At 43.1% G+C, this 122,727-nt stretch overlaps 2 protein-coding genes and 1 pseudogene across 2 annotated transcripts; all 3 read left to right on the forward strand.

Annotated features, from left to right (window-relative positions):
• Window positions 1–3,685: 3,685 nt before the first annotated feature.
• Window positions 3,686–4,150, forward strand: LOC117795553 (annotated as a pseudogene).
• An 18,945-nt stretch (window positions 4,151–23,095) lies between these two features.
• Window positions 23,096–35,871, forward strand: TMIGD1 (transmembrane and immunoglobulin domain containing 1). Its single transcript, XM_002912303.4, has 5 exons — window positions 23,096–23,177; window positions 25,476–25,754; window positions 28,738–29,013; window positions 34,694–34,797; window positions 35,827–35,871. Exons 1-5 carry the CDS (start codon window positions 23,096–23,098, stop codon window positions 35,869–35,871), a joined length of 786 nt encoding a protein of 261 aa, XP_002912349.2.
• A 23,703-nt stretch (window positions 35,872–59,574) lies between these two features.
• Window positions 59,575–106,963, forward strand: BLMH (bleomycin hydrolase). Its single transcript, XM_002912304.4, has 12 exons — window positions 59,575–59,782; window positions 60,094–60,291; window positions 64,098–64,207; window positions 64,999–65,140; window positions 65,616–65,704; window positions 67,163–67,255; window positions 84,113–84,268; window positions 85,172–85,330; window positions 85,448–85,515; window positions 87,088–87,205; window positions 89,809–89,878; window positions 106,020–106,963. The coding sequence occupies exons 1-12, from the start codon at window positions 59,770–59,772 to the stop codon at window positions 106,169–106,171; spliced, it is 1,368 nt and encodes a 455-aa protein (XP_002912350.1). The 5' UTR covers window positions 59,575–59,769; the 3' UTR covers window positions 106,172–106,963.
• Window positions 106,964–122,727: the final 15,764 nt, after the last annotated feature.

Consider the following 122,727-nt stretch of genomic DNA (forward strand, 5'->3'; position numbering starts at 1 on the left):
CAGGCTCAGACTTCTCTTTCCAAGCAGTGGTTTTCAAATTCTTTTGAAAGCACACCCTCTCAATAAAAATGTTTGCGCATGAATCTCTAGTATATTTCTTTATTTCTAAGTAATGTACGCATATGACTAAATAGATGAACATTGTAAAATGTGCACAAGACTATAAATTAAAAGGAAATAGAGAGGAAATGAATATTTTTATTTATATTTTTATTTGATTTGTCAGAGATACAAAACGTTTTTGGTCTCTCTATACCTGAATAAATTTCACTGTTTTTGTTTGAATGTTGGTTTAATAATTTGTGACTCAGAGATTCACAAATATGTTTCAACTTCGGTTTATTTTGAAAAAAGGTTTTATTCATCATCAGAGCTGAAAAAAAGATACTCACAAAGTAATGTAGTATTAAAATGCACCAAAAATGCGTTACTAAATCCTAATATTCATTTTTATCCACCGATTATGCAACTTTTTATCAAAATTCAGCCAATAAATTTACTGATGTCTAAGAGTTATTCTTGCACGTCAGTTAAAGATACTATAAACCTATGTCTGGAATATGAATAGATTAGAGGACTTTGTTTCCGAAATTTTTTAAGCATGAAGATTCAAATGTTTCCTAGGTGATGATACAGTATTTCAGGAATAACAATGGAAATATTCCCAAGCATCCATTTTCACATTGCACCACCTTTTCTTTAAAGATCGTGTCTAAATGTATTTATTATTTTAATATCTGCTAGGAAGCATAGTATTGAAAGTCACTTGGCATAAGAGAAAAGGTCAGGAATTTTGGAATACTAGTCTTTTTGTAAAAGAACAAAATGTGTAATTCATCTTTTTTTAGAGGGAGAGGGAGAGAGTGCACACACGTGTGCGAGTGGGGGGAGGGGCAGAGGGAGAGGGAGAGAAAGAATCTTAAGCAGGCTCCACACCCAACACGGAGCCCAACGCGGGGCTCCATCTCCCAACCCTGATACCATGACCTGAGGTGAAATCAAGAGCCGGATGCTTAACCAAATGAGCCACCCGGGCACCCAATCTCTAGACTGCAATTCTTTTAAGTCCTCTACCCCAAAATGACCTATGAACCTGTCTGAAGAAGTCTCTCCCTATCTCATTATACAATGTTATAAAGATTTGACTACTTAGGGGCGCCCGGCTGGCTCAGTCTGTAGAGCATACGACTCTCGATCTCGAGGTTGTGAGTTTGAGCCCCACCTTGGGCGCACAACTTACTAAACAACCACAACAACCCAGATCCTACTACTTAAAAGGCTTGGGGGTTTTTGGTTTTGTTTTTTATACAAATGGTCTTAACAATGATACCCTAGAGCACAGAAGTTCCTTTCTGGAGACTTCTCTTACTATTTATGACACTTAACTCATGAACGACAAGTGTCGCTGCCAGCATCAATCCATACATTAGATTTCAGAAAAGTTTCATTTTTTTAAAGAAAAATAAATAGAAATTATAGTATATTTTTTCTGTATCCCAGGGTAGCATCTAATGTATCCCCAGGAACGAGCACACGTACCCCATCTGGAAACCACTGTTGTGGCTCTGATCCTGTCATTCTGCTAGGAGGCCAACACCAGTGACTCACGGTTCGGCCTGAGCCAGTCTTTCTGCTGGGCACAGTCTGACCTTGGCATCTTAGCTGCCAGTTATAATTTTCCTGCCTTGTGTCCTCATTCCTCAGTGCCTAGGTTTGAGTCTCAGACTTGAAAAATAAATAAAATAAAATAATAACTACTACAGAGCTTGCTCCTGGGCTGGAATTGTTATAATAAATATATTTATTTAATCATCATAACTCTATGAAATAATAATACCATTATCCCTATTTTACGGAAGAAGAAACAGAAAGATTACATAACCTCTCCAAAGTTAATCCCTAATTAAGTGATGGAGATGGGTGGGTTTGATTTTACCCAGTCTAACTCCAGAGCCTGTGCCTACAACACCTGATTTTTCTGCCCTGTCTCCTACCAGTGTGCCATGGCTAATTGTGGAAGGGATGGAGAGGCATTTCTAAGGCTGACAGCTTTCAGCCAGTAACACGGCCAGGACTACAAGTCCAATACCAAGTTCAATAGGCGGCAATGCTGCTTCCGAGTTGATCAGACTCAAGTTCAGAAACACTGGCATTGGTTGGGAGCTGGAATACAAAAGTCTAGGAGCCAGATATGGTTCAAAAGCTAGAGTGAAAAACGGACTGTTGCTGACACCAAGAGAAAAGCCAAGAAACAGACTGAACCAAGAATATGAGGAGGCACCTGTTCTTAACGTTTCCATACTCAAACCTGTCTTATTCACTTTATGTTCTAACTCCCACAATAACCCTGTAAAAAAGTGCTACTATGTCTTCATTTTTGGGACAAAGAAAATGAGGCTTGGGACGCCTGGGTGGCTCAGTTGGTTAAGCATCTGCCTTTGGCTCAGGGCAGGATCCCAGGGTCCTGGGATTGAGTCCCGCATTGGACACTCTGCTCAGCAGGAAGTCTGCTTCTCCCTCTCCCTCTCCTTCCCTGCTCTCTCTCTCTTCTCCCCCCCAAATAAATAAATAAATAAAATTTAAAAAAAAAACCAAAAAATATCTATTAAAAAAAAAGGTGGGGGGCGCCTGGATGGCTCAGTCGTTAAGCGTCTGCCTTCGGCTCAGGGCGTGATCCCGGGCATCCTGGGATCGAGCCCCACATCAGGCTCCTCCGCTGGGAGCCTGCTTCTTCCTCTCCCACTCCCCCTGCTTGTGTTCCCTCTCTCGCTGGCTGTCTCTCACTGTGTCAAATAAATAAATAAAATCTTAAAAATAAATTAAAAATAAAATAAATAAATAAATAAAAAGAGGAAAGAAACGAGACTCAGAAAACTCAAGTAATTTTCCTAAGCTCCGTAACTAAATTAAGTGGCTCAGCCAGGATTTAAACCTCAGTGCGTCTGAATTACATATGCCAAAGGGTGACTTGTGGAAGAGTTCTACCATCACCAGCCTCTCCATAATTTCCATTATATGCCCAAAGCCACCCCAAATAAATAGAGTCTAAGGAAACACAATTTGTAAATGTTGTAAATGCAAATTCAACACAGGACCTCCTTCCAACCAGATTGCTGCACCCTTGACCGGCCCCAGTCTTATTCCAAAGGCAGGCTGGGAAGCGTCACTGGGTATGAGAGGCAAGTACAGATGTGATCTTGCACCGTCCTTTCTCCAACTTTGGATTGAGAGCAAGTGACACAGAGAATCAGGAACTGGTTGTGGTGCCTGGTGGCAGCAATATCCATTCACAGGGGCTACGGTTTTAGCAGTTGGGGCAGGGTCCAGGGCCTCTGGGGAACACGGTCCAACCTGCAGCATTCAGTGGTTCAGCAGTTGTAATCACAGCATCTTCCCGGACTGATCTATAGTAATATATAGGCTGTGGTCCTGGTTACTGCTGGCACACCCCTTGTCCTGACAATTTTCAGAACCTGTTTCTCCTTCAGTCCCAGCAATATTGCTTTAGCAAGTTTTCTTTCGTGCTTGAATCACCTAGAGTTAGTTTCTGTTGCTGGCAGCTAAGAACACTGACCGAACGACGATTAAATTTGGATTTTCATTGTCTCTATCCCCAGGCACCACGTTGCCAAAAAGTTTTAAAAAGAACTAGTAACTCAGGCCTCCTCGCCACTGTCCCTCACTAATGCCAAGGCCGCTTCTGGCTTGCCAAGCCCAGCCCAAGGAGAAGAGGGTAAGTAAGGAGGTCTTAAAGAAGACCGCCTGCAAATGGACTTGTGGTAAAGCACTGGAGAAGCAACTGGCTACAGAAGTCGCTCGCAAGAGTGCGCCCTCTACTGGACGGGCACAGAAACCTCATCGTTACAGGCCTGGGACTGGGGTGCTCTGTGAAATTAGATGTTGTTAGAAGTCCCCTGAACTTCTGAGCCACAAACTTCCTTTCCAGAGTCTGGTGTGAGAAATTGCTCAGAACTTCAAAACAGATCTGCATTTCCAGAGTGTAGCTATTGGTGCTTTGCAGGAAGCAAGCGAGGCCTATCTGTTGGGCCTCTTTGAAGACACAAACCTGTGTACTATCCATGCCAAACATATAACGATTATGCCAAAAGACATCGACCTAGCATCTGGCATATGTGGAGAATGTGCTTAAGAATCCACTATGATGGGGGGCAACTGGGTGGCTCAGTTGGTTAAGGATCCGACTCTTGATTTCAGCTCAGATCATGATCTCAGGGTCATGGGATCAAGCCCCATATAGGGTTCTGTGCTCAGCATGAAGTCTGCTTGTTGCTCTCCCTCTGCTCCTCCCCGCACTTGTGCTCTCTCTCTCTCAAACAAATAAATAAAATCTAAACAAACAAACAAAAAAGAATCCACTATGATGGGGGCGCCTGTTGGCTCAGTCAATTAAGCTTCCTACTCTTGGTTTCAGCTGGGGTCATGAACTCATGGGTCACGGGATAGAGCCTGGTGTCAGGCCCTGGTTGCTTGTTGGGGAGTCTGCTTGAAGCTTCCCTCCCTCTGCCCCTCCCCATGTGCTCTCTCTCTCTCAAATAAATTAATTAATTAAAAAAAAGGAATCCACTATGATGAAAAACATTTTATTCTTTAAAAAAAAATCTCTTCTTCCTGTTATTGGTAGTTCTGAATATTAGATATCTTTTTCCCATGGGGTCAAAAGTTACCTAACTATAGGCTTGCAAGTGGAAAAATAGGGAGCAGAAATCAGGTATTGGCATTTTTTCCATTTGTGTGTGTTGTGTGTGAATTTTTAATAGAAAGGCAGGGACATAAAGCATTAATGCTAGTCAAAATTTGTTTCGTGAACATGTTTCAGCAGTTCAACTTTATAACAATTACAAATACACCTGTTAAGGGGTGCCTGGGTTGCTCAGTTGGTTGAGTGGCTGCCTTCCGTTTGGGTTGTGGTCCCGGGGTCCTGGGATCGAGCCCCACATCAGGCTCCTTGCTCAGTGGGGAGTCTGCTTCTCCCTCTCCCTGCCCCCACCCCAGCTTGTGCTCACTCTCTCTTACTCTCTCTATCTCAAATAAATAAAATCTTTTTTTTTAAGATTTTAGTTATTCATTTGTCACAGACAGAGAGAGAGAGCGCAAGCACAAGTGGGGGAGCGGCAAGCAGAGGAGAAGAAGACTCCCCGCTGAGCAAGAAGTCTGATGTGGGGCTCGATCCCAGGACCCTGGGATCATGACCCGAGCCTAAGGCAGACACTTAACTGACTGAGCCACCCAGGTGTCCCAATAGATAAAATCTTAAAAAAAAAAGTAATCAAAATAGTGTAGTGATAGCATAAGGATAGACACATATGGATCAATGAAATGGAACTGAGTGTTCAGAAATAAACCTTCCCATTGTTGGTCAATTGATTTTTGGCAAGGGTGCCAAGACCATTCAATGAAGAAAAACTGGTCCTTTCCACAAATGCTGCCCAAACAACTAGATATCCATATACAAACGAATGAATGTGGACTGCTATCTCACACTGTAGGTAAAAAATTAACTCAAAATGGATCTTTGACCTAAATGTTAGAGCTAAAACTGTAAAACTCTTAAAAGAAAACCTGGGAGTAAATCTTTGTGATCTTGGATTAGACAATGTTGTCTTAGATATGACATCAGAAGCAAAGTGACAGGAAAAAAATAGGTATATCATACTTCTTCAAAATTAAAAACATTTGTGCTTCAAAGGATACTATCAAGGAAGTAGAAAGACAACCCACAGAATGGGAGAAACTAGGCGCAAACCAGATGCCCGATAAGGGATTTGTATTTAGGATACGTAATATACATATACATACAACTCAACAATAAAAAGAAAAATAACTCAACTGAAAATGGGCAAGGGGCGCCTGGGTGATTCAGTCAGTTGAGTGTCTGACTCTTGGTTTTGGCTCAGGTCACAATCTCAGTGTAGTGGGATAGAGCCCCGTCCCCCACTCGCCGGGCTCTGAGCTCAGCAGGGAGTCTGCTTGAAGATTCTCTCCCTCTGCTCCTCCCCTCACTCATGCTCGCGCTTCTCTCTCAAATAAATAAACAAATCTTTTTAAAAAAAGAAAATGGGCGGAAGATTTGAGCAGATATTTTTCCAAAGACAATGTACAAATGGCCAATAAGCACATGAAAAGATGTTCAATATTATTACTCACAAGGGAAATGCAAATGAAAACCACACTGAGATTGCTAAAGGGAATGGAGTTTCTTCAGAGGATGATGAAAGTGTTCTAAAGCTGATTGTGGTGATGATTGCGCAACCGTGAATGCATGAAAAACCACTGGATTGTACGCTTTAAAAATAAATCTTATTTTTAAGTAATCTCTACATCCAATGTGGGGTTTTAACCTATAACCCCGAGATCAAAAGTCGCATGCTCCCCGGACTGAGCCAGCCCAGTGCCCCTGGGTTGTACACTTTAAATGGGTGAATTGTATGGAGGTGAATTATATCTCAGTAAAGCTGTTAACCAAAAAATCCAGAAGGAGATGCCGCTTTAAGCATACTCAGATGGCTAAAATAGAAAAGACAGACAGTAACAAATGATGATGAATGCGCAGAAGAACCGCAACCCTCATACGTTGCTGGGGGGATTGTAAAATGGTGCAACCAGTTTGAAAGCTTCTCAAAATGTTAGACAGAGAGTTATCATAAGACCCAGCAACTCCTCTCGTAGGTATAGACACAAGAGAAATAAAAACACATATCCACACAAAAGCCTGTACGTGAATGTCCATGGCAGTATTATTTATGATAGCTAAAAAGTGGAAACAATCTAATTGTCCATGAACTGATGAAGAAATAAGCAAAACGTGTCATATCCACATAATGGAAAAATATTTGGCCATGAAAAAGAATGATTTCATTACTCCATGCACAGCATGGATGAATCTTGAAAACATCATGCTAAGTGAAAGAAATCAGACACAAAGGACCACACGTTGTGGGATTACATTTATTGGAAATGTCCAGAATAAGCCAATCTGGGGAAACAGAAAGCAGATGAGTGGTTTTCGGGGGCTGGAGGGAAGAGGGTAATAGGGAGTGACTACTAACAGGGAGAGGGTTTCTTTTCGGGGTGATGAAAATGTTCTAGAATTTGGTAACGGTGACGGCTGACTCTACGGTGACTCTATGAATATTCTGAAAACCACTGAGTTGCACACTTTCAAAGGACAGATTTTATGTGAATTATATCTCAAGCAACCTGTTATTACAGATTTTTTAAAAAATCACGAATAAGGGTGCCTGAGTGGCTCAGTCAGTTAAGTGACGACTCTTGATTTCGACTCAGGTCATGACCTCAGGGCTGTGAGATTCAGCCCCACGTCGGGCTCCATGCTGGGCATGGAGAATGCTTAAGATTCTCTCTCACCCTCTCTTCCTCCCCCTCCCTCACTAAAAATAAAAATAAAATAAATAAAATAAAAATCATGAATATAGTAACGTGATACCACAAATCAAAATAGCATTATAAAGTTAAGTAGTGAATAGGACTCTAGTGAAAATACAGAGTATGACTTTGTATGTTATAGGATAAACATCTGAAAATGTAGTTATTTTGCACAAGTAGGCAAAAAACAATAGTGCAAATAGTAAAAGGGATAGTGAGTATCTGAAAATTGGATATTACCGGGCTAGCAATTTATTTACCTCTATTCCTCAGTGTATTGTTTGTTATGAACTTATCCAGATGTAAACATAAAGCCACCCATGACTTTTTATTGTCTTTTTCAAACAAAACATTGTGACTTCTCAATAAAGAAATATTTTTTTCTAGAATGAGAACATAATAATACTTTCCAAATTGATGAATTTTGTTTCTAAAGGCAAACAGAAAATATCATAGCTATAGCAACATTATTGAAATCTACACTTCTGCAGCAAAACAAGGCTGTAAATCATTCTGTTGCCAAAAAGGTCTAAATCCAATTAATGACTAAATCCAATTAACGAGCTAATGACACATTTTATGCTTGAAGAGAAAGCAAACAAAAGTCCTTTATCTAGTGATGTTCTAGGCTGTTGCAAAAAATTCAATAGCATACAATGTAACAAAGTAATTACCATTGTGTGTGCATCCTAAAAGATATTTCCCTTCACATAGGAAGGAAAATGCTGATGTTCTATGTACCAAACAGCCTTTGGTGTATGTGTGCTACATATAGAAGGGAAAATGCTCCGTGGCATTTTATTCTCTGCATCGCTGCAGATTCATGATATGGGAGAAGAGAGTTTTCATCTATAATAATTATCTTGTGAAAAAATATATATTGAAATCGGTACTGATGGAAACCTAGCCAAAGGCTTAGCAAAGAAGAGCACTATTCTAGGAATAAAAGGTTGCGCCAGAATGCCAATTCACACACTGCTTCACTCGCAGAGAACAAAGCGAACAACAGGTGCCCGGACCTTGACTCAGGGATGAAGGAAGGAGAGGAGATGGCAAATATGCAATGCAACTAATGAGTGAACATCTTTTCAGCATGTTGCGAGAAGAAACGAGACTCTGCTTCTCTAAGCGGAGGCAAGTCGTCTGCTGCGGAAAGACGCTCCCACACATTTTTTTAAATAAAGAAAGTGATTTATAGTATTTCTTCGTGACACTCATACTGCCTGGAGAGATATTTCTCTAATTTCAAGGGGATTATCTCAGCTCTGTGTTCACATTCTTGCATGGCCTGAACCTGGCCCTTCAAGGCTAATACAGAAACAAGTTTTAAAAGTTGAGAATGGGAATGAACTTGCAGAATTTCTTAAGAAGATGTAAACACAGTGGCTAACTGAACGTAATAATAATAATAATAATAATAATAATAATAATAATAGATGTAAACGACCTAGATCCATTATTTATTGCTGCATAAATAATTGCCCCAAGAAGCAGCAGTTTACAACAATAGACATGCTCTCACAGTTTCTGCAGGGCAAGAATCTGGGTGCAGCTTAGCTGGGTGACTCTGGTCCAGGGCTCCTCCTGAAATTGTGGTCAAGCTATTGGTGGGGGCTGAGTCATCTCAGGGCTTGACTGGAGAAGGATCTATTTCCAAGCTCACTCAGGTGGGTGTTGGCAGGCTTCAGTCATTCCTGGCGGTCAGCTGGAGACAGCAGTTCATTGCCATGTGGACCTCCCCCAGGGCATCCCACAACGGCAACTGGATTCCCTCAGTAAGTTCTCAGGCGGAGAGCAAGACAGAAGCCATAGTCTTTTTGTAACCTGATGACATCCCATAATTTCTGCCATATTCTCTTTGTTAGAAATGAGTCAATGAGTCCTGTCCACACACAAGGAGAAGCGATTACACACAGGTATGGATAGCAGGAAGTAGGGATCCCTGAGGTCCTCTCAGACACTACTCGCCACAGTAGCCATGTTCTTCCATCGTGTGGCTTTACCTGGATCAGGGGTGCCCCATGATTCACCAGGTCCTGGTTGGTGAAGCTGTCTCTACTCCTCCATCTGGCGTGGCCTGAATTCTCAGTGCTCTGTGATCCAGGAGGCATACCTTGACCAACCATGTCAGTCATTGAAGATAGGTGCAAAGTCTAAATCAAATCCTAATTTGGAATCCAATGCCCTTGGGCACACAGCTATTACAGACATTTCCCCCTGTCTCCTTTAGCTGGCATGGCTGTGTGGTGGGACAGGTCTAAGCCCATTGCTCTCCTTTCCTGCGGCCGGGACAAAGGTTATCTTAGACAGCATGTCTTCTTAGCCAGGATACGCTGAGATACTAATTATCCCAATCCCTCAAATGGAGTTGGTCTGCCCTGACCTCAGAGGTCAGTGGAGTGGGTGCAGCCTGAGAGGATGCTTCATCTTTGTCCTTGGGAGTTTGCTCTCAAACATGTGCAATGTTTGTCTAGGCCGGTCAGCCCAAGTAGGAGCGGCCTGAACTGAGGCAGTGAGTCTCTCATTGACCTGCTCCATCAGGGTTAGAGACAACTGGTTGTCCTTCAATCTCCATTTTCCTTTGTACTTAGTAACAAAATCCCTGATTATTCACTGGGCACATGACTGCCCGGAGTAAAAACAACAATGATCAGTCTTCTTCCAGGAAGATGTGGTCACGTGACCAGGTTCTGGCCAATGTCATATAAGCAGTAGTTGGTATGAGCAATAGAAGTAGTTGATATGGGCTATTTCCAGGGAATAGCCTTAAAAGAAAGCAAAGCCTGGCTTTGCCCTTCTTCCTTTGCATTGGCTATAATATGGACACAATGACTAGAAGTCTAGCAGCCATGTTGAGATAACCTTGGGAATAGAAGCCATGCAGGCTAAAGCAATATGCAAGAAGGATACCATGGCATACCTTACCAATCCTGGGATGACTATCTCTGGACTTCTTAAATATGAGAGAAAAATAGATTTGCATATTTAAGTCATTTCTAGATTTTTCTGTTACTCCTAAATGATTCCTGTACTAACAAATGATGTGGCTTTGTCAAGTCCAGACCCAAAGTGTATGCAATTCAAATCTAGTCTTGCCATGACCTGAGCTCCCCCACTACTTCCTACGATATTCTTCTAGTAGACAGGGATCGTCTCTAAATACAGGGCAGGGGTGCCTGGGTGGCACAGCGGTTAAGCGTCTGCCTTCGGCTCAGGGCGTGATCCTGGCGTTACGGGATCAAGTCCCACATCAGGCTCCTCCGCTATGAGCCTGCTTCTTCCTCTCCCACTCCCCCTGCTTGTGTTCCCTCTCTCGCTGGCTGTCTCTTATCTCTGTCAAATAAATAAATAAAATCTTTTAAAAAACTAAAAAATTAAAAAAAAATAAATACAGGGCAAAGAGTTCAAGCAAACATTGCCAGGTTCCCACTGGCAACTCTACAATCTGCACAGAGGGGGACGTTCCTGCTGAACTGTAGGGATGGGGCTAGGTCAGGGCAGGGGCTAGTCCTTGGGGTCTTCTTTAGATAGAGGGACCAACAGGTGCCTGTGGGGCTTGCAGCTGAGCTCTCCTGCCATCTGTCCTGGGTGTTGCCCAAGCCCAGGTTCCAGATGTGTAGGTCAAGCCCTTGTCTAACGCAGCTATGTAGAGCCAGCAGGTACCTTTAAGAACAAGGAGTGGGACTTGCCGGCAATGAGGAAGTACAGATAAAAGACAAGTGAAGCTGTCTTCTGGAAGAAGGCAGGGACTGGGCACAAACAAGTCCGTATCAAGCACCAACGTGGACAGTGTTTGCGTTGTGTGTGTAATGTCAGCCAGAGGGCCCTGGGAAACAAAGGCCATGTCTGTTTTCCTTTCATGGCCTCTGCTCCTCAGTGTCAATTACTTTCTCTAATGAAACCCACACCCAGGCTTATGCCAGGGCTGTGCTCAGCTCCCACTCTCCTTTTCACCGCATGCCAAGGAAATAACTTGGCTCCAGGCATACATGGGAGGTGGGGGGGGCATTTCTGGGGTACTTTGTGCTGATGATAGAACCCAGAGTATCTACCAGTTTCTTGGGCCCATCACATCCCTAATGTAAAATGCAAGTCCTGTTTTGCAGGAAGGGCAGGAATTCACCTTAGGCGATAGGGGAATTTCAGCAAATTATAATCTGCTGTAAGAATTCTGGATTGCACATATTTTTTAATGCTCCTGAACTACATTTAACTTCAGCTTGATAAACTCACTCCAATATCTTCAGACCGTTCTCTGTTGGTAGACGCTGGCCCAAGAATATCGCCAGTTCAAAATCCATTACCCAGTGCCTATTATTTTTTCAATATATTTTCCAAAATGAGGCAGAGGGACACTCACTGGCCCAGAAGTGGTCAACGGGATGGGAAACATGTGGGTCCTCAAGTCAGGCAGTCCTGCAGTGAAACGGAGACCCTCACACTGGAGTCCAGAGGGAGTGTCTGTGGTTGTGGAATAAGACATAAAGGAATGTGTGCATGACTTAGGGTTACAAAGGTTACTAGCTGAAAGAGTAAAAATATTAATAAAGCCTTAATGGGAAGTAGTGGGGGAGGTGAAAGGGAAATGTTTTTAGCACACCAGATCCTTATCTTACACAGCAGGAAGCCAGCTGATACATCAAAAATGATGGTATTTTTTCTTTTTCTTTTTTTTTTTTTTAAGATTTATTTATTTATTTATTTGACAGAGAGAGAGAGACAGCCGGCGAGACAGGGAAAACAGGCAAGGGGGTGGGAGAGGAAGAAGCAGGCTCCCAGCGGACGAGCCTGATGTGGGGCTCGATCCCAGGACTCCGGGATCACACCCCGAGCCAAAGGCAGAAGCTTAACGACTGAGCCACCCAGGCGCCCCCAAATGATGGTATTTTTTCAACAAATGTTTATGATGTCCTAAGTCAATGAGGATACAGACATAAAACAAACTAAACAAAGTCACTACACTCGTTCTACTAATAAGCCTATTGGTTAAAGATCAGAGATATTAAGAAGGAATAGTAAAAGTCTAAAAAGAGTTGCCTTGGGGGAGCCTGGGTGGCTCAGTCGGTTGGTTAAGTGTCTACCTTCAGCTCAGGTCATGATCTCAGGGTCCTGGGATGGAGCCCCATGTCAGGCGCCCCGCTCAGTGGGGAGTCTGCTTCTCCCTCTCCCTGTGCCCCGCCCCACTTTGTTCTTGCTCTCTCATTCACTCACTCTCTCTCAAATAAATAAATAAATAAATAAAATCTTGAAAAAAAAAAGTGTTGCCTTGGGGAGCAGATTTAGGAGAGGTGGGGGGTAGAGAGAAATAGGACAAGGGATTGATTTTCCTGCAAGTTCTGCCATACTCTGTATACATTAAATATATTAAGTTACTACTCAAATATTCTACTACCTATTAGTTATATATCCTTGAATACATTACTCAAATTCCCTGGGCCTCCATTCTTTTGTCTGGAAATTGGGGATAATAATGATCTCCTCAAAGACTATTTGTTACAGGAGTATCTGCCTAAAGTAGACGCAAAAATGTCAGTCCCCTCCCTCTGTCTCCCATGTAATATTTTGCAGTCCAAGACTTTCAGGCTGAGAAGCGATGTAACATTCCTGGGTTCTGTCCATCTGACACAAAGATGCCCATCTCAAATTTCTCCAAGCACCAGGGGAACAGGATGTACATTGGTGAGAACCTGCATCTTGAAAGAACACTGACCAAATATTAACAGGATTTCTGTTTGGACAATATGTTCGAGTTGCTGATAACAGCTAAGGTAATTTGCTGTCCTGACTCTATTATTGCCCCAGAAGCTCTCACAATTGGCTACTTAATCCCTGAGATACTGAAGGGCTCATGATGTAAGAGAGAGAACAACTGTAAATTCAAGAGAGAGAGAGATCACTGTCTGGGATCAGGTTGTAAGAGAACTGTAAATTCAAGAGAGAGAGAGATCACTGTCTGGGATCAGGTTGTAAGTGTAGAAAAATACAAAGAATGTCAACCCAGAGCCAGGAGGATTGCTGACATCCCCGCTGGCTACGAAGGGGAAGTGTACAAATGCGATCCTTTGTGTGGTGACCCCCACACAGCTATATACACACAGGGCGGCCTGCTTGCAGGTTCTGCGATCTGCCAGTGGAAGGGGGGGCAGTGAGGGGAGGTTTTAGGGGTAAAGCACAGGCAGTGATGGGCTGGAAAAGATCTAACAACCAGTCCTGGCGGGGGAGCCCTGAGTTGTAGCGGTTGCCAATTTCCATGGTGTAAATATTACCAGCGTGGCCGATTTCAAGCTACTGTGTTGCAGTGGCTGAATGCAGAATGGAGAAGAAATGCGCAGAGTCAGCTCTTCCCCGCGGGTGCCAGTCAGTCCCAACACATTGCTGGCTGCAGGTTTCCAGCACTGTTCTCTTCCAGAAAAAAACTCCCAGCTCCTTACACTCATCTGCTTCTAAAGTTGTGGATCTTGATTTAATTTTGAGTCCAGAATTCATCTGTACCTCCCAAACAGCATTGTTCATTCAACCCTGATTGCTTATTTACTCTTTTGTAAAGTTCATGGCCCATCACAGCTCATAGGAACTCTGGGACTGGAGTATTTCCCCCCACCCCAAATCTACACAATGGTTGGCAAGACCATTTGTTTATTCAGAAGCAGCCAACAGGATGCTACGGGCCGGTCAGTGAACCACCCTGCCCCTCAAGGTTTGGCAAGCTCCTGCTGGCCAAGGAAAGCTCCAAGCAGGCAAGAGAGAGCTCCCTCACTTCTGGTGGCCCTCACAGCTACAGTTCTTTGGAAATGAAGTGGATGCCTCGCTGTTTGACACATGTATGAACCTCTTTCTCACAGGAAACTCTCCCTCATTAGTCTCTAGGCGGCCTCCCTTTGAACCTGCCCCTGGCCCCTTTCCTCTCTGAAGTCCTGTATCCTGGAGCCAGAGAAGTTACGCCCAGGCTCTATAGGGCCCTGATGTTTATATACTCGGGGGATCCCCTTCTTTAAAGAAAAGAATCCAACCTTATTAATATAAAGCTTCTGGGCTCAGGGCCTTTAGAATGAGTCCATGCAAACGAGGGTCTCTAGAGGAAGCTTCATTCATTTCCAGTCAATACGCCTCTGTAGCCAGCCTATGCTCCAAAGAGAGCTGGAGGTTTGCCTGGTGACGGTGAGCGGTGGAATGTCCTGTTGTTTTTTTTTCCTTGTGGGGGAGGAGGAAGTTCCAAACCCTGCGCTGCTGAAAAACTCTGCCTTTGAGCCTGATCCTGGCAGATGTTAGCCAGCTCCTAAGGAAGCCATTTTATGCGGCAGCACTCTTGCCGAATCCCATGGCTACTCCCCCCTGCTTGGCACAGAACACCGCAGCGCGCCTGTAACAAACAGGCCGAGACCTTCCCCAGGGGTCCAGGGCAACATCTTCTCTAACCCCCAGCCGGCTAAATTCAAAATCACAGTGGAGGAGAAGGGACCTCTAGTGGCCGATTTCCAAGGTCACATCCCTGCTACCTTCTCCCTGGTCTCTCTGGTCTGTCAACCCTGGGTTGTCAGTTCCAAGAGCTAGCACAAGGCAACTATAGACTAGATCAGAATAATTTTGGGTTTTGACACACGTGGGTTGTAGAGGGTAGGATGACATCTCTGTGTGGCGTGTAGACGATGGAGTGGATCTTTTCTGGTGTACTTGCAGACAAAAACTACTGCTCTCCGAGGGAGGCTGGGTCCAGTGTTGTGCCAGGGAGTGAAGGGACCTAGGGGAAGCAGAAATGGGACCTCAGCCGAAAGTAGTAAATGGTCTGCATTTTGAAAGTGGAGCAGAATACTGGGAAAGAGTGGATTTTAAACTCTTTTTTAAAATCATGACTCTTTTGAAAAGCTAATTAAAAGCCAGAAACCATCTCCTCAGAAAAATAACCACGTCCACTTGCACACACACACACACACACACACACACACCCGCACACGCATTTTTGTCTGAAATTCAGGAATTTCATGGATACTTTAAGGCACATCCATGTGGTTCACGAAGCCAAGTTAAACTCCGAAATAAGGCATTTGGCTAAGAATGCAGTGGGGCAGCCAGGAATCTTGAGTGGATTCCAATCCCTGTGTCACTTTGGACAAGTCTCTTTACCTCTCTGAACTTCATTTCCTCATCTATTAAAAAAAGGAAGGGTAGACAGATGTAGGATTTCCAGATAAAAGACAGGATACTTAGGGGCGCCTGGGTGGCACAGCGGCTAAGCGTCTGCCTTCGGCTCAGGGCGTGATCCTGGCATTATGGGATCGAGCCCCACATCAGGCTCCTCCACTGGGAGCCTGCTTCTTCCTCTCCCACTCCCCCTGCTTGTGTTCCCTCTCTCGCTGGCTGTCTCTATCGCTGTCAAATAAATAAATAAAATCTTAAAAAGAAAAAAAAGACAGGATACTTAGTTAAATCTGAATTTCAAATAAATACAGATTTTGTTTTAGTACAACTCTATCCCAAATATTGGCTTTGTCATGAACTAACAGTTGCACAGGACATACTTAGACTAAAAAGGTATTCATTGTTTACCTGGATTTAAAATTTAACATGGTGTCCTCTATTTTTATTTGCTAAATCTGGCAACCCTAGACAGGTGGTCTTTGAGGTCTTGATTTAATGTCTAATATCTTCAGTGATGAAGGAATCCTAAGGAAAACTTGGGAAGTCAGAGGATCATTAATCACTGTTTAAGCTAGAAATTCCGAAGTCCCATGACTGAGTGTAAGCAGTTTATTATTTTTTTAATTTTTAAAAGATTATTATTATTATTATTTTTTAGGTAATCTCTACATTCAACATGGGGCTTGAACCCACGACCCCAAGATCAAGAGTCACATGTTCGTCCGACTGAGCCAGCCAGGCGCCTCTGAGTTTAAGCAGTTGAGTGGACACTGTGTTGGATTCTGGAAGGAAAAGTCACCACATGGGGTGCCTGCATTGCTCAAAGGACCACTCTATTGTTGCTAGGCTGTGACTGCCAGATCTCTAGCTCTTCTGTCACTTTAAAACCGTCAGTGCATTCCCGGTGACTAGCTAGATGACCCTCCTGGCTTGCAACCCTCCAGCCTTTTGCAGAGCAGCTGCCTCCGTCACATAAAGCTTGGGGACAGCAGATGTGAAGGCCACGGCTCGGAGACCTTAGGGAACGGCGCTGCTTAAGAATGGCTTCACAGCTGTGCCTCTCAGGCCTTTCCTACGTGCTGGTTGCTTGGTTCCCTCTCCTGTTCCTCATTCCCGAGCCGCAGGAGGTCCAGTGAGCCCCATGCACCTGCAGAGTCCATCTCCCACAGACGGCCCTGTGTACACATTCTCTTCCAGGGGAGCCCCAACTTGCACCCCTAATTTATCTCCAAGTGGGTATCCTCCTCATCTCTTTCTCCCTTCCTTTCTCTTCCTTCTGTTCCTTCCTCCCTCCTTCCTTCCCTCCCTCCTCTCTTTTTGCTGCTGTTTCTTGAGTACCTGACATACTCTAGGCACGTCCCCTGAGCTGGGGGTCTTCCACTCCCATCACTCTCACCAACACTCGCTCCATAGTCTGTGGTTCCCAAAATGAGAATCCTGAACACTGTGTCGGTCACCCTGGTAGGTTGTTAAAGATGAAACTCCTGAGGGTCATCAGACGTGATGAGTGACGGGTGCCTGGAGACTCCCCAGGTGTGTCTGTCTTTCTTTCCTTCTTTTCTTTTCTTTTCTTTTCTTTTCTTTTCTTTTCTTTTCTCTTTCTTTCTTTCTTTCTTTCTTTCTTTCTTTCTTTCTTTCTTTCTTTCTCTCTTCCTTTCAAAGATATTGCTTATTTATCTGACAGAGAGAGGGAGAACACGAGCGGGGGGAGGGGCAGAGGGAGAAGCAGACTCCCCACCGAGCAGAGAGCCCAACACGGGCTCGATCCCAGGACCCCAAGATCATGACCCGAGCTGAAGGCAGATGTTTAACTGACTGAGCCACCCGGGCGCCCCTCCCCAGGTGTTCCTTATGCTCACCTAAATCCGCAGGCTGTGGATGCCAGTTCTTGGACCCCCTTATCTGTCCAGAAGTGCACGGGGCTCAATGTGGAGCAGATTGGTTTCCACTCCTAGGAATTTCCAGATTCGGGGCTGCCTGTCTCCTCTCCCTCTGGGTCTGAGCTCCTTGTGGGAGATGTGAAGTCCTAGACTCTGTTAATACTCCACCAGCCAAACTACTTAGGCTTAATGGTTAACTACTAGGCTTCCCTATTTATGGCAAAATTGTTTTCCCTTTCTGTCAGTTTTAGGAAAGAGCAATGTTCCAGGAATGACTTTTATGACCTTGGACAAATCTCATCACTTCTTTGACTCTCCAGAAGGGGCGCCATGATATCATTTTTGAAAAATCTGAACTCCCTCTCCAGCACTGATGGCACTCTACCTGGCTCCTACCCATTATTAACTTTCCCTTCCAGAATGTAAGGCCCTTTAAGACGAGGAGTTTGTTTTGTATATCTTTGTATCTCTCGGGGTACCCACTTAATGTGGAATTCAGGGAGCACCATTCATCTTGTAGACGTCGTAGATTTGTATAGTTAGTAAAGCAATTTTCCGCAGATGTCAGGAGAGTGACTTGGGAAGCCAGGTCTTTTATTTATTCATGATAAAGATACCATATTGGCTTGAATGGCACTGGCCCTCCCAATGTTTAGAGCACTCAGCACTTAGGGGATAATTATCTGCTAAATACTTACCCTAAAATTTGAGTTATGAAAATGTCAAATATACAGAAAATTGAAACTGAGTAACTATTTAACCCTCTCTTTATTCTAGATTCAGTAGGTGTGAATATTAGCTATTATTTGCTGTGTGTGGTGTGTGTGCATGTGTGTTTGTTTTTGCTGAAATCATTTGAAAGTTAATTATAGTCCTCATGACACTTAACCCATAAATATCTCAGCAGGTATCTCCTAAGAATTAGGACACTCTCCTACATAACTGCAATTCTATTATCACACCTAAGAATAATTAACCATTATTTCCTAATCTCATTTAGAAATAGAAGTTGGTGTTGGTGCCCTGCCCACATGCGCTTGGCCTGCCTAGAGGTTACCTGCCAACAGCTCCCATATAGCAAGCAGATGACTTCCTGAGTGTCTCTCCCTGAACCTTCATGGCTGGATCAAAAGAGCGCACACCAGGGGCGCCTGGGTGGCTCAGCTGTTAAGAGTCTGCCTTCAGCTCAGGTTATGGTCCCAAGATCCTGGGATCAAGCCCCTCATCGGGCTTCTCGCTCGGCAGGAAGCCCGCATCTCCCTCTCACACTCCCTTTGCTTGTGTTCCCTCTCTCACTGTTGTTCTCTGTCAAATAAATAAATAAAATCTTTAAAAAAAAAAAAGAGTGCACTCCACCCTTATAGGATGGGCTGGAGATCCTGGGGAGTCAACGCCCCAAGAGTGTTCCTGAACCAAGGATGGAAAGAAGTGAGTGGATAAACACCCAAGCTCCCTTCCCCTCATGAGTTGATTCTGAGGGGTGCTCCACAGAGCGTGTCAAAGGGCCTACAGGGACGGTCACCCCCAACACTGACCTGTTCATCAACATACCCTTTATTGGCTGTCCTGCCTTCCCTACCTCACTTCCTTGCTGCGCTTCCGGAGGTCACCTTTGAATAAACTACAGCTTGCGGCCGAAGCCTCTGTCTTAGAGTCTGCTCTGGAGGGACCCAGAACCGAGACATCAGTTCACTGCTGAATTCACTTACAGATGATGATAGTAAAACGCACCGCTCTCAGATCCGCAGAGAAGCAAACTCGAAGCCTGCTCCGATGGTGCTTGCGACTCAGCCACAGAAACCACTCTTGGTTCCGACTCTTCCTGGAACGATGCTTTGTACGGAGGCTGCGTCTATTCCTCAAGTCCTGCCCGGCTTGCATTAGTCATATAATGGCTACTGCTAATTAAGAGCTTACCACGTGGCTGTTTCACGTCCTTTACTGCACCTGCTCCCCACGGTGGCTTTGTAGCGAAAGCGTTATTATTATTCCCGTTGTATCGGCAAAGAACTCGAGGCTCATGGAGGTTAAATAAGTGGTTGAAGTCAAGCGAGTAAGGGGCAGCTCTCTGGTAGGCTCGCCACTGTGTTAAAATGCGCAGATCTTCTTTTATTCTAGTCTTGTATGAACGAGAACAATAGTGCTGGCCAGATAACACTGGATAGCACGGTGTAATAATAGCATAAATGTACATATTTTTTAACCAATAAAAGAGTTATCTTCAATTGCTGATTCTTGAAAGTGTAATACAAGGATTCCCCAAACACGTGAGGGTCTCAAAGGTATAAAACTTTTCCCTGTCATGTAGGATCTCATTAATCTTCAAAAATGTCCTTCCTTTCTGGCTTGAGATCTCCCTGGTTCCCCTTGTACTTCTCCTGCCCCAGACCTGATATCAGCTGTTTCCTCAAGGAGTCCTAGTTCATTGTAGTGAAGAATGATATTAAAGCCCAGATTCTGGGTACTAGGAGTATTCTTTTCTACAGGATTGGCAATGTTTCTAGCCATTCCAGGCTGTACACCTAGAAAAAAATGTATGTTTTAAAAATAATTTTCATGGGGCGCCTGGGTGGCTCAGTCATTAAGCTCCTGCCTTCGGCTCAAGGCGTGATCCCGGGGTTCTGGGATCGAGCCCCACATCGGGCTCCTCTGCTGGGAGCCTGCTTCTTCCTCTCCCACTCCCCCTGCTTGTGTTTCCCTCTCTTGCTGTCTCTCTCTCTCTCTGTCAAATAAATAAATAAAATCTTTAAAAAAGAAAAAAAAATAAAAATCGTTTTCAATTCTGTTTACCATTACAGTGCTTTACTTTGTTCTTTGATTTTCTGATTAGGTCTTTTTTCCCCTCTTATACTGAAATTCTTGATTCCTTTTTTAAAATTAATTAATTTATTTAGCACAAGCCAGGGGGAGAAGCAGAAGGAGGGGTAGAGGGAGAAGCAGGCTCCCCGCTGAGCAAGGAACCCGATGCAGGACTAGATACCAGGACCCTGGAATCATGACCTGAGCTGAAGACAGACACTTAACTGACTGAGCCACCCAGGCACCCCTGAAATTCTTGATTCTTAATGTTATTAATTCAAAAATGTGTTTATCCTGCAGTATAAGGAAAATAATTTCAAATAATAAAACCAATAATAATACTACCAAGAAAATGACTGAATGAGATTTAAAATATCTTTTTAGTTCTTTTTATCCTTGCAGTGTTCTGAACTGTGCTCTAATGTCACCGAAAATAAATCGTTTCTAGGTGCCGTACAAAAAAACCCAACAACCCCCCCCCCAAAAAAAAACCCGAAGAACTTTTCCCTGTCATGCCTGGCTTAGGACAGCTTATGCACTAGGCATGGGTCACCAGTGGCAAGTAATACTTTTCCAGCATGATTTAAGTTGTGGAATCTTTCAATATTTTGGCTGTCATGTTCAAGTTAGATAATTTTGATAATCTGACAGTCTCAGAATGGTAATGGGACAAGTCTGAGGAGGGTTGATTTTCACAGCAACCGAGATATTGGAACATTCCACAACTTAAATCCTGCCGGAAAGGTATTACTTGTCACTGGTAATGCAAGCCCAGTACATTATCTAATTTGGACATGGCAATGTTTGGTGAAATATGCCACACATTTTTGCACAAGGTCAGGTTTTCCAGAAATAATTACATCCCTGTTAGTAATATCTGGCCCCACCTAGTAATTTAGGGACACATGAAAACTCAGATCTGAAGATGTCTTTCCTAGTTAGTGTCTTCTCTAAGAATCCATAAAAAGAAACAGACTTTGAACCCAATTTATTTTGCTGACTTGACCCTACTGTCATAAAGTGTTTAAATTCAAGTAGTATAAAGATGGTAACAGGGAAAGGATTCAGGGTTCCAGAGGAAGGAACAATTGGCCAAGGAAGTCAGCTTTTCAGAGCTCAGCAGGTAAGCAGTAAAACTTCATCTTGTATGGAAAGTAGAGTCGTGAAAACAAGTCAAGTAAGGGAAATTCATTTTGAAACGATGCTGTCTGGTATGGTGGAAGGGAAGGGGAGACATTAATTCTCCTCCTTAATTAATAGGGTCGGGTAGGGTCTGCCAAGGAGCCTACTGCTCTCACCTACAGTGGACACTGCTTGAGAAAACTCTATCAATGACCAAATTCAGAAATCATCCCTGCTACAGTGCTATGACAGAAATCTTTTTGGCAAGGTTTTAAAATTACAAAAGAATTAATTTTTTAAAAAAGATTTTATTTATTTTTTTGAGAGAGAGAGAACAGAGATAGAGAGAGAGAGAGCACACGCTGGGAGCAGAGGGAGAAGCAGGCTACCCCCTGAGCAGGGAGCCCGACAAGAGGCTCGATCCCAGGACCCTGAGATCATGACCTGAGCTGAAGGCAGACGCTTAACCAAAGGAGCCATCCAGGGGTCCCAAAAGAATTGATATTTGTACTAACTGTATCTTCTTGAAATATTGACCTAGGGTTGCCAGTCAGAAAGGGTGAGTGTGGCGGGAATGAAGCTTGCTCCTGTTGGGATGGGGCCTACAGAAGTCCTGGGCAGGTTAATATTTGAATTATATTCCAGCTCTTGAAGGCTGGTATTGGTATTAAAGGGACAAAATTACAAGTTGCTAATGTCTGTGGAGAGGCCAGGGCTCAGAAGGGATTAATGGCAGCTTCTTAAAGGAGGAGCATATCAGTCGACGCAGTAGGGTGCTTAAGAGCCTGGCCTTGGGAGTCCAGGGTTCGAATCCTAGCCCTGACAGTTCCCGTCTTCAGGATCTTGGGCAAATTATATAATCTCTCCAAACCTTTAGAAATGACCTCAAGAGGGCTGTTAGGCACTTCATCGAGATCGAGATAATGTCTATAGAGTGGTTCGCACAGTGCCTGCTGCCTAGAAAGCATTCAACACGTGTTTCTACCGTATTTATAGCGGAACTCTTGAAAAGAGGTAATACATACCTATGTTTTTCACAAATGAAATGGGAAGAATCTAGGGAGATGGATAGCAGCAGCAAAAGCATAGAAGGAAAAAAGGGAGGACTTCATTATCTATAATTTTTAGTCTATACTGGGTTAAGGGAAACACATATTCCAAGGGGAAGGATGGTGGTGGGATAGGGGGAAAGCAGAGATTAACATGATTTCAGACTAGGAACCATGTTGCAAATGAGGGTTTTCTAAGGTATGAACCATTTGAGTCGATGGGATTTGGAGCAGTCTCAAAAACGCTCTCTAGCAGAGAGCAAGTTTTACAAAACTGGCCCAAGAGAGGCTTTCAAAATCAGAATTACTACAGTTCAGTAGAGACTGTCTGTGAATGAAGCAAGTTTCTTCTCTCTTTCTGTTAAAATGACATTCTATCAATTTCTCCAGGGAAGACTGGCTCTGCCTTCCCCAGGGCTGCCCTATAGCTGCCCTATATCTTATAGCCTATTTCCTTGTGGTTTTCTTTTTCTTGCCTTTAAAAAAAAATTCTTAATACTAAAAGTACTTTGAACTCAGTAATCAGAACAAGATTGTTTAATTAAAAACTAGAAAGGGTACTGTTACAGCTGGGATGACTCATCTGGGATTTTATTTTAAATGCATTAACAGGCAAGAGGGAGTTTCATAAACTCAGCATAGACCAAAGTACAGAACCAACTACACCCTTTCTCCCCCAGCAGATCAGACGTCAATTTGTTAAAGATGGCGTGGAACGTCAGTGGCCTAATGAGAATGGGCAGATTTCTTCTCTTAGTGATTTTCTTTCTGCCATGTGAGGTGACAAGTAAGTTCATATTCCTTTGGTCTCTTTGTAAATAAACATTTCCGATTATAACATGATCAGTGGGCATTGGGAAAAATCCAAAACCCAAATCACCAAATACACAGTTGGTGTGGTTCAGAGTAGAGGAGTCAGACAGCATAAGACATTAAATGGAAAAATATTTTTATGGGTCTGATATGATAAGACAGAGCAAATATTCTATTCTCTCTAGAGCCACAGCATAATTTTTCTACGTTTTAATGCATTTCATTACTAATGACATCCAAAATGAACTCTGCTGTTTATGTGAGCATGCCACTTACAGGAAAATCTTTCCTGCATTTGTCCTCTACTCCAACCTGGAAGTGGATCCCTTTCCCCCAACAAACCCGGATTTTATTTTATTTTTTTTTAAAGATTTTATTTATTTATTCGACAGAGATAGAGACAGCCAGGGAGAGAGGGAACACAAGCAGGGGGAGTGGGAGAGGAAGAAGCAGGCTCATAGAGGAGGAGCCTGATGTGGGGCTTGATCCCACAACGCCAGGATCACGCCCTGAGCCGAAGGCAGACGCTTAACCTCTGTGCCACCCAGGCGCCCCCAACAAACCTGGATTTTAAAAGTAATACATAGTCGTAAAAAAAAAAAAAAAAAGGAAATATATAAAAGGATACAAAATGCGTGCCTATGTGGCTCCATCAGTTGAGTGTCTGACTCTTGATTTCATGGGATCGGCCTCTGTCAGGCTAGGCCCAGCGGGGGGAGTCTGCTTGCAATTCTCTCTCTCTCTCTCTTCCCTTTCCCACCCTGTGCACGTGTGTGCGTGTTCTCTCTTTCTCTCTCTCCCCCTCTGTCCCTTTCTCGCTCTAAAATAAATAAAATCTTTAATTAAAAAAAAAAGAATAAAGAAAACTAAATCCCAGGGCACTTGGGTGACTCAGTCAGTTAAGCGATGCCTCCCGCTCGGGTCAGGATCCCAGGGTTCTGGGATCGAGCCCCACATAGGGCTTTCCACTCGGTGGCGAGTCGCTTCTCCCTCTCCAGAGCTCTGTGATCTCTCTCGCTTTCACTCTCTCTCAAATAAATAAATAAAATCTATTAAAAAGAAAAAGAAAACTAAATCCCATCATCTGGAGATAACCACTCAACAACATTTTGATATATATATTCTTCCAGATTTTTAAAAAATGCTAGGCAGAAATCACATCATTTTCACCAGTAGTTCATGCATATTAAAGGAAAAGTTCATGTGTTTACAGACCATGGTAACAAATGTTATGTCAGGGGCAAGTCTGTGGCAGCTAAAGTTAATTTTAGCTTTTGTTACTTGCTTCTGAACCAGGGAATTAAGAACCGAAATTCAGGTATGTTACAGTGAATGGATTTCTGAAAATCAGAGATGAAAACCAACAGTTATATATCCTGATCATTCATTCTACAACAACTCGTCTATGCTACAAACCGCAGCTGTTGAAACATCAATTATTTTACTACACTGCCAAAACAATATTCAAACGTCGGCAATGCAAGACCACATTTTCCACAATCCTATCACCTAATCAGAAATCTTTTCAAATCAGCTTTTGCCCATATTCAATTGCATATTCAATGTTTATATACTTAGAGTAATTACTAGAGATAGAATTTACATTCTGCCTATTCACAATGTTGTGTCTTAAGTATTTTTCAATTTTGTTATAGTCCTTTTTCATTTGTATTTCCCCACCCCCACCCCCTTCCTTTGCTACTTTCAACCCCTTGAAGTAAACAGTTTAAGTCTGGAAAGCATATCTCTACTATTTCTCTCTATTCTTATCAATCCTATTCAGTGTACACACTGAGGTTTTTCCCAAGACTTTTCCTCTTACATGCATGTGTGTATGCATGCATGCATTCTTGTGTGTGTGTGTGTGTGTGTGTGTGTAAGTGGGCTAATTCTGTGCATAGTAGTTCTCAAACTTCACTGCACATTAGAATCCGTCTGAAGGCTTTTTGCAAATGCAATGCCCAGATTGCAGTCATATCAATTAGTCAGAATGTCTGGGAGCGGGAGCCAAGGCATCAGTGTTTTTAAAGATCCCCAGGTGATTCCAATGTGCAGCAAAATCTGGTAACCATCATTTGAACATTTTCTCTCTTGTACTTAATAATACATTATGGAGCTTTCCCCCTGTAAAATCATAGAGATCAATAGGACTATTTTTAATTACTGCAGAGTATTTCATTGCACTGGTGTAACGTGATTTGTTGAACCAATCCCCCGTTTACGCCATTTAGGTCACTCACTCTAGGTTAATAGTTTCTCCCTGCCCTCCCAGGTTCTGTTTTAACTGTGAATAATAGAACTGAGAACTATATTCTGGACACTGGGCTTGGCTCCCAAGAATCTCTGGAATGTGCTGTTCAAAACCACACCCGAGAGGAAGAGCTGCTCTGGTACCGAGAAGAGGGGACAGTGGATTTGAAATCTGGCAACAAACTCAACTCGAGCTCTGTCTGTGTCTCTTCCATCAGTGAGAATGACAACGGAGTCACCTTTACCTGCAAGCTGCAGAGGGACCAGTCGGTGTCCGTCTCGGTGGTGCTGAATGTCATTTGTGAGTGAGGGGAAGACACTGCTAGCCAGTCTGTGTTGTCTGCACTGTATCAAGTGGTACTTGAACCGGCTTAAGAGTGTGCACATTTTCACATTTGCTTGGTGTTGTCTCATTGCCGCATTTATGCTCCCACAACGCATGAGGGTGCCTGTTTCCCCACACCTTCACGAGCACTGAGTATCCTCAAACTCTGAGAATATGCCAGCCTGATGTGAGATTTTATTTTCATTTTCTAAATGTCCACCCTTTCATAAATGTACTTGCTGTTCATGTTTCTTTTCTGTGAAATGCCTGCTCGTGTCCTTTACCCATTTTTCTATTAGGTTATTTGCCTTTTTAAAATTGGTTTGGCTTAGAGGCGCCTGGGTCGCTCAGTTGGTTAAGTGACTGACTGTTGATTTCGGCTCAGGTCATGATCTCAAGGTTGTGAGATTGAGCGCCCCCCTCCCCGACAAGCCCTGTGTGGAACCCCATGTTAAGCCTTGCATGGAGCCCCTTGTGGGGCTCTGCACTGGGTGTGGAGCCTGCTTAAGATTCTCTCTCCCTCTCCTTCTGCCCCTGCAGCCCCACTCTTTCTCTCTAAGAAAAAAAAAAAAAGGAGGAGAAGAAGAAAAAAGAAAACAAAATAGTGCCCGTCAAGTAAAACGATTAGAGTCCTGTGTTACACAGTAGCACTCTAAAACCAATGAGCTGGATCTTTGTGGCTCAATGTGGATATATCTCAAAAACATGCAAGCTATTGAGAGAATAGAGTCTTTTATATAAGCCTCTTAAAACAATACAATGTATCTCCTATTGGTACATTATATGTATAAAAAAACTGGTTTTCTAAAAAAAGATCTGCAAGGATTTACATTAAACTCATAGCAGTGGGTATCTTTGGGGAGCCAGGAAGTGAACAAGATGGAGTCAAAGAGGACCTTAACTTCATCCGAAATGTACCAATTTTTCCAAAAGGGAATACTCACGTATAGCTGACAGGCTTCAAAATTAACTTTAAATAGTTAAATAAAAAGGAACACTAATAGGACATGTCCACAGGCGCTATGGTGTATTTGGTAATTATGTTATCTATTCTAGCAGCTTCCTACATATCTGAATACCATATAACATCCTCGTTGGATATGGATACAGAATTTCAAGCTCATTCCAAAGAGCAACAAAATGTCATTCTTCTGAAAGAGTTATTAATAGCACAGCCTACTCAGGGTCTCATTATTCAGTGTGCAGATTATACAAACTCCTTCTTTCCTCTTCTCCACCTCTCTCTCTCTCCTATTGCCCACTTTTCAAGCACGTTCTTACTCTTCTGCACCTTGACCAGAAAATGCAAGGGGCATGGAGAAGAAAAAGAGTCAGCTCAGCCATTTCTTCTCCTAGATGTTGGAAAGCCCCAGTGGGGGTGAGGGTTGGAATTATTTGGTGAAGGTAAATGTGTTCAGGTATCTATGTCTCTATGGCTGCCCTTATCATGGAGGGAGTAAGGACATGCTCACACGGAGGGATGAGAGAGACTCGAAAGCTCATACCTTCCGTAAATGGTAGTGTTGCCATGAGTGGAGCACCTTCTGGGAGGAGGACATTATTTCTAGAGGATCACTGAGGAAATGCAAGCATGCACAGGCAAATGTGGCCAGGGCAAATGTGGTTCAATAAAATGCAAAAATAGAGGATGTGAGGACACTTCAAAACCACCGTGGCTGCCGCCACCGCCGCCGCCACCGCCACAATGGTAGTAACTAGCACTGTGATAAATGCTTTACAGGCATTATCTCATTTAATCTTTACAGCAGGTGAAGGTATTATCCCACTTTTTATATGAGGAAATTGAGTGGTTACTTAGCAGTTAAGTAAATTTTCAAGGTCACGGTAAGTGGCATAGATGGAATTAGGGACAACTGCATCCCTGCTTCCTTCACATTATACTGTTTTCTCCAACATATTAGTGCAGATTGGTTTCAGAGAGCAAAGACTCAAGGCTTATCCTATTAGGTAGTGTTATACATTGTCTATTTGGTACAGAGTCATTAGTTTTTATGATTTACTTATTTATTTTAAAAGATTTTATTTATTTATTTGTTTATTTATTTATTTATTTGTCAGAGAGAGCGAGAAAGAGAGAGCACAAGCAGGGAGAGCAGCAGGTGGGGGGGAGAAGCTGGTTCCCTGCTGAGCTAGGAGCCTGATGCAGGACTCGATCCCAGGACCCTGGGATGCTTAACCGGTGGAGCCACCCAAGCTTCTTGATTTATTATTTTTACAATTTTTTAAATATTTATTTTTTATGCATTTGTTTCTGATTTCTGTTTTTTAAAGATTTTATTTATTATTTATTTGTTAATTTATTTATTTGAGAGAGACAGAGAGAGCACAAGCCAGGGGAGAGGCAGAGGGAGAAGGAGAAGCAGATTCCCTGCTAAGCAGGGAGCCAGATGCCAGGCTCGAATCCAGGACCCTGGGATCATGACCTGAGTGATAGGCAGACATTTAACTGACTGAGCCACCTAGGTGCCCTTCATTATTTTTTTTTAAAGATTTATTTATTTGAGAGAGAGAGAGAGAGTGCTCGTGTGTGCAAGTGGGGGGGGAGGGACAGAGGGAGAGACTCTTCAAGCAGTCTCCTCGCCGAGTGTCGAGCCAGACATGGGGTTTGATCCCACCACCGATGAGATCATGACCTAAGCCGAAACCAAGATTCAGCCGCTTAAATGAATGAGCCGCCCAGGCGCCCTAGATTCATTATTACATACATTTGTTTCATGGTTCATTTCTCTACCACATAGAAGTTCTATGAGGTTTGGAACTGGATATATGTTCTTTACCATTGTATCCCCAGTTTGCAGTCCAGGCATAGGGTAGGTACTCAATAAATTTTTGTCAAATGAATGAATGACTACATGAGAAAGACTGAAGGAAGAACTTGAACGTTGACAGTAAACTACTGCTTATCTCTTAATTCAACCTAAACGCTTGAGTCTTGCAGTTCCCCCTATTCTAAGTGGAGATGACTTCCAAACAGTTGAGGAAGGCCGTGATGTGAAGTTGGTTTGCAGTGTGAAATCCAACCCCCCGGCTCAAATGATGTGGTACAAAAACAGTAACTTCCTGAATTTAGAGAAAAATTACCAAGTCCTTCAGACAAGTGAGTCTCTTCAACTGTCAATCACCAAAGTCGAGAAATCTGACAATGGAACCTACAGCTGTGTTGCAAATTCGTCTCTGCAAACGGAGACCAAGGACTTCCACCTCATCGTCAAAGGTAACTCTCCTTTTAAATAATCGTAAGCTAAAAGTCAGAATAGGTTTTCATAAAGATTTTTGTGGCAACAAATGATGATGACAATTGTGATTAGTAGCTATGATTTTCTTCAGAGAGTCATCCCGATCCAAGGAATTTCCACTAAGAATTCCAATTCTTCCATTTAGGATACTCATTCCATATAAAACACTGCTTTTTGAGCAAAGGTCCTTTTTAGAACCAAGTGCTGGAAGACGATTCTGGTTGGCTTTTGGGGAGGAGTACCTTTCATGAATTCTTCTGGGCAACAAAGTTTGTAGGAACTGGACTTTTGAGTTTACAGCCTAATGACAAACAGAAAGAGATGTCAGAAACACAAAGAGAGGGGCACCTGGGTGGCTCAGTCGTTGGGCGTCTGCCTTCAGCTCAGGGCGTGATCCTGGCGCTCTGGGATCGAGCCCCACATCGGGCTCCCTGCTCCGCTGGAAGCCTGCTTCTTCCTCTCCCTCTCCCCCTGCTTGTGTTCCCTCTCTCGCTGGCTGTCTCTCTCTCTGTTAAATGAATAAATAAAATCTTAAAAAAAAAAAAAAAAGAAACACAAAGAGAAAGAAAGATAGGTAAGAACATGAATCTCTAAAATCACTCCTAACACTGAAGTTGTAATCTATAGCCCAATCAGTAGTGAGGGAGGGGGAAGATGGTGCAAAAAAGGTCTTTCTCTTGGCTTCATGCTACACCTACCCAGATTTTTCACCCTTGTGATAAGTAACAGGGAACAAATGAAGTTCAAAGTGTTCTTCATTCATACACAAAGAGAAAGGGAACCTGAGCAGAGAAAGCAAGGAAAACAGGAGAAAGAAACGAGGTCAGAGAGTGAATGGAATGCAGACCAGGGTTCCTACGCCTCCACTTACAGCGGGCTACTGTGGCAAAAATTGTCTTTGAGGTGAGCAGCACGAAAAGAGATTTTCAAGAATACAGCTGTGATAACTGGAAGAGGAACGGCCGTCTTGGTAGCAGGATAAAGGAAGCCACATCTAAGCACAGCAGAAAAGAACCGTAGAGGATGTAGTCTTGAGGACTTCTGTAGATAATGCCCTAGCCCTGGAAAGTTTTGGACGTTGAAGCAGGACAGCGCGAGACGGAAATTGGCAGCAGTCAAGCCTGTCAATTATTCTTTGTTGCTACGAATCCAAGTTCAAAAATAACTTTCTTTTTTTTTTTTTTAAAGATTTTATTTATTTATGTGACAGAGATAGAGACAGCCAGCGAGAGAGAGAGAACACAAGCAGGGGGAGTGGGAGAGGAAGAAACAGGCTCCCAGCGGAGGAGCCTGATGTGGGACTCGATTCCGGAACGCCGGGATCACGCCCTGAGCCGAAGGCAGACGCTTAACAACTGCGCCACCCAGGCGCCCCAAAAATAACTTTCTTTTTGATACAGATTCTGAAAGTTTGGTTAATATAGTTAAGTTTTCTTAGATAACATCTCTTTTAATTTGAAACTACCATTTACTAAGACCCTTACCTGTCAATTTTAGTTGCTGAATACACAGGCCAAAACATACTAAAAAATCTTTGAAGTTTGCTTTCATGTTAAAACCGCAATTATGAAGTTGAGAGACCTATCAGATTGTGTCATCTGCAAACTCGGGCAAGCTCATTTTCTGGTTAGAAAGCCTTAGTTTGGGTACATTTTAAAAAGTCCCTTCTTCTTCTAATTGGATAATATGGATCAGTTGAAATAAAATTTAATTTTTCTGAAAAAAAAATGAGAAGGAGAAAGGCAAGATACCTGGTGCAGCAGGCACAGAAACGCTCATGCACACATTTCCCGGTCCGAGGCCAGGAGGCTAAGAGCAGCCAAGCAAGCTGAGGCTCCCACTTCTTGTTAGAACATTATTCACTTTGTTGTTTGCTTCCCTGTGCCCACACATTGCCTTTCTTGCTAGTTCCTGGGAAGCCAGCTGAACCCCTGCCAGAAACGCTGGACGATGTGACCACGGGGCTTATTTCGTCCCCCTCACGGGGAGGTCGGGGACACCAACCCAGCTGAATGCCCATTCCTGTGATCGCTGGCCCGGTCAGTAATTTGCCCTGCCGAGCGGTGACGGTATGCCCAGGGGCTGCTTGCTTTCAAAACCAAACCCACAAATAACCCAACTACTCTTGGGATCAGAAGTGGCGGAGGAGACACCTTGTTGAATCCGGGCCTGTTCACCTCCCCTCCAAAGCATGGGTGGTGGGTTCCTCCAGCCCCGCCATGCTAACCGGCTGTAAAAGTTACGTGCAGAGATGAGGCAGCTGCCTCATCCGTCTCGGTTAAGAAGGAATCACAAGTGCTCCGTGCCATAAAAAACAAAACAAAACAAAACAAAAAAACCCTACAACTCGTGTGGCAAGCAGGATGCTAGCTTGGCAACTTGGCTTTTTGTTGGGCAGGACCCTGTTTGGGATGGAGCTCTTCCAAACCAACTTGTTTTTCTTTTTCTTTTTTTTTTCTTTAAAGATTTTTAATTTATTTATTTGACAGAGATAGAGACAGCCAGCGAGAGAGGGTACACAAGCAGGGGAGTGGGAGAGGAAGAAGCAGGCTCCCAGCGGAGGAGCCTGATGTGGGGCTCGATCCCATAACGCTGGGATCACGCCCTGAGCCGAAGGCAGACGCTTAACCGCTGTGCCACCCAGGCGCCCCCAACTTGTTTTTCTGATTTCTTCCTGCTCTGTTATTTCCTTGGCTGTGGGCTGCCTTCACGGTGCTGAGCGCTCGGCTGCTGGCGCTCAGGTCGTTGTGCTTGCTGTGAGCCCCTCCGGGCTCGGCGCTCTGCAGGGTCGCTGCTAAAGGAGGCGGCGCAGAGCTACGAGTGAAAGCTGGGACCCTGAGCACGCGAGTGTAGCCTATGTGTTGGGATCATCTTGCCTAATAAATACGGAGGGGAAAAAATACCAACTCTGGTTACAAATAAGAGAGGAGAACAGGACAGCAAGAGAGATGCAGCGCACTTTTTATTTCCTAGAAATTCCTCAAATAGTATGTTAGCCAAGATTGGAGCCCCTCCCCCTCCTAGGGTGACTCCAGGGGCCCTGGACTTAAACTTGCCAAAGTCGCTGTCCTGGGAAACTTGGAATCCACAGTGAGCCCGTGGGTCAGGCAGTTTATTTCAGCTCGTTTATGGAGTGAGAGCTGCCACGGGTGGCTTCTTTTTATTCAGCTTGGTAAAAATATTCAGAGCTGTGGCTGATTTCTGATTTCTTTTCCTAATTGTCCTTCCTTGGCTTCCCCTCCATTTTGCCATCTTTCCTTGGCACTGAAAGTGGAAGGGGTCCCTAAGAAGGTGAGGGCCCTTTGGTGTCTCTCGGGGCTGGCTGTTATAGAGCCAGGGGTTACAAGAAGGCCCACCGAGAAGTTCTCCAGGGTATGGGAGCAACTCGCACCCTTGTGAGAAAAATTTTAAGTAACCGCTGGAAGAGAGCAAGAGTAAAGGGTGCTCAATTTACTTACTCCCCCAAATTATCCTGGGCAGGAACCAGACAAATAATAAAGAAGAAAACAAGTAAAAGGTGAGTGGTGAGCGTGTCCCACAATTATGAAGGGATAACCCTATTTTATAACCTTGAAGAATATAGGCCTTGGGCTTTGAAATGAGATTTCTTTTAAGTCTTCTCTTCCCCTCTTCCTCACCTTTTGCCTCTAAGATACTATCGTATGAACCTGTGTCCTTTCTAACACTGACCTCAGTCTGCGTTTCTGTCGGTTGTATGTCTGTCTCACGACTAGCACGTCCCTGAAGGCAGGAGCCTTCCGCGGCTGGCCGATTTTTTGCAGGACTGAGCACAGCACCACTACACAGTAGTTGTTCAGTTAAAATGTCTTGATTACACTCAATCTATGAATTCAATTGTACAATAAATAGCACGCTTTTTATTTATTATAAATTTCTAAAATATTATCTTGGCCAAGATTGGAGCCCCTCCCCCTCCTAGGGTGAATCCAGGGGCTTAGACTGGGTCATTTAAATGTCTTTGTTGATCTTAATTAAGCACTGTTACTTTTGAAGCTTTCATCCTGGGTGGCTCAGATGGTTAAGCGTCTGCCTTAGGCTCAGGTCGTGATCCCGGGGTCCTGGGATCGAGTCCTGCATCAGGCTCCCTGCTCCTTGAGGAGACTGCTTCTGCCTCCACCTCTCTCTCTCTGTCTCTCATGAATAAGTAAATAAAATCTTTAAAAAAAAGTTTCATCCCATATCATATCAAACATTAGAATGAATCACGTTAAGTATACTTTCTGTTAAAATGTTGAAAGGATGTTTGTAACTTGCATACATTTTGAATTTTATTATAAATAAGTTATTAATTTGGTTCTTGGGGTTTAAATATTATTATTATTATTATATAACAGTTGGATTACAGTTGATACAAAGTTACATTTTATAGATGTTTCAACATTTATTAATTTTGACTAATTTTGCCACTTTATTTTCACATTTTGGAACCTATATATGTATATTTTTAAGATTTTATTTATTTGAGAGAGAGAGTGCAAGCAGGGAGGGACAGCAGGGGAGGGAGAAAGAATCTGAAGCAGGCTCTGCACGGAGCTGGGAGCCTGATGCGGGGGCTCGATCTCATGGTACCGAGATCATGACCTGAGAGTGAGCTGGACACTTAACCAAGAGTTGGACACTTAACTGACTGAGCCACCCAGGAATCCCAGAACCAATTTTTTCCCAGGTCTCAACTATTTTCATAGGCTTTTGGGAAGCTTGCAAGCACAGGCACGGCGCCCATCGTGCCTGACGAACAAAACACCTCGGGGTTTCCCAGGTGTTTAGAAAATGAGGGAACATTTCTAGGCGGACGTGATTGCTGCCGATCTCCTTCTAGTCCAAGTTAGAGGTAGCCTCTGCACTTCCATGTCATTTAGAAAGGTAGGAACATCTTTAGCCAAGGTGGGGGAGGCTGGTGCTTAGAGTCCTACTTCCCTAGGGGCACCAGGCAGCCGCCCTGTGGAATGTCTTGTCACCTGCTTGGGGCACCAGCACAGTACTGCTCCTGGGGCCCACAGGCCTTTCTCCACTTAGTCCAGCAGGCTCTTCCACTTGTCTCTTCTTCTGCTTTTTTTTTGTTTTGTTTTTAAGATTTTATTTTTAAGGGGTCTCTACACCCAACATGGGGATCAAACTCACAACCCTGAGATCGAGAGTTGCATGCCCTTCTGACTGAGCCAGCCAGCCGGACACCCCTCAATTTTTCTCTTCTTGCTTTTAAATCCTTTCTCCCTCCTTTACTTTCCCCCTTGGAGATATCTCCTAATATCTTTTGGGTTTTTCAAAGCGCAGGAAAAACCATTGATTTCAGCCTATTTCTGCTTTCTGTGTGGCAGACATTTTGGATGAAGGAAGCACAACATGGTCTGACTACCTGTTTTGGGGGAGCGATTCATATTACAATGAATTATCCTTTCACAAAGGAATGGATCCAACGCCTGTCTCTGCCAGTTACTAGTTCTGTGACTCTGGATCAGCGGTTCCTCACCTGTAAAATGCGGGAGAAACACCTACCTTCTTGGGTGGTTTGGAGGCTTTAATTAAGAGGATGCTCCATGTTAAGTGTAAGGCACCGTGGCTGGGACATGGCAGAAGTGCATAAACTAGACTCGTCTAAATGTTGGCTCTCGTTCCTTGTGTTTGCATCTCCCACAGATAGAACTGTGACGATGCCAATAGAACCCATTATTGCTGCGTGTGCTGTGGTCTTTCTGACTTTGTGCTTTGGACTGATTGCTAGAAGAAAAAGAATAATGAAGGTATCTAAGTATTCTAAGCTATTTAGGTAAAAAGCCATGACCATACAGGCAGAGAACTGGCTGTCAACGTGACTATGGAGCTGCGAACCATACTTGGACAGTCTGGTCTCTCTAAAGATCTAAGATGGAAGTTGCTCAAAGGAATAAAAATTGTACAATTACTATGAGTACAGCTTTAACAAAGAATGGAAATGCACCTGAACAAAACCCTGATGAAAATAGCTGTGGTGTTAGCAGTAGGGAATTGGGGGCTGATTTTTCTTCCTTTTAAATTACCCCTTCTCGTTGCTATGGTGCCTTCGGTACAATAAATAAATATACAGAGAAACGTCTGCTGTGGGTCCAGAGAGCTGCATGAAAAGAAGTGGCACTTGCTGCTCACCTTCAGAGAACAGCCACAGGCCCTGGTGGCCGTGGGCTGCAGCTTGAATTTTTGAATGGCTCGCCTTGTTGGGTAGCTTGGTGCAGAGTGTGTGTGCATAGCTGAATGCCATGCATTTGGCCCCACCAGTTATTCCAGTGCCACAGGGAGGCAAATGGGGCAGGAAGCCTCTAAGAAAAGGGCAGTACGGTCTAGGCTTGTTAGTTATGCAGCAAGATGCATTCTTCTTGAAACATATGGTAACTGGGCATGATTCAGGGCAACAACGTTTCCCAAGAAGAAATACACCCACCCCCTGGTGCCAATCCAAAGCAACTTTTTTCCTGGGGGAAAGAAAAAGGAAGAAAGAAAGAAAAGGAGAGTAATAAATACTCAACTACCTAAGAATCCTGGGAAAGCATTTTGATTTAAGAATTACATTTCTGTAGGTTCGATAGAAATACTTAATATGGCCAAAAACATAAGACCTGCACCCGTGCAGAGGTGTCTGTGTTTCCAGCCACCTCTGGATTGATGAGTAGTTTTCTTGGTAGGAGAGTAACAGACATTTGGGCTTCCTATCCCTTGAGCTACATTGGTGCATTCACAATGTTTATCCACAGCCTTAGAAAAGCAGGCAAACTCATCCCCCTTGTGTTTGCTTTTAGCTGTGCATAAAGGATGAGGATCCTCAAAGAGACACAGCTTTGTAAGTACTCGGGGCTGGGGCCAGTGATTTCCCATTAGCAGATCGGTAGCAGTAGTGTGTGTCATAAAGCCCATCCTGGGCAAACTCCTCCTGAGACGGGAGGTGCTGGGAGGTGAAGAGGTTCAGACAAGAATGGAGGGTGGAGGAGAACCTGCCTCCACTTTAGAGAAAAACAGGTGAGGCTAGGTAGGAAGGTTGCCTAGAACTGAGGATACTACCATTGGTCTTTTTTTTTTTTTTTTTGAGATTTTATTTATTTATTTGTCAGAGAGAGAGAGCACAAGCAGGGGGGAGCAGCAGGCAGAGGGAGAAGCAGGCTCCCTGCTGAGCACGGAGCCCGATGTGGGACTTGATCCCAGACCCCTGGGATCATGACCTGAGCTGAAGGCAGATGCTCAACTGACTGACTGAGCCACCCAGGTGTCCCGCTACAGTTGGTCTTAAGCCTGCTCTCCACTTAGGAAGTTTTGGGCTAAATGCTAAGCGCCCGCATTGTATTGCCACCTAATGTAAATGGTTGAGAGGGCTCACGGGGGTGGGGGGGGGGAGCCCGCTGCCTTCCCTTTTCACAATGGGTCTGAAGCCCAGCCCTCATTCTGAACACTGCCTCCTCTGGGGAGCTTCCTTTGTCTGTCGGCTCCAGCCTTAGAGAAGTAAGCAAGGGGTAAAAAGAACGAAGGTGTTCTGTCTGAGAGCATGAATTTTGTTTTGATTTTTTTCCCCTTATTTCCATGATCGTCATTATAATTGATTTCTTGGTTCGTTTCAGATGAGCAAGCTGAGAGGCCATCTCACACAGCAAGAGTTTTGCATCAGGACTTCCTTGATTTATGTAGTCCCATCTGTATTTATTGCTATTATTAAATTCACTCCTGTCAAATTGTCAGAGGTTATGAAGAAGTGTTTCATTAAGCACTGAACAGTAGTTGTTATGACTAATTTGATATCCTTGCAGAACATTTTTATGGAGAACACTATTAAGAAGGAAAAGTAAGATTCTGTCAAGTCTTCTCCTTGAAGGGTATGTTAATTAACAGAGGTTTGTTCCAAAAAGTTTGGTCACCATTTACCATCGAGTCTGTATTTTTCTAGGTAGGAGATGAACAGACATAAGTGCCAAACCAAAATGAGAAGGGGAGCTGAGCATAGAGTGATCAATTTCTAAGTTGCCAAGAAGCACATAAATAGTATCAATTATCATCTTTTTTCACTGTCGTCTCATAAAAGAAATGTTTTAGGACTAAAAAAAGGAAGGATATAATCTCAGAATATAAGGCATTCCTTTAAACAGAATAAATTTAGCATGATGAAAAAGTCAGCATATGTCCTTATTTTTCTCGTCTCACCCTGGTTTGGTGACACAGTCGCAGAAATTGTGAGCTTTCCGTGGAGACGGAGACGAAAACTTCAGGAGCCACGGGGTAGCCAGAGGCTCTGCTCTCAAGCAGCCCTCGCCCTTCTGGCACAGTCACTTGCCTAGATCCAGCTCCATGAATGAGGAATCAGCCCGTACTCTTCTCTTACGCCTCCATTTTCAATTTCAGCTCTTCTGATCTATCATTGACCTTCCCCACTGCCATTCTTGCTTCATTCTTTTCTCCCAAGAGTATTTGATGTCTCTGCTGTATTCACCCTCTAACTTAGATAAACAACAACAACAGCAGCAACACAATTTTTGGCCTAATATTGCAGTAGCTGAACGAGCCACAGCAAGAGAGAGAGATCGGCTATCAGCCAGGTGGTTAAAAGCTTCTTACTGACATGGAAGCAAAGAGAAGGAATGAGCAGATTGTATGAAATCTCAACGGTCTTGTGTGTAAGAGGAACCAAGACACGTCTTCCTGTGAGGTTTCTCTCTGCTTCCTTGGAAACTTCCGCATGGAATGGAGAGAGAGACTGTTAAAGACTGTGATTTTCAGATTTCTCTGTCTCCTTGGAGGCCCCAAAAGGTTTTTGTGGGGAAGCCTTCAGATCTCGTTCCTCATTCAGGATTTCTCAAAGTAGAATTTGGAAGCCCTGTGAAAACGGTATAAGGACAAGGTAGGAAGATTGTGAAAATCTGGAAGTTTAGACAATGAAGGAGAAGCCATGTAAAAAAACGGATCTCAGGCAATGGTGGGTTGGGATAGTTTAAAGTAGAAGGGGAAATGGGAAAAACTTACCTATCTAATTGGACTAGGAATCGGGAGACCTGAATTCCAGTCTTGACTATATTACCCTTAAGCTCTCTTGGGCCTTTGGAATATAAGGAGGTTGGATTAAAAGAAAGATTAATCTTCACATTAAATTTCATGTTAACTCATGTGATTCTCAAAAGATTCTGTAAGAGTTTAGTTAAATGCTGGAAGGAGTTGGCAAGAAAAACTGAAAAGGTAATACCTTTGCCCTACCTAGTAGAATTATGAATCAGCTTTGTTCTAGGACATACAGCAATCCTTGAATATTACAGGTCATCAGTAGGGAATTTCTTCACCCTTACAAACTCCAGTGACCTTGTACATTAGCACAGACAAGGAATATTAACTTGCTTCAACAGAGCATAGCAATATCACAAATGGGCGCTACATTTCACTTTGCCTTAGTTTTGAAATAAAAAACAGAGCCTTTATTAAAAACTATTATTATTTTTTGGGGGGGGGAGGGGCAGAGGGAGAGGGAGAGGAAGAGACAGAATCTTAAGCAGGCTCCACGCCCAGCACAGAGCCCAAGGTGGGGCTGGATCTTACGACCCTGACATCATGACCTGAGCTGAAATCAAGTCTTACACTTAACTGACCGAGCCACCCAAGCGGCCCAAAACTGTGTCTCTTATTTAAAACTAGAAGTTCAGCCTAGAACCTGACTTAAAAGGACAAAATTCCAGAACTTAAAAGAAGCCCCCATAGCCTTACCCTAAATGTCTTTTGTATCTATTATGAGATACTTGAAATTCCAACATTAATAGTCTGTTTTTGACACTTTGGACTACAAATACCAGTGGAGAAGTGACAAAGTCAGTTGCTATCTTCTCAACCTTACTACCAACGGGGACACTTTTTATAATTATCATTTTTTTCCTTCTTGGGCCCTGTTTTTTGAAAAAAAAAAAAAAACCAACAACAACAACTGGTCTATCAAGCAACCTGTATTTATTTAGTAATAATAATCCACTTTTCCAGCACCTGGGTGGCTCAGTCAGTTAAGCATCCAGCTCTTTTTTTTTTTTTTTTAAAGATTTTATTTATTCGACAGAGATAGAGACAGCCAGGCGAGAGAGGGAACACAAGCAGGGGAGTGGGAGAGGAAGAAGCAGGCTCATAGGAGGAGCCTGATGTGGGGCTCGATCCCATAACGCTGGGATCACGCCCTGAGCCCAAGGCAGACGCTTAACCGCTGTGCCACCCAGGCGCCCCAAGCATCCAACTCTTGATTTCAGCTCAGGTCTTGTTCTCAGGGTGGTGAGTTCAAGCCCTGTGTTGGGCTTACTTACTCATATAAAAATAAATAAATAAAACATCAGTGATCTCTGCTTGCCAATCTGAACTTCTTTCATGATGACGCAATTCCCCAGTTGATGTAATTCCATTTCAAAGCAAAGAAATCTGGTACTTTACTTAACCTGGGCAATCTTTTATAGGTTAACAATATAATAATCACTGCCGTTAGTTTTTTTGAATCACTGAAAATAGCTTACAAACTCCTTTGCTCACCAATTTTACCCTTGTTATCACCACCATCACCCGAACCTACTGGCCAAGGGTCATAAAGTCAAATTCTTACAGGGATCAAGCAGATCAGTGAAATAGGCAAGTTGTTAAACAATAGGGAGTGGTGGGGACAGTGGCAAATGGAGAACACAGCTTTGTCTTTTATAAAAGAGGGTGAATAGCTGCCATTGGGGATAGTTCTTCTGATTCTTTAAGAGAAGTCAGAACTCTGAATTTTTATGCATAATTTTCTTAATTAAAAAAATTTGGGGGGTGCCTCGGTGACTCAGTTAAGCATCCGATTCGTGGTTTTGGCTCAGGTCATGATCTCGGGGTCATGGGATGGAGCCCCATGTCGGGCTCTGCACTCAGCGTGGAGTCTGCTTGTCCCTCTCCCTCTGCTCCTCCCCCCACTCTTGTTCCCTCTCTCTCTCTCTTTCAAATAAATAAATAAAATCTTAAAAAAAATTTTTTTAATCCTGAATGTTTAGGAGTAGAAGAATCCTCTCACCCCAATATATGCTAATCTCTGTTAAGTTACAACCCATCATTTTCTTGGGCTTTCATTATCTCATGGAGATTTTTATGAAACAGCTGTTGTGGTTTTCACTTCTGTCCTCCTCTCCTCCAAAGCTCAGGCATGATCTTGAAGAAGTAAGTCAGAGAGCAGTTAGTTCTATTGTGCTGAAGCCTTGACCTGCATTATTTGATCCTGTAAACAACCCTTACGAAGTCCTCATGACCGTCCCAACTTTGATGATGAGGACGCTTGGGCTCAGAATGCTTAACTAACTTACAGAGAGTGACTAAGCTGGGATTCGTATCGGGCTGATCCAAAGCCTGGGGCCTAGAGAAGGGGAGAGGATATCATAGAAGGGGCAAAGTTTGAATAATAAAGACAAACCTCACTTCTCTCATATATTGCCAACAATGGTGTCCAATCCTACTTCTAGTGACCTATAGATAATTTATTTTAGCAAGTCAAGGGAATTTACAACGATCTTTGGAGATGTTACTACACTCCCTGAGATCATTTGAGATGTCCTGCAGTGTTGCAGTCCTGGAGCTGAGAATTGCTGCCCTAAATATTTGCTTGTCCTTCTGACGATCATAATCAAGGAGTATTACTCTTTGCCAAAGGGTTCACCTAGATAATTTATCATTGCAGCAACCCTGAAAGGTAGGTGTTGGAACCCTCATTTCATAGATGAGGAAACTGAGGATTAGAGAAACAGAATAACTTGCTCCAACTGGCACAATTAGCATGGGGTGGAGCTGGGATTCACCGACCTCACATTGACCTCACAGTCCACGCTCCTTTCCTACACCTCACTGTCCTGGGGTGGGGGTGGGAGGACAGGAGGAAAGACACTGGAATGTGATTGACCGCAGCTTACTGACTGGGGGCTTAGGGCTTGTGGCAGAGATATTTATCATTAACTGAATATTCTTGTGCTCTTCACACCTCCCTTTGCCATTAGATAGTGCCTGTGACTAGTCCTAGTCAAGGGGCTATGGATAGAATGAACAGTGTCACTTCTGGGCAAAGCAAAGCAGAATGGGTGCACGTTCTTTAGGTTATCCCCCTCCCCGCCCCCTCGGACACGACCTCTGTGGAGAGATATTAGAGCACCTGTCAGCCTGGGATTCTAAGTAACAATGTGGAACCGAACTACCTGTTCACAGGTAAGTGAGAGACCCTTGCGTTAAACCACTAGATTTTAGGGTTAATTTGCTACTGCAGCAGAACTTAGTCTATCCTGACTAATATAGGTAATTTATTATAATAAGAAATCAGGAGAAGGTTTAATCCAGTTTAATGAAATGATGCTCGATTTCAGGCACAAATTCATCATAATCCCCATCCCCTCCCACCAGGGACCCCGAGTCATTTAAAATGCTGAAAAATCTGCGATAAAATCACATTTTCCCCTTTGAATAAACTTACGTCTTTTAAGAAATAGGGCAGCAGTAGGACAAGCCAGAAAGAAATTTAACTTGTCTCATTAAAAAATCCAAATAATACTTAATCTCATGCCGGTGACTATAAAACACAAAACCCATAATGAATCACAAGTGTTTTAACACTCAGGTAACCTTTCCTCAAAAGCCTCTCTCTGCAGCACCAAGGTTATTCCAGAGCAAAGAACTTAGAGCATGGGTTCTTTTCACTGACAAAGTACTTGAAACATGGAGGACACTATTGCAAATTCCCGAAAACCTGAGTTCTCAGAGAATTGTGCACATGTAAAGAAAGAAATCGGAAATCTGGCATCCTTGCCAACAGGTTCCTACAGTAAAGTACGGCTGTGGAAACTCAGGAAATATCTGCCTTTATTTCCTCAGACGCTCTTATAGCCACAACAGGAACTTCAGCCTCTGTTTAAGTCATGGTTATTAGTAATAATTTCTCCCACTTTCAAGCTAACTTACAGTTTAGGAAACATTTTTACACGTACTTTGTTTGATCCATACAGCCACCCTGTGACACAGGAAGTGCCGTCTTCCTGTCTGATTTGCAACCGGAAATACCAAAGTTCGGAAGGTCGAAGTGATCTGTCCGAGGTCACACGGCTAGTAAGAAGAGTCACTCCTCCTATCACCCTGCCTTTGGGCTCTATGTAAATACTACAATTGCTTTCAGTTTTGTGCAGGGCGCTAATGCAGCCCTTTTGCCTCAGAGGTGATCTTTGAATGCCAGGAAGAAGGGAGACATAAGGAGAGCAATTAAACTAGCGCAAGCAGTTATTCGGAACTGTCAAAATTGAGTTCTCCGAGGAACCTGAAGGACAAGGACGTCACATTACAATAGTTACACTCTTAGAAGTACTTACCTTGTTCTGTCCTAAGCACTTGAAATATATTACAGTTCACTCAATCCTCATAGCAATCACACAACAAGGGTCCTATTTTGATCATACCCATTTTACAGGAGAGGAAAACTGGGGCACACAGAATTTAAGTCATGTGTGTCCTGAGTCACACAGCTTGTCAGGGACTGAACCAGATTTAGACCCAGGCAGTATGGTTTCTGAGTTTCTAACTACTAGGAAAAATTCCCTTTACTTTAAGAACTGACTTACACTGTACTTCCTACATGGCAGGAACAAACATCTGTAGAATGATTTAATCCCTATTAGTGACACACTGAACCTTTGAATTCAAGTTGAAGGTAGATGCAGAGAGATAGGGAGGGAGGGGAGAATGGGCAAAAAATGGCAGGGGTGAGGAAGGAGGGAGAGAGGATGGGAGGGAGGGAGAGATAGCAACATGAAAGTACCGTGAGAGGTCGGCCATTCGTCTCAAAGAACATGTGCCCTGACGTGAGCAGAAGACGAGGAGGAGAATCAGCAAGTTCCCTCCTGGTTCTTAACGTGTGAGCCTCTCATGAGCTGAGGATGAGTCTAGTGTTCAAGGATGTACACTTTTCTTACAACATGGCTCCTAGATGCAAGCCAAGTTCTTAATCTGGTTCTCAACCAAAGAAACAGTGATCTCTTCCCGTTCTGGAATGAAAACCGGCTTTGCTGTGCTTATTAGGAGGAGCTATTTGGATCTCGGAAGTGACACTTTCCCAACGAATTTCCAAGGATATTGATTATAATCAATATTTGCCTGACTTTGGAACTTAATCCTTGAGTCTTCAAGCCACAGCCACTGTATCATCCAACCTGACTGGTGCTAAAGGAGGTCATTGCATTCCTGGAGTTTGTAATGCAACTATGCTGTGTATATTCAACGTTGCTCATGGAAAAGTTTTAGCTACCAGATGTACACGGAGCTACCGGATGTATGAACAGTTGCTTCAAAAAACAGGCCTCCCTTCTTGGCTCGGCCGCTAATGAGCTGCTCAGCTCAAGGATGTCCCATAATCTTCCAGAGATTCCAAATGGAGGTTCTAGACCAAAAGATAATCTCTAAGATCCTGTGAGTCTTCATATTTAATGACTGATCATGAAACACCTCTTTGGAGGCCTTCCTACCTCCTTGTATGGCATTTTGCAACCTGTATGTTTCTTTTGCAACAGATTTTCAGCCCCAAATGGGTCATTTTTCACTCTAGCTGTCATTCGTAGGCTTTTATAGGCAGCTCAAGGGCATAATTTAAAACATTCCACCAAAGAGGATATAAACTTGGCTTCTGCTAAAGAAGCATAGCCTTGAATTCTTGAATTTTATAGTTATGGTACTCATAAAAGTGTTTGATAACAAACCCGGCTCACTTGGAAATCACCAGTCTAAAGGACTTTGCCCCGGTTCGAAATGTGTATCATATTTATTTTTAGGAAAATATTTACTGATTTATTAACAAGTTCATATTTCAGCTAAAGATTTCTGTACAATCTCTTTTGATCATTCTAAATGCAGGCACAGTGCATTTTATGATTCCACAATGCTATTAATCGTCTAACTAAGGCTTCCGTCATTGATCCTTTTTGTCTTGTGTGGTCTTCGTGATTTTCGACCTATATCAGACAAATCAAAATGGGCCAATGTGAAAACAGAACAGCTGCATATGTAAGGGCCTAAGACAGACTTCCTGGTTATATCTCATTTGTCAAAGCCGAGAATAAAAGCACCCATAAACCTGAACCATCCATAAATGGAATGTCCGCAACGGTTGCTTTGTTGCAAATTGAAAAATGACGTACAACACACAACAATTTATAAATCTGCGAGTTTACTGTCTAGGCTGACAAGTCTAAAGTACCTGAGTTTCAAAATGCTTTCACTTACCTTATATCTCTTTCTTTTAAAGATTTATTTATTTGAGAGAGAGCGCGTGAGAGCACAAGCAGGAGGCAAAGGCAGAGGGAGAGGGAGAAGCAGGCTCCCCACTGAGCAGGCAGCCTGACTTGGGACTTAATCCCAGGACCTTGGGGTCATGACCTGAGCCAAAGGCAGACGCTTAACCGACTGAGCCATCCAGGTTCCCCTTACATCTTTTGAGCTTACATGCTTAGCCTCTGGAGTCAGACTCGCTGCGCATATATCCTAACCCTAACTACTTCTCTAGCTATGTGATGGTGTGCAAGTCACCTCACCTCTCAGCTCGTTTAATCCTTACCGCGACCCTGAGTGAGGAGGTAGCCTCTATCTCTAACCCCGTGTTATAAATGAGGAAATACAGGAACAAAGGCTCGTACGCTATTAGACTGTGGCATAGTAAGCACTCACTAAATTGTGGCTATTGTAACTGGTACCCTACTTTTCAGAACAGGAAATGGACATTCAGTTTAAATGATTGTTTGTGCCTATAAATAGTAGTTGGGACCAATGGTAGTTGGGATTCAATGGCCTTCAAACTTCGGCCTCTTAACTCCAGGCTGCTTTCTTATTTAATGTTCAAAAATCAGATTTTCCATTTGACGGCTTTAAAGAAACTTTTTTTTTTTTTTTTTTAGTCCTAAAAAGAGAGACTAATTTTTTTCACCCACTTTCAGGGTGAGAGGCATGTTGTCTTTTTTTTTTAGCTTTTCATTTGCCCTGTGAATATGTTCAGTTTTACTCTTATCTGATGAATTATTCTTCTTGGATTAGGGAAGAGAGAAAATTAAATGAAAGAAAAGTAAAATGAGCTCCAAAAATGAAAATCGAATGAGAAAAGATCATAAAGGATACACATTGGAAAGGCTGCTCTTGGGTCATCAACTCCCCCATGTTAACTTGATTTCTGAAATTTTTATATGCTTTTCATTTGATGCTTTTTATGCATCTCAAGAAGGGCCTCTTTTTTTTTTTTTAAGATTTTATTTATTTATTCGACAGAGATAGAGACAGCCAGCGAGAGAGGGAACACAAGCAGAGGGAGTGGGAGAGGAAGAAGAAGGCTCATAGCTGAAGAGCCTGATGTGGGGCTCGATCCCAGAACACCGGGATCACACCCTGAGCCGAAGGCAGATGCTTAACCGCTGTGCCACCCAGGCGCCCCTCATGAAGGGCCTCTTAAAAGAAACCAAAAATGCCATGATTATCACCCTTCAGTATTTGCTTCAGACAGTGAAGAATGCAGTTCACGAACAAAAGAAGAATTTCAGAGAGCTCTGCTTTTGTTCTTCAGAGGCTTAAGGGAAACCAGTCTAACAACATTCTTAAAAGGAAACAAGGGTCTATGGTCTCCAGGGGTATTTATGTATTTATTATTTTTTTAACATCAATTTTGTTTGTTTCAAGTTTTTATTTAAATTCTAGTTAGTTAACATAGAGTGTAATATTGGTTTCAGTAGTAGAATTTAGTGATTCATCGTGTCCATATAACACCCAAAGCTCATCACCACAAGTGCCCTCCTTAATCCCCATCACCCATTTAACCCATCCCCGCCCCACCCCTGCCCACCTCCCTCCAGCAACCCTCAGTGTGTTCTCTATAGTTAAGAGTGTTTTACAGGGGGTCCCTGGGTAGCGCAGTCGTTAAGCGTCTGCCTTCGGCTCAGGGCGTGATCCTGGCATTATGGGATCGAGCCCCACATCAGGCTCCTCTGCTGGGAGCCTGCTTCTTCCTCTCCCACTCCCCCTGCTTGTGTTCCCTCTCTCGCTGGCTGTCTTTATCTCTGTCGAATAAATAAATAAAATCTTTTTAAAAAAAAGAGTGTTTTACAGTTTGCCCTTCTCTCTCTTTTTCCCCCTTATGTTCATCTGTTTTGCTTCTTTCTTTTTTCTTTTTTTTTTTTTAAAGTAGGTTCCACACCCAACACGGGGCTTGAACAATAACCCTAAGATCAAGAGTCAGAGCTTAACTGACTGAGCCACCCAATCACCCTTGTTTTGTTTTTTAAATTCCACATGAGTGAAATCATATGGGGTCACCTGGCCGACTCAGTGACGTGTGAGACTCTTGATCTCAGGGTCATGAGTTCGAGCCCCACATTGGGTGTGGAGATCACTTAAAAAAAAAAAAAAGAAATCATATGGTGTTTGTCTTTCTCTGACTGACTTATTTTGCTTCGCATAATACACTCTGGTTCCATCCAGGTCATTGCAAATATACATATATACATATACATATCACAACTTCTTTATCCATTCATCAGTTGATGAACATTTAGGCTCTTTCCATAATTTAGCTATTTGTTGATAATGCTGCTATAAACATCAGGGTGCATGTGTCCCTTCGAATCAGTATTCTTTTACCCTTTGGGTAAATACCTAGTGCAATTACTGAGTTGTAGGGTAGCTCTATTTTTAAAGTTTTTAAAGGAAACTCCGTACTGTTTTCTAGAGTGACTGCACCAGTCTGAATTCCCACCAACAGTGTAAGAGGGTTCCCCTTTCTCCACATCCTCGCCAACACCTGTCGTTTCCTGTCTTGTTAATTTTAGCCAGTCTGACGGGAGTGAGGCGGTATCTCACTGTGGTTGTGATTTGTATTTCCCTGAGGAGTAATGTTGAGCATCTTTCCATGTGTCTGTTAGCCAGCTTTTTCTTCTTCTAACGGTTTTTAATATGTTCTCTCAGATCCAATTTCTTCTTTTTCTTCTCTATCGTTTTCTCTTCCATTTGCTTATTTTTTTCCTTTCATCTTCATTTCAATCTTTTTGTAATTCCACAAAGTTTAGGTTTTGGTGATCATTTTATAAAAAGTGATTAGTACAAAGAGAAGCATTTTCAAAGTAGCCCTGGCAAGACCTGCCTGCAGCTAGATTCTCTCAGAGCATTGTATCACTGCCTTATTTTGTTGTTTGCAGGGACCTTCCTTTCTCCCCGGCAGAGGGAAAGAAAAATGGAGGCAATTTTCCTGCATTTTCAGAGTGAGGTCTTGACCCCTCAGGGGGCACGGTTGACCCTCCATGTTTGACTCTGGCCTTTCTCTTAGTTCTAGCCAATGCTCAATGTCCTCAGTTCCCAAACAGCAACTTCTTCCCTTAAGATATTTATATAAGTCATTACTTTCACGTGGAATGCCTTTCCTCAGTCATCACTTAAGGAACTCCTCATTATCCCAAACTCAGATGATCTGTCCTCTCTTCCAAGAAGCTTTTTCTAAAGCTCCCCGTCTGACTTAGATATTCCCCTTGCATGCTCTACCTTACGTGGTGCAAACCTCTATCAGAGCATAAAGGTTAGGATCAGGCTTAGGGCTTGGGTTAGGGTGATTGGCCTTTGAAATATATCCTGTATGTAGCCGCTTCTTTTCCTTTGCCATGGCTGCTGTCTGGATCTAAGTCACCATTCACCTTTTGCCTGATTAAATTCTTGTCGCCTAGTAGATCTCCTGCTTACATTCCTGTCTCTCTTCAGTCCATCATTTACACCACAGCTTCAGTAATCTTTTTTTTTTAAAAGATTTTATTTGTTTATTTGAGAGAGAGAGAGCACGAGCTGGGGGAGGAGCGAGGGAGAGGGAGGAGACAATTTCCTGCTGAGTGGGGAGCCCAACTCAGGGCTCAAAACCAGGACCCTGAGATCATGACCTGAGCCAAAGTAGGATGCTTAACGGACTGAGCCACCCAGGTGCCTCTAGAGTAATCTTTTTAAGAAGAAATTATTTCATATATACAAAAATATAGCTAATGTATAAAATTAGGTATAACGAATAAAGTGAACAACCAGCCGTTTAAGAAGCGAAATATTCCCTATACCTTTGAAGCAGACTGTGTTTCTTTCCCTGAAACACTATCCTGAATACGGTGTTTAATTTTCCCTTTTTAAAAAAATTTTTAAAAGATTTTATTTTAAGTAATCTCTACACCCAGCGAACTCACCACCGCAGAATCAAGAGTCCCGTGCTCTACCAACTGAGCCAGCCAGGCGCCCCTTCCTTTGTTTTGTTTTGTTTTTTAATTTATTTATTTTTTTTAACCATGTGGGGATCTCTAAACAATACATGATTTAAATTTGCTTGTTTTTGAATCTTTCGATTTGCATGCCATTTGCTTTGCAATGTGCTTTTTGTTCTCAACACTATGTTTCTGAAATTCATCCATGTTGATTTTCACTTGTGTAGTGTTCCATTTTACGAATGTGTCACAATTCATGCAAATTCCTGTTGATGAACTATTGGAATTCTTCCAGGTACTATGCAATCACCAACAATGCTCAGATAAATGGTCTTGACTATGACTTCTAGTGCACTTATGCAAGAATTTCTCCAGGGCAGGGCTGTCCAATAGAACTTACTGTGATGATGAAAATTTCCTGCATCTATGCTGTCCAATATGGTTGCATGTGTAGTTATTGACCACTCGGAATGTGACTACTACAATTGAGAAAGTAGATTTTTAATTTTATTTAATTGTAATTAATTTAAAATTAAACAGCCACAAATGGCTAGTGGCTACCACACTGGAAGCAGTAGCATTAGAATATATATCCAAAATAAAGTTGCTGGGTTATAGAGTACATGTGACTTCAACTTTATAAATATATATATATTTTTAAAGATTTTATTTATTTATTTTTTTAAAGATTTTATTTATTTATTCGACAGAGATAGAGACAGCCAGAGAGAGAGGGAACACAAGCAGGGGGAGTGGGAGAGGAAGAAGCAGGCTCATAGCGGAGGAACCCCTAACACCGGGATCACGCCCTGAGCTGAAGGCAGACGCTTAACTGCTGTGCCACCCAGGCACCCCTTAAAGATTTTATTTATTCATTTGACAGAGAGAGAGAGAGAGCGGCAGGCAGAGGGAGAGGGAGAAACAGACTCTCTGCTGAGCAGGGAGTCCGATGTGGGGCTTGATCCCAGGACCCTGGGATCATGAGCTGAGCTGAAGGCAGGTGCTTAACCCACTGAGCCACCCAGGAGCCCCAATAATTAAATCTTTAAAAAGAAAAAGAAAGAGTTGAATAACTTCACTGGAGAAGATAGTTTTTTTTTTCTTTTTTTGAGAGAGAGAGTGAGTAGGGGAGGAGCAGAGGGAGAGGGAGAGAACTTGAAGCAGGCTCCATGCTCAGCACTGTGGAGCCCGATGTGGGACTCGATCCCATGACCTAAGATCATGACCTGAGCTGAAATCAAGAGTCAGATGCTTAACTGACTGAGCCACCCAGGTGTCCCTCAACTTTATAAATATTGACAAATGTCTTCCAAAGTGGCAATATTAATTTATACTTTCACAAGCAGTATGTAAGAGTTATCAACAGTATTTTTTAATGTCTGCCTTTAAATTTTTTACCGGTTTACATATTAAGTGGCATCTTATCACAATTTTATTTTCCATTTCCATTATGACTGTTTATTTGCTAGTCATGCTTCTTTTTTTTGTGAAATGCCTATTTTGTTTTTTTTTCTTAAGAGAGAGAAAGGGTGAGGGTGGGAGGAAGAGCAGAGGGAGAGGGAGAGAGAGAATATTAAGCAGGCTCTACACCCAGTGCAGAGCCCCACGGGGGGCTCCATGCAAGGCTTAACACAGGGTTCCACACAGGTCTTGTCGGGGAGGGGGGGGCTCAATCTCACAACCTTGAGATCATGACCTGAGCGGAAATCAACAGTTAGTCACTTAACTAACTGAGCCACCCAGGTGACCCTAGCCAAACCAATTTTAAAAAGACAAATAACCCAGGGATGCCTGGGTGGCTCAGTAGTTAAGCGTCTGCCCAGGGTCCTGGGATCGAGACCCACATCAGGCTCCTCCGCTATGAGCCTGCTTCTTCCTCTCCCACTCCCCCTGCCTGTGTTCCCTCTCTCGCTGGCTTGTCTCTCTCTCTGTCAAATAAATAAATAAAATCTTTAAAAAAAAAAGGCAAATAACCCAATAGAAAAATGGGTAAAGGACACAAGCAGGCATTTCACAGAAAAGAAACATGAACAGCAAGTACATTTATGAAAGGGTGGACATTTAGAAAATGAAAATAAATCTCACATCAGGCTGGCATATTCTCAGAGTTTGAGGATACTCAGTGCTCGTGAGGGTGTGGGGAAACAGGCACCCTCATGCGTTGTGGGAGCATAAATGCGGCAATGAGACAACACCAAGCAAATGTGAAAATGTGCACACTCTTAAGTCCCGGTTCAAGTACCACTTGATACAGTGCAGACAACACAGACTGGCTAGCAGTGTCTTCCCCTCACTCACAAATGACATTCAGCACCACCGAGACGGACACCGACTGGTCCCTCTGCAGCTTGCAGGTAAAGGTGACTCCGTTGTCATTCTCACTGATGGAAGAGACACAGACAGAGCTCGAGTTGAGTTTGTTGCCAGATTTCAAATCCACTGTCCCCTCTTCTCGGTACCAGAGCAGCTCTTCCTCTCGGGTGTGGTTTTGAACAGCACATTCCAGAGATTCTTGGGAGCCAAGCCCAGTGTCCAGAATATAGTTCTCAGTTCTATTATTCACAGTTAAAACAGAACCTGGGAGGGCAGGGAGAAACTATTAACCTAGAGTGAGTGACCTAAATGGCGTAAACGGGGGATTGGTTCAACAAATCACGTTACACCAGTGCAATGAAATACTCTGCAGTAATTAAAAATAGTCCTATTGATCTCTATGATTTTATGGGGAAAAGCTCCATAATGTATTATTAACTCCAAGGGGGAAAAGGTTAAAATGACAGTTACCAGATTTTGCTGCACATTGGAGCCCAACATGGGGCTCAATCTCACAACCCTGAGATCATCACCTGTGCTGAAATCAAGAGTTGTACACTTGGGGTGCCTGGGTGGCTCAGTCGTTAAGTGTCTGCCTTCAGCTCAGGTCATGATCCCAGGGTCCTGGGATCGAGCCCCCATCAGGCTCCCCGCTCAGCAGGAAGCCTGCCTCTCCTGCTCCCACTCTCCCAGCTTGTGTTCCCTCTCTCTCACTCTCTCTCTCTGTCAAATAAATAAATAAAATCTTAAAAAAAAAAAAAAGAGTGGTACACTTAACAAACAAGCCACCCGGGTGCCCCTGTCTATTTTTCTATTCAGTTGTTTGTCTTTTTTCTAATTATGAAAACATGTTTCCATTTCAATTCTATTTATAATTAGGAATATTAAAATATATTTTAATATTATTTTTAATTAAATATGTTACATATATCTTCAGTGTATTCTTAAAAACATAAATCAGAACATGTCCCTTCATTCCTTTCCACTGCACTTAGAATAAAAACTGAACATCTTACTGGTGTAGTGAGCATTGAGGGTGACATCCCACAGACATCCCACTCAGCCTACACTCAGGAGAAGCAATGCAGTTTGGGGAATTGACTGTTGCCCTAGGAATAGGCCAGATGGATGGATGCAGGGCTAATCCCCTTCCCTTAGCCGATGACATTGTTCAGGAAGAAGCACATGACCTCATTGTAAACAGTACAATTCAGGGTGAAATTTGCCGGAAGCTTCTGAGAAAGATGGTCTTAACTCTCAAAAGAAAGTGAGACAATGCCACACTTTCTCCCACTAGACTTGAAGAAGGAAGCATGAAGGGAACAAGGCCAAGAATGGTGTTAACACTGTGGATGGAAGATCTTGGTGCTGGAAAGAAGCTGGGTTCTTTCTGACCTTGTTGGCCGCTGCTTGTTACTATACTGAAGCCCTTGCCCTTGCTTTCCCCTTTTCTTGCCACTTTTTCCCAGAGATCCTTACATGGCCAGATCTTTATCGCCATTCAGTCTCAGCCCAAATGGTCATTTCCTCAGAGGGGCTGTTCATGCCACCACTGTCTCTGACCAGTCACTATCAGGTCATGTTGTTTTATTTTCTGTATATCATTACTGAAATTATCTGCATTTGTTTATTATGTCTCCCCCACTAGAATGTAAGCACCAGGAGGGCAGGAACCTAGTCTGTCTGTCTTTCCTGTGTATTTCTATATCCAACACTGTGCCTGACACATAGTAAGTACTCACTAAATATTTTTTGCATTAATCAAAAAATAATGATTCATTTTATTTTTAATTTTCTCTACTAGATTGAAGCTCCTCGAGGTCAGGGACTAATGTCATATTCATTTTTGTATTTCAAGTGCCTAGTGTTGTTGCTGCCACATAGTAGATAGTTCAATAAGCTGTTGAATAAATGAGAGGAAGGAAGGAAGGAAGGAAGGAAGGGAGGGAGGAAGGAAGACAGAGAGAGGAAGGAAGGAAGGAAGACAGAGAGAGGAAGGAAGGAAGGAAGGAAGACGGAGAGAGGAAGGAAGGAAGGAAGGGAGGGAGGAAGGAATGAAGGAAGGAAGGAAGATGGAGAGAGAGAGGAAGGAAGGAAGGAAGGAAGACGGAGAGAGGAAGGAAGGAAGACGGAGAGAGAGAGGAAGGAAGGAAGGAAGGAAGGAAGATGGAGAGAGGAAGGAAGGAAGGAAGACAGAGAGAGAAGAAGGAAGGAAGACGGAGAGAGGAAGGAAGGGAGGGAGGGAGGAAGACGGAGAGAGAGGAAGGAAGGAAGACGGAGAGAGGAAGGAAGGGAGGAAGGAAGACGGAAAAGGAGAGAAGGAAGGAAGGAAGGAAGGAAAGAAAGGAAGGAAGGAAGGAAGGGAGAGAGAAAAGAAATATTTGGGAGAAATAGAATACTAACCTAACTGCCTTTATGGGCAATATCCCTTGAGGATAATTTTCTCCCATTCTCCTTGCTACCTATGGGGGAATTTTGAGGATATAGTACTATCCCCATGAATAAAAGATGCATGACCTTCAAAGTGCTTCACAATGTGACTATAAACAATCTTTTCAACCTTATTTCTTACCACTTATGTCTTCTTTCCCCTTATCATTTACTCTCGCCACACCAAATTCTAGTGCAGGGGCGCCTGGGTGGAGGGGCGCCTGGGTGGCACAGCGGTTAAGCGTCTGCCTTCGGCTCAGGGCGTGATCCCGGCGTTATGGGGATACGTTCCTGAAAACTTTACACCAAGTTAAAAACATCCATAACTCAAGACTATTTAGCAGTTGTGTTCCCTCTCTCGCTGGCTGTCTCTATCTCTGTCGAATAAATAAATAAAATCTTTAAAAAAAAAAAAGAATGTCAAATTCTAGTGCAGTTGAATTTTACACAAGAGATACGTTCCTGAAAACTTTACACCAAGTTAAAAACATCCATAACTCAAGACTATTTAGCAGTAGTATTTAGCTAGACTGTTTCATGATAAATGTAAATTTATTGAAGGGAAGATACTATTTTACCAGCTAAAATGGCTCCTCCATGTGGCAACAGCAAAAATAGTTTCGTTTCTTTTCTCCTTTCCTTTCCTTTCCTTTCCTTTCCTTTCCTTTCCTTTCCTTTCCTTTCCTTTCCTTTCCTTTCCTTCCCTTCCCTTCCCTTCCCTTCCCTTCCCTTCCCTTCTTTTCCTTTTTTCTTTCTTTCTTTCTTTCTTTCTTTCTTTCTTTCTTTCTTTCTTTCTTTCTTTCTTTTCTTTCTTTCGTAAGTACTTTCTGATTGAGCCAACACCAGCTTTGAAAATATGCCATTTCTGACAAATGTTAAACATTGTGAAGCCTTCACATCGCTTCAAATTTTGTGCATGCAGTAAGGTGTTATTGATAGTTTATAATGAACTATTTCAAGTTTGTATAAATAAAATACTCACAAAACCTGACCGGACTTTCATACTTTTCCCGAATCACACTCAAGCCCATTTGTGCCTCTTTGCCTTTGCATATGCTGTTTCCTCTGCCTGGAATGCTCTGTGAACAGCAAGTGAGTGGCAGAAACGTCATATCCAGAGGATGAAATAATATCGCTGATATAATAATGTTGTTATAGAACATGGACAATAATAAAAAAAAAAAAAAAACAAAACCATGGACATGATTTACAACTGATGTTAAATTGTCAAACACTTTGAATCTGAAGGAGGGGTAGCAGGGTTGAATTAAGCCTACATGGAGTTTAGGAATGGCAGGGAAGGTAGAAGTCCTGAGTGTGTCAGTTACCTGTACTCAGATGGGTACATCTGGAGGAAAAGTGTACTGAAGGGATATGGGTTCCTTTGGGCCCCAAGAGTCCCAAGATCCAGTATCTGAAAGCCTGTCAGAGTCAGCTCCTGCTGACTTTACACATCTCAGGGAGGCAGGAAGAATGAGTGTAGAAGGAGAGAAGTAGTCCTCTCAAACTGCACCTAGGTCACCCGGAATCAGGGGATGAAAAGCTCAACTATAGATAAATGTAATAAATGTAAATGAGTGAAGCAAACTTGATATAAAGAAAATTATATTGGCCCCCTTCACTTTTTTTTTCACTTTTGTTGGAGAAATGACTATCATGGGGAAACAATATTTTCAAAAGAAGCCAGTAGCCCAGATTTGTATACAAAACTTCCCAATTCTAAATCTTGGCTCAAAAATTTTAAAACACAGGCCAAGCAATACCTCTGGGAGCTGAATTTGGCCCAGCAGAGCACAGATATGTGACCTCTGAAGCTTAATGTCAGGTCTGGTGAACTATCAGAAGGCTTCCTGACCAAGGGAAATCTCAGCATTAACTAGGGCAACATTTATTTATTTATTTATTTATTTATTTATTTATTTATTTATTCATTCATTCATTCATTCATTCATTTATTCATTCTTATTTATTTTTAAATTTAAATTCAATTAATTAACATATAATGTGTTATTAGTTTCAGAGGTTGAAGTCAGTGATTCGTCAGTCTTATATAATACCCAATGCTCATTATATTACGTGCTCTCCTTAATGTCCATCACCCAGTTACCCCATCCCTCCACCCCCCTCCCTTCTAGCAACCCTCAGTTTGTTTCCTATGACTGAGTCTCATATGGTTTGTCTCCCTCTCTGATTTTGTCTTGTTTTATTTTTTCCTCTCTTCCCCTATGATCCTCTGTTTTATTTCTTAAATTCCACATATCAGTGGGATCCTTTGATAATTGTCTTTCTCTGATTGACTTATTTCATTTAGCATAATACCCTCTAGTTCCATCCATGCCTTTGCAAATGGCAAGGTTTCATTTTTTGATGGCTGAGTAATATTCCATTGTCTATATATACCACACCTTCTTTATCCATTCATCTGTCGATAGACATCTGGGCTCTTTCCATAGTTTGGCTATTGTGGACATTGCTGCTATAAACATTGGGGTGCAGGTGCCCCTTTGGATCACTACATTTGTATCTTTGGGGTAAATACCCAGTAGTGCAATTGCTGGGTCTTAGGGTAGCTCTATTTTCAACTCTTTGAGGAACCTCTATACTGTTTGCCAGAGTGGCTGCGCCAGCTTGCATTCCCAACAACAGTGTAGGAGGGTTCAACGAGGGCAACATCTAAACGCAGAATACTTGTGTTAGATCCTAATCTAGACTTCCATCCAACATAAAAATCTGTTTCCATCAAAGTCGAAGCAGGTGACCAATACATGTCAAAGACTGGTGGACAGCAGGGAATGGTGAGCCAGGATGCAGAATTTGCCTTGAGACTGGTCCTGTTTGCTTTAATTGGGGGAACCTGTGGAAGTAACAGGCGGTCAGCACATCTACAATGGCAGGTGACACCCCTTCACAGGATTTATAAAGATTTCCTTTGCTAATATTGGAGACTTCATACTGAAATTGTTTCTGGTTGCTTTGTTCTATGAGGCATCACTGGGCCCAACAATATTTCTTCCGAATGGAGTTAGAAGGGCAGGTCCTAAGAATTCTATTCTTGGGGAAATGTCTTTCGGGGTGGGTCATTTAGGGTGAACCCACTGGGAAACCAGTTCTGTTCTGCACTTTGTCTCTGTGCTCACACAGGGGCTGAATACATCGGTGTGAGTTGCTGGGTGGAAAGCTGGTACGTAGGGTGCCACCCTGATGACAAGGGCAGAGTAGGAGGCCTGGCAAAGTGATGATAGGAATCTCTGGGTATGGGGTGGGGAAATGTAATCATTGGAATGAGAAGGGTGGCACTGGCTGCAAAACTGGCCCCTCCACCCTCCTCAGTGATTCCATCGCTCCTCTTTTTCTAGGCTCTTATTCTAGCCATTTTATCCTTCTGGCATCTGGCATTTCTACTGGTTCCTGCCTTTCATCCTCCAAGTAGACAGAAGTCTTCCTTTTCTCCCAAAAGAGCTGTCCTGATAGTTCTTCCTTCTCAGCTTCCTGCAATGTGGCTCCTGTCCACTGCTCTCTTCCACTAAAGCTGCCCTCTCTAAGCTCACCTGTGATCCCGTTGGCAAACTTTCCTGAAGCTTTCAGCTCCATTCACCATCTTCTCCTTGCCTTCCTGGATTCCAGGACATAACACTCCATATCTTCTCCTACCTCTCTGTCTGCTCTTTCTGTCCTTTCCTGTGGGCTCCTCTGTCTTCACTCATTCCTTAAATGTTGCTGTTTCTAGAGTTAATGGTGCCCCTGTATGGTTTCCTTGTAATAAACAGTAAAAGATGCACCAGACTCTGAGCACAGCCTTGGGCCAGGAGGTGTGGCTTGGCAAGCAGAGCTTGGACTGGGCTTCAGGTCCTATTCACCCCACTCAGCCTGGCACCCTTGTGCCTCGAGCACCCTATAAAGCTGCATGCTGCCACCCAGGGTGCTATCCTTGGTCCTCATCCCTTTTTTGCTTTATTCTCTTTCCCTCTGCAACCTCATTGACTTTCATGGTTCCAAGACTGGAGTTTCTTACTTAATATCTAGACATCTTTTCATTTGCTTCCTGTACTTCTGTTCTTGGGGGTCCTGTGCATGCCCCAAACTTGCCAAGGCCCAAACTGAATTCATAATCTGCTCGCTCACATACTCCCAAACTTCTATTTTTCTGTATTCCCTCTCTGGGTTAATGACACCACCATCCAGCTTCTTATTCAACTGAAAACTTTCCAGATCATCTGCGTCTCTTCCCCTTCCTCAGTTTAAGGATCATCTCCCAAAGGCATTACTGGAACAGCCTCCTAACTAGTTTCTCTGTCTCCAGAATCTCTCCCTTCTACATCACCCTCCTCATTGCCATTGGGTTTCTTTCGTTACACGGAATTGAGCATACTGCTCCTTTGTTTAAAAACTGATTCTTCTAATTAATCACAGGATAAACTGCAGATGCCGGGGCATGGCATATAAAACCCTTCACATCCTGACCAGACCTACCTTTCCAGTTCTATACCTTGCCCCTGATCTCAACACCTTCCTTGCTCTTAACCACATCAGACCATGATGCACAGTTTCTTCAACAAGGTTTTGCCATGTGCTTTAATTCTCTGTGCCTTTGCTTGTGCCTTGTATGCCCTTGCTCTGTTTTTTTGTTTTGTTTTGTTTTTGTTTTTGTTTTTTGGTTGGTTTGTTTTTGCCTTATAGAATCCCACCCACTCTAAGATTATGCTCACTTGTCCTCTCTTTTTTCAGGCACTACTGACCCTAATTAACAGCTCCCTCCTCACCGGTTCTACAGTACTACTGGTATGCTAGTATAGATTGTCTAAAAGTTATTTTGCATCCTCCCCACCACACTGTGAATTTCTTAAGGGCAAGCTTAAGCTTTGTTGGTCTCCACATCATCAGCAGCTTGCTCTGTGCCTGGTACATGGAAGATACCGAATAAAATTTTATAGGTTGAATTGGGCAGGATGCTTGGACATCATTTTGTGAAGGACCAATGACTTTTTTCAGCATAATTTCAGCCTGTTCCTTTTCTTCAGACATGAGAAGAATATCAAAATAGAGGACACCTGGGTGGCTCAATTGGTTAAGCGTCTGCCTTCGGCTCAGGTCATGATCCTGGAGTTCCAGGATCGAGTCCTGCATCTGGCTCCCTGTTCAGCCGGGAGCCTGCTTCTCCCTCTGCCCCTCATCCTCCTCGTGCTCTATCTCGCTCTCAAATAAATAAATAAAATCTTAAAAAAAAAAATCTCAAAATAGGACAGTAGATGGGCTCCGTTGGAGATACGTCATATCCCCAAACTTTAGCTAGGTCTCTGTAGGAACATAGATATTGTGCTTTCAAATAACTAGTATCTGAGTGTGGATTTTTCCAGATAATAGGGTTCTTTAGAACCAGCGATGATTTTCAATCTAGGACCTAGGTTCTGGGTTCCGCGATAGACTCTCACAGTTCTGAGTAGCAGAAAGGATTTTCTTTTTCTTTCTTTCTTTTTTTTTTTTTTTAAGATTTTATTATTTATTCGACAGAGATAGAGACAGCCAGCGAGAGAGGGAACACAAGCAGGGGGAGTGAGGAGAGGAAGAAGCAGGCTCATAGCAGAAGAGCCTGACGGGGGCTCGATCCCATAACGCCGGGATCACGCCCTGAGCCGAAGGCAGACGCTTAACCGCTGTGCCACCCAGGCGCCCCCAGAAAGGATTTTCAATAAGGCAGATACATTTGTATTTGCTTTATCATCTGTGGGTCCCATCCCAACATCTCATTAAAGGTTGAGATTTCAGAGCACGAAAAACAATATGAAAGGTCTTCGAAATCTCAAACCTTCAAAAACCGCTGAGTTATCTTAAAAGCCCGCAGAGAGAACAGGGGCGCGCACGTGCCGGTTTTGTAGAGGGCCTCGCAACACAGTGCTGATGCGTCGGACTGACCTCCGTTCCCCTTAGTTAAGCCCACAGTACATGCTGGGCTAAGCAGGAAACACTCACTGACTCCATGAAGCCCAGAGTGGGTAGTTTTCTTGAAATGAGCAGATGTGTATTTGTAGAACCGTGGTAGTAGCTTCCGAGTGGGTGGGAAAGAGCTTGCTTCCAATTTTCCCTCAAATACGAGAACTTGGTTCTGACTAGAACTCAAGCAACAAGTTGCCATGGAAAATGCAGTGAATGGTCAGCAAAGGATGCCTATAGGAAGAGCCTTAGGGAAGTGTGTGTGTGTGTGTGTGTGTGTGTGTGTGTGTGTGCGCCACGAGTCAACCCATCCTAAGCCTGCGCTTAATTATGCAGCCCCTCAGCTCCGCCCTACTGCCTCGAGCTCCCTTTAGGCTTCTGGAAAGGCTTATTGGGTCCAGTCCCCAAGGCCAGAGGAATTCGGGCTCTGGGGCGGCACGGAACCGCCCGGCCACCCCGGTAGCTAGGCAGCGGGAGCCCAGGGGGCCGGGGCGCGGGCGTCGCGTGGGCCCACCCGGGGCCGCGCGGAGGTGGGGCAGGGGCGCGGGCGGGACGGAGCGCGCCGTGAGCCCGCCCGGTCGGCCCTCCCCCGGGCGGGGCCAGCCCAGACGGCGCTGACTCAGCAACGCGAGGGGGAGTTTTGTCCCTCCGCGGACCCCGTTTCTCTGGGCCTCAGCCCTCCGCCGCCACCGAGCCGGTTCTCTCTTTCCGGCGCTAGGGCTGCGAGTGGCAGGGCCGGCAGCAGAGGCAGCGAGCCGCCGTGTAACCCCGGTGCTTCCCCTGAGAACCCCGAAACTACCGTTCCCCAGCCGGGCTGTGTGGCCAACCATGAACAACGCGGGTGAGACGCCGCTCTTCCCCGCCGAGGCCCTACCGGGGTCCTCTCTGGGGGGTGCTCAGCTGGGCCCCGGAGGCCCGGCGGCGGGGAGAACCGGGCCGGGGTCCCTGGCGGGAATGGAGCTTTCTGGGCGGGCTGGAGCGGTCTTGGAGGGAGACAGCACTGGGGGGAGGTCGCCGGTAAAGGGCTTTTCCGCCGCAAGGGTCATCTCCGGATGGTCTGTCTTCCGAAGTTAGAGCGGAGCAGCGGGAGTCCGGGATCAGCCCCCTTCAGCCTCCTTTTGGTGTAACAAATGCCATTTGGTCTTCCAACAGGACTGAATTCGGAGAAGGTAGCTGCTCTGATTCAGAAACTGAATTCCGACCCTCAATTCGTACTTGCCCAGAATGTCGGGACCACCCACGACCTGCTGGACATCTGTCTGAAGAGGGCCACGGTCCAGGGTGCTCAGCATGTGTTCCAGCACGCTGTGACTCAGGAAGGCAAGCCGGTCACCAACCAGAAGAGCTCAGGTGAGGTCTTACAACTCCTTGCACACTTTGCTTGACCTTCCTGACAGTGTCCCATTTTGATGTCTTAAGAGTGGTCTTGTGTAGAAGTTTGTGTTGAAAGAACTTGAAGTAAATTTCCAGAGAACAGGCACAGGGAAAGTCAGGTTCAAGCACATTACCTTGGAACTTATTTTGGTCCTCTGTGATAGTGTATCTCCTTTGAGCATTGAAGTGACAAGTCCATGGTCTTCTGTTTGAATGTAAATCACTAAATTCTGTACTGAAGTTAGGTGACTGTAGCCCGGTGTCTTGCATATATGTTTTCTTGGTACAAAGTGGACCATACAAAAATGTTCATGCTCTACAAAACTCCCCAAAATGTTCTTACCCTGAAGGCCATACACAAATATATGAAATGGAAAAGACACAATGTAATTGTATCAAAATATCATCAAATGTTATTTTTAAATAGGCTTTTTGGTTGCAGTTTGAGCAGATGTGCTAATGGACTCACTTCTCACCGGTAGACCAGTTTGGAATACAGAAAAATACTCAGTTCTCATGCCTTACTGGTCAAGAGCTCTTGTTTTGTTGTCTAGCACCACTGTCAGAAAAACAGCTACAGTGAAAGATTGGTTATCCAGGAATCTAAATAAGGAGGACATTCTTATAAGAAAATCATAAAAGAACTTTTTTAAGTGTGTCCATTTAAAAATTATTCCCAGTATATAAATATTTTTAAAGATTTTATTTATTTATTTGAGAGAGAGAGAGCAGGGGGAACAGGAGAGGGAGAAGCAAGCTCCCCGCTGAGCAAGGAGCCTGATGCCGGGCTGGAGCCCAAAGCAGGGCTCGATCCCAGGACGCTGGGATCATGACCTGAGCCAAAGGCAGACGCTTAACCAACTGAGCCACCCAGGAACCCTACTCCCAGCCTGTTTTGACAGAAAGCAGATCAGTCCTTGTTGAGAGCCAGTCAGAACTCAAAGTGTACATTTCATATGGATGTATTTTATTGTGTGTAAATTATACCTTAGTAAAATTGATTTTTAAATGTTAAGGAAAAAAAAGCCATGACCTTGCCATAATTACTGTTTTGCCGTATTAGGAAGTGCTTGGGATGATGTGGACTGTCAGGCTACAAATGATCCAGTTAGTAATGTCACAGTGGTCCTACACAGTGGTCCTACACAGTCCAGATTGCAGTGACCTCTTAGGGAAAAGCCTGGAAATGTGCCTCTGGAATAGGTCAGGTCTTATATATTCTGTAGTATCACTTTTATTTACAACAAGTAGCACATGAGGTGTGTAGCTTATTTTCATGCAGTTTCACATTAACGGTTCATCCAGATTTTCTTTACTGGGAAATAATATATATGAGAGAGGCGGCATCCAGACAAACTCAAGGTAAAGATGAGCTAAGTCATTAGTGACTTTCAAAAAACCACTATAGTTACTTATTTTTAATTGTTTTTTCTTGTTACAAAATTGTTTTTTTTAAAGATTTATTTGGGGGAGGGGGCGCATGAGGAGGGGGAGGGCAGAAGGAGAGGGAAAGAGAATCCTCAAGCAGATTCCCCTCTAAGTGTGGAGCCTGCCATGGGCTCGATCCCAGGACCTGAGATCATGGCCTGAGTCAAAATCAAGAGCTGGGCCACCTAACCAACTGAGCCACCCAGGTGCCCCACAAAATTTTTGTTTTTCAATGTAGAATATTTGCCAAATACCAACAAGCATATATTTTTTCTGTCAGTTCTTTCTTGTGTGTGTGTGTGTTTAATATATGTGGATACCTTACATATTGTTAGGTAACCTATATACCTTTTTCACTTACCAATATAGCATGAATGTAAGTTCATAGCAGCAAAGAAGTTATGCCCAAGTAAAAGTCAAGGTTTTTCCCTCTGAATTTTCCTTTAGGAAAGAGAGAGTTACCCTATGTTTGAAGACTTAACGAAGATCCTTATAATGAGCACTCTTGGTTAATTTATTTTGAAGTAAAATACAGTTTGGCAAGCACCTTACTCTGAAATGACTTCAATCTGTGCTAGTTTTGGATGCTTATAGAGATCATTTGATTGAATCAGTTTTTTGAAAAGGTGAAAAATTTGAACATAGTATATTCCTAGGACAGGACCTCACATGGAAGTGTTGGATATCATTATAAATAGGCTAACGATCACTTAAATCAGTACAGGAAATGGTGACATTGTAGAGTTTGTGATTATCTGTTTACCAGACAAGTGAAGAATATGATTGTATAATTGACGCTGGCATAGTTTTCAGGGACAGCATCATGCATGGATTCAAAACATTGCTGTGACTCAAACATACTAGATGGAAGAAGGATGATGTATTCTGATTGTAAGGGTGGGTCTAATGATGGCAAAAAAGCACTGATACCAAGATGGAAGTGAAGAGTGAATTAGTGTGAAAATGATATATATGGGGGCGCCTGGGTGGCACAGCGGTTAAGCGTCTGCCTTTGGCTCAGGGCGTGATCCCGGCGTTACGGGATCGAGCCCCATATCAGGCTCCTCCGCTGTGAGCCTGCTTCTTCCTCTCCCACTCCCCCTGCTTGTGTTCCCTCTCTCGCTGGCTGTCTCTATCTCTGTCCAATAAATAAATAAAAAATCTTTAAAAAAAAAAAAAAAAAAGAAAATGATATATATGAAAGTGGAAAAAACAATGCTACATCAGTTTATTAGCATGATTTTAAATATCTATGTATTTAAATTACTAAATGTTGTAGGTGGACATTTGCTATATCATCTATATATTTCAATGTCTGTATGATCCAGTTAGCTAAACAGCTTTTTCTTTTTCTTTTTTTCCCTAAAGATAAGATTTGATTTGATTTGATTTGATTTGATTTTTTTTGATTTTTTTTGAGCGAGAGATAGTGCACCTGTGCAGGGGAAGGGGGGCACGGGACAGGGGCAGTGGAAGAGGGAGAGAGAGAACCCCAAGCAGGCTCCACACACAGTGCAGAGCCCAATACGAGGCTCTGTCTCACAGTGAGATCATGACCTGAGCCAAAATCAAGAGTCGGATGCTTACCCACCTAAGCCACCCAGGCACCCCTAAAGATTTTATTTGCTTAAGTAATCTCTACACCCAACGCGGGGCTGGAACTCACAACCTTGAGATCAGGAGTTGCATGCTCTACTGATTGAGCCAGCCAGGCATCCTAACAACTTTTTCTTTTTAATTCTCTTTGGGAGAATGGGGATTGACTTATGTTAGGGTCATCTTATATTGAAGCATATACTATGTTCCAGATTAAAGGGTGGGGTCTTTTTAAAGCTTTTGTCATATATTGCCAGATTGCTCTCAGATATTTTGTACCTGTTTAGATCTCTATCCAGACTGTATAATAAGGCTGTTTCCCAAATCCATCCTAATATTGGGCATAATCAGTTAAAAAAAAATAGTGTATCCCCACCTAACAGGTGTCTTATGATGAACTTCAAAAAATGTTTCTTTGCCATTTGTGTCTTTTTTGGCCATTAAATGATCTATTCGTGATCTCTGCTCATGTCTTTCTAGCAATATTTCTTTCTCTAATGTGATTTTCTTAGGTGATTTGTATTGGATTCTTTAAGTAATATGTAAAATTTTTTTTCATATGTTAAGGATGTTAAGCCTTTGCATATATATTTCAAATACTAATTCCTACCTTTCTTATTTTGTTGTTGTTTAAATCTTTCTGTTCTTTCTGATTTAGTTTTAAATTATTCAAGCATTTAGTTTTGGGAAACAGGGATAGGGCAATGTAATCTATGTGAACACTCAGCGTAATTTCTTGGTTTGCTTTCTTGTTTCAGGGCGATGCTGGATCTTTTCTTGTCTGAATGTTATGAGACTTCCATTCATGAAAAAATTAAATATTGAAGAATTTGAGTTTAGTCAATCTTATCTCTTTTTCTGGGACAAGGTAGGGGACTGATCTTGCAAGATTCTCATTTCAGTATCAACCTTGGTAGGGACTATTTCTTCATTTCTTGCTTTTCCAATTGTAGTTTGCCTTCCATTATAGATGGGATGCCACTTATTCTGATTTCCAAAGTATCAAAGGTTGACTCTTCAGAGGCAGAACTGCTTTTGGTTGGTAGCTGGCTACGTTTTGCAATGAAATAATAAGTCTACTCACTGACTCACCTACTGCTTCTTTGTTTCTTAACTTACTTAAAATTTTTCGTTTTGAAAAAAAGTTGTTTTTTATTTTGTTTTTAATAATTTCTCCTTTTATCATCTTTATTTAGGTTATTTGGTCTTTCTAGGACCTAATTTCCCATCTCTGGGTAGTACTTATTTGAAAAACAGTAAATAATTTTATTTCATTTTTTAATTTTTAAAATGTATATCATATAAGTGTTCATTAGATGTTTACTGATTAAGACTCTAAATTTTACTGATTAAAACTCTAACTTAAGACTCTAAATGTTTACTGATTAAGACTCTTACTGATTAAGACTCTAGATTTTGTTTCAAAATAAAGCAGTGCATTGTTTTGGGTAAACTATTGGAATGTATCTATGGAAATATAAGAAGAAACTTCAAATATTCTAATGAAGCCAGATACTGATATTGAATTACCAACTTTAGTTTAAAAATACCTACTGTGGTGGGTCTATGGTAGGCCCAAGACTCCTGTTGTGTTGCTAATGCCAATAAAAGTATTTTAGCTCTCTTTTCCTTTAATTTTATTTAACTTCTCTTATCTAGGTTGAACGTTGTTATTTCTTCTTAAATGCTTTTGTGGACACAGCCCAGAAAAAGGAGCCTGAGGATGGTAGGCTGGTGCAGTATTTGCTTATGAATCCTGCAAATGATGGTGGACAGTGGGATATGCTTGTCAACATTGTTGGTAAGAGCGTTTCTCTAATGGAACAGAAACTCAGCATGATCGAGCAAGGCTCTGTAGTTGGTCATGGGCCATTTCTTTGGTGGTTATGTACAGAGTAGAATTAATCTCCCAGAAGGGTATACAGTTAGCTCTAAGAACCTTTATCTCACACTCTCACCGTTTAAGTACCTTTCTTAAATGAGAGGCAAGGAGATAGATACTGTGAAGAGTTGGTTGGAGAGAGACAGTGAGAGAGGGAACATAGTCAGGGGGAGTGGGAGAGGAAGAAGCAGGCTTCCTGCTGAGCAGGGAGCCTGATGCAGGGCTCAGCCCCAGGATCCTGGGATCATGATCTGACCCGAACGCAGACGCTTAACGACTGAGCCAGCCGGGCGCCCTATGGCCTGTTCTTTAAAGCAATTGCTATTTTTGCCATAGTTTCTAGTGCTGGAGTATGCTTTTACCTTATTGAACACCAAAATGTGTTTTCTTTTAGAAAAATATGGTGTTGTCCCTAAGAAGTGCTTCCCTGAATCTTATACAACAGAGGCAACCAGAAGGATGAATGATATTCTGAATCACAAGGTGCAACATATGGAGCAGGGTGGGATTGAATTTAGTGTACTTACCTTAAAACTCTTAACTGATTTTCCAGGGGGATTCCGGGGCATTTCAGTGTACACAGTTTATGTACAAGGTAGCTACTCAGTGTCTATCAAAGGCAATGCAGCTACATATTAACTTTAAAAATAATTGAGATTAGAGGGTTTTTTTTTTCTTTTTAAAAATCTTCTACTTTTATTTCTTTTGATTTAAGTATTTTGTTATGGGTACTGAGGAAAGACTGTCCCATGCTTAATATGGGCCATAAGCCCACTGGGTTCTAGTGCAAGTGGGCTGGGAGAGCTTTATGCTCTAGTAAAACAGGGGGAGAACTATTTGTGAGACTTTCTTAAAGAGTATGCAGAGTGCTGAGGCGTCCGCAAACCACATCAGTGTAGTTTATCCACCCACTAAAGATTTGATGTAGTCACTGAACTGCTTTTTATTGCTTCAGTTATCTTAGTGAATCATTCTCTTTCTCTACATAACCCATTTTCCCAAGGTGATATATATGTGTATATATATATATACACACACACTTTTTTTTTTTTTGAGTAAACTCTACACCCAGTGTGGAAATTGAACTCACAAACCCCAGATCAAGAGTTGCATCCTATACTGACTAAGCCAGCCAGGCACCCCCAAGGAGGATTATAAATCTTATAGGGATGCTGCTCTACCAGCCAGACATCTTTTTTGAGAACCGGGAGTTGCCAGAATCTACTCTCTTGATCTACAAGGCTGAAATTGGATTTGTCACCCCTGGGAGAAAGATTATATTTTAAAATAAACTATAGATGTGTTTCCCCAATATTAGAAGTAGGTTATTTTCCACCCAGGAAATCCAGAATTCTTGTCCACAGGTTAAAAGATCCTGAATAGTATATCATTGGATTTCATTTTAGAGGAGAGCAAGATCCTTTTTAGAGCACTGTGGTTAGATTTAAGACTCACCTTTATCGTAGTACTTTCAAAATTGAAAACAACAAAAATGAAAACGAGATTTGGCATAGCCATCGTTATAATAATTTGGCAAAGAAGAAGAAGTGAACAACCAGTAAAATTAAAAATCTACTAGAGTGACTTAGTGGCATAATCGTCTTTAAGTCTCCTGCTTTTCCTAGGGGTGATAAGCATTATGGAATCAGATGTTTTCCCCATAGCCGGGCACATACTGTCACAGAGGGTATCATCAGTTGCAGAGCAGGAGCAGTTCCATCTAGAATTCTTTGGGAATAAGCCATGTTTTTTTCCCCTTATGGAAAGTTTTTAGCTATGTGTTTAAGTGGACTGGTTGAGGAAAAACATACATGTTTTTATGAACTTTGCCCTAGGTCTTGGCTTAGTTATACTTCAAAAGAACTAGTACTGGTCTGCTAGGCTCATTTACAGTTGAAGTTGGGTTAACTATTTGTAGTACTGATTAAGTTTCTTTCATAGATGAGAGAATTCTGTATACGACTACGGAACATGGTACATAGTGGAGCGACCAAAGGAGAAATCTCAGCCACACAAGATGTCATGATGGAGGAGGTAATATCAATTATTTGGATTTTTTGTGATCGTTCTAAAGAGCTCTCAGAATATTTCCATCTGGAACCATAGTCATTGCAGTAAATGTAGAATTGAACTGAAAATTACTTACTTTATGGCTGAAAAAACTGAGGTGTAAACTTTGTATTTTAGTATGGGACTTGCACTTAAACATCTTCTAATTCTCAGTTTAGTGTTCTATATAATTCATTCTTTTATCCATTTCATAAATACTGACCTGCTAGGACTTTGGCACTAGGGATACAAAAAAGAGAAAGACATAGTCTCTACAAAGTGTTCAGTCTCTTGGAAAAAGAAACACATGAGTAGTTATGGTAAATCCTATGTCACAGTTGTGTAAAAAAGGATTTGGTGATCCTAGAGGAGGGAGTAACTAATTCAGTGAGCTGAAGGTTTTGTGGGGAAGATATTTGAACCAGCTCTTAAAAAGCAATAGGAATTTATCAGATGGATAATTGGGAAGACCATTCCAGACAAAGGGAATTGCATGTGCAGTGGCATCAACAGAGGTAGAATCCTCAGAAAATAGTGTCCTCAGAGAATCCTCAGAGAATAGAGAAACATAACATCTTGTGTGTGGTTGGTAGCAAATAAAGCTAGAAAGGCAGAGCTGTGAGAGATCTTAGGTAGTGGCCAGAACTTTTGGCTTTATTTTGTAGGAATAAAGATGGGAAGCTATTGATGGTTATGTCACTTAAAATAACGTATGTAAAAACATTTTGGAAAACATAAAAAGCGTTAAGCAAATATTAGGTGGTGATATTTATTATCAAGGCGGTTGATCTTTATTACTTAAGAGTATACATAATGCAGATGAATATGTATAAAAGTATGAATTACTTTGGGAAAAGAAAAAGTATTTCCCTTTTTCATCCAGTGGGCCCATTACTAGGAACCAGGCAACTAACTGTTTCCTTTTGCTGCCATAGACAAACTTAATGCTTCACTCGTGTTTTCCTTTGAATTTCAGAGAGCCAGTAAAGTGTAGTTGAGAGCATGGTCTCTGGAGTCAGACTGTCTGAGTTCTAGTCTTCTCATTATTTAACAGGTGTGTGACCTGGGACAGGTTCCTTAAGCTCTCAGGTCTGTTCAAGTATAATGTATCTAGCTCAGTGCTTAACACGGTAGCTGTTTCTTTTCTTTTCTTTCTGTTTTTTTTTCTTTTTTTAAGATTTATTTATGTATTTGAGAGAGAGAATCTCAAGCAGACTCAGCGCTGAGCGTGGAGCCTGACATGGAGCTCAGTCTTACAACCATGACATGACCTGAGCTAAAACCAAGAGTAGGACACCTTACTGACTGAGCCACCCAGGCGATCCTGTTTCTTAAATATTCTTTGAGTGGATTGAATGCAGGGGTTTCATTTTGCCAAATGCATTTAAATTGTCTTCTATCTACTTCTTTTTTCTAAGAATTCCTATTTAAGAGAGGTATCTGATTGGGGCGCCTGGGTGGCTTAGTCGTTAAGCGTCTGCCTTCGGCTCAGGGTGTGATCCTGGCGTTCTGGCAGGCTCCTCTGCTGGAAGCCTGCTTCTTCCTCTCCCACTCCCCCTGCTTGTGTTCCCTCTCTTGCTGGCTGTCTCTGTTTCTGTCAAATAAATAAATAAAATCTTTAAAAAAAAAAAAAAGGTATCTGAATGTGGTAGAAAAATTTAGTCTTTGGAGTTAGACATGAATTTCAGTTTTGGCTTTATCACTTTCAGCTCTTCGATTTGGGATAATATGCTTAGCCCATCTGAGATTCAGTTTGGGATTTAAAATATATTCCTTATTGGATTTTTGTGGGGAGCAAATAAGGAATTAAATATAAGAATGCAAGGCATGGTGCTTGGCACATCGCAGTTGTCCAGTTAAGTGTTCGTTCTCTTCCTTCCAGCTTGGAATGATCTCTCTTGTTGAGGCCATATTTCCTGCATAATTTGCCTTCATTTATGATTATAGTAAAATGGTAGGGTATAGTAAGGATGAAAGTTCTGTAAACAGTTATGGAAAGAGCCTAGATAATATTTCTTGCAAATCATAAGCATCCTGTTGGCTTTTGTTGTTTGCTTTAATGATTTTTCAAATGTTGTATCTAAGATCCATGTCCTGACTCTGGAATTGGCTGATATGAATTAGGGCAGATACATTTCATATATTTTTCCTTCCCTGCTCCTACCTCAGAAAAATAGTAAAACACCACCTTACCGAGTCCTGAGTATGGATGTTTTATAAGATTATTTACCTAATGATACTGCCTAAACTGTTGACTACGGAATTCTGTGTGGTAGGTCTTTACATTTTTATAGTCCCCTAAACCCCTCTTTATTGATCCTGACTCTTTGGTAATGAAGAGTCTAGCTATGGTTTTAAAGCCACAAATTAGTACCTATGATTTGCCTAGCCTTGTAGGCACATCAAAATAATGACTAAATCAACAGCCATGAAGCTCAGATAGCTTTGAATGAACTGTGTTTGTACTAAAGGCAGTATTTAGAGAAGTGCAGGCTGCTTGTTGTGATGACAGACCAGACAGATCCATTTTGGAAACATATAGTCACCTCTACTGCAATGTTTTCTCAGTGGGTCTACTCTTTTTTTTTTTAGCCTCCAGATCTTGGGATTATTAATGTATTCTCTTAATATGCTGTTAAAAACAAAACATAAAACAAAGACTAGAAACAATATTTACCAGTGCCATGAAAAGAGATAGGAAGCCATTATGATTTGCTTAAAATCTGTAGCAGTGGCTCTGCTCTTAAAAATAGGAAATAGTCTAGGCTTGCTGCAGATGTGCAAGATTAGTTTCCCTGAGAGGAACCTAATAATCTGTATTTTTATTTTTTATTTTAAAGACATCTTTGAATAAAAAACATTTTCTAAATAACAAAAATATAAAAAGGTATATAGTGAAAAGTCTTCTTCCCATTCTGTTCTCCATCCTAGTTCTCATGTATCCCCCAACCAGTTTTATTAGTTGTTAGTTACCCTTCCAGAAACTTTTTTTATAATCCAATATAAATTTAGATTATTTTCCTCCCCCTTTTTTTTGTGGAGATGTTAGTATATTACTCATATTGTTCTGCACCGTGTTTTGTTTTTTTAACTTAATATGTCTTGGTAACCTTTCTATATTGATACATAAAGAGTTTCTGCATTTAAAAAAATATTTGCATAGAATTCTATTGTATAAATGTACCATAATTGATTTATTTGGTCTTTAGTAATGGACATTTATGATTATTTTCAAGTTTCTATTAAAAATATAGTAACTGATCTTGTACTTACATCATTTTGCATATATGCTTGTATACTTATAGGTACATTTCTTCAAGGAGAATTTTTTTTTTTTAAGCAGGCTCCACACCCAGCATGGAGCCCAATGCACAACCCTGAAATCAAGACCTGAGCTGAGATCATGAGTTGGACACTTAACCGGCTGAGCCACCTAGGCTCCCCGAAGTAGAATTTTTTTTTAAAGTAAGCTTTACTACACCCAGTGTGGGCTTGAACTCATGACCCTGAGACCAAGAGTTGCATATTTTACCGACTGAGCCAACCAGGTGCCCCAAAGAAGTAGAATTTTTGAGTCAGAGAAAATATTCATTTGTAATTTCAATATGTAATGCCAAATTATCTTCTTTGGGGATTATACCAGTCTATACTATCATCAGCAATATCTGATAGAACCTGTTTCCCATTAGTTTTATCAAGGCAATATATTTATCAAACAACTGGATACTTATCAGTCTGATAAGTAAACAGTTGATAGGTAAACAATCTGATAGGTAAAGTATCTCATTGTAGTTTTAATTTACATTTTCTCTGGGGGGCTGAGCATCATTTCTGTAAACTATTCATATCTTTAAACTTGTTTTTCTTCTCTTTTATAATTTCTAGGTACTCCTTACCTTAGCCTTTTTTTTTTTTTTTTAAAGATTTTATTTATTTATTCAACAGAGATAGAGACAGCCAGCGAGAGAGAGAACACAAGCAGGGGGAGTGAGAGAGGAAGAAGCAGGCTCATAGCGGAGGAGCGATGTGGGGCTCGATCCCACAACGCCAGGATCACGCCCTGAGCTGAAGGCAGACGCTTAACCGCTGTGCCACCCAGGAGCCCCTACCTTAGCCCTTTTTGATATGAATTGCATTTTTTTCCTTAGTCTGCTGTTTATCTCTGTATGGTATGCTTTTTTTTGTTATGCAGAATTTTTTACTTATATATAGTCAAATTTGAAATCTTTTATAGTTTTTAATTAGAAAGGCTTTTCTGTAATTATGAAAGAATTCTTCCATGTTTCTTCTAATACTTGTAGGGTTTTGATTTTTATATTTGACTCTCTAATCCATTTAGAATTTATCCTGGCGTAGAGTATGAGGTATGGATCTAACTTTTCCCCCCAAGGGCTACCCAGTTTACCCACATTTTTTCCTTTCCATCCTCTTTCTGCCCCTTAATTTGATGCCATTTCTATCATTCTAAAGCCTCAGGGCTTTCAGTTCTGTTCTGTTGGTTTGTTTATTCATTTGCCAATAACTCTGAATTTTAGTTGCTAGAGCTACTTACCGCACAAATTAGATAATATTTAGATAATTAGAATTTTAGATAATATTATCTAATTATTAGATAATAGCTGCACAAATATTATGCAGCTAGTCCCATCTCATTCGTCTCTTATTGTTTTCCTGGCTAATTTTGTTTTGGCATCTGTCTAATTAAGTCATCTGTACTTTCAAAAGCTTCTCAGATGATTCTGGTTAATATCCACTGCTGTGAAGAAATAACATTTTCTAGTATGGTTTTCTCTTTTGGATTCTGGATGAGAAAAGGGAATTATTCTTTTGATAGCCTTGGAGGACATCTCTGAGATTGAATAAGGGACTAACCTCAGGTTAGTTCTTAAAGGTTCTTAAAGGGAAGAGATAATGTTCACCTATTATATTTCCGCTTTTACTAAAGAGATATAATCAGGAAAATCAATAAGTACTTAAACCAAAGACTCTCTTTAATAGTTAAAATTCTGAAGTAATATGAACTAAATATTTAAATTCAGGCAGTCTCTTTTAAGTATTCTGGAGCTGAAAGTTAGTTGACTGAATTCCTTCAGAAGTGAAAACTTCACATCTCCAAACAGTATACAATTCTTAGTGAAAATGGAGATAAATTGTGTATCAGTTTGCTTACAACTCTAAATGCATTTTACATCATCTGTCATGAAAACCAAGTGTAATGAAGACCTTTATTCCTTTACTTTGTGAACTATCATCTAAATGTCTTCATTGGATCTGAAGTCACATTTTTCTTTTTTAGCCCATTGAGGATCAGAATTTTTGTGAAAATAAACCTGCATTTCTTCTATCAGAGGCTGGGAACATGTTTTCTTCTTCTTAAAGTAGATGAAAAACTTTTATCCTCCCAACTGCTGACTTGAAAGAATGTTCAAAATTGCTTGCTGAGTCAGACTTGCATCCAGCCAGCCCAAGGTTCTATTTCGATGGTAGCACCCGGGAGCCATACTGGTGAGACATTCTGGACCTCACAGCATTCAGTCAGATATTCCTCAGAGCCTGTTATATGGGAGGAGTTGCAGATAATACATGTTAAGTAACTTACATTTAGTAGGGGAATAAAGGAAGTAATATAAAGTGAAGTAAAGTAAATGTCTTCAGAGATATGCAAGCATATCTAACTCCAAAGATGGAATTGGTACATCTTACTTGGGGGATCAAGAAAGGCTTCCTAGAGAAAGTTGCATTTGAGATGCTCTTTGAATGAAGTGAGTGGAGTGAAAAGCTTTCTAGATATGCTCAAGGCAGATTTGGTGAGCAGTGAGTAGGCTGATTTACCTAGAGTGTCAGGGAGGAGCTAGACTGATATTTCTCAAAAAGTAATCTGAAGTCTATCTGCATTAGAATCATCAGAACCTTGTCCAAAAAAATGCAAATTTCTGGGTCCACTGCAGATATACTGAATCTGAATCCCTGGGGATGGGCCCTGTAAGCTGCATTAAATTAGTGATCCTGAGGCACACTGAAGTTTGAAGGTAGAATAATGTGGAAAGTAAGAATTAGACATCACATTGTGAGAGTTCTGCATATTAGGACGAGAGTTGAATTTAGTAGGAAATGAGCAGTTAGGAAGATTTTGGAGGAGTAATGTGAAATAAAGCTGCATTTTAGGAGATTAATTTAATTAGGTGAAGCTGGAAGAAGGAGAGTTAGGGAGACCAGTTATGAAGTTGTAGGCAGTTCAGCTGGAACTGATTAGGCCTGAGCAAGGGAGTGACAATAGAAATGGAGAAGAGGGGAGAGATCGAGAGAGCTCTTAGAGGAAAAATCTATATGACTTGGCAGTTTATCTGCCAAGAATTCGTCATTAAAAATAATGTTAAGGAAATGAATAACCACAAACAAGAAAGAGAATCAGACCTATAAATACAGACAACAAACTAATATTCACCAGAGGGAGGGGGTTGGGGGGATGGGCGAAATGGGTGAAGGGGAGTGGGAAGTACAGGTGTCCAGTTATGGAATGAATAAGTCATGAGAATAAAAAGTACAGCGTAGGGAATATAGTCAATGGTGTTATAATAATGTTGTATGGTGACAGATGGTAGCTACACTTGTGATGAGCGTAATAGCCTAACATATAGAGATGTTGAATCACTATGTCCTACATCTGAAACTAATGTAACATTGTGTGTCGACTATATTCAAATTAAAAAAATTTTTTCAAATTAAATTTTTTTTTTTTTTTAAAGATTTTATTTATTTATTCGACAGAGATAGAGACAGCCAGCGAGAGAGGGAACACAAGCAGGGGGAGTGGGAGAGGAAGAGGCAGGCTCATAGCAGAGGAGCCTGATGTGGGGCTCGATCCCAGAACGCCGGGATCACGCCCTGAGCCGAAGGCAGACGCCCAACCGCTATGCCACCCAGGCGCCCCTTCAAATTAAATTTTTTAAAAAGAATAAGGTTAAGGTTTTAAGTCTGGTAGCTGGGGGAATGCTGCTGTGGTTCATACAAGTCAGAGAAACTATTTTCAGAGATGCTGTGAAGAGGAGAAACATTGGCTTTAAAGTGCTTAGTCCCAAGGCACCGTCTAGTTGGAAATGGATTGGAAACAGTGGAAACAATTCTGGAGCTCAGGAAAGGGAATGATCTAGAAAATTGATAGTGATGATAGTACAAATGGCCGAAGCCTTGGGGATGACTTAAATCCCTGTGGGAGAATAGAAGGTATTGTGAGCATGTTATGAAAACACACGAGTTGTGTCTTTCCACAATGTCAGCTTTATTCAGTCATAAAGCAAGATTAAAATAATTGTAAAGCAGGTTCAAAATTCCAAATTCAGTGACATTTCACTGCATGTTTAATTTGGCTTCACACACATCACACAAGGCAAAACACAATGCAGAGTAATACAGCAAACAAGATACAACAAGGGTAAGGAGTCAACAAATGCGAGGTCAGTCCATGGGCACACAGTTGAGATGAGGCCTTGGCCTGGTCAGGGTCACCTTATGTTCAAGTAGTGGAGAATCTGTTACGTTCAGAGATAAAAGAGGCAGAGCCTTGGTGGCAGTGGCCTTTTTGATTTGGTCAGATATGGAAGGGTCAGCGTCTGGAGGGTCTGACAGTTTGCTGCAAAAATCCTCCATTTTTAGAGTTAATCAGCCGTGGGCCTTTTGCAGGCTTCCTCTGATTCTGCTATCAGTTCTGTGTGTCAGCCTGTGCTGGTTTGGGCAATATCCGTTCTGAGCTGCAACACCCTTGGCTGCTTATGTCACTGCTTGACATGAATGACTCCATCTTGCTCTCTGCAGGGGGATAGAACAGATCTGAGTAAAGAATTCTGGAAAATATCCATTTCCATAAAAGTGAGTGCCAGAACTATGCTGTGACGTAGGCACTGGTCATCAGCGTCAGATGTTGCAGACTGGTCAGAGAATATGAGGATGGAGAAAAGGCAGCTGATTTCCTGGATAGGGGTGTGTAGAATAGTGTCAGTAGAAAGGAGAAGGGAAGTTGCAAGATGGAGAGGAGTCAGACCATGGCAAGAAAAGCAAGGCAGTTTCAAGAAGCTTGGCAGTGAAGAGAAGGAAAAAAGTTGATAGTCATTAATTCCAAAAGTATTAATGGAGTACCTATTAAATAGTAGGCATTTTTAAGCGCTAGGAGTACAGTGATGACCAAGACAGACATGGTCCCTGTTCTCATGGACTTTACATACTAGTGGAGGGAGACAGACAATACGTAGTAAATGAACAAGAAACTAATGTGATGTGTACTTTGAAGAACAAAAAATACAGTGATTGATAAAGGGGTCATGAAAGGCCTTTCTGAGGTCAAATTTGAGCTGAGACATGAGTAACAGGAAGACCAGCCATGCAGAGATGTGGATACAGATCATACCAGACAGAGGGGACAGTGAGTGCAAAAGCCATTAGATGGGAGAGAGCTTGGTATTTTTGAGGAAAAAAAGGAAGGCAGTGTGGCTTGAGCTTGGAAAGAAAGTGGGAATGGTTGGAATGGGTCTCATAGAGGAAAGGAGAACTGGCTTACATGTGGCCTGCAAGCCAGGGTAATGAGTTTGTATTTTATTCTCAGTGAGGTAACCATGGCAGTTAAAAAAAAAAAAAATCCCACTGAGTGTTTTGAGAGTGGATAGTAAAACAAAGAGAGAACGGAGGGAGACTAGGTAGGAGGCTCCTCTGGTCATGAAAATGAGAGGTTATAGTGATTGGGACCAGGTTGGTGAGGATGAGGATGGAGAGAAGTAAATACGTTTTGGAATATATTTCCAAAATGAGGCTCTCAGGACTTGCCGAGGTGGAGGGGACATCAGGTGATGTCACGGTACCTTGAGGTGGGGGGCTTGCAGGTATGAGAGAAGGTCCTTTGGCAGTAGGGCAGTGTGAGGGAACCAGTGTGTGGAAAGGGCTAGCAAATGCAAATGAGAAAAATAAGAAATAATAAGGTTTTGGAGGAGGGAAAGAATAGATGTGGTTTAAAGTAGTGCTCTCAAACTTTAATGTGCTCACCAGTTCCCTAGAGAGCTTGTTAAAATGCAGATTGATTCAGGTCTGGGTGGAACTAGAAAGTCTGCATTTCTATTGCTTTGATTCAAACACCACTCTAGAAGTAGCCCCGAAATCATCATTTGACAGTTATCAGCTCTTTTTATGAGCTCATCTAACATCGCAGAAGGGCACATACCTTTTAAGTATACTGTTTAATGTCTTAATGTCTTTCCCTGCCTGAAAATATATTTAATGCCTCCAGAAAGTATTTCCTCTGCCTGCTTTTGCAGGCACAGGTGGTTGTTTTTTATTTTTTTTTAAATTAATTTATTTTAGAGAAAGGGAGGGGGTCTGGGAGGAGCAGAGGGAGAGGAAGAGAGAGTTTCAAGCAGGCAGAGCCCGATGCGGGGCTTGATCCCAGGATCCTGAGATCAGGACCTGAGCTGCAACCAAGAGATGGGCACTTAACTGACTTCGCCACCCAGGCGCCCCTTGATTTTTTTTTTTTTTTTTAACAGATCGTTGCCTTTCTTCCATTCCCCACTAGAAAGCAGTAGAGAGCTGTCTCCTCTTTGCATATCAACAGTCATCAAGGTCCCTACTCCTTCCCTTGTAACTGGCGTATTTACCCACCACACTGAACTTTCTTCAAAGTTCAGCTGTTTTCTGTTAGCACTTTTGTGTCCTTGTGGCCTTTGTACTCTGTGATCATAGGTCATTTTACCTTTGAGCCTAATTCCTTGATCAGTAAGTTGGAGCAGATGATTTCTTAAGGGCACTGTAGCTTTGCATTTTTATAACAATAAAAGCAACTAATATCTCTATAATGCTTTAGACTTTATTGTACACTCTTTCAACAACCCAGTGTTGTAAATACAAATGAAGATTCCAAGATTTTGTCACTTCTGTAGTGGTTCTAAGCACTGAAATCTTTTAGCTCTGCCAGTTTTGCTCCATTACAAGTAGTTAGGTTGTTACCTGTGAACCACCTTTCCATTCTAACCTTTCTCAATACTATGGTTTCCCCCATTCCATGTCTACCTGTAGAATGCTTTAAGCTCTCAGCCTTGTAAGGATTTATGACTGACGCTCAACCATTGCATCCTCCCTTCCTCCTCCCACTTGATGTCTGTCTCCCATTGAGCCAGGGGTATGGGAATTGACTCAGTCCCACATCGTTTGTCTTTAAATTGAGATCCACACGTTCCATGTTCCATGCTTCACGCTTTCTGTGTCCTTTTTTCTTTTTCCATTCCCTTTATTGATTTCATTATTCACCATGTTAGACTTCAGCAAATCATTGAAAATGAACAGATCTCTCTGATTGGATACAGTATTTTTAGAGACCAATGAAAATGGACCTTTTTTCATAAGATTAGACTTGAGAGACATAACCCTTCTTTATAATTTACATTCTGCCTACTTATAGGCTTATAATAGGTAATAATATAGGCAATAAATACAAAACGGATATAAACTGCAAATAGGACTGGGGCCTTTCTGACCCCAGCTGCACATATCCACATTGTGAGATTGGTTTAAACTCCCAGTAATTTTTTTTTTTAAAGATTTTATTTATTTATTCGACAGAGATAGAGACAGCCAGTGAGAGAGGGAACACAAGCAGGGGGAGTGGGAGAGGAAGAAGCAGGCTCATAGCAGAGGAGCCTGATGTGGGGTTCGATCCCATAACGCCGGGATCACGCCCTGAGCCGAAGGCAGACGCTTAACCGCTGTGCCACCCAGGCGCCCCAAAACTCCCAGTAATTTTAATTAGCCAAGGATATGAAACCATAGAAGCCAGCTGGCCACAAGAGGCAGCAGAGCTTCCTTTACTCCCCGAAGCGTGCAAAGGAAGGAGCTCAGTGAGTCCTTCACCAAGATCAACTTTTGGCATACCACTCCCCTCTTATATTTGGCTCATGTCACAATTTTAAGACAACATTCTCTAACAATCTGTATTTAAGGGAAAATTGCAAACATTGGATTCTCCTGGGTTTTTTGTTGTTGATATTGTTTTTTAAACTGTATTCAGAATCAGCAGGGTCACCTCATTATTGTGTTGGGAAGTTAGAGAAAAGCAGAATCTGTTCCCAAGTGTCACTGACACATAGATCTCTCTGCCTTCAGCTTTCTAGCATTTTGGAAAGCCCATATTCCCTGAATCCACTCCCTTGGCCCTGTTTGAACACCTTTTTATCAGGTTGGTTCCGATACTAAGCTTAATCTAAAATCACAATTATGAGTCATCTCATCTAGTAAATATTTCTTTAACACATATTCCTGGTACTGTCTCACTAGGCATTAGGGATTTAGCAGTGAACAGTACAGACAGGAATCCCTGCCTTCATATACGTTACTTTCTAATATAGAGAGATGAATAAAATAAATAAAAAGTATAATATGTCAGAAGGTAAGTACTATGGAGAAAAATAAAGGAGAGAGAGAAGTGCCGGGATGGGGAGAGGGTAATTTCAATTCAAATCGCAAATATATTTCCCTAAATGGACCAATTGTGGTTTTTCACATGTGCTTATATTCTGAGGAATATGGTTATAGTCTTAACTTTATTCAGTTGTGTGTAATGACTTGTGTTCAATGTCTGGTATCTTCCTTTTGTCCTGAATGCCAAGTGCATCTTGTGAGAAGCAGGTGACACTCTCAGGTTGACCACCAGAGAGCAGACTTGGCTGTCCAAAGCTCATCAGTTTGTAGCTTTGAGAACAGAGAGTGTTATTTTAGAACAGGAGAGCCTCTTATCAAGAAGATATAGTATCAGGGACTCTGGAGATTATACTTTGGAAATTTTTTTTCAAGTTCGAGTTCATTTAACTATCATTAGTTGGCTTGGAACCAAATATTCTTTCCGGAGTGTTACACACTGACCTAAATGTGAATGACTTTGAATAATTTATAATCATGGTAAACAATATAAAACAAAGCAACATATCTCAAATTATAGTTTTACTAAAATTCAAGAGAAAGAGATGTCATTCTTATCCTCATTCATGCCTTATAGGCATTTTTAATAAAAATTCATATTTATAAAACATGCATTAGTAAACATTTGTCTTGCAAAAGGACTCACCATAGAATCCATTTAGATAGTAAAATGAATTTCCACTAATGCATTTTTGGGGAGAAGGAGGAAATGATTTAACATTTTTTCTTTAGACAGAGCCAAATGGACAGTAAGGTACTATGTAAATTATAGTGTAAAACATTTATATTTATATTTAAAATGTGTTTAAAAATAAACAGAAATTCACCTAGTTGTCTTAATCTTCACTAGGCCTGGCCCTAGCCTTTCCCTTTTTTGGCCACTGCCTGGCAGAGCTGGATAAACCACCCTTGGTTGATTGAGAATTGAGCAAAATGGTCTCACTGATAGATGGCCATACACATGTGACAAATACTAGTTGGTAGTACACATCATTTAACAATGTGATGGTTACCAGAAGGGGGGGATGGGTGAAATAGGTGACGGGGATTAAGGACTGCGCTTGTCATGATGAGCACAGGGTAACGTATGCAAGTGCTGAATCACCATGTTGTACACCTGAAACTAATACAACACTATGCTAACTGTAATTAAAATAAAAACTTAAAAAAATACACATGATTTAAGTTTATAAAACCTTCCTCATCTAAGCGTATTCTAGATGTACACTTTCATTGTCATTGTCTTGAGCATACTTACCAGTGACTGTGTCCTCCTCATGATGACAGATTCCTAAGGTTGCCATTTGTGACCTCGGTGCTGAGCAAATACAAATGATTCTCTAGTCCATGTGAATCCCAAACAGCTAATTAATCCATGGTTAGAGTAGCCAATTACAGTTGCTAATATGGTGCCCTGCGTCTTTGGTGTTAGAAACCAACCTGAGAATGATAGAGCATTAAGGGAGTGGTGGTTTAAGGGCCAACTGTTCAGGCCTTTGTAGTATATACCAGTAAAGGAACATTCTCTCTTGGAAAACAGAACATAACAAAATGAAAGGCAAGCATAACCTCTTCTGTTGGTTAATCTGCTTCCGTTAAGATAGTAGAATCATGCTCTGTCTTCTATAATAACTTGTGAATTAAACTCTTTATCCTTAATTATTGGCCTACTGTCATAGGCAGGCCTGTTCCTCATTTTCTGGCTTTGGTTCAGAGCATAAGTTTGAACTGTGGTATCAAGTTCTAATCTGTCCCAAGGCTTTTTGAGGCCTGGAGTGCAGTGGGGATGATGAAGAGAAGTAAAAACATAGTAATTTCAGTTTTTGATGATGAAATACAAATGCAGTCTGAGAATTAGGAGATATTGTGTTTGTGTTGCCTGATGAATGAGGAAGTCAGATAGGGACTGGGATATTTAATAAATTTCCCTCTAGGTCGATCTGGAGAAAGTTCTGGCTTCTGAAATCAGCCACTCAAGTATAGCTCAGGAGTACCCAAAACTAAGCTTTTTAGTGGTCTTTCAGAGTGAGAGTGGTAGATGGGGGTGGGAGAGGCATAGATTATCTGGTGATTTCTCTAGAACAAAGGCAAGAGGAGATATTTCTGAAGGGAAAGGATGCTAAAGTGAGGGAAGAATGTAGGTTCTGTCAGTTTAAGGACAATAGAGTTCTCCAGAGTAGGTGGTCCAAGGAGAAGAGGGGAAAGAGAGGTGTTTCTTATAGGCTGTAGCTTGTTTTATCCTCTGAGCTTTCCCTTTTGCCTGCTTTTAGGGTAACTTTGGGATCTGACACAGGTCATCCTCTGAGATATGTCATCTTCCTTGGTTGAGACCATAGGGATGGAAAGAGCCCATAGAATTAGTAGGACATTATTTTAAAAATAAAATAGCTCCACTGCTTCCAAGAATGACTCTGCAACATAGGTATGTTTGGCTACCCCAATCTTATACATATTTAGTACACCCTAAAATTTAGAAGGACAAAGTTTGGAGATTTACTTCATCCCAATAGAGAATTTTCCGAAGTACAAGTTTCTATTCTATGAAATGAGAAAATAACAGGGTTACTTTGGGAGCCATTGTTCTTCCCTTAACTAGAGGAAAAAGAGAAATGTCCTTAGTTATAAGTGGAATTGATAAATGATGATTTACTTGTATAGTCAGCTTGTGGCAGGTGTGAATCCATGGTCTGTTTGTCAGAAATGGACTGGAGCTGGTGTGTTTGACTTAACTACCACCAAGTTCTGGATGTTGAAGTGTAGGAAAACATTGCCTAAATCTGTGAGTAAAGCCTCAACCATCAGAAAGTTTTTAAAGAGAGCAGAAGCCCGGTTTGAACTCCTAAATTCAAATTTCACACCAGTCACTGGAGAAGAACTTTCGATTTAAGAAAACTGTTTTTAATGTGGTTCTTCTAGGGCTTGTTGGGATATGTGTAAGACCTAGTTACTGTCCCTACTGATTAAATCTTGTTGCAGGAGGAGACCTTAGAGAAACATAAACGGCTCTATGGAATCAAATGTTAAATTTTTATGCCAGAAGTGTTCAAAGAAGGGAACAGTTATTGTGAGCTGGAATAATTAATTGGTGAAAAGTTTCTGGGGGAGGGGTATCCTACACTGAGCTGTAAAGTATGGGAGTAGGATTGGGATCTCAGGAACAGAGGAGACGGCAAAATTATGAAGGTGATAGTGAACTGAATGCATTCAGTGGACAATAAAGAGAGACACAGACAAGCCTGACTGGAGTATGGGGTCTATGATGGGAAATAAGGTTTGGTGAAGTTACAGGGAGCCTTTAAAAACTGGGAAAGGCGCATTTCTTACTTTTTTTCTTCTCATACTGGCGAGTATGTAAATTCCTTCAACCCCTTTGAGAACTATGTAGATAAAAATGTCCTTAGCAGTTTTATTCATAATAACCCCAAACTGCAAACAACTCATATGTCTCATCAACAGGAGAGTAGATAAACTGTAATCTGTTCACACAGGGAATACTACGCAGCCAAAGAGAATATGCCATACGAGTCCATTTACATGAAGTTAAAGAACAGACAAAATTAATCAATGGTTATATAAGTCAAAATGGTAGTTACCTTGGGGGAGGTGTGGGTTATTGATTACAGAGGATCCACGGAGCCTCTGGAGCCCTGGAAATGTTCTGTATATTAATCTAAGTGGTAGTTACGTGGGTATGTATGTATGTAAAAAGTTGAATAGAGATGTATATTTCAGATTAATACACTTTACGTACTTACTGAATATATGTTATGTCTTAGTAAAAAAGTGAGAATAATCAGGCTCTGGAGTTTAGATTTGTTGCAGGAGGTAATAAGGAAGCATTATGGCATCTTGACCAGGGACATGACTTGAAGAAACTGGTGCTTCTAAAATGATTCCTCCTCTAATGATGTGGAAAACGGAACAGTGTTCAGATCAGCTATTATATCTAGATCAGATACAGTGCTGTGTGCTGTGGCAGAGACAACGTATCCATGACCTGGTCCTTAGCCTTAAGAAGTTGACGGTCTTTTTGGAGGAGATAAGTTATTTGAAACCCAGAAAATTACAGTGATAAATGCTTGATTCATGGTGGTATGGAAACAGCACTGAAATCAGATCTGAGTTCAAATCCTAATTCTATCATTTATTAATTTTCTAACTTCAGTCAAGTTATTTATTTACTTGAATGTTGGTTTCCTTATCTGTAAAACGGGAATAACATCTACTTTTGCTGAGAAGATTCAGAGATGTGGTATTCAAAGATTTTAGTACAACACAGTAGACATTCAGTAAATGTTCCCTTTTCTTAAACCCTGTGCCCATACAGCAATACTTTTTTTTTTTTTTTTTTAAACAACATATGGCCTTAGTTCAGATCATGGTTCTGGCACTTATTGGCTATGTGACCTTAAGTAGCTTACTTAATTTATCTCAATCTCTTGGGGGGGAAAAGGGGAGGGGGAATTATACCTTGAGTGAGTGTTATGAGAATTAAGAGAACCTAACAGATATGTAGTATCTAGCATGAAAGAGGCACACTAAGTAAATATAAGATCCATTTCTCTTGAATGTAACGGAGTATACAAATGTGTAATACAAATAATGCAGGTAATAAGAGATGAAATTGGGTCAGAGTGGGTACTGTGGCATGGAGAAAGAAGAGGTTCATGTTATATTTTTAAAAGATATAGCAGATTTGATATTAGCAGAGGAAGCTTTTCGATACTGTGACCTTATACAAGGTATTTCTCTATGCTTCTGTTTTTGTTTTTTTATAAGATGAAAATAATACAAAATACATATCCTTGGATTGTAATGATGCTAACTTGAAGGTGTGACATCATTAGAAGCTATGGTAGGGTCTTATAACCCAAAAAATGATACCTTCCCCTAGAAGTTATTCTTGTTCTAATAATACTTCTAATAGGCATTATCACCCGAGCTCCAACTGAAAAGTTGTCTTTTCTATGAGTGGAGACCCCTGTCACAATCAAAGGAAAACCTAGATGCCTGAAGGGAAGGAAATCCATTTATAATATGCGCCATTATTTGTCATTTGAAATATAATCAGCAGAGCAGCAACCCAGGTCTTGTTGGGTTCCAGTAGTGAGTGGTTTCTTGGCTAGAGAAGTTTAATTTGCAGGGCAAATACTAATTACTAAATATTAACATTTCAGAATCTTGTTCAGAGTGTTTATGAACTCACAAGTCAACTGATCAAATCCTGGACATCAGCCTTCAAATTTTTGGAGCAATGTTATATTTCCTGTGAAACTTCTGGCCTGAATTAGCTGCTGATTCCTAGTGTTTCTCAAGCTTGAGGAAAACAAAGAAGTAAAAAATAACACTTTTCCCTAGTCATTGCTCATTTGTCCTCCTCCTTTCTTCCAGATATTCCGAGTGGTGTGCATTTGTTTGGGTAATCCACCACAGACATTCACCTGGGAGTATCGAGACAAAGATAAAAATTATCAGAAGATTGGCCCCATAACACCGTTGGAGTTTTACAGGGAACACGTCAAGCCACTCTTCAATATGGAAAATAAGGTTGGAGACTGGCACTGGCAACCACTTGCTATTTCCTTTCAAATACCTGTTGACTACGAGGAAGGGTCTAAGATTCTTGGGTTAACATGCATAGTCATCAAACTGGACACTGAACAAACTTTGTTCTCCTTTCCTCTGAGGTATTTTATGTACCTAATGATAGAGTTGGTCATCTGAGGATCTGTCACCTTTCCTCAGTGCTCCTCTTCGGGGACTTTTCCAGCTATAGGCTAGCAGTCAGTTTAGTTCACGCACGCTCCCCTGATTTGGGCCCTGAATCAATTTCAGGTGCAAGACAATAAAAGGTGATGAGGTGTTTTCACCGTGAGTTCAGAGCATCTCTGTACCATGGGCCTTACTGGGGACTTTCTTATGGAAAGGAGCACTGTTGCAGCCTAGTTTTTCTTGCTCTCTTCGGGTCTTCTCCACCAATCTAGCAAGATGACCAGAGCCTCTTACTTCCTTGGCATTTTGACCATCTTATAAGCAAGCGGCTTTGTTTTAGGAGCGGAATCTCAGCTTGGTTGCTGTGTTGCCAGGAGTTGAGCCTGTCTTGTAACTTGAGAGCAGGAGTCTGATAGCGATGGGATCTCCATCTTGCCTTATTCAGTGCATACAATTCTTCAGAATTAGTTTTGGGGTGGTTCTTGCCAGTAGGAAAAACAAATAGATGCAACTCCCAAGGGGTGTCCCTTGCACTAAGTAGACTATGCAAGAATCCCTCTTCACATGACTTTGCCACCTTTTGTTTCTTTGTTATTTAGCAAGGTATTTGTAATGTTTTTTTCTTGCAGGCAGAGGTGTGATGAGTGTGATGCCCACATATGAATTTAGAGGATAGGTGAAGCTTTATTTGATGTTCCTTGTTTTACGTTCTAATCAACACGTTATTAATCTCAATAGATTTGTTTAGTGAATGACCCTCGGCCGCAGCACAAGTACAACAGAGTTTACACAGTGGACTACTTAAGCAATATGGTTGGCGGGAGAAAAACTCTGTATAACAACCAGCCCATTGACTTCTTGAAAAAGATGGTCGCTGCCTCCATCAAAGACGGAGAGGTTGGTACATTTCTTTGTCTTCCCCAGTGGGGTTAAAACCTCTTCCCCACTTGTTTGGTGTAATGGGAAGACAGGATTTATGTTGACTTTCTTTTTTCCTCTTTCCTCCATTTCTAGGCTGTGTGGTTTGGCTGTGATGTTGGAAAACACTTCAGTGGCAAGCTAGGCCTCAGTGACATGAATGTGTGAGTACAAGAAGTTAAAATAGAAAATCATCCGTGGCCTGTTGCTATTGGAGTGTGCTCTTGGTACGAAATGACTCAGCAGAGGTTCACCTGAAGATTAAGGTTGACCTGAGGGTGGATCTCTCTCTTTCCATCTTGTAGAGTTCGAGGACTCATAGCGTAAACTCCACATAACGTATATACTCTAACCTGGGAAGTCAAGATCAAACTTCATATTTAAGTTGGAATTGTTGCATGTTCCTAAAAAGCCATCCTATACAAGAAAAGCACTTTAAAAACGAATTGGTTACTGTATAAATCTGCTCATTATATTTGAGATGTAATGAAAGGTTTTCCATACTTCTTATTTGCTATTTTATCCTTCTTAACTACTACTCTTACTTTGATGCCTCATGTATTTTGTCTTTATGACTACTAGGACTAATTCACATGTGTACTTTAAAGCATGCCTCCTGGTTGTTAATGGCAGTGAAGGTTCATTTGCTAACTAAATCATACAAAATTCCTTGACTATTAAAATAAACCCTAAATTTTACGGTTTCTTATTGTTACTTATAAGAAGTTGAGTAAATAATTAGTTAAGAACAGAGAAGAGAAATCTGCTAAAAGAATTCATGATTTTTTTTAACTTTGACAATATTCTCCAATATTTTTTTTTAAAAGATTTTATTTATTTGACAGAGAGACAGTGAGAGAGGGAACACAAGCAGGGGGAGTGGGTGAGGGAGAAGCAGGCTTCCCCCTTAGCAGGAAGCCCGATGCGGGGCTCGATCCAAGGACCCTGAGATCATGACCTGAGCCGAAGGCAGACGCTTAACGACTGAGCCACCCAGGCGCCCCGATATTCTCCAATATTTTTGACATTATTTATTTAAATTTCACCATCAGTAGTGGTCTAAATGAGTTCAGATACTGGGTGGTTCTGAACTGGGTGGTTCAGCTCAGAAGAGACTTTTTTTTTTTTTTTGAGAGGGAGGGGTAGGGAAGGGCGGAGGGAGAGAGAGAATCTTAAGCAGGCTCCACACCGAACACCAGCGTGATGCAGGGCTCAGTCTCATGGCCCTGAGATCATGACCTGAGCCGAAATCAAGAGTCAATGCTTAACCGACTGAGCCACCCAGGCGCTCCAGAAAAGACCATTTTTTAAAGAAGTTACTTCAAAAGATTTTTTTTAAGATTTTCTTGCCAAATTGACCATTACAGACTCATCTTGTCAGCCTTTGAGATGGGGAATTTGTTTAATTACTTCATATTTTCCTCAGTACGCTTGTAGCACATAGAGAATGGAATCCCATTGAGACACCAAATTCTTTTTTTTTTTTTAAATGATTTTTTATTATATTATGTTAGTCACCATACAGTACATCCCCGCATTCCAATGTAAAGTCCGATGCTCCATTGGTTGCAAGACAACAAATTCTGCACGTGTACCATAATCTCTGAAGAGCTCCAGCCCGTATTTATTCGGGACTGTGGAGCTTCCTCAGTTTCTTTTGTGTTCCTTTACAACCAGAAGCCAGTTTTCCCGCTTGATTATACTGTCCTTATTCTGTACTACCGTTCTTTTTACAGCTATGATCATGAGTTAGTGTTTGGTGTCTCCTTGAAGAACATGAATAAAGCCGAGAGGTTGACTTTCGGTGAGTCCCTTATGACCCACGCCATGACCTTCACTGCTGTCTCAGAGAAGGTATGACTCTCAGCATGCTTACTGTGTTGTTTGCACAGATGGGCCTACATTCTCCTGTAGACTGTTATGTAACAGAGCTTCATTTGTGTGATTTCTGTTACAAGTTAGCTTCCAAGCAAGACTTCATACTCACGTCACTTGGGGTTTGGCTGCATGCTCAGAGGCAATAAAGTAAGAACTTCCCGTGAGGAGCAGAATTTGGGTCAGAAGGGAGTAAGGAATAACAGCTCTTCTGTGACTTTGGAAGTTCTTCATGTGAAGAGAGGTCAACGAGAGAACCTGGGGGAGAAGATAACTTCTATGTATAAGGAATTAAAATAGTCCCTGAAAGTGTTCCTGTCTTGATGACATATGTTTTCAGACTTACCTTCTTTTCATTTGTCGTTCAGATTCTTCTGCAGCAAAACATCAGTAACAGTAATCTGTGGACTCATTGCCCATTACTGGATTTATACGGAGCTATTCAGGAAATTGGATATAAAGTATTTCGAATTTCCTATGAAATACTCTGAATAGTAGTATCACTATTTCTAGAACCCATTGTTGGAAACAGTAACTGAAATTTTACCTTTCACAAATAAGCTTCCCCATTTCTAGGCTGTAGAGTGTATATTTCACTCCTGTGCTCAGGGATCATAGAAGAAAAGACTTAAAACTATTTTAATTCTTTACCGCCATAAAAAAAAAAAAGTTATTTTTCTAGCCTAATTACTGGAAGGAAAGTCACAGAATAACTACCTTGACATTAGAAGCAAAGTTAGAAGGAACTTTTCATAAAATACTATTAAAAAAAGAACAAAATACTAAAGTAAATAAAATACTAAAACACTTAGAATAGAATTAAGTGGTTTATATTTATATGTTTGGACCTGCTATATTGCAGGATTTATAAAAAACGCTCCTTAAGTTAAACTTTTAAATTATTTAGAGAATTATTAAAAAACAAAAATAAATGAAAAACCTATAATTTCCAGGAGAGGTTTCATTGTTGTTTTTTTTTTATCATTTTTCATCTTTGTTATATTCCTCATTTTCAGAGATAAAAATAATACATACTGTGTTATTTTTTCTGGAACTTCCATTCTCTGATTGGTCTGGGTTATTAACATGCCATTTTTTTCCTCAGAGAAATGGAGCTACTTTATATGCTAATAGTATAAAGCAGAGTTTATATTATCAAAACTGGAATCCTATGTTGAAATCTCTCTCTTCCCTCCAATTTGAGTTTTTGACTACCATACTAGTTTGCACTGCATTTGAATGATTATGCAAAGATAAATGCTAGTAGCTCTATTCTGGGATATTCTTTCTTGGTTGCTGATTTCTTGGAATCCCTGTGATGGAGGTCCAGGTATTATTCCATATTTGTAGATGACACAGAGAACAGCTCTGTCTAGGTCATGCAGGAATTCATTGGCAAAGGAGAGGAAACATTTGCAAACTCATTATTAGTAATTGACCTTAGGGTGGTAGAGATTCTAACAGTGATATTTAAAAGGAAAGTAAAAATGTACTACAATGAGGGGGGAGTAGAAAACCACAACAGACATCTGATAGGCTAGCTCCAGAATGTATAGTTTAATTTTGTGGTTTTGAAGGTACCTGTTTCCAAGATTAAGAGGTAGTACAGATAAGGGTGTTTGAAACTTGTTGGTTTGATTGTTGGCTGTTTTTGAGACTGAAAATTACTGAGATCTAAGAAAACTGCCAAGAGAAGTTCTAGTCAGATCCCATGTAGATGAGATTCATGCAGTTATATGCAAGTGGGAGTTGACAGATGAAATCATTAGGAGCCAAGTCTCTTCTCAAAGATTTGAGTTGTTTTGACATCAGCAAATGCCCTGGGTAAATGTAAAAGAAAAAAGTCTTCCCAAATGGAGCCTTCCTCTTGTTCCTCTCTGTGTCACTGTAGTAGAGGTTATAAATGAAGATTACCGTGTCATTGTCCCTTAGGAAGATTATAATTGAGTTTATTCATGAAGATAAAAGAAGAACAGTAGAACTGTCTGGATTTTGTTTTATGAAAATAGTCTTTTTACTTTTGCTTTGCCATTCAGTCTCTGTTGTATTACGTACAGCATTTGTGTCACTGAATCAGTAAAAGCGCACATTTGGAGAGTACCGTTACTTGGTGCTACTACGTAGAAAATTAGGCAGTGTGATGAGAATGTGTTTGTTTTGTTTTTAAAACTCTGGCCAGGTCTTAGAGTCATTTCTAAAATGAATGCAGTGGGAAGCCTTTACAGAGAATGCTGACTGATTTAAAGCAAGGGTCCCTGGCTTCAGATGGTGTTCACCACTTTTGGTAATTTAATATTTCATTTTGTCAGCCAAGTAGCAATTTAATATGCTTATTTTTGGTATAGAATATAACGTAAAGGAGAAAATAGTTTTTGTTGTTTTGTTAGGTGTATTGCACCTTTACTCCCAAGAGAGTTAAAGCTCACTCTGTCAGAGTATCGCTTTAGTTACAGGAGGGAGTATATGGCCGTGATCGTGTGTATCATGGCTGTTTCTTCTGAGTGGCTGAAGAGCTACAGTTATTCGACTCCTCAGCAGGAGGACCTGTTTCACACTGTACACTGTTACCCGCTCTTTTGCAGGACGATCAGGACGGTACGTTTGTGAAATGGAGAGTGGAGAATTCATGGGGCGAAGATCACGGCCACAAAGGTGAGCTTAGTCTGCAAATACTAACTCAGGGTGACTGGAGTCTGCGCTACTCTCTGCCTCCTAAGCTGCCCCAGTGTGGAGCGTTTTTCAGTTATTAGTCCCTTAGCTGAACGGTTCTACAGAAAATCTGAGGATCTAGTTTGCCTCCATGATCCCTGTGACCAGCATGTTGTGCCTGAACCCACAGCTGATTCTGAGACCAGCTGGCATTCATTCCAAACCATGCCGACCCTACTAGGCCTCTTTGTACCAGAACCACTTGACCAATGAGAAGGCTGAGTTCCCTTTGCCAGGACGCTTGCTATATAGTATTTGGTGTATTTTCATCTACTGCACTAACTCTTTGGAAAGTCAGAACCTTCTGAGTGGGAGAACAGCATTGGCAAAAACCTTTAGGCATTTATTGGAGTCTCCTTAGAACCTGTGAAGTCCAAATAGCAGAGGAATGCTCTGGTTACCGTTTAGAACTGTTCTGTTCTGACAAATCAAATCCCAGGCAGAAGTCATAAGGAAATTATTATAATTGAGCCAAAAGCTAACAGGTAATATATGAGTTATAGAAAAGTAAAAAATATATATATATAAGCAAAATGAAGAAAATAAAAATTTAAAGTAATCCTATCATCCAGAGATCACCATCGATGAACAGTTTAGGGTATATTCTTGCAAAATTTATTTATTTATTTGAGATTGAGAGAGAGCTTGCGTGAGCACAGGAGCAGTGGGAAGGGGCAGAGGGAGAGGGAGAAGCAGGCTCCCCACTGAGCAGGGAGCCCAACGCCAAGCTCCATCCCAGGACCCTGGGATCTTGATCTGAGCTAAAGGCAGATGCTTAACCAACTGAGCACCCAGGTGCCCCACATCCTTGCAAATTTTTGAGACCATACTTTTTATTTATTTTATTTTATTTTTTTATTTTTTTTTAAAGATTTTATTTATTTATTTGACAGAGATAGAGACAGCCAGCGAGAGAGAGAACACAAGCAGGGGGAGTGGGAGAGGAAGAAGCAGGCTTCCCAGCGGAGGAGCCTGTTGTGGGGCTCAATCCCATAATGCCGGGATCACGCTCTGAGCCGAAGGTAGACGCTTAACAACTGAGCCACCCAGGCGCCCCTTGAGACCATACTTTTTAAAGACAGCTTTTCATAGTAGATAAAAGCCTTTTAAGGGTTTTTTTGTTTTTTTAAGATTTTATTTATTTATTTGAGAGAGAAAAGGAACAGGGGGAAAGGCAGAGGGAGTAGGGGGCCTGCTGAGTAGGGAGCCTGACGTGGGGCTGGATCCTAGGACTCCGGGATCATGACCTGGGCCTAAGGCAGACACTTAACCGACTGAGCCATCCAGGTGCCCCTAAGGTGTGTTTATGCTTTAATCTTGAGGGTTTCAACCCCAGAGTGGCAACCACCATAGAGCACTGGGCGAGCGAGTCCGTGTTCCTGACATTTAGCCGGTGGGTTCTGGCTAGGAAAAATGCAATAAGCACAGCTTCCTAGACTAGCCAGAAGACTGAGAAGAAGTAGTACAGAATCCAGTGAGAGATACCTCAACATTTGGAATCAGACTTCAGCACTCATCCCACCACCAACCAGGAATCAGCCAGAAATTTCCTTACTAAAGAAGAAAAAGAAAATAGAGATCTTAGCAACTCTTTGCCTGTTGCCTGTTTAGATAGTGACTTCCCAACTGTGTTTGTCAGAGCCCTAGGATTTCCAGGGGTAAGAGGTGGAGGAGGAGGGGTGCACAGGTTTGGAGGTGAGCAGATGGGACATCGGTCATTTGTATTTGAAAACTACGGTCTTATAAGAGTCTATTAACCTGAGTTTGTTTTTTTTTGCTTTGTGGTTTCACAGTTATTGGTCAATACTCTAAATACTCTACATGATATTCTCTTATAATTTTTAAACCCTAATTCAATGTGCCATTTTAATTTGTGCTTTCACTTCTTCTTTAAAAGATCAGTTTGCCAGAGGTTTGCTTTTTGGAGTACCTTTTTTTTTTTTTATCATCTCTGTTGTTTCTTTTTTTTTCTTTTTCTTTTTTTTTTTAATTATATTATGTTAGTCACCATATAGTACATCCCTGGTTTTTGATGTAAAGTTCCATGATTCATTAGTTGCGTATAACACCCAGCGCACCATGCAATACATGCCCTCCTTACTACCCATCACCAGCCTATCCCATTCCCCCACCCCCCCTCCCATCTGAAGCCCTCAGTTTGTTTCTCAGAGTCCTGAGTTTTGAACTTGACTTGAGTATGCTGTGATTCAGCAGCACAGGCCGAAACCTGGAAGCCATTTAATTTGTTGTTCTAAGTCTTTCCATCTCCCCATGATGTGATCCTTGGTGGATTTTGGCTGACCATCCCTGGGATCTGCCATGAAACTCGGGCGCTCACTGTTTCTATGTAAACAAATACAAGCACTGCTAGTGCAATTCTGTTCATCTCAGTTGGGTGTGCCCCTTCTGTGATTTCTGCGATTGTTCTGTGGTTATGGGGTGCTTGTTAAATTAACTATTATGAATTAAAGTGCAGTATATTTTTTGGGGCGCCTGGGTGGCACAGCGGTTAAGCGTTTGCCTTCGGCTCAGGGCGTGATCCCGGCGTTATGGGATCGAGCCCCCACGTCAGGCTCCTCCGCTATGAGCCTGCTTCTTCCTCTCCCACTCCCCCTGCTTGTGTTCTCTCTCGCTGGCTGTCTCTATCTCTGTCAAATAAATAAATAAAATCTTTAAAAAAAAAAATAAAAAAAAAAATAAAGTGCAGTATATTTTTTAATTGGTGATTCCTTATATGATCAATTTTATTTTAAGACAAATACACATTGGGATCAATTGGAGAAGGGTAGGAACCTTAACAAACCTAACAGAAAGATTACGATAACTCATGATTAGTTACATCTGCAAATTGGTAGTAGTTAAGAAATGAATGCAAAGGAGTAACTTGTCTTGAATTGGAAGGATTTGCAATTTTTAACATTTTAAAACATAAGAGATTGCTTTAGTGAACCTCTGTAGCTTCTGTTTCATTTTTGGGCTGATTTGGTCCCTGTAATTTGGGTTTGTTATTGTAAATGTTCGTGTTTAAGAAAAGGACTACAGTTACGGTTTAGATGAGCCTGGATCTGTTGGCTTGCATCTGTGATGTTTTTACATCCCTAACAGTCACTCAGTTTATAGATTCGTAGTGTGGTTTTTGTTGTTTTTGTTGGCCTGTCAGTAACCAGTGTTGTGGCTTGACCAGCCCTTGTGGTTTTTATTCTGATTGCAAGATGCCCTTCAGCAATAACCATCGGGAATCTTAGAAAAAATGAGGATTTACTGCTTACAGAACCTGGAAATTACACAGCTCACCTGGGGCCACGCATTGAAGTTGCAGGAAGACAGCATGCACGTCCCTGGAATTCTGCTTTAAAGGGAGTTGAGGGTGGAAGATTAGGGTTTCACAGGTTCACTGCTTATTGGTGATTTTAAAACATAAGAGCAGGACCTTAAAGCATGGGAAGAGAAGAAGCAAGTGGTGGCCTAAATGGTCAGTTATCAAAATCAACTAGGATCTCTAAAACAAAGGGGCCTCAGTGGCGGGGAGGTGGTGTGGCTCTCTATCTAGTCATGTGGCTGGCAATGTGTTTATTTGAGATAGCCATCTTTGCAGTGGGTGCCTTGGCAATCAAAGCTTAAGTCAAGCACTCGCATTACAAAAAAGAAAGAAAAACAGCTCTCAGGGTTTACACTATGTGGTTATATCCATTTAGGAGAGAATAAATGCGTATTAATATTAAGTCAGGCAGATGCTGTTCTGTGTAGTGTGAGTTACTGTCTTTATTACTTTGAGCCTAAATACCTACTCTTTTTTTGTTTTAGATTTATTTATTAGAGAATTTGAGAGCTCAAGAGAGCAGGGAGGAAGGGCAGAGGGAGAGGGAGAGAAACCCCCAAGCAGACTCTGTGCCAAGTGCAGAGCTGACGTGGGGCTCAATCCCGCAACCCCAAGGTCACGACCCCAGCTGAAACCAAGAGTCAGAAGCTTAACCAACTGTGCCACCAAGGCGCACCCCTAAATACCTACTCTAAAGAGGATTCTGGACCACTTTGTTAATCTTTTTCCCATTCAACTGTACTTCTTTACTACTACTCAATAGAAGTTTTGTTTTTGCTGATTTACTAATACCGTTATGTTGAGAGAGCTGAGGTCTTGATTCCTGTGATCTGCCTGTAATCCTTGGTGAAATCTTCAGCTATCTAGTTAAGATTAAACTAACTTTTTTTGTTGTTCTTGAATAACTGAGCAAAGCATTTCAGTAGAGAACTGAAAGATATGAGCCAAGGGGGGGTAGGGAATAGTTCATTCAAAGCCAAAATAAATTATTTTCATGTATGTCTTAGTAATATTTTGGTGGGGAGGGGCAAAGGGAAAGGGAGAGAGAATGTGAAGCAAGCTTCACATCCAGCATGGAGCCCAACGTGGGGCTTGGGGCTCGATCTCATGACCCTGAGATCATGACTTGAGCCAAAATCAAGAGTTTGACGCTTAACTGACTGAGCCACCCAGGCACCCCTTAGCAATGTTCCTTTTTACTTAACAGGAAGGAAGGAAAGAAAACATGATCTCACTTAATTAGCACACTTGGCCTGACCTTAGGAGAGTACATGTAGTATGTTGTTATGCTAACGATATGTGCTCACCACAGCGAGGCCCTCCTGTCAGTCATCCTGGTGGGCACTGGCCAGCATGCACGAGGCAGAACCTCTGTGCTCTTTCAGGGGACAAAACACTCTTGAGCAGCATTGCCGGGGTTTTGTTTCTGTAGATAACATTGTTAACAGTTTGTTACTATTCTCTTTGGGACTTTTGCCTGTTAAGATTGATGGTTCCTGAGAACGCTGTGTTGATAATACAAGCTAGATATAAACACAGCAGAGATACTTAGGCATGCAGCCCTTGCCCTCTGCCCAGTCCTGGCTTTGGTCTTCCGCATTCCATTGGTCATGTTCATGGCCTTTCTTGCACAGAGATGACTAAGTAAATCAAATAACCTGTTTACCAAAATGGAAAAAAGTACCTTCTGACCCCAAGAGACATAAAAGGAGAAATTAATTCTTGTCTTACTGGGCCCATTGGGTTACTTTCTGTTGGTGAATTCAAGTATTCTTAGTCAGCTGGACTGAAAGTTGAATGCATATCTAACATATTGTATTAACAACATGGCTTTCTTTTTTCACCTGCTTCTTAAAATACTTGGCTGTACATTTTGTACATTTATGGATCATATCAGAAATGGAGGGGCGCCTGGCTGGTTCAGTCAATAAGAGCTCTGACTCTTGATCTCGGGGTTGTGAGTTTAAGCCCCACATTAGATGCAGAGATTGCTTTAAAAAAAAAAATAAAAATCTTTTAAAAAATGGATTTCACAATTGGATGAGGGAACAGACCTTGGGACTTGTTACATTGTCTTTCATTTTGAAAAGTTGGTAGGCTTGTTAGAGTAAAATAGTTTGTAAAACATTTAAGAATTTAAAATAGAGGAAATAACCTTTAGTGCTTCTCTCTCTTCATCAGAAATTCACTTGAAAAGAGCATACTCTTTCAACCAAAATAACTGGCAGGTCATCTAGTTAATAGGTGATGGAACCAGAATTATAATCCAGACAGCCTGTTTTCTTTCTTTTTTTTTTTTTTTAAGATTTTATTTATTTATTTGACAGAGATAGAGACAGACAGCGAGAGAGGGAACACAAGCAAAGGGGAGTGGGAGAGGAAGAAGCAGGCTCATAGCAGAAGCCTGATGTGGGGCTCAATCCCATAACACCGGGATCACGCCCTGAGCTGAAGGCAGACGCTTAACCGCTGTGCCACCCAGGCGCCCCTAGAGCCTGTTTTCTTAACCACGAAACTGTGCTTCCTCTCAGCTTCTCTGTTCTAGTAGCATCTAGTCCATTCTTTGGTGATCAGAAACTAGTGGTGGAGGGAACATGTAAAACTATGAAGGATCTGGAGACCTCATATAAATGCCCCATGCCAGGAGAAGGGGCTTGTGGAGCACCATTTATAGCCAGAAATCTGAAGAAGGAGGGAGGGAGGGAGGATCTGGTGAAGGTTTATGTTCAAATATAGCACATTGTGAGTTGGGCAAGTAAAAAACTATAACCACCTATTAGTTCCCAGAATTATTGTGTCCATGCTGCTTTATGTTTTTTTTTTTCTTTAACTTCCTATCATGGATAATTTCAAGCATATATAAAGTAAACAGAATGTATCAAGGAACTCCCATCTGCCCATCACCCAGCTTCAATAATTATCTAATTCTGACGTGCATATAACAAAGTGTTTCTGATAGTCAATAAATTGAATTCTTGGATGGTCTTCCTAATGAACCAATCTTATTATGGAACTTTATTTCTTTATGATTGGTTCACTTAATCATGAGATGTATTCAAGTTTTAAAGTCTGGCACAGCAGAACTCTGAACATGGAATTATAACAAAGTTCTTCATGTTCATTTAGTCTAGTTTCTTAAATGCTAGATAATATAACCTTTAAGTGAGGGTAGGGAGGGTATTATTTTCTAAATCTGTAGTGGTCACTGAAAGAAAATATTTTTCTTTCTTTTTTTTTTTTTTTAAGATTTTATTTTTTTAAGTAATCTCTACACCCAACGTGGGGCTTGAACTCACAACCCCAAGAATAAGAGTTGTATGCTGTAACAACTGAGCCAGCCAGGTGCCCCAGAAAATACTTCTTTGAAAAATTTTGTCTCTCTTAGTTTTTATTTTGAACCAAAATTAGTTTTTCATTTTTCAAATTGCTTTTGTGCCTTTCAAATACATGAACATTTAAAATTGTTTTTAACCCACATTCTTCATCTTTTCTTACAAATAGCCTTTCTGTTCCTTATTTCATTTTAGTGAAATTTCCAGACTTCTTCCTAAAAGAGAGTGTCTTGATTTCCATCAAAGAGACTTTGGCATATTAGAGATTAATCTGGAAAGAAGTGTATATGGCTGATTCAGATTATATCTGGACTTCTGCTGCTTCCTGAAAACTTGCCTTACCAGCCAAACTACCCCATAGGATTTTGAAGACAGTATGTCCAAAGCTAGGCAAAAAAGTCATCACATCCTTCATCTAATGTATATTGTGGAACCAGGAGATCAGCTACTTTCTTGATTATAGATCCTGGACAGTAATTTAACTCTCTGTACTTTCACATTTCTCTATCAGTAACATGGATAATTTCTGTTTCCCTATGAGGGCCTACTGTTTGTGCATAGCCATCCAGTGAAATAATGTGTGAAAGCGTTTTTCAAACTGTATGCTACAACATAACTCTGGAGAGTTCATGAGTATTCCATATTTCTGTCAGACGTACTCAGTATCTATAGTTCATATTATCTTTATAAGAATTCAAAATTTGCTGATGTGTTTGTATTTATTTTTCCTCATGGCATCGAGGTAGAGTAACTCAGGATATGAGCGTGGGTGATTATACCCGTGTTGTATGCGAAAAAACTAAAACTTATTGAGAGGTTTTGACTTACTTGGGTTGCACTGTGTCAGAGATAGAACTGGGATTCAGATTTCTTTTTTTTAAGATTATTTGAGAGAGAGAGAGAGTGCGCACATGCAAGTTGGGGGAGGGGCAAAGGGAGAGACTCTCAGGCACACTCCCCAAGCCTGTCGCAGGGCTTCATCCCACGACCCATGAGATCATGACCTGAGCCAAAACCAAGAGTGGGACACTTAACCACCTGAGCCATGAGCCACCCAGGCTCCCCAGGATTCAGGTTTCGTAATTTGACAGAGACAGCTTCCCTAAAAATGTATATTACCTACAAAAGATAATGTAGTATTTGCAAATCTGAGATTCAGTTTTGTAATTCTAGCACAAATAATGCAAATTATAGGTAATATTGAGCTGAATGTACTGAAATAAGAGAAAATTATATGAGCTAAAACCAGAGGCTTCTGACTTTCTGGAAAGGGGCAAGGTACAAATTTGTTATGTCACCTCAGGGTTTTCATGTCTCTACCAGCTTGGGAAAAGTGCTGCTGTTACCAACTCTGATTTTCAGAGTTCTTTCAAAGGGATTTCTCGCCCTCCATCATTATTAACCAAAGAGCCTGCATGACTCGGGCTAAAAATTAGTGCATATGAGTGGACCAGAACAAGCATGCGCTCTGAGGTTGACTGCTGCTTCCTTACTAAAGTGTGTGACTAGGAAAGGCTACCGTTTGTGAGAGGGGACACACTATGGCAGAGTAGCTCCTTTTGACCTGTAACCGGGCCTCAGTTTCAGGGACAGATCTCCTCACGTTCGCGTAGAGTTTTGTGTGTGTATTTGCTTTCTCCTGTGGAGAGGATCTACTGTTTGCAATCCTCCTGTGTCCAGGATGTATTTGCACTGGTTTGAGAAGGATAAACGGGAAGCACCGGATCTGGAGCCGGACCGCCTGGGTTCTGGCAGTCCCACCTGTTGGCTGTATGACCTTGGTCGTGGTATTTAACCTGCAAAACCTGTATGTCCCTGATCTATGAAATAGGGGTAGTAATTGTACCTCCCTCGTAGGGTTGTTGTGAGAACCATGCCAGGCATATAAGAAGTGCTCGAAAATACTAGCTGTCATCGTTACCGTTGCTGTTACCTGTGGACAAATGAAGGCAGAACAAGAAGGCCCCTTAAGCGTTCTCTTCTAGAGGAGGGCTGTGTCACTTGCCCACACCTCCAGTTTCAGATCTCTAAGAATTCAGGATCGTAGGGTGACCATTTTGCTACATCACCAGTTTACCGGGTGGATGGCTCGTCACACGGGCTTAGTTTCGTGAGAGAAAGCAGTGGCGGTGAATAAACCTAGTGCTGAGGAAAAACCATTAGCAATAGCATCACCTCACATTTATTGATGGGATGCATGGGACCGTGCACAGAGCATGGTGGAATGAATGTCGGACCCTCCAAGGAATTTATACTTATTCACCAGGGACCCGGGAAGGGGACTTGCAGAGGGCTGTGATGTGACAGAAGTGGCATTCGTGGTGTGCTCCTCAGACTGTAAGATACAGGGTAAGAAGACCCAGCAAGGGAAAAGAAAAGACGATTTCTCCAAGTAGGCAGATGACAGAGAAAGAGAAAGAACTGGAGAGGCCCCTCCATGGGGAGACGCTAGGATGACACTGAAGCTGAGGTCGGGGAGGGGTTAGCAAGAAGTCAGGGGCCTTTATGGCGTCAGGGAGAACTTGGTGAGTAGTGCTGCAGCCAGGTAGTCAGAAAACGAGTCAAGGGAAAAGGCTTTGGGGCAGGTTTCAGAAAGAGAATGGAAGCCCAGCTGTCCTATTGTACCGCATCGGCAGCAGTACTAATCCTTCCAATGCTAGGTGCAGTGAGGAGACAGGAGGATTGAAGCTGGGACAGTTGAGCTTGTAACTCTTGCTTCGTATATAGTATTTGTAATTTATTATAAGAATGAGTAAGTAAAACATAAACACAAGAATAAGTGCAAAATAGTGTAGGGGATAAATTGCAAGGTAGATGGTGAGTGATCGGAACTGTGAAGGCTCCTTAGTGAGTCCTCAAGAGGGAGTGGAGTTTTAGGAAAGGTCGTGACGTTTTTGGAAAGGAAGTGGGAGGCCAGCCAGAGAAAAGGTGGCTGAAAAGAAGGTAGCGCTTGGCATGTGCAGCATGCTTCAGGTAGGTCTGAGGAAGGAGGCCAAGAAATAGTGTGAGCTTTTGAGGAGATCAAAAAGCAAGCTTTGCCTGAAACAGGAGTAGTGACAGTTTTGGGGTCAGAGAGAAGTCATTTGGGTTTCAGCAGGAAAATAGCCTGTTGGATGACATCTGAATCTTTCCTCTCCTGTCCATTGTTAGAGACCTGGCCAGACCTGTGTGTGTTCTCAGGCTTGTCTGGCTCATGCTTACTGGTCCAGGGACAGGAGAAATCTCAACGGTTGGCACGGTGCCTTCTCTCCTCAGCACAGAGGCAGATAGGCTTCTTCTGGGCTCCCTAGCAGAGGACACTTCCTCAGAAGCACATGCTTCTGCTCACTGAACTTGGTTGTGATTTGAGGGTTTAAAAAAAAATACAACCCATAAACCAAAACAACCCTGTTTCCCTACCGTATTTTTCACTCTGCAAGTTCTCTAGCTTTTGTTTCTGTTAAAAAGACACAGGTAATATCAAGCTTTAAGAGTATCTCTTATCAGCGAAAGGTTCAAGAACATGAATGTGTCCCCACCATACAGCCAGACTTTTGGGTTACTCTGGAGGAAAAAGAAGCCTCGTCTCAGATCACTGTCCAATGTCTGTCTCATAAATGGTGCTTTTGGTTCCCTTTCTCTTTTTTTAACATCCAGCCCAGCCTGTCTCTGTCTTCTAAATACATGCACCCGGAACACGTGACATCTCTTTGATTTAAAGATATAAAACTGGGCACCTGGCATGACCTTCCATGTGGAATGTGTGAGCAGGTGGAGCTGGTGCCAACCGGGTGCCTGAACCAGATTACGCGCTGTTACTTGTTGCCTCGGCCGTAGCTGCCAAGTCTCTGAGCGCTCTGTAGGAGGAAGCTGAGCCCCGTGGAAAAGACTGAATTTAAGACCTAGGTTTGAATACGGGCTACATGGCTTTAGACAATGCATACCAACCCTTCCTGCTTTGTAGTGTTGTTGCAGGATTAAAATTAAAACAAGGAGAGTGGATGTGAAATTACGTTGTGAAATGGAGCTCCCTGCAGATTTATGTGTATGCTTTTGTTTCGCTTTGCTTCCTAAAGTATAATTCCTTTAATAAATAATAAAATCACATTATCCCAAAATCAAATTATAAGAAAGCATATAAAGAGAAATCTTGTTTCCATCTCTGCCACTCCCTTCCCCTCTTTCAGGTTGCCACTGCTGTTAGTTTCTGTTTTCGGTTTTCAGTGTGGTTTAGTGCATCAGAGGCAACACGCCGTATCACCCTGCTCTGCCTCTTGCTTTCACTTCACCCAACAGCATGTCTTGGAGGCATTTCATATCAGTGTGTTTCCGTATCGGGACAGCTTCATTATTTTCCATTGTCTGGATGTACCATAGTTTATTCAACCAGTTCCCTTACTAATGGAACTTGGGGTATTTCCAGTCTTTTGCTATTACAAACAATATTGCAGTGAATTAACATATGCACAATGCTTAGAGCAGTGCCTAGCATATGGCAAGTGCTAAACGAGTATTAGTTACTGTGCCTAAATACATAGTATGTCCATGCAAGTACTGTATGTCTATAGGATAAAATCCCAGGAATGGCATTAGTGATGGGATAAATGCATTTGCAAGTTTTGTAGATACTGCCAGATTCCATTTCAAAGGGATTGTGTCATTTTGTACATTTGCAACATACTCTGTAGAAATGTAAGGTATTGGGGCGCTTGGGTGGCTCAGTTGGTTAAGCATCGGCCTTGGGCTCAGGTCATGATCCCAGAGTCCTGGGATGAGCCCCGCGTTGGGCTCCCTGCTTAGCAGGGAGCCTGCTTGTCCTTCTCCCTCTGCCTGCCACTCCCCTGCTTCTGCTTGCGTGCCCTCTCATGCACACACTCTCTTATCAAATAAATAAAAATAAAATCTTTTAAGAAAAAAAAATTAAAGTTTGAGAATAGGTTGAGATCGTTTCGGCCGCAAGACCTCTAATCATTCGCTTTACCGGATAAAACAGCGTGGGTTCGTGTGCGAGAGCGCCAGCTATCCTGAAGAAAAGAAAATTAAACAGATAATTAAGGATATGTACAAAGATTTAGTTGCAAAAATATTTATAGCAGTGTTGTTTCTCAGCATGAGAAACAAGCCAGACTTCCTCAGTAGGGGATTGATTAAATTCGTTTTGCCTTACTCATCCAAATTCAGCACTTAAAAGTTGTGATGTAGTTAGTTGTGTTCCCTAAATTAATATGGAAAGTACCACAGCCTGTGTGGTCCTTTGTAGTAAAGAGCATGTGTGATGTCTCGTTTTATGAAATGTATAGAGTCTACGCGCAGAAGCTTTATTATAAAGGCTTGCGTGTAAAATCCGAACAGGGCTTATCTCAAACGGTGGGATTGTAGGCGGTTCTTAAATTTATATTTCTCTTCTCCTGCGTCTCATCTACCTCTTCCTCTTCCTCCTCATTTTCTTCCCTTCATCTTCCTCCTCTTCCCGTGTTTCCAAAATCTGTTAAAACGAGTGTTAATTATTTGGGTAATCTTTAGGATTGGGAGTCAAAAACCAATATAAGAATTCAGAAGTTTTGAGGAGAAAATCAGCCCTGTTGAATAAAAATCATTTTGTTTATTTTTGGTAAGGGTTTTTCACCTGCATATCTGGATTCATAACATAGTTGTAATTATGTAATATGTATCATTTTTATATACTTCACTTTTATCGCTTAAATGTTTTCCATGTTGCTACATGGTCTTTGCAACTTCATTTTAAATGACTGGCTAATGTTCTGTGAAATAGTTTCCGGTATTTATGAGGACGTTGGAAATATGAGACAAATGCCAGTGAGATTTTTGCTTTCCTTTCTTGGAGGCTTTCTTCAGCCTTGAGTTATTACCATCAGGTGAACGATTGGCAGTGACTTAATGAGGCCTCGAGGGTCCAGCCTCCTTAGGTCCATGCTGCCAGACACATCCATCAGAGCAGAACAGAAACTTGATTTTGTCACACCTTTTTCAAAAATAGCCCCCCAAAACCACCCCCCATTAACCACAAATCATTTGTTAGTGAGGTAAAATACCTCCTAGAAGACAGATCGCAAAAAATAGAAAACATATCTAATTCATAAATGGTAATGTATTTATCACCTTAATCAAGTCTGAAAGGTTGAAATGTTAGATCTCTGGTAGAATTTCAGAAAACTGTTTTCAGTTAAAGACCTTCTTCCCTTTAAACTAACCTATTCAGTGGTATTCGGTTTGAGTGAATTTGGCCTAATCAGTCTAGAGTTGTATCAACAGACACTGTTTTTCCCTTTACAGACCAACACTACCCTCTCTCTTAACAAATACAGAAACATTGGCGGTTTTTTTGAGGGACTATTCGCTTATTTTATTTCTTTCTCATTGCATGTAAACAACACTTTTAAGCAAAATGTGATTTCACCTTAGTTCTTAAATCTGTTTCCTTAAGTATAACCTTGGGCTCCTTGTTGCAGATTTTTCTTTCTCCTTTTTCCCTGGGGAGTGCCTCTTCCTAGTGGCCAAAGTGCTTAAGGGCTAGAAGCCGCAACTTTCTTCAAATCAGAATAGCCACTTTAAACCTACCTGAAAAAATAAAAAAATAAACTTGCCTGAATGGGCACTTTGCTGCTCCCTTACACAGCACTCACTCTGGTTTCAGACATGCTGATCCTGATCTCAAACTCCCAAGACACATGGGGTACAACAGTTACAGCAGCCCCAAGTTCCTTATCTGCTCAGGGTGCAATTACCTGGCCGCCACCTAGACTGTGAGGTGTTTGTGGGCCCCCAAAGAACTCATATCCTGAAGAGAGAGACTAATCAAGGCAGGTCCTCTGGGTAGGGACACTGAGAGGGTGGATTGCGATTGATAGGAGTTTTAATTTGTGAGGACTGAATCTGATCTGCTTTTGGAACAAGATAGTGTACATGTACTTATTGTCCATTTTCTCTGCGCATTCTTTGGAGACTCATTTGATTGTGTGATGATAGTATTGTCATAAGGACACAGAACTTTATTATATGACTCTGCCTCTGTCCTTCACCTGCCTCACTGTCCAAAGCTACTCTGGGGATTTATTTAGCTTGCATTATGGGAAGGGGAAGGATGACTAATGTTTCAAATGGTATGGTGTTTAGTAGTCTGGTTTCCTGCCCACTGAAAGCCCCTCTTGGGGAAGGCAGATAAGGAGTTTCTCAGGAAGCAGTGACTTAGGATGCAGCAAGAAATGGTACTGGTTGGCCCTTCCTCTGCCCGAGTTGATAGTTGGTATCAGTTGACAGGACTGTCTATCCGTTGAGAGAACTTGGCGGCGGTGCAGGCCAGGTCCTCGACTGACACAAGCAGAGCCAGGGACTTTGGAGTATTTAATCAAAGCAGGAACCAGAAGCAGCCCAGGCTACCGCGTTGGTTGGTCTGTGCTCCCCTTGCCTGTACCTGCGGCTGAGAAAAGGAGCCGGGGATCAGGAGGCAGGCATCCGTGGACAGAGATGCGTTCCCTTACCTGACTTGGAGGGAGCCCTTGAGCACTTCTCCAGGGCGTTTTCTTGTGCCGATAGACATCCTGTGCCACATCCGGGGGAGCTGTCCTTGGCTTCTGTCAGAGGTGAAGAGAATTGGGCCCAGGAGACCTCACCAAAACAGTTGTGTTTTCATGTTAAATAATGTCCTCTGTGACACCATTTAGTTTACACAGTTAGACTTGCCATCATGTTGCATTTTAATTACTTAAATCGGTCTTGCCTTTGGGGCAGCGGTTGGCAAAGTATGCTCTCAGGAACCCTGTGGGTCCCTGGGGCCCCTTTTAGGGGGGTTGCAAGGTCTTCCCTTCAACAACATATCCGTGTGAGGCCAGATTTTACTTCCTCTCCTTCAGCCAGAGCAACAGATTGCGACAGATTGAAGACGGAGCAGATACAAGAATTCATCTGTCTTCTGTGAAGCCAGACATTAAATTGTAAAACAAAGCCATTTTTCTAACTAAAGTTTATTTTATCTTGGAGAATGTAATGTTTTTTTTTTTCCTAAAAATATATTATTTCTATTCACTTTTTTTTTTTTAATTCTTATGAGTTAGTATTTTTAACTTTGTTTTAATTTCTAATACGATAAGTATCAGTAGGTGTTACCACATAAACAACTTTTTGGCATCCCCGATCATTTTAAGAATATCCTGGGGCCTAGAAGTCTGAGAACTGCCGCACTGGAGGGCCGCCTCGGGAGAAATAGCTGCTTCTCCTTCCTCTTGGTCCCCTGTAGTGAGAAATGATATAGCACAGAAATCAATTTGAACAAACGCTTCGAGAGAAAAATGGCTCAAGTGTCTAGTACAGAACAGGTACCATATATGGTAAGATGGGGGTGATGATGGTGGTGGCGATGGTGATGATTGCTAGTTCCTATGAGTCCTTGGATGTGTGGGTGCACGTCGTACCCCTGTGTGGATTCACATTTTTGTGCTCTGTGCGCTCTCCTTGGCCAATTCTTGTTCTAAATACACACACTTTAGTCTCTCACTTTAATTTTGCTCTCTATATTATCAGTGGCTCAAGTGAAACATTTTTCCCTATTTAGGTTTGTCGGAAGTACGTTCCTGAAGGGGAATTTTTGTCCTAGTGGAGATACAGGTTAATCTTCCTAATAGGAAAAGGCAGGCTTCTAAGATGGATAGATGATTGCTGGCACCACATTTTCTCTCAGCTGAGCTCTCAACCTGGGGCGTTCATACAGTTCTACCCCTGGAGAGATCCGTGAGCCCTGGGGCCTTACTGAGGAAAAGAGGTCAAGATGCTGTCTCGGTCTCCCAGTTCTGCCTGATGTTCCCACAGATTTCCCACTAGGAAAGCAAAGACTGCGTTGTCGTTTGACTCACACAGGATCATCTGCAAATAAGGAGCTACCTGGGAATGATGACCCAGCCCCACCGGCTTTCCCCTAGCAGCTGAGCTGCCTGCAGGACTTGACAGTAGAGGGGAAGGTCGGAGAGGAGCCAGTGATGCTGAGAAGGTGGGCAGGGTAGGGAGGGAACTAGTGTGCTTGCCTGTCTGATCCTAGAGATCAGTGCCCTTGAGGTGGGCTGTAGGAACAAGAAGCCTTTCCACCTGTCTTCTAGGGTTCCGCACTCATCTTCAGCCCACCCAGCCTGGGCATTGAAACAGCACAGGGTCTGCTAACGGTCTTAGGTCCGAGGCCCGGGTCTGAACCTCACCTGTGTGACCGGGGCATGTCCCTTAGTTACTCTGAGCCCCAGTTTTCTGACTGATGAAATTCTAGCCATGCCTGTCCTGTCTGCTTCACAGAATTGTTGGTAAGACTTAGGTGAAGTGAGGTTCTAGATGGGAAAGCTGAAAAGTGTGTGCAAATACAAGTTCTGTGAAAAGCTGCTTTATAGGGCCGGGGGGGCTTCTGCTCTTCACCCCTCGCCCTCTGCATTCATGAGGCTTCTGTTCTATTCTCCAGGTTACCTGTGCATGACAGATGAGTGGTTCTCTGAATACGTCTACGAAGTGGTGGTGGACAGGAAGCATGTCCCTGAAGAGGTGCTAGCTGTGTTAGAGCAGGAGCCCATTGTCCTGCCAGCCTGGGACCCCATGGGGGCGTTGGCCGACTGATGCTGCCTCCAGCTCTTCCCTCCTCCTCCAGGACCTGAAGTAGCTGCAAAGGACAGATCCAAGGACTGAAGCCAAAGTTACATGGGTTCCCACGGGGCACAGACTCTTGGATTTCTCCTCCAGGAACCTCTTTGGAGAAGTGTGCTTTATGATGAAACAAAATATTCTTAAAGGGAAGGATCAGGTCACACTATGTACTCTCCTCATCTCCAACACCTCAGGATCTCTTAGCATTTTAATCAGATGTCATTGTTTGTCTTAACTCTGTCAAAAAGGTCTGGTTTAGTGTCTTTTAATAAGACAGGAAAGGATGAGCAATTGAAGAATACGGAGAGAAAACGGACCTGACGCCCGTTGTTTCTAGAGTAGAGTTGGGGGAGGGTTGTCCTAAGATTTGAGCTTTCAAACTGCATGCTGCCTGACAGTATCACTGTCCTTCCTACATGGCAGTCACTGAATTCAGTTTTTTCAAGGTCATTTAATGTGCCTCTGCTAGCCCAGGAATGGGAGGTTGATCACGTCTGACATGATTCCTTCCTGTTGTTTGGAACTGTGGGGGAGCACAGCTCTACTTGAGTCAGGGGTAAGTAGAGGCTTAGAAAAAGATGAGTATGAGAACAGCCAAAACCTTATCATGGTCTGAATTATAATCCTTAGGGGGAGCTCCTGCCCAATGGTGTAACTTCTGCCTCTGGAATTGGGAGTTGGGTGGGCAAGAAAAGGTGATACCATTCTTTCTGACAACTAGATGGTGCTGAGAAGCTTTTGAATAAAACACTTTGCTAAATCAGAGTAAGTGACTTTTTTGATCTATCTAAGAGTTTCTTTAGCAACAAAGGAAAGCAACCAGATGACTCATATTCCTCAAAATGGAGAAACAGTAAGATTGTTCAGGGCTTCCCTGCCACACCTTCTCTGTGGTATAGACGACCCTTCCCAGCCGGTGCTGACCGTCACTGGCTTCCGCAGAGGATGGCCAAGCACCACGCCTAAGAGAGCTTGTGTCCCTGCCACTTAGCCGTGTTTTCATCGAGATCCGGGGTCTCTACAAGAGTAAGAAATGAAGCTTTGTTGGGCCCAGCCTTGGAATTGGCTGGAGAGTATGTGTCTTACTGAGACTGGGTCTCCCTTTCACTGAAAGCAAATAAATACACCCTCTTAATCAACATTTCCATCAGTGCCTGAGCCCCCCGACCTTTCTGGCTTTCCTAGAATCTTCTCAGTCCAGTCTGGGGATATTGTCTGTCATAGCACTTTCCAAGATAACATTAGATAAAGGCTCAAGCTTTTTTTAGATTTTTTTTTTTTTTTTTTGACAGAGACAGAGACAGCCAGCGAGAGAGGGGAACACAAGCAGGGGGAGTGGGAGAGGAAGAAGCAGGCTCACAGCGGAGGAGCCTGATGTGGGGCTTGATCCCATAACACCGGGATCACGCCCTGAGCCAAAGGCAGACGCTTAACCGCTGTGCCACCCGGGCGCCCCTAAAGGCTCAAGCTTTAATCGAAGTGTTTACAATATTGTTGTAAACCCTTGCTGTTCCAAGCAAGATAAACCCATTTCTAGGCACATCATAGCAAAGCCCTAGAACAGATCTTAAAAGCATCCAGGAACACAGATTATTCCCTCCAAAGAAAAGAGTTAGATTGACAGCTTCTCATCAGCAACTATGTAAGCAAGAAGATGGTGAAATATATCTTCTGTGAGCCTAGAATTCTATACTCAATGAAACCGTCTTTCAAGGGTGAAGTAAAATACACTTTCAGTCAAACAGAAGGGAAGTGATCCAGTATGGGACATCTGAAATGTGATAAAAACGTGCATCATCTAAACAAAAAGTGCCTGTAGGTAAGTCTAATAGGGTTCAAAGAAAGGTGAAACTAAAATACATGAAAGTAGATAACGATAATTAGGGAGGTGATTGGACGAAACATATTCTTTGTCATTCAGGAGGAAGATAAATATATCGATTAACTTTAGACCTTGGTATGTTAATATATCCTAAAATTTTCTAGATGAACTACTAAAAAATAAGCAGGATATGGTTTCCAAGCAAGAATATAATCAATCCATGAAAAGGCAAGATGGTGAGAGAGAAAAAATGCAAGACAAATAGAGTGTCCAAAATAAGACAGATAAATGTAAATGTGTCTAATAATTACAATATATAAATGTTCCTGAAAAAAGACAAATTGTCAAAATGGAGGGTTTTTTGTTTTTGTTAAGATTTTATTTATTAGAGCATGAGCAGGGGGAGGGGCAGAGGTAGAGGGAGAAGCAGACTCCCCATTGAGTGGGGAACCCAAAGCAGGACTCAATCCCAGGACCCCGAGATCATGACCTGAGCCGAAGGCAGCCGCTTAACCGACTAAACCACCCAGGAGACCTTCAAACTGGAGTTTTAAAAGCAACTCAGCCATAGCTAATTACAAGAGACATCAGCAACCTGGATATAAAAAAGATGGCAAAGATATATCAGGCAGATACTAACCAAAATTAATCTGGTGTTGGCTATACTAATAATCAGCAAAATTAGGGCTACTCTGAATAACCAAAGAGACTGATGCTAGGGTATGTTATTCACAGCCTCCCCGGAGCTGTGCAACGCAGTGACCCTGGAAATAGGCTTTAAAATAAAAAGCATTACTAGAGATAGAACCACTGCATAATTGTATGTTTACTTGGTTCTCCAGAAAAATATAAAGATACTGAATTATAAATTAGTATGTGCCTAGTAACTTCAAAGTGTATAAAACAAAAACATAATTATATGGAAAAATACTCCAATGTCATAATGGAAGATTTTAACGTACTTACCAATTGTTGATAGATCAAGCAACCAAAAACTCAAGTATATAAAAGATTGAAGCATTTAGTAAGTTTGGTAAAACGGACATCTGTAGGACACGGCATCTAATAACTGCGTGTTCTTCCTGAGCACGCAGGGAACTTTCTCAAAAATTGGCCATATATATATTGGGGAGTAGAGTCAAGCTCAACAAATTTCCAAACGATTAAGTTGGAAACTAAAATTAAGAGCTAACTAGAAAGCTCCTATATGTTTAGAAATTAACTCATAGGTCCAAGAAGAAATCACAAAGGAAATTTAACCTGAACAATGATAAAAAAAAAATGCTACATATTCAAAATGACAGGTACAGCTAAAACTACATACATTTTATAGCCTTCAGATTTTATTAGAATGGAAGAAAGACTGAAAATTGAGCTAACATCGATGTCAAGAAATTAGAACTGCAAAATAAACCTAAAGAAAGGAGAAGGAAATAAAATGCATGTGCAGAAATTAAAGATAGGATCAACAAAGCCATAAGTTGGTTCTTTAAAAAAATGAAGTAAATTAGCAGATCTTGACAAGACTAATTAAAACACATACACAAATTAAAAGGAGGATACTATTATAGGTACTGCAGATATTTGAAAACTGGAAGACACACTTCACTTTGTTAAATGATGCGCTTAGAAGACCTAAATCCACAATGTCCAGAGCAACAGAAGAGAAGCAATACACCAGAAAGCAGACAGAGGCATTGAGAGATTCAACAGAGCTGAAAAAATTGAATCCTCAGCCAATGGTGGAGACAGCCAGTGCTGAGCAAACCAATTTACGTTGCATAATCCAAATATGGCAGCTCCAGATAGCCATTAAGGGAACTGGGAGCGAAAGGAGGGTTACTGGAGGGTTGAATGTCTGTTAGATCCCCTCCCTACTTTGGGCAGCTGGGTGACTGTCCCACCCCTGCCAATCAAGATTTATTCTCAAGAGAGAAAAACAGTTTGTGGTCTGGAGGTCAGAAACAGAGCTGAGGATGAAAGTACCATCAGAGGATTGAGTATTCACATTCCGAATGTTCTCTGCCATCTTGTGCTCCTAGAACTCATGCCCGGCAGGGGCTCGCAGTGGCTCAGTCAGGTAAGCATCCATCAAGAGATGGTTCCAACTCAGGTCGTGATCTCTGGATCTCTGTCAGGCCCTGCGCTCAGTGCAGTCTGCTTGTTCCTCTCCCTCTGCTCCTCCCCCCTCCCCTGCTCTCTCTCTCTCTCATAAATAAATAAAATTTAAAAAAAAAAAAAAGAGCTCTAGTGCCCAGGAGATTGGAAATCTCTGGGGAATCTTGATTAGCCCAAAAGGAAAGACGTAAAGAACTATTTTATGGCATAAAGCATTATTCTATGAGACTGGCATAACTGTTGAGGATAGTAAGAGAAAAAATTACATGTAAATCATACCCATAAACATAGATGCAAAAGTCCCAGAACAAATTATAAACCAATTCCACAATATGTAAAAAATAATCTTCACAACCAAATATTTAATAAAAGCTATTTCTCAAATAAAATTAGGGTCAAGCGGGGAGAGACAACCACACATGTGTCTTCTCTGCTGAAGATAAAGGGAAATGGGTCAAAGGTTTAGCCAGAGACGTGAATCGGGGGGCCTTGCTGATATGTGGGGGACTGCTGAGTGCAGGAATAGGAAGGTGTGGCGGGGAGCCCTCTGATACTCTGACCCCTAGAAAGTCCTTGCCAGCCTGGGTGACTCTGGAGACGTGGAGAGTCATGCTGATCTCACACATCCAAGAAACCAGGACCTGATAATGCGACGTGCCTTCCGGATGCGGTCATGGCCCCATGTGCTTGCTCCAGCTTGTCCTTAAAGAGCAGCTTGGCTCTAATTTGCTGCTGGCAGCTCCAGGGCCCTTGCGCTCTAACGAATTCCTTCAGTTGTGCAGTGTGTGCCGGCGTGGCTCTGACCACAGCCACAGTCACTGATTAAGCTGGACTTCGTTAAGTAACTCCAGATAAGCATTCCCGTGCTTAGGAGAACTTGTTGGAACTGTTGTTGCCCTTCATGACGCTGACTCTTCCTCCCCGGAGTCTATGATACAATTTGATTGAAAACTAGGAATGAANGAGGGGAGGGGAGCGGGGGTGGGCAGAGGGAGAGGGAGAGAATCTTCAGCACGCTTCATGCCCAGCATGGATCCGGTCCGTCTCACAACCCGGAGATCATGATCTGAGCCAAAACCAGGAGTCAGACGCTTAACCAACTAAGTCACCCAGGCGCCCCTTGTCGCCCTTTTCGAATTCCGCGTTACCGCAAAGGGAAAGGGAGAAAGGGAGGGAGGGAATGTTCAGTTCGCACCAGCCGCAGTTACTTGGGAATGGGACCAACCGTGAAGACAGGAGACGCCCCGCACTCCTCTCTCTTGGTACAGCTTGAATGCTAATTGTTCTCTCTTTCACTTTGCTTACCCTTCTAGAAAAGTTGGAGTTCCGTAACTTCTCTTGAAGTGGATGGAGGGCTCTTGGGAACCATCTCTCAGGCATGACATGTTTTGTTGTTTTTTGTGGGGTTTTTTTTTTTTTTTTTGGTCTTATTTTTAAAAATCAGCTGCAGTTCAGAAGAATAGGGCAAATGAGGCAGGGTGGGCTTCTGGTAGAAAGTACCAGAGTGTGCTTGACTTAGAGTTGTTGGCCTCCCTGCATCTCCCCTGGCTGGGGACCTTAGAGGTTACCTCGTCCAAACTTGTCCAACACGGTTAAGAAATCCTTGGAATTTTACTTGGAATATTCAGCGACCGGAGCCCTCAGCCTCCTCCCTTGCGGCCTCTGCCCACCTCTGCAGACTCAACTTCCTCACTTCCCTTCTTGTTCTTTCTAGTCCTGTCAACTCTTCTCTTCCGATTTTGTCCCTCAAGACGCACCACGCTCGCTCCCACCTCCTTGCCATTCCTCTTCCTAAAGCTCTTCCCTCAGGTCTTTGCATGGCTGGCTTCTCGGGGTCGTGGCGCCATGTCAAGGCCACCCTGAGCACCTTCCCTGCACAGCCAGCCTCCCTTCCCCGCTGCCTCTACACTTCCATGCCTGTCCCTCTCTGCTGTGATCAGGGCCTACTTTCTTCACAGCGCTCACCACTCTCTGAAATGCTCCTATTTCTTTATATGCTTGTGTGTTTCCCCCAAAGTCGATACTCCCTGTCAGCTCCCCAAGGACAGGGGCTTTGTCTCGCTCACTGCTGTGTCCCCAGGCAGGGCTCATGGTAAATACTGATTGGCTGACTGACTGAAAATGCCCTATATTCTGACAGCTATATGCAATTAAAAGCTTATACATAGATCTGAAGTCTGCTTTCCTATCCAACCTGCTCAACAAGGACAAGCAGCAGGAGAACAAAGTCTCTGTGATCTTCATTTCAGTGCTTCACAGAAAGGTCTAGACTCCACGAAGGTGACTTACTTGAGGAGAGTAGAAACAAGAGGGAAAACCCACAAAGTTTTATGTCACTTTTCTCACTGCTTGTACCTTTCTCCTTTCAAATCAGCCCAGCACCGTGGGAGAGCGCAGGGCATTTGGACCAGATAGCTGGTTTTGCCACTTGGGGTCTGTGTAACCGTGGACAAGTTCCTGAACCCCTTTGAGCCTGAGTCTCCATACCACTTTTATTGAGAAATCACTATTAAGTGTATTAAATATGAAAACTCACAGCTTGAGAAGGAGGAAAACTGTCATTTATTTTTAAAAACACTTATAGCAAAATACAGCCAAAGAGTCCACACTGCATGTTACCCATAAAGTAGGAAAAGGACAAAAGACAATGTGTAGAACGAGTCTGGTCAATGCTCCATAAATGGTAGCTTTTATTTTATTATTTTTAAAGATCTTATTTATTTATTTGAAAGAGAAAGAGAGCACAATCCGGGGGGGTGGGTAGAGGGGCAGGGGCAGAGGGAGAAGAAGAAACAGGCTCCCCGCTGAGGAGGGGACTCAATCCCAGGACCCCGGGATCATGACCCGAGCCAAAGGCAGCCACTTAATGGACTGAGCCACACCCCAAATGGTAGCTTTTATTAGTGACCAGTCTCACAGAGCTTCCCCGACACACCCAGTACTGTGCTGGGCCCTCTAGGGTCCAAACAATTCCCTCCTCTCTAGGAGTTTATCATTCTGCTGGGAAAGTAAGATGTCTATACGTGAGCCAGTGGGAAAAGAAGGTGGCTTTATATGAGTGAGGTCTTCTAGTAAGTGCCCTCCAGTTGCAAAAGCGCTGGGACTGGAGAAGGGGAGAAATGCTGACTGGTTTTAAACTAGCTGCTAACCACAGTGACCACAGACCTCAGCGAGGGTGGCGGATGAGGGCGTCGGGCTTACCAAGAAGAGATGAAGGGGAACCCTCCCTATACACAGAGGCCCAAGTTATCCTCAGGTGCCTAGAAGGGAAGAAAAGCCAAAGAGAGGGCGAGTGTTTTATAATCTTAAACCGGCAAAGGAAAACTGGCAGGAGGACCTCAGGGTCTGGAAGCACAAGACAGGCATTATTCTAAGAATAATTCTGGCCCTCTTGAGCCCATCCCCAGCGAAGCCCTCTCGACTCACAGCATCCTCGCTAGGAAATTGGCGCAAATGTCTGCCCCCTTCCTAAGGGGACAGACGCTATTACGGTGGCGCCGGGTAACTTGGCCCCACTTGGGAAGTAAATGTGTGAATCACGTGAGATGGAGCTGCGCCCCTGGGAGCGCCTCCAGGTTCTGCTGTGGGAAGGCTGGGGCTCCCAGGAGGTCTTCCTGCCTTCCGCCTTCCCTCGGCTTTTTTCTTCCTTCTTTCTTTTCTCCTCCTCCTCCTTGTCCCTCTTCTTCCTCACTTGGCTATACTTAGGTTTCGATACGCATTATCAGCCTTCCCCTACCCAGCAAACCGAGTAGCCCCTGTTCTGTGCGTTGCTTTTCCCCCTCACTTAGCAGTCTTGTGACCCTCCCCAAAGGAGCCCAGAGAAACGGCCTTCCTCTTCCCAACAGCGGTGCGGTGCCCGTCGTCGCATGCGCCGGGGTTTACCCAGGGCCCTGGTTTTAACAGCAGGGAGAGCAAAGAGCATTTCGGGGCTGTCCCCGGCCCCGCGCACGTGCGCGGGGCCTGCTGGTGTCGGGCTCTGGGGCGAGGGGCGGCGCACGCGGAGGAAAGGTGCGCGGGCTCTGCGGACCAGGGGCGCGCACACAGGCCCGTGGGGGCCCTACCTGGGGCTCCGGGCTGCTCCCGGCTTCCACTTCTCTGCCAAGGTCGGAGGTGACAAACCAGCTCCCCTGGAAACGTGGCCCTAGCTCCGGGTGTTTACAGGCAGAGGAGGGAATTCTGTAGGAAGGAAGGAAAAATCAGAAATCCGGGTTCAAAGATACTACAGCTAGAGCCCGGGGCCGTCACGATGGCTGTCGGACCTGGAGGAGGAGGGCTGGTTTGTCCAAGGCAGGGGGCTCCCCAGGAACGGGGCCGAAGGGGCCAGGAAAGGTGGCCAAAGCGTCTCGCTCAACCCCATGCCTGCCCCAGCCCTGGCCCGTGCCCTCCTGGCACTCCCGCTGCGGCTGCCCCTCCCAGGCCCTTTCCTCGTTTCTTCTGGATCCAGGACTCCGGATCCAGGGCGGGCTGCCGCAGGGGAACGCGGACCCGGCCCTCTGAGGGGATGAGCACCGGCCTCCCAGGGGCAGCAGATCCTGCCCTCGAGGTGCCCGACTCTGCCTGTGGCTAAGCGTGGTGAACAGTGTCGCCCAAACTTTGTCACCTCCCTGGCAAACTGAGGGGTGGGCTGCTTTGGAAGGGATGGCGCAGGCAGACACTGCCAGGGCTGGGAATGCTGAGGAAAGGCCCAGAAGAAGGGTGGGCCTTGTCTTCCATTATTGTGTTAAACAGAATGGAGGCAGGACAGACGGATGGCCCCAGGACTTCTGGAGGGACAGGTTTGGCCTTATAGGGTTTTTCCTGGTCTGGCTCCACAAGGGAACGGTTTGCTGGGCCTCGAGACACCCAGAACGTGGGTGCCTATGTGTGGTGAGGTCTCTCCTTCTGCAGAGGCTAGAGCTGGTGGAACTGAGAGAAATGATTACTGAACCACAGTCACCCAGCAGGGCTCTTCACCTGGTCGCGGTCACCGAGGTTCGGCCAGGTTCAGGGCATCTTCGACAGCCCCATGGCCTTCCTCACCCACCAGCCTAGTTGCTGGGCCTCACAGGTTCTCCTGGTTTCTGACTTCCACCTCCTCCCTGTGTGTACCTTGCGTTCTGAGGACCCCGGTGCCTCCAGCGCCCCCGCTCCCCTGCTGCACCTCTAGCCCAAGGGCAGCAGCTGCAGGATCCTTCTGGAACCGCTGCTTTCCCTGCGCCTCTCCAGCTCCGGGCTCCCTGCTGCTGCCCACGTCCAGCACAGCCCTTCGGCCTGGCTCTGGAGGGCAGGGCTTGCGTCTTTCTCCGCCTGGCACAGAGCAGGTGTCCCGGGCATGAAGGAGCTATGATGGACATGGACAACTGGCCAGGGTGCAGGGCTGCCCTTGCTTGGCAGTAGACAATGACATCCGTCCACCCCCCCCATGTGGATGGAGGATGGGCAGTCAGACCGGGGATCTTCGAGAGGGAGAGAGTCAGCTGCTGGAGATGACTGGGCAGTTGTGGCAATGACAGAGAGGCACGATGGAGAAGGGTTGGCTTTAGGGAGGAGAGAGGGGCTGGATTCATGGAAGTGATGGTGGGGCAGCTGAGGCTAAGTGGTGTGTGTAGGGTGGCACCCTTGGGGACAAGACAAAGAGAAAGCACATGTTTAGAGAGAAGATGGACCGTCGGGGGTAACTTTTTGTGGACTCCGCCAGGGAGGCAGTAAGGAGAGAGGAAAGGCTCCAGTCTCCGTGAGCAGTGCCCCCTTAGCCAGGGAGCAAGAGGAGAGAGGACTGGCCTGGGTGGTCCGAGGCCAAAGAGAGAGGATGGGGAAGCCTCCCTCGGGAGGAGAGGTGGGCCATGCACCTGTCAGGCTCCTTACACCCCCGAGTCGTGTGGTGCCCACTATTCATAGGATCCCTATTTTACACACAAGGGACCTGAAGGCCAGACAGGTTGAGCTAAGGGAACTAACCCTGCGTGGGAACAAACCCACACAGACAGTACAGGGTCAGAGCTGAGATTTAACCCAGGCTCGTGGGACTCCCACTTTCTAGGCCAGCACTGCACCAAAGGAGGCAGTACCCACCCAGGCTGGGCAGAAACGGGTATTAGGATCTAGAAAGAAGGCCAGGAGTGGCGGGGTCAACAGGTCCGTGAGACCGTGGAGTGGTGTTAAAAAGCCACGTTGGAATCAAGGTGGAGGACAGACTTGAGAAAACCTTAGCCAAGGGCTAAAGTCATCCCCACTGCTCCCACAGCCTGTGTCCCCCCCGCCCAGTCTCCTCCTCCCTTGGTTCTGCCCTGCCCCTTCCGTGGAGCTGCACCCTACATTTGTGTAGTTCCTTGTTCATACTGCGTTTACACATGAGTTTAAGAAGGCCAAATAGAACCTGGGTGCAGCAACTCATTCATCTCAAAGGGGAGGCGCCCATGAGGGCCCCTGCCGCCTGGGGATTTGGCCCCTGATCTGAAATTCCCAAGCTTGCCCAGGAATCACCAGCCTGGCTTTGCAGCCGGAACTGCCGCCGGCTCTCCAGAGCTGCCCCCCCTCCCTTGCAATCGCCACCCTGACGTCTAGGTGGCGCCAAAGCCTCACACTGATTCCTTCCAGGTTGGGGAGCCCTCGGGCGCCCTGCAGACACCTTCTCAACCCAGCTGAGTGTGTGCCCAGTTCCTCCAAGTACAAAGGGGCTGAAAGCTTGTAATTCCTTTCTTCCTTCTACTTTGCTCCATCCCTGGCCGCCTTTGGGAGGAGGGTGATGGGTTAGTCTGCACCCTCTCATCTCTGCCTCAGGGACAGCCCAAAGCAAGAACTCCATCTGTTCTTTTCAAATGTTAAAAAAAAAAAAAAAAAAAAACCACCAAAACCCACTACTGAATAGCTAATACAACAAATAACATGAAATTCATTTTTATACTTAAGTTTTTAAAAACATTATCAAAGCAATATTTTCACATGGTTCAAAACAATGCGCTTCTGTTGAACCTCTTCAGATAATTAAAATACTGTAGGAACTTCTGGACTCCAGCAAGGCCACAGGCATATCCTCTTGGGCAGGTCACCACCCCGACACTATCCTGATACATCTTTGAAGTGTGGTTAGTTGACAAAATGAGAAAGTTCTTCGTTCATTCATTCTGTCTGCAAGTATACACTGTGAGCCCCCAGGTGTGCACTGCTGGAGGCCTTGGGGACCGCCAGTTACTAGACTTGGTCCCTTCCGGCCAAGCGCGCAGCCCACGGTGGAACCAGATGAACCCCAGGAACGCCAGGTGCTAAGTCCTAGGAAGAAAAACAGAGCAGCATTCCGGGTGGGGGTGATGGGCAGGTGTCAGTGGCCCAGAAAGGTCGCTCTGAACGAGTGATTTTGCGCAGAACCCTAAACACGACCTGGGAACAATTGGTGGGGGTGGAAATATAGCTGTCGGTTGTGGCGCGGCCCCGTCCCTCGAAAGGTGAGAACGAGCAAGTTGGGATTCTAGGCTCTGCTAGGCCTTCTGCCAGCGCCCCCCTCCCCGCCCCCGCCGCCCTGGGCTCTCAGCTTCCTAGAGCACTGTCCCTCCTAGGAAGGGAGGACGCCCCTCACGGCCTCTGGGGCCCCGCCCCCTACCCTCCCCCGCACGGCGCAGCCCCCCCACCCCGCGCCAGCGCCCGGGCGGCCACCCCGGGGGGGAACGCGGAGACGCGGCCACGCGGAAACGTAAAGTTTCTGAGGCCCAAAGTGACGCAAAAATCCTTAAAGAGCTCTTTGGCGGCGGATATCTAGAGATCAGACCATGTGAGGGAACGAGAGTANGCTGCCCGCACCCCATCCGGCGGGGCCTCTCCGGGCGCGGGCGCGGCGCGGGGGGCTCCTCGGCGGGAGGACGGGCGGGGACGGGGCGAGCGCCCAGGGGACTGCGGGCGCCGGAGGGCTCCTTTGTCTACGGCTCGCGGAGGCTGTTCCGATGGCCTGACGACCAGAGCGAGACCCTGAGAAGATGGGCTTGGGCCAAGCGCTGTCCTGCGCGTGGGGAAAAGTTGCTTTAGTTTCAACGCGCGCCTGCGGTTTGGTCCTCGCTTACCGCCTTGGCGCGCAGGTGGCTTTGCGCGAAGGTATTTCTGCAGGGAGGGCTGGTTGACAGAAATGCCCAAAGAGCTAGAGAAATCTCTGAACGGACTCAGAAGTGGGACGAGTCTCCGTGCGCCTGGGTGGTTGTCCCTGGCAGAGCCGGTGCACGCTCAGCCCTCTTACGGGCCATTCAGAATTTATGGGAAACTCAAACTCCAACGCGCTGTTTGACACGGTTCAACTGTGTAACCGTCAATTGCTAAAGAAAATGTGTACATTTAAGTATGTCTTTGAAAACACTCTCTGGAGCTGAAGAACCCAAAGGAACACGTTTCCTTTTGCACTGGGTCTTTTGCAGGAAGGATGTCTTGTTCCTTTGGGGTTCTGAAGAATTTGAGAGGGGTGGAATTTCTGAGAGTCAGACATTACAAACGCTTGTGTGTGTGTGTGTATTTTTATGATCAATTTTGTCCAGAAAAATGAACCAGGTCAATGGATTATTTATGAACCTGCTAGCTCTCATCCTGGTAAGACTAGATCAAATATTTAATGTGTTTTGCCTTCAGTTACATAGGAAAAATGTCTAAGAAAGCAACATTGGGATTTATGTTTAACGACACGGGCGGGCACTCTGGGTGGCATTAGCGTTTGGGTTTTGAGCAGTGGAGGGAAACACACAGCTTTCACTCTGTCCCATTCCTTGCTTTTGTGTGGAGCCACTGATGTCCAAAGGCGGTTTTCCTGCCACAGACTGGGGTGGGGGTGAGAAGAGCCAGGCTCTGATCTGATGCGGCTGGTGCAAACTGAACAAGCCATTTTGTGCATAGGCTTCTCTTTTTTTCACTGAACTTGAACAAAAGCAGACTGAGGCTGCTTCACAATTAACCAGAAGGCCCCTCAGCACGCCGGTGATCCATGCGGGATATTCAGGAGTCTAAGAGCAGCACAGATACTTAAACCCATTTCTTCGGGGCTCTCTTTTTTTTCTTTTTTTAAAGATTTTATTTATTTATTTGACAGAGATAGAGACAGCCAGCGAGAGAAGGAACACAAGCAGGGGGAGTGGGAGAGGAAGAAGTGGGAGAGGAAGAAGCAGGCTCCCAGCGGAAGAGCCTGATGTGGGGCTCGATCCCATAACACCGGAAGGCAGACGCTTAACGCCCTCTTCGGGGCTCTTGCTTAAGTAACATATACTAAGGGTGGGCAGAGGGGCGAGGGTGGGGACAGAATGATGTTGAAGTTTTAATGGAATCAGCAAAACCTCAAAAATTTCTCTTTGGGGGATTTTGGGGGTTTTCTGAGCATTTTGATGAAACTCGGAGAAGCACGTCCAAGGGTTTCACAAATGGACGACGTGGCCGTGGGGTGGGGTGCTTGGCTGGAGACGTCGTCACCGAGGACAGGCTTGCAGAAACATCCCCGATGTCCCCTTCCGAAGAGAAACGCAGATGATTCCAGAAATTAAGCCAGTAAGGGGCATTTCCTTCTCCTTCGTAGTCATCAAATGGTTTCATTTGAAAGAACAAAGGCAGGGCTGCCTGAAGAAGTTTAATTTCAATTGGGCTTAATGAATCCATAGGATATGGTCATGATTTGACTCTTTTGAAGATGCCTGTGTGACCAAAGGGAAAATTATGCAGTCATTTCTCTGTCAGAAGGTACCTCACGCCTTCGTTCTTCCCATCGCAGGTCAGCTGCTCAGCTCTAAGTGAGAGGCGGCGGGGGGGGGGGGGGGGGGGGGGGGGGGGTCCTGCATAACATGATGTCTGAGTCCCCGCCACTCCTTCTGTGACTGTGCCCCTAATCTCTCTGCTTTAAGCAAACATGACTTGAAATGATGCTGCAAAATGCCTGAGCGCTGGGACTCTACCCAGATGTTGCCATCAAATCAGGGTCCTCTGGGGACCCCCATGCACCACTCGAAGGCAGAGGTTTGCACAAGTCATGTCCTGCACTTCAACCACCCACAGGCACACAGCCTGAGTCCCCCCCCACACACATCCTCTTTGCAGCTTGCCCAGCGTGTGGTGCGGTGGAAATGGCCTCCGGGCAGTAAGATTTGGGCTGAGCCCATTTTCTTCCCAGTCACCGAGCCTTTGCCAATCGGTGTGGTCCTCCGAGGTTGTGGTGTTCCACGTAACAGCAACAGGCTTGGGTGTGGAGTCCAGGATCTGATAAATTACGCACTTCTCCATTCCTGGGGCAAGTGAGACTTACTCACCCTGCTCCTGTGGGGAATTAGTCTCTGGGCTTAACCTTCTAGTACCCTAAGGAAAGAAAATGGTCATCTTTCTAGGAGGAATCCAGGTGGAAAACAGATGACAGTGGCCTGTAGGAGACACCTGGCAGAGGTGATTTTCCCTGAGCAGAGGGTGACCTGCTTTTCTAGGGTGGGCACAAGACCCACCAGAGGCTGACACAGCCCCCGTCTTTCCAGGCACAGCTCATCGTACTGACTTGGGCCCATTATCAGAAATGATCTCTGAGTAACGGCTCTGTGCAGGGGCATTCCCTCCGCCTGACCGGGGCTGGCTGTCAGGGCATGGGAAGATGAATGCTCATTTATTGGATGTTGGTAACATGTTTTTAGACCAAGGGAGTGTGCGCCCAGCCCTGTGTCTATGTGGCGACAAAATGTGTAGAGATGAGGCCAGCACGAGGCAGTTTGCCTTATTTTCTCCTTTCTTTGGGCTCCCCTGGAAGCTGGCAGCAGCTCCCTGGCTCCCACCCAACCTTGGACCAATGGTACTTGTTAGTGGGTATTTAAGCCAAAGGCTTTTTTAAAGATTTTATTTATTTATTTGAGAGAGAGAGATATCACAAGCAGAGGAGGGGCAAAGGGAGAAGCAGACTCCTCACTGAGCAGGGAACCAGATGTGGGGTCGATCCCAGGACGCCGGGATCATGACCCAAGCCAAAGGCAGACGCTTAGCCAACTGAGCCACCCAGGAGCCCCTAGGCTTTTTACTTTTAATTAATTAATTTTATTTTATTTTTAAGATCTTATTTTTGTAATCCCTACACCCAACGTGGGGCTTGAACTCCCAACATTGAGATCAAGAGTCCCGTGCTCCACTGACTGAGCCAGCCAGGTGCCCCTAAGCCATAGGCTTTTTAAAAGCTGGGACTGGATATCCCTTCAGCAATCCCCGAACCCCCCTGGACTGCAGAGCGAGAGATGAACCCCAGCAGTGTGGAGACATGGAGGTCATGTCCCAGAACCAGCCCAGTGGCCAGGGCCTCCAGGCACTGACAAGTGGGAGATGGCATGGGGAAGGAATCCTGGGATCCTGAGGTCCAGCTCTTTATGCCGTTATTTGAGGTAGGGAGGGAAGAAGTGGGGTGGGGGCGGAGGGAGGTGGTGACAAGGCCAAGTGGCAGATCTGGGAGAGCCCAGAGCTGGAGGCTGGGAGGCGGGCTGGATTAGAGGGAGCGAGTCAGCGGGCCTTTGCCTTCTCATGTTTTTGTGTCATTTTTTCTGGGCACATTCAAAGAAAAAAGAACACTTTATTTCCATTACTACTGAGCTGCTGAATGAAGATAAAATAAACACATTTTTTTTTCTGTTACTAAGGGACTCCCTCGAATGTAGGAAGGGGCAGAGCTGGAAGGGCTCCAAGTCCCCTGTGGTTTACTGCAATTCACGTGTGGCCATGGCCGTGGCGGTGGCCGTGGCCGTGAGGGCTCAGCCAGGCCTGGGACTTGAATCTCCCGCACCTCTGTTCTTCCCTCTCCCTGAGTGTGTTGTTTTTAAACCCTAATCAAGCTAGCTGGCTCTTTTCCTTGTTTCAGAGGAAAGGAGCTGGGCCGGAGGAAAGGGGAGAGAGGAGAGAGGAGAAAGGAGATATGCTATTCTGGGCGAGCCCCGGGCCGCAGGGACGTCTGACTGACTGGAGGTTTCCCAGTGCTCCTAAGACTATAATGATTTTCCTCCCCCCAGTTTTTTCTGTTCAAACATTTCAGCTGAAAAGTCAGAGAAACGGTCCGGTGAACCTTCCTTCAGAGCCGCCAGTCATTACCATGTTGTCATGTTTGCGTGTGCACTGGCTCTAATTTTTGCAAATGTAATTATATATAGTTTGATCCATTCTGTATAATATGTGCAACATAATTCATGTGACAAGGATACAATCTATATATAATATAATTTTTTGTTGAACTTCCGAGAGTTTGCGGACATGTAAATACTTCACCTCTCCTCTCCTGAGAACGAGGACATTCACCTACATAAGCAGGGCCCCATTATTATCACATTTGGGACACAGTTTGAGAAACTATTATCAAATATACAAATATTACAGTCTTTATTTCAGTCTTTATTTCAATTTCCCCCACTCTCTCAATGGCATCCTCTGTAGCACAGAGGGTTACTTCTTGAGACCACAGACGCCCAGGGGTCTGAAACCACCTCTTACCCTCACCTCTGTGCCTCTGAGGCCTAGATCAATACTGTGTAACGATGAACTGATTGTCATGAATGTTCCCAAACTGCGTGTGTGACACATCGTAGAGCACATTTCAGAACTTCTCAACCTGAGTAGAGTTTCCCTTCAAGCAACATTCTCTTGTGGC

Source organism: Ailuropoda melanoleuca, chromosome 13 (assembly GCF_002007445.2).
Source record: "Ailuropoda melanoleuca isolate Jingjing chromosome 13, ASM200744v2, whole genome shotgun sequence".
Lineage (NCBI taxonomy): Eukaryota > Metazoa > Chordata > Mammalia > Carnivora > Ursidae > Ailuropoda > Ailuropoda melanoleuca.

Bases quoted from the DNA above. Each gene is read 5' to 3' on its own strand.
- TMIGD1 (XM_002912303.4), top strand. From the start codon at position 23,096: ATGGCGTGGAACGTCAGTGGCCTAATGAGAATGGGCAGATTTCTTCTC. The intron at 25,755-28,737 runs GTGAGTGAGGGG...TGAGTCTTGCAG, and splicing joins GGTGGTGCTGAATGTCATTT to TTCCCCCTATTCTAAGTGGA. The intron at 29,014-34,693 runs GTAACTCTCCTT...CATCTCCCACAG, and splicing joins CTTCCACCTCATCGTCAAAG to ATAGAACTGTGACGATGCCA.
- BLMH (XM_002912304.4), top strand. The intron at 64,208-64,998 runs GTAGGGGACTGA...TCTCTTATCTAG, and splicing joins ATCTCTTTTTCTGGGACAAG to GTTGAACGTTGTTATTTCTT. The intron at 67,256-84,112 runs GTAATATCAATT...CCTTTCTTCCAG, and splicing joins AAGATGTCATGATGGAGGAG to ATATTCCGAGTGGTGTGCAT.